Genomic DNA, 112,508 nt, shown 5'->3' with positions numbered 1-112,508 from the left:
GGTTTCGAATATTAAAATAGATTTATATGAGCTGATAAATATTTTAATATTAATTATATATATTAAAATATATATTTCTTAGTATAAACAAATTTTAGTTTGTTTTAGTATATAAATAAATATATTAATTATTAATAAATCTTATGTTATATTTATTGGTGATTAATAATATTTTTTAATTATTTACTAATATTTAATATTTATTAAAAATGTATTAATATTATATTATTTATAAATATTATTAATCAATATATTAATATATTTATTCTTCTTTCTCTCATTCAAAATCGTGTATGAGACCGCCCCTCCTCCACAAGGGCACCAAGATCTTCTATCTCTCGAGTGCTTTATGGAAACTCCTAATCGAGATCTAGTCTATCGATTTTTTATTTCCTTCCACTCTCAACTATGGATTTGATGAACCCTTGGTAGCCATGCGAGTGAAGATGGCGTGGTCTCCGATAATAGAGAGTCGATTCTTGATCGATGAATCCAAGTGATGAAAGATGGTGGTGAAGCTTAGTAGCAAGATTATACTATAAGCTCATATGAGATAGACTGACAAAATCCAGCATAAGGAATGCGTAAAAGAGAAATGAATAACTTCGCTCGTTAATCTAACATGAAAAAACAAATTCTACCTCTTTATTGGTGTTTGTTTTTTACCTTCTCTCTCAAAAACATAGGTATGGGGCTTGTCATTTATTTTACCAACACTCTCATCTACTTTTCGTACCAAATATGGTGACATGAAATTTGTTCTTTTATGCCAGGTTACCCTCAACCAAATGAGCCCATGAGTTAAAATACTTTATAATATAAATAAGTTATACATATTTTTTATGCAAGTACACAGTTTACTTTTAGCCATGCATTTTTTATGAGTATCAAATGCATATGCAATTTTAGTATCAATTATAAGGCTCTAAAGTAGTCTTTCTTTTATCTCGTTCTAGCTTTTTCTTTTTTTAAATTTTTTTTTAGGGGATGTAGTTGGTAATATATTTGGAATATATAGTTCACCCCTCTACTTTGTCCTAGTGCTACTCACACCCCTTGGGTTTAAAAATTTTTAATTGGATCCTTGAAGTCAGCAAATTGATCCAAGGTGATCCTATATTCGTCTCTATCAATATGATCTTAAAGAGTAGTGTCATGTGTCCATCACATAATAACTTAAAGTTTTTTTTTTTAAAGACTGAATTACTATTATAATCATTCATTTGGTATGGAAGCCACCGACTAATATTTAAAGGAAGAGTAGCTAGTTACAAAAAGAAAGAATAGCTAATATTTAAATATTATTAATATCTATGATCTAATGAACCTCTTCCAAAACAACCATTATAAGTTATAGCACACATAATTTTAGACAATAATTCAATATTCTTTCCGAAAAAAATCACCAGAGTGCTTACTTTTGTCTCATGTAAATATAAATGTTAAAAAAAAGAATTTGAGATTTTAACCATCCAATTGACTTGTCTTAGTATTAGGAAGTTGCACTGAAATGTTCTTTGCATTCATGCACGTCCTTGTGATACCAACCCTTGCTGCAATACATACCTTTCAAAGATATCACTGACCCTGTCTCCTCTCCTCTTCCTCTCGCCCCTCCTCCTCACCACCACCCCCCTACCCCACCAATCTAATCTTTGTCATACTAAACTAATTCCTATTCTTATCTTGATCCTCTTTCACTAGCCTTTCCTCCTTTTTAGTTGCCATCAAGATTATTAGCAACGACCTTACCAACCTCTTCTCCACCACCTACTTTTTTGCCTCCCTTGCTAGCCTCTGTCTCTCCGTATAAGATAAAGGTCTCATCCTCTACTTTTTTCTTGAGATCCTTGTCACCATCAACAACATGTTTGCCTCCTCTCCCCTACCCTCTCCTCCTCCTCCTCCTCCGCCACTTGGCACTCCTCCCTCTAAGGTGCCGATGTTGCCATCTTTTGTCGTACCTTCCATAGTGATCTCACTACCTTCCCTCTAAGGTGCCGATGTTGCCGTCAGCCTTTATGCCCTTAATTGCAGTCATCACATGGTTGTTGTCCCACCTCCTCATCACATACCTTGTTATATCAAACCACTTTTACCTCATCTACAAGTATGTCCCTAGCTCCCCCTTCACTGACTACCTCAGAAAACCCTAGAAAACCGGCTTCAGTGCTCTCTTGTTTTCGAAACTCCCACATGTAGGTTACAATTGATGTGGCCCAAAGGCTCGAGTACAACCATCACTATTCTGCTGGAATCATTGGAGAGCCTATGGTCCTTTGGCACTATCCATGGCTGGATCAAGAGCTCCATCATCATCGTCATCAAGCTCATCCTCTACATTAAGACTCGCCACTTTCAACATTGTGAAACTTGTTAAGAAGGTTCTGGTGAATGCTAAGGAGGTGGAGGCTGGGGAGACCACAAGCGCCCCTCCTTTATGGAAGTTGAAGACTTATGTGATGAGGACTATGGGAACGAGGAGGCACATATATTGAAAGTGATTGTTAGTAAGTAGATAACGTGAACTTCAAACATGTTCACTTTGACGTTGTCCTCCTTAAGGTGCTCTCCGGAGAGGAACTATTTTAGTATTGATATACCATAAGAAAAGTAAGGGCTTGAAGATCATTTTGATGCTCGCACTCCAGAGTGGTGGCAGTGGGCGGCTGCCGGTTGTTTGACACGTCAATTCCGAAGGCAGAGTTGCGAGTTGCCTGGGCAGGTCTTCGACATGTGCGACAAGTGTTGCAGGCCAGTTCGATAATCTTGAAGGGCGATTCGGCCAAGGTCATCGGATGGTTTTGGGGGGACCGAGTGGAGAGAGCACGGACCACCCTCTGTTCCGGGATATAGGGATGATGATGAGGGATGGGGTGGCCTTTGAGGCCAAGCATATATTTAGAGAAGTCGACGGGGCGGCTGACTGGGTGGCTGCCTACGCGGCCTACCATTTAGGATAACCTTGTGGTCATGAGAAGAGGAGCTGCCACAAGTACTCCGCGAGTTTGTGTTTTTTAATTTTATTGGATGTATTCGTACATGCATTGTATGAAGAACCAGTCAAAATAGATAAAAAAAGAAGAAGAAGAGCATTTTGATCATTGAGGCAGCAAGAAGAACGACGGAAGAGACGAAGGTGAGGTACAGGAGGCTGAATATTATTATTGCATTTAGTAACTTTGGAGAAAAAGGATAAAAGAATTTTGTAAAGAGCTTAGGGGGCTGTGTGGGAGAGAGAGAGAGAGAGAGAAAAGAGGATATTTTTATCATATGGCATGGTGTAAAGCGGGTGATGAACGGGCTATACACCAGGGTCAATCTATTATGACCGTATCAAAAATTTTTAAACCCCAAATAAGTGTGGTTCTTGGGCGAAATAGAAGGCGTTGAATGCGTAAGAGTTCCGTCTCAGGTGGGGGTGGGATGCCACGACCAACGTCTTCTCTACAACAGCTGTAACTTCCCGCACGCGAGCTGTCTCAGCGGGGGACGAAAACCCAAATTATAGAGGCAGCGCCCAGGAGAAGAACTCGCCATGGGATAGGACGCAGCGATGTCGCACGAGCGTCACGCATCGTCCGCCACCGCTCTCATGGCTGAAGAAGACAACATGTAAGCTTCCCCATCTCCTCCTCCTCCCGCCTTCCACCTCTAATCCCTTTCGTATTTCGCCTTCGAATTTGGAAACCCTAGCTTTCCGTCTCTGCATTTCGTTACACCATTCCGTATCCCATCGGTCCGCATTACTTCTTGCGAGTTTCTTGCCGTCTCTGGCCCCAAAGCAGTCGGCTTGTCTGGGCGAATTAAGGGTTTCCTGGATCATAGAAGAGAAGGAGAAAATTTGAGTTGTTACCCAATTTTGAACACTTGGAGGGCATTTGGAAGAGACCGAAGATGTTTAATTGAAATTCTTGATTGGTGCTTGCTTCTAATTAAGAAAGCTAAGTTTTCATGTTGTTTTTATGTAGTATTCTACCCATAAAGGATTCACCTTCCTTCGTTCGAATCCACCATTGGATCATGCAATTAATGAATCCTTCCTTCATTCGAATCCACTGTTGGATCGTGCAATTGCTGAATTCTTCCTTCATTCGAATCCACCGTTGGATCGTGCAATTACCACTTAAAGCTGCACACAAAGAAATCTAGAGTGCTTTGAGATCTGTGCAGTAATGGTCAACATTGTGAGAAGATTAATCATTCTTTCGGGCGAAAGATCATGTGGCATGTAATGAAAAGTTACCCCTTCTTTTGTGTTTGTGTGTGTGTGTGAGAGAGAGAGCGCACACACACATATATATACATTGTGCATCACAAGCTTTATAATTGCCTTAATGGGTCCTATACTGGAAACAGAGTGGGGACCTTGCTACTCTTAAGAGATCTAAGGTTCGGTGAATGCAGCATGTGGGTGTTATTCACTTGAAAATGTACTTACAAGTTTGACAAGCTCTTGGATTCTTGTGGTACAGCACCATTTCTTATGATGTACTCAATCCTTTTCCAAATCAATGGATCATGTGGCTCTTAAAAAATGGATTTGGAGCATATCCCCCCCAGCCTGCGGGCGCCAAATCAATGGATCTTAGTATTGCCGACAACTAAGAATGAGAAAGTCCGATAATATATTGTTTTCTAACCACTTCCGTGAAATGATGGTTTATTCTATCAAGGTGGTGATGCTTTATAAATGGAAGTATAAGAACTGCAGATAGTTTGCATTTTTTGACTCGCATTTTCTTTTTAGTGATTGAAACATATTTCAGTTTCTTTTTTCCTTGTGGTCTTGTTATTTGATTTTAACTGCTCACTTTTGCATATGGCTAATTTTTGTTAAAGTGGGTGTCATATTGGAGAAACAATTGGTCATTGTACAGCATTACCACTGAAAAAGCTTTAAGTTACTTTTGGTTACTGTTGGAAGATTTATCATTTATATGCTGTAGGTTCGTTGATATATTGCAAGAAGCTCCATTATCTGTTCATCGGCAGCGTAGAAGCATATTTGGCAGTGTTATGTATTGTTTCTTATTGGCAAGTATACTATCTTCTTCTTCTTCTGTATATTTCCATTCAAATAAAGCATATTAGGCAATGTTTTCTTTTCTGTCTACCTCTTTCCCTTGTATTCTTTTTGAATCACTACTCAAGTTGGTGTGATTATTCCTTTTTAAGTACTTGTTAGGTAGTCATAGGTTTATTCTTTTTTTCTAGGCCGGTTATGCTGTCTTGGCTGCAGCAGCTCCATGGATATTTGTTCTAATACCGAAACTGTTACCAACATTGCTCTGCAGTTCAAATGTCATCCTTCTGATAGTTACAGGTTGATTATCAGATTTGCTTATTCTCTATTTTCTTTTTTTTATTGCTTTAAGTTATCTTGTTAATACATATGCAAAAATTAGCATTCGTAATTTTGAGTCAAACATGTGTATAGAAAACCTTTGGCTGCTTTTTGTGCTAAGTAGTCAGGTCACCATTCTTCAATTTTTCAAAGGAGACTAAGATATAATGCTTTGTTAATCTTCTACATGTATTACGTGTACATAGCATTGAAACTTTGATAGCTCAACATGAACTTTCAATGAGTGTGGTAGTGCTTACAAATGTACACATTATATGGGCCGCCAAGTGCCTAAGTACTTGCCTTATTTGGAGCTTGATCACCTTTCCTAGTTCCTGGGTGATGATATTATGTGAGCGAGCACTGGCAGCTGGTGCCTAAAGCTAGCTTTATCAGCTTAAATAGGTTCTGCATGAGCATGACAACATTTATCATCATGATCTGCCCCTAATTAAATTATCTTTTTGTTGATCGGAAAAGAACATGTTATTATGTCATGCACCTGGCGAGTTTCAAGTCATCTTAATCACATATCGATTGTTTTATATTTGTTTGATGTTGATTTGAATTACCTAACTAGTTTTCTCAAATAATTAACCTGAACTAGTTGCTGATGATTAAAAAAAGTTATGATACAATTTTAGTTATTCGGCTGATGTCTTACCTATCAAAATATTAATTTTAAACCACCTATGTTTCTAAATATTATGAAAAAATGTTGATCAACTTTTCTTTTTCTGCCATCTTTCTTATTACTTTATAAATTTCAGAAAATGTTAACCCTGTTCCTTTTGTTTTATCTATTTTAACCATTATCCAATGCTAAATGGACTTCTACTTGGTTGGTGAGCGGTCTTTTCTCCACCCTCCATTGCTTTTTGCATTTTGGAACACTGCTCTATATGTGTGTGTGTGTGTGTGTGTGTGTCTGTGTGTAAGAGAGAGAGGTGTGTACTGGAAAGATGTCGCAGCACATAAATCACTGCTTCATGTCACTTCCAAATAAAAGTTCTCCAACCAACTAGCAATATTGCCCATATGATTGAAAGTAACAAAGCCCACTTGAGGAGAAATTCTCCTCTATTGAAAGATAAGTTAAAAACTGATTCTCAATATGCATTTCATCTTATTCAATCAATGTAGCAAATCATCTTCAATTATGAGCTTATTTGGAAAGTGGTAATAGATAATACCTTTCCAATGCAAGATCGTGCAGTTAATCGGACGTCCAGGTGAACTGAAGTTGTCTGTTAACAGGACCATCATAATGAGGTCAAAGGTTTCTATCAAATTTTAGCTTAAGCCAACCTGTTGGTTGTAAGTCGAGGGTAGTTTTGGTGCCAAAGATTTTATAGATAGACTAAAGTGCATTAAATCGGCTTCTGATCATCTCTCCAGTTGATCTTGGTAAATTAGGTCTCTTTGAAGCATGTTGCAGCTGTTACATGGCTACATCTGATCTACTCAATAAGCTGTGAGGGCATGATCTCTTATTCTCATATTGCCATCAATGTCAATCTCCTTTGTTCCAAATGGCTCAATCAGCGACTTCCATATTAAACTAAAAAATCCAAATATATGAACCATACTAATTATGAAATCAGACAAGAGTATTACAGAGTACTAAATGCAGTTCTATCAAAACATGTGATAATACCAATTTCCTCTTAGCTTTCCAACAACTAACGATAAATTTGCCGCTCCTTCATACCTTTGCATTTGACTCTGAAGGAAGGTGAGAAAGCCCAATACAAGTTCCAGTTCAGCAAAACTTGGAAAAACAAAAAAACAACCTTTAAAATATTAAACAAAATGAGTGCATAAAAATACAACATTAGCATATAGTAATAGCAATATTAGTAGTAATAACCTATGATCAGTACTTATTATTGAGTTGAGTACACAGTATCTAATAGCAATATTTATCACAGTATTAAAAAATTAATAATGTTAAGCATACTTGCACGAGGACCAACCAAAACCTGCATCCTACCTGACCATCTGCCTAAATATGCCCTGCCCTTGCAGTACCATGTAAAAGTGGCTGACATATGAAGCCCATTTCTAACCATCAATTGCATAAAGACTTTAATATTGTTCTATGTGATCTTTTCACTATCTTTATTATATAATAAAACTGGATTTTGAGCAACTTGTTATATTCATAGTTCAAATTAGTAAGCCCTGGACTCAACTTAATGATGATCAGTTAATTTAGCTAAATTCAAAACCCAACAATTGGTAAATAAAGATAGTAAGTTTACTTTAAGTTTGAAATCTCGATTGACCATCTTGCCCACATATTTTGATCTGTATTGACTCATATTGACTTGAGAGTGCTGTATGGTTCAGTGAATAATGAATAGATATGGGGGGCATACAGCATCTCATACTGTACTGCTGCATGAATGATAAGGGGTATACTGTGAGATTTCGAACTGGATATGGTATATCGAACTCTTAATCTTCCCATTTGCATTACTTGAGAATACCCATATATAAAAGATATGTTTTTTTTATCTTTTGTTGTGATCTTTAAACATCTGGCCATTTAATGCAATTTAAAGGTTTTTTTTATTACTTTACATGGATATATCAAGGCCCTATTCCATGTTTTATGCTCATTAAACTTTAAATAATGCAAACTATTTATTAGAATCTCACTCATTTTCTTGTTCTTTGCTTAATGATAAATGTTCCACAGCCATATTCCAGCAATATTTGGTTTACCAAGTTAGGAAAGTGCGCTTGCAGGTATTGATTATCACCTGCTTATATAGCATGCAATTTGAAAAGCCTTTCAATTCTTCTTTCACTATTAGTTTGTGTTATAACGCAAAGCATACTTGGCTAATTTATGTGTGTTAAAGTTGTCATGTGAAATGGTTTTCTCTCATCATGATCAAGTGTAATGGTACATGGATAACTGAACAATTTCATAGCGGTGGCCCTATCTTGATGGCTCGAGGCTGGGTTTTGTTGCTACTTGTTATTAGTATAGATAGACATGCATGCAAGTGCTTAAAAACAAGAATGCTCAAATATTTTACCATTGAAATTGTTTTTTTTTTTTTGTGGTGCATGTACACTTTGTAAGGGTAGTTCAATTTTTAATAAAAACCTTTATTACCTTTAGTTTCATTGATTTATTAGGGAAAAAATACAAATTATTTCCCTCAAATTCTTTTAAATCAAATACAACCTTTTATGTTCATATACCACCATCTTAAGTGGCAAGGTGAATCCTCCATGTAAGTAAATAAAAGAAAATGTGCATTATTAATTTTTATCCACGACTTTATCTTACCACTGAAGTCGTTTATAAAGCTTGATGTATAAAGCTTTAAATATGAATTACCTTCCAAAACTTGTCTATAAAGCTTACTTTTTTTGTGGATGATACTGAATTGAATTAAATATGAATGCTGGAACAAGGCTTAAGGTTATCTTCTTGTTATTTATTTGGTAACATACACAAAAAAATGCAGAATTGTAATGCCAAGGTGGTTGGTTTTGTAGATCCTATCCATTTGATCCTCGAAACATCCAAATGAATGTTATGCTCTGATAACTAGAATGAGTACCAATTTGCTACACCTTGTCAAATGTTGGCGCATGCTGTTGTCAAAATGTATAGTTCCTTTGGCCTTAGTAATGAATATCTGATGGTCCTGCTGGCCTAATATTCCATATGATAACCATATTACTTTATCCTCAAGTTGGTTTTAGTGTATCTTTGTCATTCTTGTACTTTATGTGGGTCTAAAAATATAAAACAAGTGATATGACAGGGCCAGTAGCATATTCATTGATTATATATGCCACGACTCTTAAGTAATAGACTTCTGAATTTCTTTCTTACCATTTTCCATCAGCCAGCATTTTTTTTAATATTTTTTTTTCTACCACCCAAACTCATGTCTAGGAACTTTTAATGGCAAACTAAAAACAATAACTGTTATCCAAAATGAAGGGTTCAGATGATGTTCAAACACTGACAGAGATACATTTTCTCCTTTTCTTTTAATTCCTTAAATTTCTTTCACTTCTTTCTTGATCTGCTTCAGGGAAGCTTCCTTCTTAGAATCAGTTTGTAAAGCAATTCTTACATGTGCTTATCTTTTCAGAAATCTATAATTTGGAATTTTAGGTATATTCAACAATTACCTTTTCTTGGTAGCTGATATTATAGGATTATGCATGTGATGTGCAGGGTTATTACACTTTCAGCCAGAAATTAAAGAACATAGCTCGCCTTCCATTTGCCGCTATTGCTTATGGTATGCTATTTCCACGAATTCGTTAACATTGATCCAAGATGAGAAAGCTGAAGGTTTGAACTTAGATTGACAGCCTGTCATAGAAAGATATTTCAAACAATGAAATGATTCAAGAGTAAAGATCAACATTGTTGAGTTTTGTCCCAAGCAGAGACTAGATGGACTTCTTTTGGATCATTTATCATAAAAGTTTTAAATCTTGAGGATCTGGGTCGTACTGATCCCTGGTTGAAATGGTAAATGCTGTACCATATACTTTGTTGACATGATGTACTGGCCTGCACAACCGTGGCCAGTCAGTACACCCTTGGTACAGCCATTTTTAGCATCCATATTTTTTGCCTTTTGTTTATTTTTCAGGTTCTAGTTATCATATGTAATAAAATTTTGAAAGTTCAAACACTTCGGTATTAAATATATCAAGTTTCTTGTGTAGTGATATATGGAGTTCTATGGAGATCCAAATTTTGTTGGCTCTTACCTATTTATTTGTTTCTTAATCACATTTTTTCCTTTTTCTTTATTTTTGGGGTTTGTCCATGTGGATCAAAATTGTTCAGTCCGGGCACTTGGAGAGGTTCCATTGTCTCTCGCTCACTTTCCCACCTTCATAAAAGCCAAAAGTAGCGCTTATAGCTGGTCCTGCTTAGTATCAGGCATTTCAGGCTTTTGGTGGTTTTGATCCGCTCTGATCTGGCATGGTATGGGTGGTTCCAGCCTGATTGGCAGATACTGGGGCATACCAAGACCCTGCTTACAAGTTCAAGGCTGGTACCATATGAACCAGTCAGTACTTTGAATCTTTTGTTTTGAATAACAAAATTTTATTGACATTTCTGGAGCTTCTGTTATATATGTTATCAACTTTTTACCTTTGATTCAGTCTCTCCATGTAAATAAATGAAACAAATGTGTAAAGATAATTCTTGTTTCTTGCAATGGACTTTGGTATGTCACTTAAATAGTGCACTTTAATAATTTCTCATTGATTTATCTTATCGTTTGTATTTTAGGAACTGCTTTGATGCTACTCGTCTTAGTCTGGCAGCCTTATATACATATATTATCTGTCTCAACATTGCTAAGGTAAACTATTCCTTTACACATATTCACCACACCACAGTTGTAGTTCTGGATATGTAATGTTTGGCTAGCTCCTTAACTGTATTTGCTTTCAGGCATTTGTAATGAAAATCTTTTATGACACTGCACCCATGCTCGACATGTGTGACCTGCCGTTGTACCAAAAAAAAAAAAAACTTTCATGACGCATATCATGATGATAATGGAAATAAAAAAAGGGTCTCTCACTAAAGCAGATAATCATCATACAGAATATGAGGATTATAATTTATATATAACATGTATGAATGAGAAGCAAATTAAAAATTGAGAAATGTTGAATAGTGCCTTATATATCTCTCTTTGGTGACAAAATAATACACATCATGGTCTAAATTATACATTGATTCTTAATCTATGTGAACAATAATTCCAACACCAATTGTTCCCACGTGTATGTTAATGGTGACCTAAGGTGGTTGTTGCTGGACATTCACAAGCATACTCGCTGCTTGAAACCTCAAAATTTATTTCTTAAAAGTGGTGTGTTTTTTAGCATTTTTTAATAATACAGAGACCATTAAAATGTACTGCAAAACTTTGCTGCCTGAGGCTGCAAATGAACTATCTTTGTGCTGTTCGGGCAAAGCTCATCGCAGGGTGCTCAAGCTCTGCTTTATCACAGCTATGAATGTTTAAACGTAGATCATTAACCACTTATACAAGCTGATTCTTGAGCTGTTGCTGAGCTTCTACTTATTCTTGCATGTCGTCTTATTTTAAGGTTGGCTCATTTATAGGTAGAGCCTTGAGAAATTTTGGGATAATTGAAAAGAAGTCTATGGTTGTGGATGGGGCAATTAAGATTAGTTAATTTGTTGCTGTAGTGAATGACCTTTTGGTTGTTGCCCACCAACATTGCTTATCGCACTAGCCTAAGGCACATCTTTGTATTTGCTCTATTCTACTTTGATTACTTTAGAGATTTCCTATTGCTTTTAAGAAGCATATTCAATGAGCCAAGTTGCTATATTGACAAACTTCAGGGGGCCATCCAAACCATATTTGAATGTTGGAGGAGCCATACATTGTTAGCTATCTTCTTCCATAGGTAATGATTTAATTTTATTATCCATTTTTAATTTCTCAAAAGTGAACTACCAGATATAATGATGAACGGACACCTAATTTGCAATGACTGTACAAGTTTATGACAGTCAAAATTGGCCTTTCCCTCAACATAGATCTTTGGAGAGGTGTTGGACTGCCTCCTCTAAGTCAGCCTAGTTTCATCAAAGCCTATGTGTTTTTGTGTTCTGAGTCAAGGCCAAAGAAATTATGCTTGCAAAGCTCAATAAGTCAGCCTAAGAACTATTTTAAGTCTAAGCCTCATAACCCACTATAACACTTCTTGATTGAAACTCACTCTTCGAGACTTCACATTGACTTCTCTCAAACTTGTCCCCATCTTATCAGATCACTTGTCATAACGTAGACATTGAATCAGCAATAAGATCCTATACTAATCAATTAGATTTCCTTGTGAAGCCTGTAGGGATTCATGCAGACCAGATTAGGATGGCTGGTGATCCTAGTTGGATATATGATGTGCACAAAGCTGGTGACTTTATCATTTAGAGCTTATGGAGATGAACTCTTTAATGTCTTCTGCTCCATCTCGATCTCTCTTGAGAATTCATTAAGGGAATAAAAGGGGATGAAAAGCTGCCTAAAATGTACAATAAGATTAGAATAGTGGGTGTTATCTACAAGGCTCCTCAACTCTGCAGTCAACATAATTTATAATCAGCTTGCTGGTATGTGACATGTCCCTTTTTTTACCAAAACTCAGTGCTGGCAGCTAGTTCACTAATAGGATGGACCATGCAACATGCTAGGAGGTCGATGTAAACTGCATGATGAAACCGTATCTTACACCTCATATATTGGTCAGCATGGGCTGTTGAAATCTAAATGTTTGCTTTCACAATAATCAGCATAACTGTAACCAACCAATATTAACTTACCTGAATTCATACATGTGGTCCATCCAACTCTGCAAGTTGTCACTGTAATGATTTTTGTGCCTGACTACTATGATTTATTGCACTTGATAATGCAAGGATGCTAACTGCATTTTTTTTGGCATTGCCATGTATGCAGGATTGTCATGTTTGTTGAAGTCATATGTGCGGGATGTTTCATGAGTTTGTATATAGGTGAGTAAACCAATCTAGGTAAACGTTACAATAAAATTTACTAAATGTACACGATCAGATTTACCTGGATGTTCTTTATTTAATGAGACTTTTTAATATTCAGGGAATTAAATTGTTCACTTTCCTGTTAATCAGTAATTTGTTATGATGGAAAAGTTAGTAATCCCTGGTGGTTGGCAGATGATTTCTGTTTACCCTTGCAAGATAACTGCCATCAACTCATGAAGGTGCTGACTTCAGTTTCATGGGATGATGCTTGTCAATTTTGTTTATGCTTATGCTTGTGGTTCTATGGTGGTTGGACAATATTTATAGAACCTTATAGTCGGTGCTTTTCTTTGGAACTTTGACTCCCTCCTGCTCCCATGTGCAAGCTACACTTTCTCTTCACCCTTTCACCTCCGTTCATTATGTTGACCATCTGATACTAGCTTCATTTTGTCAGATACTAATGCTTATTCTTAATCAAAGTTTGTTCCTCTTGCTTCTTTTGACTGTAGCAGCACTGCCAATATGGATCCCAAGTTTGGATAAAAAAGGTAGAGGACTGACATTAGGTTGAAAGCCAGTCACAAGAACATGTCAAACTATGAAATTGATCCAATTAATATTGTGAATATTGGGGCATTTTTTGATAACATCAGAGGTTGCCTATAATTCTCGGTGGATAAGGACCTTGCAGAGCTGGTTCCAAATACTAGGGCTAGGCTTGATGGTTGTGGTTATGGCTTCTTTTAATTGTAATCTTGCTTCTTGATTGTTATATTTAAGAGATACATGAGTCTTTCAATTAAACATTAGGACAAAAATTAATATGGACCTGAAGAAGAAAAATCGGAAAGAGTTTCTAATGTCAATAGTAATGCTAGGATAGGAGGGATTTTTATAAAGCTCCCCCCTGTTCTTGAATAGTTACAATGGTTGTCCTTAAAGTATGTTGAAATGCACATTACTCCTTTTTAATTTCATAAAGAAATTGTTTCACAAATTGATCTAGGGGGTAAATAACTGGTTTTGGTAAATAAATGAGAATTCTTGGATGTTTTGGGTGAAGAGCGCTGCTATATCGATGATTTCGAGATGAATTCGAAGCGAGATAAGATTCACTTGAGTGGCTGTGGTAAAGATATCTGGTGATCGTAAGTATCTGCCAAACACATCACGATTGCATACTGTTCGACTAGATCGATGGCGAGAGAGCTTCGACGACTTCTCAGGACCACATAGAGGACAAGGATGATGGTTATTGATAAAGGATCGTGGGAAACTGAGGGAGAGAATAGTGAGAAAAAAGGAAGAAGGGGTGAGGATTTTAGGCGTTACCGTCCGCCCTCACCAGCTAGCTCACATTCGGCGGCCGACCTTGGATCCTCTCGGAGGTCATGCCTTGCCGTTACGAGCAGGTGCATCGGCCTCCCCAGCCTGGCCGGGTGGAAATCATGCCACTCAACTAGGAATTCGAAATTTTCCGGCTGGTGAATTTTGCTGTTGGGTTGACCCAACCGACTTGATCAAGTCAAGACCAATGAGGATGAGTCGGGGACTGAGTTAGGGTTGGGGTGCTACAACAACCTTCTCATGTAGACTCCTGGTTGAGCACACTTTGACCCAAGGATGAAGAACTCGCAAATGACTCCCATGAACCCTAAAGGAGGTGTCTTGTGACCAATGATTGGGTGGCAATCACATGGTTCTAGTGAGAAGTAGAGCTTAAATTAGAATCTTGTACTATAGGCGGCAATACTCCATCAAGAGTGGAGAACAGTGCACCAAAAGCTCTCGCAATTGGCAATCACGATGCCGGTTCCCTTTTAGGGTGGGGTGTTCTTCAGGCTTTGCAGATTGGCGATCATGGTGGGGTAATATTTCAAAGCATTTCCTTCTCTTGGATCATCCTAACAGCAGGGCCTTGCCATCATGCCACCGGAATGCTGTTAGGCTGTTCCTTAATATCGCAAGTGGTTCCAAGGGTGCCAAACTCAAATTTTGGATATAACGGCAAGATCTTGCTGTCAGAATGTATTGTCGGCAAAAGCCCAGCCATCAAGACTGAAAAGGTGGGATATTTGAATAGTGGAATCTGGTGGTAAGATTCTTCTGGGACAAATCAAGATGATGGTGATAGTCATTTGGTGGATGTTGGCATCCTAAAAAACTTGGCACTGTGATATTGTCAGCCTTCTGGTTCACTCCTACTTCAGCCTTGTTGTTAATTAAATTATGCTGAAGTGGGCATCATGTTGACAGTTGGACAGAGCCCCCCATTCATTCCTAAAAGGTTATCGTTATTCAGGATTTGTTAAAGGATCAGGGGCTTTCATGTGAGGTGCGACATCAACTGTTTATTTGCTTGCCTTTTCATTCCCATCTGTTCATGTATTAGATCATTCACAATCCTGCTATAAACTGGGGCATGACATAATACATGGTTGGACGATGGATGCCAGATGCATCAGTCTGTATAGAAACTTCTAGACAGTGTTTACACCTGATATTTTTCCAGATTTTGTTTTGATTGGATGAAGTCCAGAATGATCTTCATTGGATCAGTGTCAATCTACATATGAATTCTAATGATAAGAAAGGTCAGGATCCAGTTGGTACACACAACCAATCATTTGCTCAAAAGTCAGCATGATATCTTTAACAGAATTTGGTCATTAGATTAGCAAGTGAATTTTATCTTGAGTCTTGACAGGTTTTTGGATCAGTCAATGTATGTAAAGACAAACAACATGGCATAATATACCTTTTGTCTTCAAATGAGACCTGAACCTCTTTTTTATCACCAGGATTATTTTGGTACTACTGCTCTAAGGTCGTACAAGATATGTCAGTCAACCTGTTCCATCACCATTCCTGTAAATTAGTGATGACTGCTTGGCCTTGATTTGGGAGAGCTCACCACTTGCCATGGGTTACTTTCATTCACACATGCCAACATTTCAAACCTTCAAATCACCAAAATTAATAGTCTTTGGCTGAGGTAGATTACTGGAATTGCATTATACTCAAAAATGTTCTCTACCTTTCATGCACTTGCTTTGATAATGACTCTTTAATCATTATATTATACAATATTTAATTGCAATCTTTTCTCCTTTATCCTGGATTTTGCAGGGTGCGTTCATCAATATAATTCTTTAAATGGTCAACCTGATGTCTTGAAGTCACTTTATTCTGCATTACAGCCATCTAGTTCATTGGAGGAGCTGAGGTAGGAATTCATTTTGGATTATTTAGTTATGATAAATTGATTATGATTTAAAAGGGTAAATAATTTTTGATGTATCAATTTCTAACTTTTATACCTTGTGATGAATTACCTAATCTTCTAGACATGCATGTACATACGCAAACCAATCTAATGACCCACCTGTTGCTCTAAGAACAGAACATTTGTGCATGCATGATATACACTGATAAAGACACCAGTATTCATAGGCGATCCCCATATTACAGACCTGATCAGGAACCTTGTTTACTGTTATAATGGACATACTGCTGTTATTTGCCCAGTTAATGATTTTGTGGACTTTCTTGAAATCAAAAAACGGAGATTATCTTAGAGAAGAAAAAGGCATTGGGTGGTTATCCTTATGATTTTTGTCACCTTCTGGAGTCCCACCTCAGGATTAAAGTGCTGATTTTGCTGGTCAAGATGGACTGTCCATGCCAAGCCTAGATTGTTACATAGCACTGATGCATGCTAATGTGTGCTAAAAAAATGGACTGGTATACATGTACCCATGCTAGTGTCAGGCTTGCATGACATCAATGCTTAAACTTTTAATTCCAATAAACCATTTATCAGTCTTTGGTACGCATGAATGACAAATTGACAACATTTACATCCAACGGCCTTCATGGAAACATCTCACAGATTAATTCTTCACTACTTAATTAACACATAAAGGTGCTTTTATATCCAAGTGCCCTTTTTAATTCTAAAGATCAGAGTATTGTGTATGGAAGATTTGACCAGGGTGTTGGATGAGCCATTTACTATTCTTTTTTCAAGAAATATCACCAAGCTACCTAGCATTCCTTCTCTTATGATGCTGATGCCAATGATGATTTGGCAGAGGGATGACAAGTTCAAAGCCCCTAGAGGATTTTTGATGCAAACATGCAGGAGATAGGTTTCTTTCATAATCTGCATCCTTGCATGTTATAAGAATGCTTTTAAGTTTTAAGATTTGGATATCATCTGTGTGTGTGTGTGTGTGTGTGTGTGTGTGTGGTGCAAAAAGGGGACATTTAAAACATCACTCCAAGTGCTGGCATGTATCTTGCTAGGCCGGTATGGACACCTGATACTAGGTCTGCAAGATTCCTGTTAAGTCTTTCTTTTTTTGTTTTTCTCGAATTTTTAGTTGAAAAGGAATATTAAATCCTTTTTTTCTTTTGTTTTGGAAAAGCATGATATGACAGTATGTATGCATGGCAAGACTTGCATGACACATGTGGTGCTAGCCACTGGCAACTACCCCATGCCAGTGGCTCTAAAATCCTTTCCCAGATGCAAGCTATATCATCTCAATTGGATTGGTGCCAGTGGCTCTAAAATCCTTTCCCAGATGCAACCTATGTCAGCTCAATTGGATCTGACCCCTTCTTGATTTTCAAAACATATGTCCAATATGGTTGCAAAATAAGGCCTTACATCATCTCAGGTCTTGTAAGGTTCTGATATGTCTGAATCTGACTTTATCGAGCCCAAATGGATTCGAATACTTGATTTTTTTGAAATCCTGGAGCATTTGCGCATGAGCATCCGATTGCATGAGTTTTTTAAAATCACCCTACTTACTCTTACATGTAGTAACCTTGCAAAAGCAAATAATATTTTTTTTTTTTGTTCTTTGTTTTCAAATGTTATCTGGTTGATGCCATTTACAACCTCATTATGAAGGCAAGATAATACGCTAGGAAGTGGAGAATCTTTTTTTTTTTTTTTTTTTTTGAATTTTTGAAGTCAAACTACTTATGGCATCATTGGTGAAAACTAAAAACTAAACACTTCAAATTGTCTCATGCAAGAATATTTGTTAGCTTATTAGGTTATTGATACATGGATGATGTGCTCAAAATTTAAAATATATTTCTTGTGTGTCATCTATTCTGCAAAATATTTTATACCTCGGTCTTATTGTCATTGTGAATTCCCGATTTAGTAGATATCATGATGGTGGCCGTCTTTCTGATCAACAAATGGCGTTGTTGCAATACCAAAGGGAAAATCTTCATTTTTTGAGCGAGGAGGTATGGACTAAATTGAAGGATATAAGTGTTTGATCTACATTTCTATTACCTACTAAATAAATTCACTGTGCTCTGACTTTGTCTTCTGTCCTTATGGGCACTGTATGAATATAGGCATACATAAGTAAATGGATGGTTATAAACATTTTCAAATATACAAAATTATAATATCTTAATTTATGAGCTCATTGAAAATAATCGGAGCAATAACACAAAGCAATTTATACAACATATTCAATGATTTGTTTTTAACACCATAAGATACCTATTATAACATTTCTGTTATATAATTATTGATAATATTATTTATGATAATAATTCATTAAAAAACTTGTTTAAAAATGCAAGGTTTGAAAATCAGTTATCTTCTTTAAATCAATTCATAATATACTGTTGTCATAGTACTTAAATAGACTAGTACCCTCAAAAGATGATCAAACAAAATGTATGTTTGAAAATAATCATTTTCAATTGTTGTATAAAACAATTTTTTTACAAATAATGCTCTTAACTATTAGGCATAGTTTCCCGCTAACTAGGAAACAATGATCTGGCTGTTGTAACAACATATTTTCGTCATTTTAAAGCAACAGTGCTCTTCATAAATTAAATTTCTTATCATCATTAGTGTAGCTTTTTAGTACCCTTGTTTTTATTGAAAGATTAAATATATTTTATATTTGCATGAGTTAGTGTACCTTAAAAGATCTAATTCCATGTAGAAATATATGAATCATTTTTAATAGATTGTTCATCTGTAATATATTGGAGCTCAACTCTCTCACTTTGCCCAATTAGTTGGCATAAAACATCTTGTATACATAAATAAAAAATATTTGAAATTTAAAATCACTATCGACTTCTTAACATCTTCCATAGTGTGTGCAGTTTGAAAAAGCACGAAGTGTTAATGAGAGAGAGGGATTTGGATTTGAGAAAGAGGCATTGGTATATTGTGATAAATGGGATAGAGGTTGTGGGATGTATTTAGTATCCCACTTGTACCTCTGCGTTGCATTATAGTAGGTTTATATTTTAATCGAAGTCAGCTAATTGGATTCCTGATATCCACATGGAGGAATTTTATGTATACAAATCCAGTCTTTGGTAAAATAAAGATAGATTGGTAGAATATCTATTGTTCAGTAAGTTGGACTTCAATGTTTAACAGATTTTTGAGTCTGGCTGATACAACATGTCTTTCACAAATCACATCTCTTTCTTGTAGGTTCTCCGTTTACAAGAATGCTTAAGCAAATATCAACGATCTGATGATGGAAGTACCCCACAGGTTTGCAAATATTCAAGTTTAGAGTCATTATTGATTAACTAGGGTAGTTTATTATGTCATAGCTTGCTATTTTTTCTCATCATAATCATCAATCATACATGAGGCTTTCAAACTGATAATACTCTTCTATTGGATGGTTGTTTTATCTGAGTAATTTCGAAGATATGAAGTTGAAGGATATGACTTAGTTACATTTGAAATGGATCTGATTGAGGGAAAGGAGTATTATGAGTCCTTTGCTATGGCTCTTTCTTTTTCTTGATGGTAATGATATGCCTCCAGAGTTCTTTGCTGGTATCTCATGCAAACATACTTCTTGACGGTATAATATTGATTGATATTATGGTGCATTCTTAGTAAGGGCCTCCCAACAAGAATTTAGACGATCCCATTATGCTCTTTATATCGACTTGTTATCTGTTCAAACTGAATATCTTTAGATTTTTTAAGGTTTTTATTTCTATTTTTGGATATTGATGGCAAGCTTTTTGAGAATAGGTAATGAATAGTTAAAAGAAGAAAAGCATACTTCTTTCGCAATAATGTGGTAATTGAAGCAAGAGAGAGGGAGTCTAAATGAAAGTAGAAATAAGGGATTTATGATGACCCTTAAGAAACAGAAAAGATGTCCTAGAAACATAAGGATGTTAACCAATGCTAGGCGTTCACCCCTAAAGTAAACAATGGGCCATATCCAATACTTCACAGCCTCCTTCTGGAACTTAGTTCAAAGCACTTCTCAAACAGTTGAAATATTCAATTAATGATGAAAAATACATGGCTGTTCATCATGCTGATACAAGTTTATGGGTCATGTGAGTGTGAGTTTGGTCTTTTTGACTCAATTTTCTTTCCTTAAACCTGTTGGTTTGGCAAACATAGATTTTTGGCCTATATTTCAGCTCATTCTAGAAGTGTCAGGCCTCACAATAGTTGCCTTTGGTTTAGTTAAATGATAAAAAATAAATCTTTGATGGATAATAGTGATGCTGTCAACCGATAAAAAGTTTGGGACTAGTTTATATCTTGCTGTGATTTTATTATCCTTGTGATCTGAAAGTACATTTCACTTTTATTTGATTGGACTCCATTAGATCTTTGTCTCTTAGCATTTTACTATATATAATATATTGTATATGTATGTATCGGAGTTATATTTTTTTAAAAATCAGTGTCATAGTCTTATGAGAATGTCTATCATACTTGTCTACAAGTCTGGCTTTTCCATATTTTCTGATTTTTTAAAAGTTATCATTTTATTGTATATAATTATATTATATATACATTATCCAATATGAATGTATGTATGTATTGGAGTTATATATTTTAAAAGTCAGTATCATAGTCTCATGAGAACACCTAGCATACTTGTCTACAAGTCTGGCTTTTCCCATATTCTCTGATTTTCAACACTTCTGGCAATACTACCAAAAAAAAACTCTTCTGGAAATGCATCACAGACATTACATTAACATATCATGAGTATTTTTTAATGGGAATTTTACTTTGATGTTTAATATTTCAAGGATACGTAGGACTTGCTACTCACATGCATGTTATTCTATTTATATTCATAGCTTACTTATCCAATTTAATTATTGAAAGTGTAAAAATGCTTTTTTATTCCTATATCTAGTTACACTCTCAAAGCATATCTATCTTATTGATTACTAATGACATGGGAATCGAAATACCAGTTGAGTCTGCTTTCTCCTGTTTTTTTTTTTTTTTGTTGATATAATCTTGGCTGTCTTGGTCTGAGTCTATTCTGATTGGTGGGACTGATGTCTGGACTTCAATTATTTTGTTGTCCTTCTAGAAGGGACTCTCAGTTGATGAGAAAGCCACGAACTAGGGGGAATGGGGAGGGGGAACTGAAAATGTTCTTTAATTTAAAAGAAAGGGTAGCCTAGGGGATTGGGTCTATATCACCATTGATCTTGTCCAGAGCAGAGCACTCTGAAATAGGAAGCCTTCACATCCATCCAAGGCTTATTTAGTAGATCTTCAATTTTTTTTTCTACTTTTCTATCATTGTACAAAAAATCGTGCTTGTATTTTGTTTCAATATTTAAAAATAAATAAAAATTTGTAGAACACATTGGTGTTTTGTCTTTTTATATTATATGCAGGTTGACCTTGGTATTTTCTCATCCACCCTAATTACCCAAATCAGCTGAGTTTTTTTGTACTATATGCAGGTTGACCTTGCTCATCTGTTAGCATCTCGTGATCAAGAACTCCGTGCTCTATCTGCTGAGGTAATAATTTGTGAAAAATGCTAAAGAAACATGGAAATCTGAAAAAAAGAGCTGCATAGATGATATGTTGCTTTCATATTCCCCTTCTGGCTGACCGCCTGCCTATAGTGGGTACTGGCTGTCAGCGAGAGACGCAATTGGTGAGTTATGCATCAGCTGTGCAGCCTTTTTCTTTTAAAGACGTTTTTGTTACTGTAGCACTGCTCATAATTTGCTTGTACTTTCTGGGTTGCTCCAATCATGAATACAAATTCTGACTATTTTAGTAATACTGGTAAGATATTCATGATTAATCTTTTCCAGTCTCTTAAAACAAAGAAAATCATCCCCACCCCCCGCACCACCTTTCAAATGGACAGCCAGCCGAAATGTCTCTATGTGATAGAACTATTAAGGGTATCTGATATATTCAGATTTAGTGTTGCAGATGAATCAGGTGCATTCAGAGTTACGCCTCGCCCGTTGCTTGATTGTTGAGAGGGACTCTGAAATCCAGCGTATTCGTGTAACCAACAATGAGGTTAGCTAATTAAGTTCTCCAATCCAAATGTCTTCATGTTTTAGTGATAATTACATACTGACGGTGTCTTATCACCATGTTTTTTTTTTTGGTGTACTATCACCATGTTTTTTTACTAATGGTTCCATTACAGTATGTCGAGGAAAATGAAAGACTGAGAGCTATTCTTGGAGAATGGAGTGCTCGAGCGGCAAAGGTAAACTCTGGCCACAACGGTTATGTTCTATTACAAATGCTGCCATTTTCTGTGTCATAGCCATGCACTCATCTGGCACGCAGCTTGAAAGAGCGTTGGAAGCAGAGCGCCTGTCAAATATGGAACTGCAAAAGAGCATAACAAAACTGCAAAACAAGTCAGCTGGTACATCGGCTGAAGACGATCAAGTTTGATTCTTGGAAGATTTGGGATCCCTACTCTTGGGTATCGATTCAAAGGTGATGTAGACTGTGATGTACATGATGGCCAAAGGCATCTACTGGAGACGCTTGTGATCTTTCAGGCTGAAGGATATCCCAAGTAGTACTGAGTGAGGCAAGTAGTTGATCCATGGTCCAGTGATGGTCCAATGATTTAATCTGACACTTGAGATTTTGTTGAAGTACAGCTTGTACATAGATGTAGAAGTTATTTGTTATTTGTTGAGTTATAATGTGGTGCAATCAAACTTTTTGATCAATTAAAACCAGGGGATGATTTTGTTGGTGTTGGGAGTAATAATGGATACGGGTTTGCCTTACGTAATGGTCCTGTTCATCTTCTCTCCATCTTTGCCATCACCAACACCATCCACTGCTTTCACCTAGTATCATATGGTGGCAGAACCACTGCCACTTTTCGTCCCCTCAAGTCTCCAAGTAATTGATATGCCGCTTCACAAATTTATTTTAATTCTGTGAAAGAAACGAAACCAACCCTATACTTGAATGTGGTTTTATAAATCCACGCTCGAATCAAAGGAGGAGATGCAACATAATTTCTTTTTTTTCTCGAAAACAATGGGTCATCCTGTGGCAGTGGGTTCCCTTATGTTTACTTAAAAATGTTATCTGAGGTGGTTTAGTGAGAAAGAAAGATATAAAAAATAGATAAAACTTTAAACAAGAAAAAGGTTATTCCTCAACTCCTCTACATATCATTTGGATCCAGGATCCTCTTCTTTTCGCACTGCAGTACTAAATGTTAAGGTGCACCGCCACCGTGCATGACACCGAGAGAGCAATGGTGTTCTGCCTTCAAGATAGATAATATGGTAGCTGTCCAAAATGGTACATCACTCTGCAGTGCAAAAGGTGCACTATAGAGGATCTGAACTATATCATTTACGCCAGCAAGAACAAAAATGCCAATTAATATTTAGTTATTAAATACTTTGAAGGTGCTCCAACAAATACCAAAAAAAAAAAAAAAGTGCTCCACAAAATATAATAGCTCCACAACATGTACCAAAGCAAATTGGATTGGACTCAAGCTTGATCAAGCTCAGCTCTATCATTTAGGGTTGTCAAATGCAATGAGTAGCTTAAGCTTAGGTCGAACTTAGCCCCAAAAAAAAGCTCGAATCAACCTCATTTAAAGCTAAACAAATTAAGCTGAAATCAACAAAATATACTTGAATTAACCAAGTTTGACTCAAGAAGGCTTAAATATATTATACTTATTTTATATATTTATAGATAATATTCTATTGGATCATAGCTTTAACCAATGTATTTTATTTATTATGGAGTTAGTTATAAATTAAAACATGCTCAAAGAAAGCTTGAAATAAGCTATGGTTTGAGTTTTAACTAAGCTTGATTCAAACCTGAAATGATTTTGGTTGAAGTTGGATTATCAAGTAGATTGATTAGACTCTTATTCAGTTTTATTTGAAATTAAGCATAAATTAAATCCAAAATAATAATACATAATTCAAGCTCGATCCTAAAGTTGAGATTAACATCAAACCATCAGATTCAAGCTCTATCAAGCTTGGCTCCACTAGACCCCAGGGGCATCATATCCTTCTCCCCCATTTCTCTCAGTATGCAGGTTAGAGTCACCGGCCTCAAGTCTTCCCTCTCGCTACCCCCCTCCTCCTCCGACCTAACTATAAACCATTCCCACGAAGTCGGAGTCACCACACTCCACGACCTTCCTCCTCCGCCGCCATTCTCCGTTATGCCGCCGCTTCCTTCGCCGACGCCATGAAGGGTGGCCGGATCCTAAGCCCCCTCTCCGATGCCTCCCCTTATCGTCCTCCGCGAGTTTCCCCACCACCTTAAATGCTTCTCCGCGGTCCATCCTACCCTAGCGTGCTCCACCACCACTTCCTCCTTTCTCGCCTCCACCTCGCCACAGCTACGGCCGCCGCCGCCGCCGCGGCCTCCGATGCGCCCGACCTCTGGATCGCCAAGGCCGTCGCCACCGCCTTCCTCCTCTATCCCTCCTCCGCCTGCTCCCGGCTCGCCCCGTTCCTCCCTGCCCTCTCGCCCTCCGTCGCCTTCGCTGCCGTCCGCCGCCTCCCCACCGCCGAGTCTGCGCTCGGCCTCTTCCAAGTCACCCGCTCGGCCTTCGGCGTCGCCCACTCGGCCACCGCCTATCGATTTCTTGTTGGGCTTCTATTTCGCTCGGGTCTCCACGAAGCTGCACTCGAGGTGTTCGACCAGATGGCGAGCGACGGGCATTCTCCTGATGGCCCGTATCTTGAGTTTTTCGCTAATTCTTTTGCTGAAGCCGGTCAGCTGGATGCTGCCTTGAAATTACTCGCACGAGCTTCTGAATTCAATTGCCGGGTTCGATGTTATACATTTAATAAGCTCATGAGCCTTTTGGTGGGAAGAAACCGAGCGCAAGACGCCATTTTTTTCTTCAGAGAGCAATTGGCTTCGCAATTCTTCACTCCAGATACTTGTAGCTTTAATATTGTTATCAAGGGTTTATGTAGGTCGGGTGACATTGATGGTGCGTTTGAGTTTCTCAAAGAAATGAGAGATTTTGGATTGACTCCAGATACAGTAACACACAACATTCTTGTCGATGGTTTGTGTCAGACCAAGCAGGTGGACAGGGGGCATGAGATTTTGAGGAGAATTCAATCAGATGGCTTGTGTGTGCCGAATGTTGTCACGTACACGTCTGTGATTTCAGGTTATTGCAAGATGGGCAAGATGGAAGAAGCCTTTGAGGTTTTCAGTGATATGATTGGGTTAGGAATAAGGCCTAGTAGAGTCACCTACAATGTGCTCATCGACGGGTTTGGTAAGGCCGGTGACATGCCATCCGCAGTTTCGGTGTATGAGAGGATGATGGTCTGTGGTTGTCCTCCTGATGTCGTGACCTTCACTTCGTTGATCGATGGGTACTGTCGGAGTGAGAAGTTGGATGATGCATTGAGGTTTTGGAATGAGATAGGTCAGAGGGGTATTCGGCCCAATGCCTACACCTTTTCCATTGTCATAAGTTCTCTGTGCAAGAAGAATAGAATATCTGAGGCTTCACATTTTCTGAAGGAACTGAGTGAGAGGAGGGATATTGTACCCCGTGCCTTCATTTATAATTTTGTAATTGATGGGCTTTGCAAGGTGGGAAATTTAGATGAGGCAAATCTACTTCTGTTAGAAATGGAGGAGAAGAGGTGTTCTCCTGATAAGTTTACATATACTAGTTTGATCATAGGACACTGCATGAAGGGGAGAATGGTGGAAGCCATTGGCCTTTTCCATAAAATGGTGGCCACTGGCTGTGCCCCTGACAGTGTAACTGTTAGTTCCTTGGTGTCTTGTCTTCTGAAGGCTGGCTTGCCTAATGAGGTGAATCGCATTATGCTTATTGCATGGGGAAGAGATTTAGGATTGGATATATCATCTTCAGAGGAAAGCCCTTCCTCATTGAGAAAAAGCCTGGATATTTCAGTGGTTGTGTAGTTGAAGGATGCTCTTGATGCAGAGAGTGAGTTGGCAGGGCGATGACTTCATCATCTGTATTTTGTGGAGTGGTGCTGACACAGGCTATTTTCAGATGCAGAGAGTGAGTTGGCAGGGCGATGACTTCATCATCTGTATTTTGTGGAGAGGTGCTGACACAGGCTATTTTCAGAATCAACCAATTGGACAAGACGAAGCGTGCCAGTTAAAGCAACATGCCTCCAGACACAAATGACAAAATTTTGGTTTCTGATTGACTTGGCAATTTGTAGCATTTGAATCAACACTCTGTAGGTACATCACATTCCCTCATATCATATGATTTATAAAATTCATTTTACTTCCATGGTTCTAATTTCATACCTGCACCATCAAAAAGGTTGTCAGCTGTATCCTTTTGTTTCTGTACTCTTGTGTCATTCTTACTCTTGCCTGGATTGATATTTGAGATCAACTCCTCCTGTACATTAATCTTCTGCTTCTTGAACTTGTCTTTGTGTTTTGTATAATCTTAATCTCATAAGTTTAGTCTTTATTATTGGCAAGTATACTACATATCCCTTTTCAGATACCATATAGTTCAGAGTTAATAACCAAATGGCATCCTTGAAACAGCAGGGATAAAACATTACACTTGGTGGGTTGATTTCATGAAAGTCCTAACTTTCAGAAGGATGCTAAGAAGCTAGTTGGTAATTGTAATGGGCGTCCGTGATTTTCTCGGGAGTACAGGAAATTATTTTGAACATAGCCTGTTGTTTTTCTGTGCTCCCAACTGCAAACCTTATTTGGATTGTTTAGAGCGAGAATTTCAAAGAAGAATTATGTCAAAATTTTGTGGCTTTAAGATCTCACACTAATGTTAGTATCTTTAAGAAAAGTATGTGCATCAGGCGCACATCTGAGAATAATAGATAGAGCCAACATTTGCAATATAATCGCGCTCCTGCATTCAATATGCAGAGGGTGTTGTATAATTTTCTAAGTGAATTATTTATTGGTGATTAGTTTCCAAACCATTCTATATTGATGATTGAACAGAAAGAAATTCACCTGGCTGGTTGGCTCTAGGAAGAAGGAAAATATGTAACAAGGCAAATTAGTAAGATTGGGATTTCGGGCAACAAGGAATTATTAGAGTTAATTGCCGATATTTGTATTAAATATGAAGTTGTTTATTTTTAGTGAAACTAAATTAACTACTTGCAATCAACTTGCAAGTCCTAAAATTCTTTTAAATACTTTATCTTGTAAACTACTAAGCTCTTGACTTCACGAACTCTCTTCTTTTCTTTAGAATTGGATTACATCATTGTACATTTCAGTATAAAGATAAATGATAGATTTGACAAAAGATGTAAAGCCTTACCACCTAAGCATATCTTGAAACTAATATACAATACTAGATGCAATTGCTATTCGAAGACATTTTTTTGTAGACATATCTAGGTATATATGACAAAGTGGATAAAATGATAAACAAAAACCAAGAAGCAAAATCTAGACTACATGGTTGCACGGTAATGCCAGCTAGGAGGAAGTAAGCTATTTGAAGAAACAACCTTCATTTGCCTTTGTAGGTCTATGGTGTATTATGGAAATGAACTTAGAGGAACAGTCTACACTATGAGAAAAGCAGAGTGGGAGTGTGTTGTGTCTGTGTTTACCTGTGAGGACATATGTTTCATCCTATAAATATGCGTTGGAGAGATTTTGGATGTCTATGCAAGGCCAAAAAACCCAAATATCACCTTTCAACTAGCCTTTTTGGAGGAGATTCTGAGTTGTTAAAAATAGTATCAGATCGAGTTTGGCCCATGACCCATGTATTATAAGGAAACATTTGTAGCATGGACCTTGTTAGGACTAACAACGGGCTGATTTTGGTGTTTGTGATGGAATTTGGATTCTTAACTTGGCAAGGATGTTCGAGCTCAAATATGGGGAGTGTGTGGGGTCTGCGTGAGTATGTGTTTAGTCTCAGATTGATTATGCACTGGATAGATTTTGGATATATATATAAAGATAAAAAAGCTAAATAATATCTTCTAGCTAGTCTTTTGGGTTGAGATCTTGATCATAATAACTGGTTTTAGACGGACTTAGGCATGCGTATGTGGATTAAGAAACACTGCAGCACGAGTTCTGTTAAGAACTGGCCATGGACTAAACATGGTATTTTCAACTGGATTTGGATATTTTGCCTAGCGAGCATGCTTGGGCTTGGGAGTATGTGAGGACCCTTATGGACCCGTATGGTGTGAGCTTGTATTTAGTCCTAAATTGATGATGCGATGGAAAAATCTTAGATACTTGTACAGGGTCAAGAAGCCTTTTTGGGCTTATCCTTAGCATCTACTCTATGAAATCTTGGTTATTATTACCCCTTTTTTTTCTTCCTAAAGGAATGGTTAGAACTTTCAATTTGTAAGGGTACTTACGTCATTTCAAATTTTTATTTTATTTTTAGTTAATATAAATATATATTTTTTAACATCATTAGAACAACCATTATATTAAGGGTATTTGTACAATAACAGAATTTTACAAGGGTATACATACAAATACCAATTTTGAAAGAGTATTCACGCAAAATTCGATATTTAGAAGGATATTCATGAAAAAAATTCTTTTTTAAAAACTTAAGATAATAATCATTCTTAAAGCACAAGTTTCCAACCTAGGATTTAAAAAGTGTGAGTGCATACGTGCATGCAAAACTTTTGTTAAATGTTCTTTATCATACAATGTTGATATATTGACGCACATTAAACTACAATTATAGTCATGTGCTTCCTGAATATTAGAATTATGCCATTGAAGTTTTGTTGTGGTCATGTAACTATTATTGTAGGTCCGTTGGTTGTAGGATAGATCAAAGAGGAAGCTATCCCTCTTACCAAGTATCCCTCCAAGATTCCTTTTTTCTCGAGCTTAGATTTTTAGTTGGTTGTAGTAACCACCGTTCCCTGTAATACTTGCATAGTCCAAGCATGGTAAAAAGGCGAGGTAAAGTGAAAAGAAAGGGCATGCAGAAGGGTAATTGTAACTCTTATTTTTAGTATCAAATCAGGGATACATCTATTTCATCCCTCCTCCAATAATAATTTTAACACCTATGACAAGTATAGTACTATTCCCCAAAACTTACCTTGCAACCAAACAAGGACAGAGATTTGTCCTATAAATATGCGTTGGAGAGATTTTGGATGTCTATGCAAGGCCAAAAAATCCAAATATCACCTTTCAACTAGCCTTTTTGGAGGAGATTCTGAGTTGTTAAAAATAGTATCAGATCGAGTTTGGCCCATGACCCATGACCCATGTATTATAAGGAAACATTTGTAGCATGGACCTTGTTAGGACTAACAACGGGCTGATTTTGGTGTTTGTGATGGAATTTGGATTCTTAACTTGGCAAGGATGTTCGAGCTCAAATATGGGGAGTGTGTGGGGTCTGCGTGAGTATGTGTTTAGTCTCAGATTGATTATGCACTGGATAGATTTTGGATATATATATAAAGATAAAAAAGCTAAATAATATCTTCTAGCTAGTCTTTTGGGTTGAAATCTTGATCATAATAACTGGTTTTAGACGGACTTAGGCATGCGTATGTGGATTAAGAAACACTGCAGCACGAGTTCTGTTAAGAACTGGCCATGGACTAAACATGGTATTTTCAACTGGATTTGGATATTTTGCCTAGCGAGCATGCTTGGGCTTGGGAGTATGTGAGGACCCTTATGGACCCGTATGGTGTGAGCTTGTATTTAGTCCTAAATTGATGATGCGATGGAAAAATCTTAGATACTTGTACAGGGTCAAGAAGCCTTTTTGGGCTTATCCTTAGCATCTACTCTATGAAATCTTGGTTATTATTACCCCTTTTTTTTCTTCCTAAAGGAATGGTTAGAACTTTCAATTTGTAAGTTCATATGAAGCACAAATCTCTGTCCTTGTTTGGTTGCAAGGTAAGTTTTGGGGAATAGTACTATACTTGTCATAGGTGTTAAAATTATTATTGGAGGAGGGATGAAATAGATGTATCCCTGATTTGATACTAAAAATAAGAGTTACAATTACCCTTCTGCATGCCCTTTCTTTTCACTTTACCTCGCCTTTTTACCATGCTTGGACTATGCAAGTATTACAGGGAACGGTGGTTACTACAACCAACTAAAAATCTAAGCTCGAGAAAAAAGGAATCTTGGAGGGATACTTGGTAAGAGGGATAGCTTCCTCTTTGATCTATCCTACAACCAACGGACCTACAATAATAGTTACATGACCACAACAAAACTTCAATGGCATAATTCTAATATTCAGGAAGCACATGACTATAATTGTAGTTTAATGTGCGTCAATATATCAACATTGTATGATAAAGAACATTTAACAAAAGTTTTGCATGCACGTATGCACTCACACTTTTTAAATCCTAGGTTGGAAACTTGTGCTTTAAGAATGATTATTATCTTAAGTTTTTAAAAAAGGATTTTTTCCATGAATATCCTTCTAAATATCGAATTTTGCGTGAATACTCTTTCAAAATTGGTATTTGTATGTATACCCTTGTAAAATTCTGTTATTGTACAAATACCCTTAATATAATGGTTGTTCTAATGGTGTTAAAAAAGATATATTTATATTAACTAAAAATAAAATAAAAAATTGAAATGACGTTAGTACCCTTACTCTTTTCTCCTCTCTCCTCCCCCCCCCCCCCCCCCCCCCCGCGTATCGGGATCCCAATCGCAGGCTTTCGCCCACGGGCGCCACACAGCTGTTCTAGCTTGTGCCAGAAGAAGAAGAAGAAGAAATGATGCTAAGTAGGTGGCTTGTCTAAGGACCAGAAATGATGCTAAGTAGGTGGCTTTAACAGCACTGAGTTGGTGGTAATGGAAACAGAAAAGAGAAACAAAATCAGGATAAAGGCTGCACAAAGCCACCTAAAATCCAGCAAAAGCTCAGAGAAATGAGTTTGCTTTGCGATAACAAGCAAGAGAGTCTCTTCTTTTCTTTGTGTGGGGGTGGTGGTACTATTGGTCGTTTTTAAGTGAATTTATGACGGGTTTTCAAGGCAGATAGGAAGGAGATATGGGTCTCTTAGGAGCTTGTTAGCTTGCTCCCATGGCCTTATTATTCTCTCAAGGGATGGGAAATGCCAGCCAATGAGGAGGAAAAGCCCAAAGGGGAGTAGGGTTCTAAGTGTGGAAGGATAGCAACAAGCATGGATTCACAGAATCCAAAGGAACCTCGGCCCGTCAGGATTTACTCTCGATCTTTGATACCTCTGGTGTCTCGGTAGCTGGCTTTTTTTTTTTTTTTTCCTTCTGTTTTTTGGTTTTTTTTTCCTTTTAACTTTTGAAGGGAGAAAGTGAGGGAACACTCAACTAAGTATGGGTCATGTGCCAGTTTTCAGCAATGGAATTGGATTTTGGAAGAAGGTCTGGGATCTTTTTTGTCCTCCTCAGAGGGGAGCAGGGAGACACCAAGTTCCGTCCAATCAGTCGTTTCGATTAAAAATAGTGTGATATGAAATTTGGCTTGTAGACGGCCTTAGTTAGTAGGTCATGGGTCATCCATTCTGAGTGGAGGTCAATTGCAAGTCTTTTCAAGTCATGGGTCGCCCGGCACCTCTATGGTGTGACCAAATTAGATTTGCCCAAATTGTTATCCAAAAACGTGTGAAGTTTCTATTTACTTTGATACCTTTATAAAATTTTTTATTTGCACGTCTATCCTTAAGAATATTTTAGTTATTTTAATTTAAAATTATTAAATTTTTAACGGCGTTAAATGGTATAGGTACATATGCAAATATAAGAATAAAAAAAAGATAGAATAGCAAAACAAATATTTTACAGGGGCATACATGCAAATATCAAATTTGGAAGGGTATTCACGCAAAATTTGATATTTAGAAGGATATCCATAAAAAAAATTCTAAAAAAAAATTGAATTAAAGCTTATGACCTCGCATTCTTTTGATTTTTTTAAAAAATTGTAAATTTAATATTTAATTATTAATTGTCATAGTTTTAGCTATAAAAAATAGTTAAATAATTGATTTGAACTATAGTCTCAAGACTCTCAACTAGAGCTTCGAATATTTTGGGTTGGAACTTGATCTTGCTTGGCCCCGACCCAACCCAAATAACTCATTATATCTAAAATATTTTTTTGTAAGCCCAACTTAATCCGGTTCGATTAGCTAATTGGTTGAGTTCAGCTCTAGACTCAAGACTAGATTGTGAAATTGGGTTAAGTTGGCTTCAAGCACTCCTCAATCTAAGCAGCCCTATAAATTAGTAATAGATGTAGAAGATATACGCTTGAATGCACACGTAGAATTGCTAAGTCGCAACTCCCAAGTGTTGTAATATAAGTATTTAGCATTGCTCAAAATAGCCTATTTTTATAAAAAAGAGCATAACTTATTTTAGTAATTATGAAATAAAGGGGATATTTCTCGCAAGAATCTCATTAATATATGAGTTTCAATTTATTTTTGTATTATTATTATAAATATATAAAAGAATTCATTCATATCGAATAGCTAGAAATATCTCCATAAACTAAATGAATCTCTTTTGTATTCAAAAAAATAGCTAGAAAACATTATGTACTGTATCCATATAGAGCACTGTTTTCTATTTGGATTTGTTATAGAAGTCATAGATGGGCTTTACAGTTATAGTACATATTGATAAATTGAATTGCTTTTTTTTTTCTTTGGAGGAAATTGAAAAAAAATTAACCGTCGCCTGAGAGATTCGAACTCTCGCGGGGAAACCCCATGTACCTAGCAGGCACACGCCTTAACCACTCGGCCAAAGCGACGTTGGATAGCTGCTTGTGAATTGTTTCATTAGAATTAGTCTGCAGCGAGAAAACATGCACCAAAATGAAAGCTGATAGCTCTATTGCTTGTCATAGCTAAGAATGCGAATGAATTAAGCTGCTTGTGAATTTTTTCATTGGAATTAGTCCGCAACGAGAAAACATGCACCAACAACAAAATGAAAGCTGATAGCTCTATTGCTTGTCATAGCCAAGAATGCGAATGAATTAAGCTGTTTGAGCTCATTGAATTCGCAAACTAAGCTAAAAATCATGTTAAAAGACTTCTCGCTCCTACACAAGCCAAGTAGCTCTGGACTCAGCAAAACAAGATGCTAATTGAACCAGGCATGTCGAACGTGGAGCAACCACCTGGCAAAAGTTCAAGTACCCTCTCAATACAAGTAGTAGAGCTAGAAGAACATCCTAATGTCAATGTTCAACAAAAACATCCTGACGTTAATGGCTTGTCCTGTTGAATCTGGAGCTTCCTGGCATCCCTTGGACGGCTAAATTTACCCACAAATGCATGCACATGCGCGCGCGCGCATAGAGACGTTCGGGTCGCTGCCTCAACAATGAGCGGTGTGGTTTGTTCGTTTGATACTTGGATTTACGAAGTGATGCAGACCCTTTGGGGAAATGTCCTATGCAGCATCCAAAGAAATTACGCTGACCCTTCGCAGTGATACAGACCCCATGTCAAAGATCCAGAGGAGCTCGCCATCCTCGGTCCTCGCCACCAGTAGATTCTGAGAAAGATATCAGGACGCAAACATCCGAAGATCCTGGACCATTCACAGCAGCAGCAGAAGGAAATTGCAGGATTAATCTAAAGAGGCAACTCGAGTTTGTCTTCTTTTGGCTAAGGCGAAGATTTCGGATGCACAGGCTCTCAAGGGTGTGTTAGCAGATTACTACGTAGCATCAGGGAGTGAACTTTATAAAGTCAACCATCTCCTTCAGTCCGAGCACGGAGTGTAGGGTTAGACAGAAGATCAGGAGATTATTGGAGATGTCAGAGCAGGAGGGGACCTAGAGCTACTTAGGCATACCCATCACAGGCAGAAGGCTGCGGGTGCTTGAGTGTGTTGGTCTGGTGCAGCGGATCCAGAGCAGGCTGGAGGGCTGGCGGGATAGTCTCTTTCTATGATGGGCAGATTGACACTGGTCAGATCAGTTCTGGGCTCCATGCCCGTCTACCTCATGGTCAACATTGTGGTGCTGAAAATAATATTGATAAGGATCGAGCGACTACTTCGGAGCTTTTTGTGGGGGTTGCATGGAGGTGGCTTGGGACAGTGTTTGTCTGCCTCTCAGTGGGGGCGGTCTGGAGGTGTTCTCTCCAGGAGAGGCGTGAGTCGCTCATCACTTGACATGCAACACGATTTATGCTGGAGCCACAGAGATTTTGGAGTTAGGTTATGGCAGCCAAGTATAGCCGAATCGGCCCTGAAGGGGTGGCCCGGAGGGGGCACAAGTGTTCCTTCATGTGGCGGGATGTTGGGATGTATCTGCCAATTGTTGTGGCCAATACCAAATGACTGATTGGTGGGCAGAGTATCGATGTGGCAAGTGACTTGTGGGGGGTTGCCTTCCCTTGAGGTGTTGGCCGACTACGGTCAACATCGAGGCAGCGGAGGATCTGAGGGCGAGCGACCTTCTCGACCCTGGAAGAGCGGAGTAAGACGAGGACAGGCCGCGTTAGTTGTTCAAGGAGCATCTTACTGAGCAGGTCCGGTCTCTTCCGGTTCTAGGGTGCGCGGGACCTGATATCCGGGTTTGGAGCTCTTCATGCGGGACCAACGCCAGGGTGGGGGATCTCTTCCGAGTCCTCTGGCAAAAGCACGAGCTGGGGCCAGAGTGTGCTTAGATCTGGCGATTCAGACTTCACCCGAGGCTTGCTTTATTTTTATGGAAGGTGGCCTGGAAGCGTTTTCCAACGAGTTTGGTACTCAGTAGATGTAGCTTGAGAATTTTCCCAAAGTGCAGGATGTGTAGTGTTGATGAGACAGTGGACCATGTGTGATTCCAATGTGCAAAGGCGAGGGAGACTTAGCGGATCACAGGGACTCCACCGGATGCTTGGAGTCAGAGGAATCGGTTCTTACAGGCCATTCGGTGGGCAGGTAGTCCACGAATGCGCCGAAAGGCTATTAGAGCGACTTATACATCATACTAGATCTAACTGGCAAGGAACGCTCTAGTTTTTGGAGAGCGCAGCATGTCACCGAGGTTCGTAGTGGAGCCTGCCTGGGCGCAGGCTGCAGAGATCAGTCATGACATTGGTTCAGACAAACCTTTGACAGCTAAGGATATCTGGAGTTCCCATTCTGCTTATGCAACTGCCCATATGGTGTTCTTCACCTGGGAGCTCCCACCCCCGAGCTTCCTCAAGGTCAACTTTAATAGATCCATCTAGGAGGGAGGCATGAGAGAAGGTGCAGATTTTGTCATCAGGAACTTGAACTCCAAAGCGGTGGCAGCAGGGGGCTGCTAGCTATTTGACATCTCGGTCCTCGACGCAGAGCCGAGGACTGCCTGAGTGGGCTTTCGACATGCGTGGCGAGTGCTAGAGGCCAGCTCAATCATCTTAGAGGATGACTCGACCACAATGATCAGTTGAATCCAGGAAGGCCCGATGGGTATTGGCATGGACGACCCCTTCGAAATATCTGGGTGATGGTTAGAGATGGAGGGGTCTTTCAAGCCATGTATGTATTTAGAGAGGCTAATGGGGTTGCAGATTGAATGGCTACCTACATGGCCAACCATTCCGAGAGTACCATGTAGGCCAAGGAGGAGGAGTTACTCCGAGCACTTCGTGATCTTTTGTTTTTTGACTTTATTGAATGTATTTGTACACGTACCATATGAAATACCTATTTTAGCGCAGGAAAAACAAAGAAGAAGCAATAACAGCCTGAAATATAGTGGAGTTGGTGACAGGTCAGCTTCATGTGAATCTGATGGCGCCTTCGCAGGGTTACTGCCATCATAGATCATTTTATTATTTCTTTCTGATGCAGGAGAAAACCCATTGGGAGAAAGGGAAAGGAGCTGATGAACAAATTTAGGAAGCTTCATTAACTGCTATATTGAGATCTAAACAACCTGCTTGGACCTCATTTCATTCCAAGCTTCCGTATTGCAATGGGAGTGGATGTCCCTACAATTAGTTCATATATACAATGAATCAATGGACTAATTCATGTTAAGCATGGGTGTCGGTCAGCTTCTCAAACCACGCCAGCTTGAGATAATCCTCGTTCATACATGCGCTGGATTTCCTCCCTATACTCTGTCAACGACTTGTCAGGTATCGATGGTGTCAGCTCAACAACATCCCCCATCTCCAGCTTCTGATTAGGGTTGCTCACTGGCTCATGATTCAGTCTCGGCCTCAAGTCTTCCTTGAGAGGGAAACTGGAAGGAGACCATCTTAAGCTCCGTCCCCCGACTCTCTCCAACAAATCCATTACAGTTGAGTTTGCTGGAAACTCCTGCACAGTCATCTGAAATCACACACAAACATCAGAATGTAGGTATCTGAATAATAGTAATTAGGTTTTCACAATCGGATACGAAAAATACAACTCACCTTCTCATATTCCAGGATGATGATGAAAATGGGTCCATCATAGTCACACTGGCTTGTATATGAATAAGGGCAGTCATCAGAATGGAAAGGAAATGGGCAGGGAGGCCTAATGAGGCTGGAGTCGCCTACGGATGAAGTCCGATCATTGTTCATTGTCTCGCATTGCCAAGTAACCACCCATCTTGCCCATTCCACCATTTGGAGCACAAATGGAGAGTGCTTACAATCACCTTCCTTGTATCTCCAATGAGCAGCAATTCCATATTCTGCTTGTAGATGCATCTCCTTTGTTCGGATCTGAACTTCCAAAGGGAGCATGTCTTTACCCAGAACAACCGTGTGCAAAGATCGGTACCTGCAGACGACAATCAGCACTAATTCGCATAAAGATTTAGTCACACTACCTAAGTTTGTCGATAACGTACCCATTAAATTTGGGATGAGTGATGTAGTCTTTGAACCTTCCAAGAACTTCAGGCCATAATCGATGAACAACAGTCAGAGCTGTGTAACAATCTTCTTCATTATCAACAATCAAACGCAACGCATGAATGTCATGGATCTCATCCATGGTCAGCTTCTTCCTGAAGTTTTGGTGCATCAACCTAATTAGCCTTATGATAAATTTGGCATTGTATATGTGAGCCAATGAATTTTAGTTCAGATTGGACATATGTATTCAGTTTAACATATGATTATACAAAAAGGGGGAAGGACGTACTTCAGCATCTTGGAGTATACACTGTACAAGCCCTTGTGCCTCCCAGATAAAGCATGATAAGAAACACCTTCATCCTCAAGAGCTTTTTCAAGTTTTGCAATGGCAGATGAGATCTTTGCTTCATCGAAGGACTTGACAAATTTGGAGAATAGCTCTTTGTGTTGCTCTGGATGGAGATGCTTAAAGCACAAATTCTCAAGCTGCTCCTTCCAACTTGAGATTCCCAATCTACTGGCCAAAGGAACAAAAATCTCCAAGGTCTCCTTCGCAAATCTCTGTTGTTTAACCATAGGTAATGCTTCCAATGTCATCATGTTATGCAGTCTGTCTGCTAGCTTTATAAGAACTGCTCTGGCATCTGCCATTGCAAGAAACATTGTGTGCAACCGGTCAGCCTCAACAGTTTTACTTGCAGTATTGTTATCACGAGCAAGCTGGCTTAAGTGGCTCAATTTCGAGACCTGCATAAAACGCCAAACAGCATTTCAAATTTTAGTCTTCAGAGCTTATGTCTGAGTTATGGATGCTACGGTTGCCTCTACATACAAAATTACCAGCCTATTGAATAAAACACCAAAAAGATAAAAGGAAACAGACTTTTAAAAAATGTTAAAACTCTTCAGGTAATTTTGTTTTTTCTGATGTCTTCCTCCAAAACACAACATATAACATGCAATGGCCATTATTATAATCAGAAAACAAAAACAACATGCCTCTCACAGTCTTATTATGCACTTATGCAAAACCTTAAAATGAAAATCCATGTAGTTTAACTGAAAGAAAGCTATAGAAAATCCAATTGAAGGAGCTAATACCTAATAAGGAAAAATCTTCTATATTCAACAATCAGATAATGATAGCACCTGTGAAGGAAACAAATAACAGGAACAGCTCTGTCTGCTGGTAAAGTCTTTCAGTGGTTACATACCAGAGACCTGGGTCCAAATCCTGCCTTTATCGGGTTCAGGTGGTTGAGGGTATTAGAGAAGGTAAACCACCAGATGCACAGCCCATTGAATACAAGCTTTTCTCTACCTTAAGAAAAAGGACGATATAAAATTCTGGACATGCCTCTTTAGTGGTGAATTATTGGACATGTCTGTGTGGCTTATAAATATTAGAAGCTGGGTCCATGAGATATTATGCTAAATTGGAGTTAAATTTATCTTGTATTATTAATCCCCCCCAAAAAAAGTCATGGTCAACAAACTACAGAGACCAGTGTAACCATGCAGGCATCTCATAGCATGATGCCAGTCGATGATGCTCAATACAATAAACACTTGTTAAGTGTAAATATTAACAACAGAAAAGCACAAAAATGAATAGAAACACATAAATGCCAGATTACTCCACCAAATAAGAGAACTGTAACAGAATCAAGCAAAACCAAGTTCCTCCTCTAATCTGAAAAACACAGCAAATGTTTTCCAATGTTCAGTCTAGTAAATGACAAACTATCACATGAAGTGATATTCAAAAATAACAAGATCAGAGTTTTGTTTAAACTTCTATTAGTTATATCAGAGTTTTGTTTAAACTTATATAAATATAACTGAATGTCCAGCGGTGAAAGAAAAATGACGAACAAAGACAATATAATAGTTGCCCATTTGAACATATGATCTACATTAAGTGCTATACTTTGATTGTTTTACTCTTTCAGAAAGATGATGCGACAAGAGAATGACCTAGTAACCAATGGTGCAGCAGGAGAGTGTGTGAAAGCTGCACCAACTAACTTTTGCAAGTATCATATTAAAAACTCATCACTCAGTTTTACACAATACTCTGGAAGAACTAAAGCATTGAAAAAAAAAAGAGAGAATTACCCCTTGGACCAGATCAGCTACACCAGCTCCGAATATTTGGAGAATAGATGCATAATCCACAAAAGAATCATCAAATGTATCATGTAAAAGCCCTGCAGCGACTACTGTAGCATTAGCACCAATCTTCGCTAACAAAACAGCCGTCTCCGCACAATGTTGCAGATAAGGATCTCCGCTCACCCTCATCTAAAAGACAAGCCAAAAGAAACCCAGCTCAATTCACGAACTTAAAATATAATCGACATCTTCAAATAACAACCGAGTCACCAATAATTCAGAATATATGCCAGAACTTCATTGCATGTATCAAAAACAAACTAGCCTAAAGAAACTAAGAAGATCGCATTTCAATTCAAATGGCAAAGTTTCCATATTTGTATTCACCTGCCCCCTGTGAGCCTCTTCGGCTTTGTAGAAAGCCTTCACCACAAATTCCTCATAGAAAATTTTATGTCTTGACTGAGCCCTGGCGAGCAAGTCTCTGGCATACGGCTCGCAAGCAGACGCCTCCTCGTGCAGACTCTCTTCCAAATTAAAATCCAACTCTTCCACATTGAACCCACCACCTCCCGGTAGAGATAAACTCGGGGAATTGAAATCAAGACAAGAGCCCAAAGCGTTTCTAACAAACCCGCTAAAAATTCTATCTTTCCCCACCCTCCAGTCGCCGCTGCTCCACTCGCGCGTGGTTCTCACCAACGACGGGCTTCTAGCGGAGCCGCTCCCGTTGCACGACACCGGACCCTGGAAAACCGACACCGGGCTCTGGTCCCGGCACTTGAGGGACGACGAGGGGTAGGAAGAGTAGCAAAAGGAGCTGCTGAGGTCCTCGGATCTGTCGTGCCAGAGCGAGCCGAGCTCATCGGCGCCGGTAAAGCTCGAGGAAGAAGAGGTGGCGGCGGCATGGCGGGAGGTCGGGGAGGAGAATAGGCAAGAAAGGCCGCCGGAGATCGGCTTCTGGGCTGAGGAGGATGAGGAGGAGGATGGCGGGCGGGGGTTGAGGTCGAAGTCGGAGGGGCCGTGGGAGGAGGCGATCTGGCAGGAGTGGTGGGAGGTCGAGCAGACGCCGCTCGGGGGGCTCGCGTAGAGCGCGATCGCCGGCACCGACATGGACGCCGACCCCTAATGTCTCGGCTTTCTCCCCTCGAATCCGAGATCAAAAACCCTATTCCGGCACCTGGGAAGCGAGATCGGGGTAATTTTAGGGGGACGATCGGATATTAGGGGGAAAGGAGGGAGCTTGATGGGATCGGGAGTTGGGAATCTAGAATCAAGGAGATCTATCGAAGAAACCCTAGGTTCGCGGAAATAGGGAGGGAAGAAAGGGGGCCGTGGGGACGGGGAAAGAAGTCAGAGAGCCAGTGAAAAGACGGTGGAGGACATTTTTTTCTCTCTCTTCTTTTTTTTTCTTTTCGCTGTTGGTTTGTTTTGTCGTCTCTGAGGAGAAAAATCTTGCGCGTCGCAGTTGGATTGGTTGGAAGGCCAGGAGGAGGAGCGGTAGAATGACTAAATTGCCCATGGAGATTTTTCCATTAGCTTTACGTTATTTTTTTGGCGAGGGCGGTGGTACAAATAGTTAATTCCAGGTCCATTAGGCTGGATAACTTAGGATTAGATGCAAGGAAAGAATCTAACTACAATTTCTTTTTTTTTTTTTTTTTTACTAAAATGAGGTGCTCCATACGATACTTCTAATAAAATTAAAAAATAATAAATTTTAGAGTGTCCTAAACCCTTTTTTCCAACCCACAAAATACTTCAAAATAGCATATCATATAAGAAGTTACCTAATCTGCATCTTCATTAACCTCAGTTACAGCATTTTATTCGCGATGGCTCTAGAGCTGATGTGTAGGAGCTGAATAGTATGGCTTTACGGCCTATTATGCGAGGAAGAATGCATTGTAATTTTGTGCTAAGTTTTAATTGGTGCAAAATAATATGGTATATATAAAAAATAGTTTTTAATAATAGCAGATTTAGGGGAGTTAGGTGAGGCTTGTAATGTGTGGTTCAATTAAATATATTTCAGAATGATAAAGATGGGGATGATTGGTGGAATAAAATAGTTATAGTGTTGTTTTAATATAGGTTGTTCAATAAACAAGTTTAAAGCAACTTATATTTTTAATCATCTATCATTGCCTCCACACACTCATCTTTGATCATGTGAGTGAAAGGTAATTGAATAATTTACTTTAATCATTAAAAAGGCTTGTCACATCAGAGGACAAGCAAGTTTCTAGCATTCAGTGATTGCAAATAATTTACATTTTTAATATATAAAAAAGGTCTTTGTTTGACAACCTTCATCTAAAATTACAGGATGAAAGGAGAGCTCAAGAATGGTGATTTATGGATCAAGCGAAGGCAGCTAGCTTGATTGACAAGAAATATTATTATATCATGGATTGTAGGTGGAGATTTTATGATATTGACTTGGTAGCGTCAATGGCTGAGTACTTTGAAAACATATATTTCTCCGTAAGCCAGCAACTAGTTGTTTAACTTTATTTGGTTATTTAACTTTATTCTAGAAGGAGGTGACGTGTTCAAATATTTTATCTAACTTTAGGATACTTCATATGTAAGATAAAAGGTCGTAGCAACTAACCATTGCTTTTTTTCTTTTCTTTTTTTTTTTTTTGACTTGGGTAAACCATCATTGCTATACTTTCTCAATGGGTAACAACCTGCATATTTATAATAAACTTTTTTTTTGTTGCAATGTATCAATAAAAAACAATTCAGTCCATATTTTAAAATATATTTTAAAAAAATATTTAAAAGTTTAACTTTATTCTAGGATGAAATGATGTGTCTAAATATTTTCTCTATCTTTAGGATATATGATTCATATATATGAGAAAGGATGTAGCAACAAATCATTGACATAGCTTTTTGTTTGGTAAACCATCATTAGTATGCTTTATTAATAGATAACAACCTACATGTTTAGAATAATTATATACATCTATAGATCACTATATTTTTCTATATAATGCAAAAAGCATAGAAGCTAAACATGTGTTTGAATTTCAAAAATTTCTGCATGAGATAATTTAGTAAAGAGTATTTAACAAAAGAGGCCTCCATGCATGCGGATGATAATTAATACATACATCTTTTTCTAATGGATCCTGACTCAGGGAAGGATGACAGTGATTATTCCCTTTTTCATAACAAGCTTGTGCGGAGACGTATGTAGCGTAATCAGTAGTAGATGTCCACAGATAGCACAAGATTTCCGTGCTAATAGTAAAGAGATTATTTCCACCACCTTACATAAAAGTAAAGAAAAGAAATAAAAACAAAGGGAAGGGCGAAGGAGTCATCAAAGAAACGTAACTAGTAATCCCAAGCACCCGGAAGCCGCTCTGCTTCTCGAATGTCGCGTCCGGACATGAGAATGGAAGCCTCCGCGCATCAACCCTCGTGTTGGTCTCATAAATCGGCACGTGGCTCCCACGCCCAAAGCTGGCGGCCGCCGCGCTGAGCGCACGTGGTCTCCCGTGCCGGCACGCTCCGTCACTTTCCACATCCCGCTGATTATATTTTGATTATGCGGACGAATGACAGCATAAGCATTTTATGCGACGCACTCTCCTCAGTTGTCTAGTGGCCGCATACGTTTTTATGTGGACGTAAGTCAACATAAGCATTTTATGCGGGCGGTTCTTTAAATGGAGTGAATGTCCTCGTATTTTTCCTATGTGGCCACTCATCCGCACAAACATTCTATGCACTAAGATCTAACATTCGCCACGTGTCCGCAAATTATACATAGGCGGTGCAATTCCGCATATAAATATTATGCGCTCGTCGTCTTCATTTATTCACCTCCGCATATTATCTTGTCTATGCGGTTCCTGGGCCGCATAAGGCTTTTATGCACAAAAGGTTCCGATTGGAGTGCTGTCCTTATATTATGTTTATGCGGAAACAACGTCCGCATAAGACGGTTATGCATAACAATTGCTTATATTGCTCTTGTCCGCATACAATAATTTATGCGAGTCATGCTAGCATATTGATTTTATGCGCAACTATTTTTAATTGCCCATTGTCCTCGTATTTGTATTTTGCGGTTATGCACCGTATTCCATATTGTGCCTTATGTCTGCATACAGTTCCTATGCGGCATAATTGTCCGCGTATAACGTTTATGCACACGTCGTCTGATGGTGTGTCCGCATATGATCTTTGCTATGCGGTTTCTCTTCCGCATAAGAAGGTTATGCGCGAATCAATACGAGTAGACTGGTGTCCTCATATTATGGCTATGCAGATGATATTGTACGCATAACCGTTTATGCGGTTGTATGTCAGCATATTAATTCTACGTGCGCATCTATTTTTTCTATGCGGATTGCTTCCCCATAGAAAATATATGCACCGCCATCCAATTAAGCGCCTTGTGTCTACATATATTTCGTATGCGGCATAATTGCCGCGTAAAACTTTTATGCAACCGTTGACTATAGTTTACAAGAGTCCTCATATTATTATTGCTATGCAGATCTTTATCGGCAGAAGAATTTTATGCGGGAAATGATACCGGGTGGCTCTTGCCTTTATATTTTTGCTATGCTGATGAATGTCCGCATAATACGTTTATGCACTCTCCGGTTTCTGGTGACTTATAGGCAGCATATTTGTTCTATGCGGATATGTTTCCTTGCATAAGAATTTTATGCGCCGATGGATTCCAGGTTCCCAAAGTCCGCATACGTTTTTATGTGGAAGTTAAGCAGCATAAAAATTTGGGAGAAAATTGCAGAAACACTTCAATATTTACACTTACACCACCAAAAACTTTAAAAATTTCGATTAATAATGGATTCTTAAAATTATTTGTAATAAGACCCAGCCGTCAATATATGTCACAAAATGTTATCACGTGTAAGGCTGCAAATGAGCAATCAATCATAAAGTTTTGAATAAATTGCAAAATACCAAGAAAAAAGTCAAAAGATTAGTACTATTCCTTATGAAACTTAAATTTGGTGAACATCATACGAGTGAGAAATCCCAATCTTCCAAAAATTTGGTGGTAATAAAAGTGTGAACTCTTATTTTCATGTCATGTCTCTCCGTGGCTGCTTACTTGGAACAATCAATTAAAAGTTATGACTAATAAATTCTGCACTTTATTAGATAAACGCAATAACAGTACAGTCAAAAGGTACAGTAACTTGGCATCAGCCTGATCTAATCAGGAATTGCCATTTATCCACACAAATCACTGATCCATGAATGAAGAAATAAGACTAAGTTAAGTTTGCAAATACACAGAATAAGTATTCCCAAAACTGACATACCCTGAGGATTTTGGCTCTAAGCCGGTGGGATATAGATAATCGTCAGGAAGCTTTGCATTTGCAGGGTCTAGGAATCCAGCTTTTCTCAAAAGCAAGTTGATGTTCAAAAGGAATTTTGTTGACCTAAAATTTTTTATCCAAAAAGAAAAAAGGTTGTGATTTTTGCAAAAGCATGGCAAAAATTTAACAATAAAAGAACTTTAAAGTAGAATGAGTTGCATGAACAGAACTCACACCAAGGAGACTCGTTTTGGAGTTGATAGCATCCCTGTGAATCCACTTCTATGCTCATTTGTGCCCAACCTTCGGTAGACTCTTCTATCTAACAGCCCATCAATTTTTTAGCAAAAAAAAAAAACAGCCCATCAATCTCATTTCCTGAGACAAAGAAGCCAATAAACAGTGCAACTTCTCTAATTGAGGGTGTGATATAGATCCCACTTGAAATTCATGCACAATTCCATTGACACTGATCCAACTGCAACCTGGTTGCTTTCTGACGCCTTTCATCTTCATCAATTCTCTCAACGCGACAATGTTGCCCCAACTATGATGGATTGCATATGCATTAGACAACATAACATAACCAGCAGAGTTTTCTGGGTCCACATCAACAAGCTTTCTTGCTACATCTTGAGCGATGTCAACTCTAGAATGAACCAAGCATGCTCCTAGCAATGCTCCCCACACAAGGCCATTAGGCTGAATTGGCATGCTCTTAACAACCTCAAGAGCCTCTTCAACATGGCTGGCCCGTGCAAGGAGATTGACAAAAGAGGCATAATGGTCTAAACTTGGTGTGACTAAATACTTCCGGTACATATCTTTGAAGAGCATGCGCCCTTCATCCACCAATCCTGAATGGGTGCATGCACACAGTAAACCCAAGAAAGTCCCATCATTGGGTTGGACACCAGACTTCTCCATTTCAGAGAAGAGCCTCAGAACCACTTCTCCTTGACCATTTGTGGCAAGACCCATGATCATGGCATTGAAAGAGATGACATCCTTCATGGCCATTCCATCGAAGACCTTCTTAGCCTCCTCCAAACTCCCACACTTGGAATACATGTCTATGAAAGCAGTTGCTAGAATCCTATTTGATTCGAGAACCCCTTTACGACCATTGAATTTCACATATTCATGAGCCCATCTCCCAAGTTCCAAATCACCCACTAAAGCACAAGCTGAGAGCACGCTAACAATCGTAACATGGTTAGGTTTGGGTCTCGAAATAGAAAGCATTTTATGAAAAAGATCCAAAGCCTCAATCGGCAGACTGTTTTGGACATACCCACCGATCATGGCATTCCATGCCACAATGCTTATATTTTCCCTTCCTCTCCCCATCATCCTATCAAATAATTCTCTACCTTTCTCAATCTTCCCCCACCTTCCATACAGATAAATAAGAACAGTGTTGACTGAATCACACGAAAACTTATGAAGACTAGTACCAAATTCCATGAAAATATCCACCCACTTCTCAAGATCCACAGTCTTGAGATTTGAACATGCAGACAGGGTGCTTACCATGGTGTCATCCTCCAACTTCATATTCCCCTTGACCATTCTCAGAAAAAGCTTCAGAGCTTCCTCCGACCTCCCAGATTGAGCATATCCAGCAATCAAACATGTCCAGGAACAAACCAACTTTCTCTCCGGCATTTCATCAAACAATCTATGCGCCGATACAACATCCCCAGCACCGTTTACATAGGCAGAGAGAAGCCCATTGGGGACATAAGAATTCGAACCGAACCCTGTTTTGACGACATGGGAATGGATTTGCTGGACGTGGTAAGCGTCTTTGGAGGATGTGCAGGCCTTGAGGAGGAACGAGAAGGTGAAATCATTGGGGGAAAGGGAGCGGAGCATGAGGGACTTGAAGAGGGAGAGGGCAGGGAGGGGGAGACCGGCATCGGAGAGGACACGGATGGCGGCGTTAAACGGGAAGATGCTGGGCTTATCGAGAAGGCAGAGAATGCGGAGGGCAAGGGGGGCGGGAAGGCGTCCGATGAGGCGTGTGGCGATGAGGTTGTCGTGGTGGGCGCCGAGACGGAAGATTCGGGCGTGGATTTGGGGGAGGTGGGTGGGGTTGACGGGGCCCTGGAGGAGGAGGGAGAGGGCTCGTTGGTCGGAGGAGAAGGAGCTGCATTGGAGCTTCGGGAGGGCGGGAGAAATGGAGGACATGTTACCAAATGGCCAGTGGCGGCAAAGCCAACCGTCGAATTCCTGCAGTCAAGTTTTAAAAAGTCGTTTTTTGTTACCTGAAAAAAATGTTGACGGTCACAGCGGCTGTTATTTTCCCAGGGATGGCAGGGTCGGATCGGCTTAAGGTGAAATAGATGGTACGGATTTGGGTTGGGTTTGATAGGATCGGAAAAGAAAATACAAATATTATAAAATAATTATAATTTTGGAAGGGTGGATTTAGATTAAGATAATATTGGATCGGGTTTGAGTAGGGACATACCATTATCCGTACCGAATCCGAACCCACTTCGATATTTTATCCGGAACTCATACCCACCCTAGGGTTTAAATGGGTCGGGTATAACTCATTCTATTTAGGTTGGGTCAAATATGATATACGATGGATTGGCTACAATTGCCACCCCTATGTAGCCACTATGTCATCCATTTTAGAGACAAACGGTTGTTTCTCGTCTCAAAAACTTGAACAATTACATTCGATGCCAAACATGATATATCCGTCTATGAAATGGATGATATGACACCTATACACAACTGTACAATCTTCTACGATACAACACATGCACCATGGAGGACCTCTCTTATGAAATCAAGCAAAATGAATCTTATAATATGACAGTGCTGTGAGAATCTATGTTAGCATGTGTTTAGTCCCACTCAATTATGCACTAAGTGGATTTTGGGTATCAATTAAGTTGTGACAAATGATATTAGAGTGAATTTGGTTCATGGCTTAAGCGAATACGAGGACACTACGAGATGAACTAATTTAGGCCCTGTTTGGGGAAGCTTTTGGAGGGACAGAAAGTACTTTCTGGCCCTCCAAAAGTACTTTTAGATGAAAAACTGTGTTTGGTAAATTTTTCGAAAAGCTGTTTCAGCTTTTGCGGGAAGCTGAAAACAGCTTTTGGGAGGAAGCTCCAATTTGGAGCTTTTGGGAGGAAGCTGTTTCAGCTTTTTCGGAAAGCTGTATTTTTGACAAAAATGCCCATATTAAAATAACATAATTACATAGTTTATCCCTTTATAAACCTAAAAATCTGCTGGAGCCAAGAATCTTAGCCGTCAGACTCCCTTCTGTAAGAAAATGTATTTTTCTTTTCAATTTTTGTATGCATCTCTTGAACCACATTTTAGAAGAAAAAATTTTTAATCCTTTTCCATACCTTCCAAAATCAATCTATTGTTTTTTTTTAATCATCAACCTCGCGGCCCACGCTATATTTTTTTAAATAATTTAATATTATGTTATATTATGGAAAATTAATTTATAATAATAATTATAATATTTTATACCTTTATATATTGTATTATACTATAAATATTGTATTATATTACATTACATTATAATACATTAATATGTTATTTTAAATAATTTAATATTATGTTATATTATGAGAAATTAATTTATACTAATAATTATAATATTTTATACTTTTATTATTGTATTATATTATAAATATAATATATATTCCATTATATCATAATACATTAATATGTTATGTTAAATAATTTAATATTATGTTATATTACCAAATATTAATTTATTCTAATAATTATATTACTATTATGCTATATTAACATAATATTATTTTATATTACAATAATATTATACTATATCGTATATTTATATATTAATTTATATTATGTTTTATTATGTTCTGTTGTATAATACTATGCAATGTCCTTTATGGTAATTTTGTCATACAGAAGTACTTTCTTACTTTGTTTACCAAACACAAAACAAAGTACCACAGCACTTTACGAATGTAGTTACCAAACAGCAAACAGCTTTTTATAACAGCTCTACTTCAGACAGCTCTACTTCCAACAGCTCTATTTCCAACAGCTCTACTGCCAACAGCTCCCCCAAACAGGGCCTTAGACCGACCACAAGTAGTGGTTGCGACTAAATTTACTTTCAACTAAACAAGGCCACTAAAGATTAAATGAGGGGAGCATACAAGCAACCATGCATATGTATGTTTTGTCTCACGTCGAATATATTAGATAAATCTTGGATGCTTATACAAGGCCAATAAACTTAAACAATATTTTTCGGCTTATATTTTTTTGGTAAGGACACGGGTTGTCACAGGAACAGTGCCAATAGATTATAATATTGATATTTTTTATGATCCAACCAGTCAAAATTGTCAACAACCCAGAGATTATTACGCATCATCCTGATGGTTCTAAACCATTCTTATAAAATTTTTACAAGTCAGGAGAAAAATTGATTATTGTATGTTTTTTGCGATAGCACTCTTTTAGATTGCTATATATTTTTGAGACAGGACTCATTATACATATTGCCTCCCTTTACATCAAAAAAAAAAAAAAAAAAAAGCTTCATCGACACCTACGTGGCCGAAGATCATATTTTCTGCTGACTGAGGTCGTAGTGATAGAATTTTCCGCGACTTCTTCTGGCAAGGCATAATTGGGATCCACATCGACATCTACATCTTCTGGCAATTCCTCATCTATCCATGAATATCGACTTAAATCCGTATCACTCTCCATGCTATAAGACAAGAATTTGTTCCCTATCCAATAAGAGAATTTATAAATCAGCTTATAAGTTGCGGCATATGGTCAAATGTGAAAAAAAAGAGACATTCCAAACCTGAGTTTTGTTCCATATTATGAACCTTCTCTACCAATGTTTGCAGCAACTGATGGTTTAATACTTCATAGTCTCTGAAAAGAATCACAGAGACATGTTTCTGATATTGGTCTCCTAAGCATTACCACCATTAATTGTATGGGACGAAATACAAAAGGAAGAATAATTACATACCTGTAAGTAAAGATGGAATGCAAGATTTGAACAGCGGCAGCAACTAAAAATGTTGATCTAGCTAAAAAGATTTTGGACATTATCCATGTTTGCCGATTGAAGTCATCCTCTCCAAATCTAATTATAGCTATCTCGATCATAAACGTGATACAGAGACCTAGAAAAATACAAATCAGAGCTAAAGAAGACGCTATCGATTTATTTCGACTGAAGACGGTACGTATACATGTAGAAGAAGCATACCTAGATAGAGGCGGGCTCTGATGCCAAAAGTTTGCTTTGCACTAGTAAGCATGTAGAGAAGAAAGATCACAGAGGAGTAGAAGAAGAATGACTTGATGAAACGGGATTCAACCAAGAGGGCATTATGCAGTGCAAAGAGCTTGTCCAGAGCAGCAAAAATATTTGCTTGCTTTAATTCAAACTCTTCCTGAGAATACAAGCGACGGATTTAATTAGATATTATGCATGTAAAGAAGATTAACTCGAATACTGTACCTGAGCTGCCAGTATCGACTGCGAATTTTGGAGTAGACGATCATGAGCCTGTTGGATTTCTTCTTGTCTACGAAGTAGCTCCTTTTGCTGCCTGTGTCCAAGTTCTGCCAGCTTTTCCACATTTTCCCTACCAAAGTTCATATAGAAGTAAAAAACGAATGAAGAACTTGACAGCATAGATTTCCATCAAATCCAATTAAGATTATCTTACCGGCTTTCTTTGATTGCTTCATATTGAGATCTTGTAAGGAAATCAAGGCCTTCAATGGCCCGAGACTGTCCATCCAAGAGTCGCTTCTGTTTCTCCAAGGACATGCCAGCCACTTCTCCAATGTCATTAGCCTTCCTCTGAAGATCTTGCATCCGAGAAGACATGGACTCCCTCAAGACTTCTATCTCGCTCTCTATTTTTGTAGCATCGTCCCTCAATCTCGCCAAGCCGTCACCCAAACTCTCGTGGGATTTGTGCAACTGAGCCATGCCTGACTCCAAAGTCTCGTTCATCCTCAAATACCCTGTTTGTATTTCCAGCTGAGATTCAGCTATTCCCCTGGATTGCTCAATAATTGCCACGGAGTGCTTCTCCACATCATGGAGCTGAGCTTCAACTTCCTTTGATGCTTGGGCAATATTTTGGGTTTGGAGGTCTATTGAAGTCAAAGAGTCATGAACTCTTTTGGAGTCATGCAGTAGCTTCTCTGATCTCTCTTCTATTATCACTAACTGATCCTCTGCAAATCGAGCTGATTCAGAAAGATCATTGATCAGCCTCTCTGTATCATGCTTGAATGCTTCGGTCCTGAGGAAATGAAACCAAATTATCTGTAAGGAAATTGATACCATAACTTGACATGCAAACTGGTAGGAAATAACTAAATGCAAACACTTAACTGTAATTGGTGGCATATGGAATTGGTCTCAAGGAAGAACTGGAGGTAGATGTTATATTCGGATCCATCTAATTTCTTGAGACAATTCAGCATTGCAGTCCCTGCATGACAGGCAGGGAAGTTGGACCTACCAGAGTCCTCCTGAAAGCAATCGCTGAGGTGCCACGCTAACCTCGATCGCTTATCTTTATCAGCAATGATGTCCTTACAGCCAGAGAATAGATTTCGGTAAGCATTTTGCCAACAGCTGTTGGAGGTCACCAGTTTCTTCTTTGCATCCTCAACTAATCTCATTCCCTTGGGGTCTTCAATGGCTTCAATTGAGAAGTCAGCTCTGGTGCCGAACAATTCCTTCTTCGGACCACCATGGCTGGGAGGAATTGCAGAAGAAGAAGAGAAGGGCCATGAAAAACTCTGGCTCTTAGAGCACAAACAAACCAAGAGAAGCAGGAATAGGTAGCATCTATTGCCCATGCGGTAAAGAATTTCAGAATTGAGAAAGTATGATTGTTGATGATTATTTCAACCTGTAGAGCACGAAATTATTAAGTAAATACTACACCCAAAAACCTGTAAAAACTAAGCATTTGCAAGCAAATAATTTGAAGGAATTCCTCGAACATTAGTCAAAAGTAAGGCAGAGTCACGAGGTTGGCATTTGGAAATCTCTCTAGGATTGTAAGGACTCAAACAGCAAAACCACCACAACCACCAAGAGAAACAAGTGATGATATCACTATGATAAAATGAAAGAAGGCTCACGGGCAATTCATAATCATAGTAATTCATGAACAAATCATAATCATATGGATGGTTGAACAAAGTGTTTGAGAATATTGTTTTTTTTTAAATCTTCATTAATGTGCAGAATATGGTGGTCATGAATCTTGGTCTATGGTGGACCTCAACTTACCTGCTTTCTTATGTCCATAAAAATTATTTCCATTTTTGAAAGAATTATTTCCATTCCTGGAAACCAGAGATCTAAGGCCAAACCAAATCAACCCTGTCTCCTAATATCATACAACTCAAGCACCATAAAGTTTTCGATTTTATCATATTAAGAGGGAATTAAAGCATTAAAAACATCGAAAATAAAAGGGAAGAGACAGAAAGTGCAAGCAATTCTTAGCCGGCCATAAAAGACAAGTCTTAGAAAGGCCATTAGAATAACCAGGCCTTCCCTTACGAGGTGGCCTCTTATGATATCCACTCCTTCCCCTTCCTCTCACACTGAAAACTTGAACCCTAAGTAACCAAAAAGACTTATAACTAATCCTTGGACTAAACTAGACTTTGTTTCCACATGGATCAGAGAAGAATTCTAATACTAAACACAACTTATGAGAGAGACTGAGAGAGAGAGAGAGAGAGAGAAAGCCAGTTCTTTGGTCATCAGTGGTGAGAAGCCTGATGGAGGTATGGACAAGGAGAAGAAATCTGGAAGAGAGAAAAAAAGAGAAGAGAAAGAGAGAGAGACCTTTGGGTTGGCCGCGAGTCTGGTGCGGTTGGGGTTCCAAAAGACGGGTTATGGAGAGTTATTTATGGCCATGAGGGGGGATCTCTTCAAAGAGGCGCGTTCATGAGCGGGTGTTCACGGGGTTGCGCCTCGAGAGGGTCTTCTTTGAGATTTAGAAGCGCTTTGAGATCCGTGCAAGAAGCGACCCACGGTGGATTCGTATGAAGAAAGGTGAATCTTTCTTCGCGCGCAAGATACCCTGGTTATGTGACATCAAATAAATTAATTTTTTTAATTCAATTCCTCTCGCCCACGAAAGGACAGGTAATGTAATAGCAAAAAAATTTTTTTTGCCACTACCTCTATTCATGATTAGCGATCACAAATCCATCAACAGGGTGAGAAAAAGAATTTCTTCCTCAAAAAAATTAGAATTAAGGAAGATAAAAAAATTATCTAGACTGCTTACATATTAATATAGACAATTAAAAATATAAAAATCAAATTAAAAAATAAATAGAAAATAGAAAATAAAAGTTATTTATATATTTATCAATAACTTTCAATTTTTATTACGAATCCTTTAGTCAGAGTAGACAGGGCAATGAAATTTCCTTCATCCGATATTAATTTCCATAGTTCACGGTGTAGCCTAATTTCGTTTGGTAAGCCACGACGCTATTGAATATGAGAGAAGGATCTAAATACAGATATGATTCACGGCCGATATGGGCCCAACCCTGATACTGACGAAGAGCACTGTTTAGTGTGGTTGCACACGTGTGGACTTAGGGGTGAAACCGGTTGGGTCAAATAAACACAACGATTCGACAGTGGTCGAGAGCTCTCCACCCATATTCACCTGCAGAACTTTCAGGCCATTCATTTGATCCTAATTTAAACAATTTGTTAAGACTTAATTCATAGTAAACCTAATATAAGCTGACAAGTCGAATTTGTATGAATCATATCAACTAATTTCAGAAATAATTTAAACAATCAATTTAAAAATAATTATTAAAAAATTTATTCGAAATCATGTCTCAAAAATCTGATATATATATTGTTTCAATTTCTAAATAGTATTCTAGCCTCATGATTTAAGTCCAGTCAAAGCTCTGCCCCTATTTTCACTGTATTTAAATTTAAGGTAAATAAACTTGACCCTACCGTATCCTGACTAACAAAAAATCCTCAACCCAAAGGCATTTAGGAAGCTATTCCATATCCTCTTTCTTCTTCTTCTTCTTTTTTTTTTTTTTTTTTTGTACAACGACAACTCACGCGCGACGGGTATAAATGCAGCTAACAAAATCAAAAAATAGAAGATCACACAGGCACAGGCATGAAATTGCCCAAACATATAAAGATAGAGCCTCCGTGCCTGCTCTCAGCAAGTGAGCCAGAGAAGAGGAGCGAGTATGCTCCACGCTAGTAAAGGAGGGAAAAACGTATAAAGGTAGAAGACTATGTTTGTATTTAAGCTTATCAGAGAAAACATGAAGAAATTGATAGAAAGACCACTCCAAGTCTAAATCTAGGTATATCCACATCTTCTATAAGCATGATCCAAAGAAAATTAAGGAATAAAATAGAATCCAGACGTCAATGCCACTACTAGTTAGTTCTAATATTAATGATCAAAAGATTACAATCAGCTTTACGTCATCAGTGCTGCTTCCAAACACATAGAAAAAAGGTAGAGAAGTACTGCTAGGATGATAGCTATCATTTTATGTATGCTGATAATTTCATCATTCTTACCCATAAAAATATAATTATTTTTTTATTTCTGATATCTTTTAAGTATTCTTCATTAAATTATAACAACTAACGATTTCTATAAAAATTATCTGTACAGGGGGAGAGAGAGAGAGAGAGAGAGGAGGTGGGGGGTCACCAAGCCTGGACTTCATGTTGGATTACCTGATGAGGCTTATGATGGCAAGAATGGAGGCCTCGGCCCATTGGCAAACATACTAAGGGAAGACATTTACTTTTGAAAAATGCACATAAAACATGCTAAAAACATAAATAGCTCGTAATAAATAAATATACAACCAAGTCTGTTGTCAAACTTAAAGAACCTTTATAATCTTGATAAATATTGCAAATGATCAATACATAAATCCCAAAGAATTTCCATATCTATTGGGAAAAATATACCTTAACTGAATCCCATTCAGCTACATGGTAAACCAACAATCAAAATTTTTTCCTTTTCTACCTATAGCACTAAAAAAATTATTGTGATTCAAAAAAATGAATATTTTCCAAATCAGATGATTCAGGGGCACAGAAACAAACTCTACTGCATACGTGATGTCACTGGAGGAAGTCTAACACACCACAAGATTGCAGATCCTTCACCCTTCACCTTTGTGAAGACTCAACTGACTCCGGCGGCGGCAGGAAGTGGTTGTACATCAATTACACTGAAGCAACGAGCGCAAAGAGTAGGGTGCTCGACAAATGAACCAACTTGTGGTGAATAATTCCAGCATCTCTCACACTTCATACCACCGGCCCGAGTCGCACCTATCCATATTTCACCTGTCCTCTTATCTGTATATCTACTAGAATATGGTATACTTGTGACCAATTCATTGTCTAGTGAACTCAAAATCTCAACCTGAAAGAACCCATCAGATATGTATAGTTTTTCAAGACCGATGAACAATGGTGAGAGAGCAAACAAATGGTGTTAAGGTCTTCCTACCTGAGATGTTATAAGTATCCTATGAAGAGCATCTGCATCATTTATGGCAGTACACATTTCCTGTAGTCTGGTTGCTGTGGCGCCATCTGATGCATGAAGATACACTTTTGCTTCCAAGCTGGAACCAATCAGCTTACCAGTTCGAGCATTCTCTAAAACTTTATTCACCTCTGATCTCAACTGATCAATGATAAGTTTAACATCAGAAAAAGCATTGACAATGGTATTGTAATGATCTTAAAAGTATGCTGAGCGCAACATCTCTTGTGTTCTGATAGTAAGTTCAAAATATTATATCCATTTTTTAAAATTTTTTTGCACATTTGTAGGGGAATATATGAAATATCCTCCTTTTCACGAGTCTTAAGAGTTTTCCCGCATCATACTAATCCTAATTCACTGCATCCTGGTGTTTATTATTCTCCCGCAATTATAATTGCTAAAACGCATACTTGACAGTTTTCTGCAAATCTTACACAACTGAGAGAACCAGAAACAAAAGGTAACTTAAGCACTTGAACAATAACTTGCACACGGGTTGCTATATATGACATCTTTAGACCTAGCTGACCTTTGATAAAATATATGGTGCCACACCGTCGAAGTTTTACCAGCTAGGTTATAACACTACAATGGTCATCCATTGGGAAGGCTTTATCCTTTATGGTCTAACAAAGTCACTTCTGGCTGTCATCGTATCAGCATCAATTTAATGTATCATGGTTCTTTTTTTTGGGTACTAGTCTTATTGGGATAGTGCCTCTCCTATGTGGCACCTGTAGCTAAATGGCAAGAAACAATCTTTAATTTGGTTCACAAGTTAAAATGGCCACTACATAAGATAATATTTAAAGAAAGTTCTAAACCTCAAAATCACTATTTCTAGTATCACAAGCTGACCGAAGTCAGTATTTAGCAATATAAAATATCCTATGAGCAGAATATTATAAGAGGAAAGTTCTCTTCTATAACAAGGTATTCATATTCTAGGAGCTCCATATAATGGAAATTATGCCCTAATCTTCGGTTTAAATAAAACAATTGGTAAACTCTGATCAGCTTCACAACACAAGAAAATTAATCCCAGGAAGGAATGATCAGCGATGCACTTTGCACCAGCAAAAAAATTTCATATTCTAACATATGATTAGAGACAAGTAGATTATGCACTGGTGAAGGCATAGAAAATGTGGATCAATTATTCCTATCATAGTCTATGATATAAATATCTAGGTAATGACCGTACAAACAAATTGTTGACTATGGTTTTTTAGTTAAACAGAAGCTCCCTGATAAAATAGAACAAAAAAATGAAAATAAAGAATTAGAGCCCTTAGGCATTCGAGTATGATGTTAAAGAAATATCCGCATACCTCAAGAATTATCCTCCAGAAATCAACATCGTCAGCTGGCATTGCAAGCCATTTTTCATTTACACCTGGCCATTTTAGCTCAAAAACGAATTTGGCAACAGAACCATCCTCTTTCACATAGCCAAAGGGAAGGTTTTGCCAAACATCCTCAGCCAAGTGTGGCAAAATTGGAGCAATCACCCTAACAATGGAAAGAAGATGTGCTGCAAGAATCGTTTGGCAACTCCTCCTTGTGTAACTGCTTGTACCTCTGAAAAGGTGCCCATTTCAAAAATAACAACACCAAATTATACGCCAGTAAGCATATCAACAAAATAAATACCATGGTTATGATGAAACGATGTTTCAGTAACCACCTTTAGCCAATATCAGAAACAGACTCAGGGATGATAATAGGTTTCCTTTCTGACAATTTAACAACAACAAATAGTAGCTAAGGTACAGATGGGCTGTCAAACAACAAGGATGATTTCTATAGCAATTAATTATGAGAAAATCTTTGATGGTCACCAGCAATACTCAGCGCTGTAAATTACCCTATTTAACTAATCTGCCCCATGACATTCTTAAACTAGGACATCTCACCGCCAGCTTGCTGAGAGAACTTACTTGATAGCAAATCATTTGTTGGTTCAACAACGCAACCAGACAGGAAGAATGGCCTTGCTGTTTGAGAGATATGCTCAGTAGATTAATAGCATGTTGCTAGTATAGTTGATTAGTTACTTCATTTCTTTGTCTTAACCAGTTTTAGTGTTCCAAGCAAGTAACGACAATTCTAAATCGCACCAAACAAAATGAAAGTAAAACAACTTGCATTGGAAAAATTACTTATTTAGTAACCTAGGAGGATTTGCAAGAGGCTAGGGGAAGGGACCCCATTTGACAATATTGACATGAAGGGGGCCTCCAAAAAGCAAGCAGGGCAATCATAAGTTATCTTCAGGTAATACACCTACAAGGCTTTATGCAAGCTTTTAGCTGCCAATAGAAATCGCTGCAGGAGCTATATAGGGGAACAGATGATTATTGTCAGCAAGCAAAGTGTTCTCCCAGTGGCTAGGCAAACAAGTATCTCAATTGGTGCATGCAGCCAATCAATTTTAGCTGTTAATCTTATAACAAGAAAGCAACTTTTCCATCTCCGTTATTGCAAGATATCAGAAAGTGATGGTCAAGGATGCGTTCACACAGCCTCTATGTAATAATTCCTTGATCGTTGTACTGATCCCTGGTCTAGGATGACTCCATCATCCTCTCTCTTTCTGTGCAGGCCAGATCCCTGGTCCAAGTTAGGAGACGCCTCCATGTTAAGAGTTGGAATCAGATCTTAAGAGTGATTTCATCAGCTAATGAGTTGACCTTCATCATGCAACTCATAGAGAGAGGTGTCAATGAATAGTTGCAGAAGTGTTAAGATGTCAATGCAAATCATGGGATAACAAAATAGTCACTAAAATAACTTAGAGGAAAGTACATCTCCAATGCCCCTCAACAGACAATGGTTTATGAAAAACTGAGTAGATCCCGCAGAAAAAGGTGCAGGAGATTAGAGACAAAATGAACCAGCTCATATCCCACCAAACGATCATAATAGTGATGTAGTAAACTATAATAATATCCTCACATACTTTCTCAACATACTTTTTGTTACAAGATAATTAGAAAAAAGAAACTCATGAAATTCAAACATGAAATATCTAGAGATACTGCAAAGAATATGCGGGTGGACTGTCTTGAATTCGTGTGGATTTTTTTTAAAAAATTCTTGTTCAGATAGACGCCTTGAAAATTCTTCTACAATAGTTACACACAATCCAATTTTTTTTAATATTGTTAATGACATTATAGACACAAACAACTTTGGACTTCACATTTACATGAAAATGGATCAATGTCTAATAACTAGTGAAATTTTAAAGAAGTCCTGTTGGCCAGCGCTCATGTTAGTTAGGCCCCATATGGTATCTGTATTGCATTGTACCATGTCTAAAAGCAGCACAAATACACATGGTAAGATGCCTTACATTGTTGGACAAGAATGGCAAAAGCATGCTAACAAAACCAAGGAAAACCTGATCCTTAACGCATCCTATGTGGTTTTAATTTCTTTCTAGAGGGAATGAACATTTACTTTTCCTTGTAGCATCTTAAGTCAAATGATATATAAATGTCTACAAATATAATCCTGTCACGTAGACTAGGCTACTTAAATAACTATTACTGGAAAACTAACACAAACTAGCATCATATAGAAGCATGGATTTGTAAGTAAAAAGCTTAGAGCCAAGGTAGGCCAAACCAGACCAAACCGACCGGTTCGGCTCGTACCGAGCCGATCCGGTGGAGTACCGGATCGATTCGTCTATTAAATTCAGTTCTAGCCCCAAACCGGCTGGAACGAGTTCCGAACCGACTAGAACAGGCCGAAAAAGGCTGAAACCATACGGAACCAGCCGGAACCGGCTGGTTCCATTCGAACTCGGTGGAACCGTCCAATTCGCACCGAGTCGACCTGATTTGGAACCGGGTCCCCTCCCCCTTTCTGGTGCTAACTGATAATTAATACAAGTTGGCACACAATATGCACCAATTCAAGGTCTGCAAAACCATTACCGAGAACCGTATTGGTACATTACCATTTTAGTACGGTACTGTCGGTATAGTATGGTATCTATCCATGCCAAGACAAGCTTCCAACACTTTTTCTCACTCCCATCTATGGTACCATCCAAAACCGAGTGGTATGGGTTGATACCAAGCAGTACGGGCCACGATACGCCCCAAAATCTAGGGGTATGGGGCGCTTCTATTCAGTATGGACTGGAATGAACCGGTTTGGCTCATATACCAAAGTGAACCTCAGTATGGTATAGGCACGGTGATCAATATGGGGCGGTATAGGCCAATATAACAGACCTTGCACCAATCTATCTTGATATAACTCAAAAGTGACCATGAAAGAACCAAAATGTAAGATTTTCAAGGCATGATAAATGTAATATATAACATGACACAAAAATCTTAAAAAAGAATTGGGATGGGAAAAAATCTGGTAAAAAGGATATACCAAAGTTAAGAAAGACATACCCCACATAAAGTCTATCTTTAGCAACATCAAAGTAAAAGTTTGACAAATCAACAATGGCAAAGCGCTGTATGATCTGAAATTAAAATATATATATCAGAATCCAAGGACATGCAAATAATCAGTAATATATGCATTAAATATAGGCAGAGGAACATTAAATCTAGTTCAATAAATCCTCTTTAGACATTCCAGTGGTGCTCTACAACAGGCAAATTTTAAAGCATAAAATACACCTTCTAAGTAACACAATGAAAACTGCAGGTATTGTTTTTATTGCCTCACTGTTTATTGATCCAGAAATTTACACATAGTGGGAACAACGTCAAATCCACTGCTAGCTTTCCAATAGAGGTTTTATCAAAATTCATTCATCTCGGAACTTTATTATGATTACATGCAAATTCCCATATTATATGAAATGAAATATAGTCTTTTTAATGAGAAAAGAAATCTGTAAAAGAATATCCTAAAAGATTTGATAAGGCAAATCTTATTCTAAGAAGTTCTACCAACACTTGGGTGCTGCATCATGTAACACTAAACAGAAAATCCTGGTTTGAAGCTTCAAGATGTGACAGAAAAATCATAGGTATCTAACTTGGAAAAACAATCCTAAACTTCTTAAAGTTTCAATGAGTCTAAGCATATATCCTTGTCTAAATAGAAAACTTCTCAATTTGCAAACCTTATTCTTGTCACAAGAAACATTAAAAGTTGCCCTACTTTTTCAGAATTTGTTAAACAACAATTATACTGGAGAAATTTTTATGGAAGACACACAGGGAGTCGTCAAGGTTCTCTTCATACAATTCATAAAACTAAGAGAAGGTAGTTTTGGAAAGGATGCAAAAAGATAAATGTTAGGGATAGATAAAATACCTACCGAGGTATTGAAAGTCACGAAGTTAATGGGAATGTCAGCACTCTCCCCTTACCCACCTCCCTTTCCACTAGTAGCTGGTCACTAGTAATGCAATTCGATTGTCAGATAGTTTAGTTAGAATGAACTGTGAGATGGTTTATGACGGGGCCATTGGTATAATATGGAACAATGAGCAAATTAAGAATTTGAGAGGAAGTTTCTTCAATTAAATTCTAACTTTTGGAATCTCCTCATCTTTCTCCCAATGAATGTAAATCAGGCCATCAATAAACCTCATATATATTGAATAATTTTAAGTATTAAAATTACAGCTAATCAAAGGAAATATCTCATTCTACCCCAAGCAAACTCAATTGATTGTCCATATGCAAAGTAGAAATTTGAAATACAAACAATACCAAGCAAAAAAAATGTCATAAGGATTTACAAACTGACTCAGCACTATACCATTCCAACACTAAACCAGCACTAATATGGGTGCTGGGACACCAAACCATCTGTACTGGCTGTAATAGTGCATGCTGGTACCATACCAACTATACCAACTGGTATCTATCTTTTCATTCTTTCTGGTGCTGTCAATTTGGGTGCATACCGTCAGTACTGGTACTGTACCAATATCATACAGTTGAAAAATGCTATGAGGCTTGGTACCAATATTTAACACGTTGGTATGTCATAAAAATAGAAATCCTTAAACCAGCACATGATACTGCTAATTAAAAGAAAATAGTAACAAATCAGCTAACTGTATAGATCTTAGTACATAAACTTTAACAAGAATGGACTACAGCCCCATAACTATAAGTAATTAAAAATAGACAACTTGATGTACCTGGAAGATCTTGTAGAACTGATAGTTTTCATAACTGTCTCTGATGGCATCCGCAATATTTTCAAGTTGAAATAATGCATATTTGTCAAGTTTGGGAAGCTCACTGTATGAAACAGCATTCTCTATCTATATAAAAAAGAAACGAACATCAATAAGAAACAAATGATCATGGACAACAAATAACATAGGTACAAACAATGTGAAGAAGACAAATTAGAGAATAGATCATGGACAATTAAGAGAGTCCAATACTCCAATGATTTTATAAACAGGAGACAAATACATTAGACCACCTGAACATACTTTCCAATCATGCAGATTTGACAAAAGAAATCGCAATGTTCCTCGTAATTTTCTATACATATCAGACATCTGACGAAGAATTTGAGGGCCAATCATTACATCTCCAGCATAATCAACACTGGAAACCCAAAGACGGAGAACATCAGCTCCATAAGCAGGTTCATTCTGCAGAACAGGGAACAAAAACATCACAAACTATAAAAGAGACAAGAAAATTTCTTAAAGCATCTTTTTTTCATTTAAGACAAACCTTTATGTTTTTTCCTCCACTAATAACAATTTCTGGATCCACAATGTTACCAAGGGATTTGCTCATTTTCAAACCCTTCTCATCGAGTACAAAACCATGTGTTATAACACATGAATAAGGAGCCTTTCCTGAAAAAGCATGGAGGCATTATATATATTATCCATTAATATTGGCAAATATACCACCGAAGATTGCAAAATAACAACAAGCCTCAGAAAATTGAACATTCATGATGAAAGAAACTGAAAAAAGAAAACTGAAGCTACATACTAACAAGATTCACTTACTTATAATTGAATAAGTATAGCTGCTGATTCTCACCTAAAATTCATGAACTAACTGTTAGATGACTAAACTTGTCAAAAACAGCATTACTTTAGAATCATTTGCAGCATAGGTGGTTCTTGTTGGTAGTCTGGTGATGAAATTAGAAGGGGTATGCATCAAACAACAGATGTAATTGAAGATGGACAACAAAATTCAAGCGAAGGTGGAGAACGTTTGCATCAAAATCAGATAATTTTGATTTCAGTGGTATTATGTGCCACAAACCAGTAAATTCGGATAATAGGACATAGATGGAGGAATAGATAAACTGAAATAATTGGGAAAAACAAATGAAAGGAATAAAAGGAGACTGCTAAAATCATAAGAACACTTGAGGGTTTAAATTATTTGAGGGTCTAAGGTATCAATATTTGTTTAATGAAGTGGTCCCATAGTGTTTGCTTGATAAATTTAGAATGAAAGACCCTGAATGGTTATACAATAAAAACCACAAAACATCCAATCAAGGAGGATTGCAACTCTATTTTAGATAAATTTACATTGAAATAGTCTTGATGAAAAGCATCAAGGTGATTAATCTCAGAGTACTTGACAATTATAGATGGACACTGACTTTGGTTAAGGTTTTTTTCAAAAAAAAAATTCTAAAGTTCTCTCTCTCTTTTTTTTTTTTTGTTAGCTTCACCATCCTCTTTTTCTCACAAACTAGATATATTGTATCGTATCAGAAGATTTCTTTAAAACTTTCAATATGCAGTGTTGTTTCCACTTTTGGTTTTATAGCTTCTTCAAATTCAGAAGAACATTTAAAATTTTTCTCGTATCAAATAAATCCCAATATGATCATATAATTACAAATGCATGAGCAATCTCATTATGGTTCAATCAGAAAAATTTGGCAACAAAGGTCACATCGGTAAGCTACAAGCAAGATCTGGTGCAGTCGAACAAAGAAAAGGGGCAGCACCAGCTTGATGTTATTTTATTAAAATATCTAACACTATACAAGACATCATGAAAACATCAAACATTTTGTTTCCTTATAGGAGAATTTTTTGATGGTTGCTAGTTTGAAGACCCATCAACAAATTAGTGTGCACAACTAAACAGTAATTATAATGAAATCTATGCAGAGTGATCACCAGAAAATAGATATGAAGTCCTCTGAATAGTTCAAATAAAAAGTCCAGATATAGTTACCTGTTGAAGCAATACTGGTCAACAAAGAGCTTTGGAACCACCCTCTATGCTGATCTGTACCTTCAAGATACAAATCTGCTGGAAAACTAAGACCATCCCTTTTCCCCAAGACAGCAGCCCAGGATGAGCCTATGAAAAAACAGACAAAGAAACGGCAATTAATGATCTAAAAATTATAAAGAACGTCTCAATGAAAAATATCACAGGAAAGTATCTGATACCACCTCAAAAGGATGCTTTAGGAACAACGAGAAAAAAAGGAACACTTACAAAAATGAAACTAAATGTATGAAGTACATAGTCAAAAGTCACACGAGCAGTAATATTCAAAATATATCTGATGCCAAATTAGAGACTTCAGAAGAACATTATCCATGAAAGAACTACAGAAATCAGTAAGATACCACCAATTCTACCAAAACAAAAATAAAGTAGATATATTTGTTATCAACTTATCATCAAGTATTTACCCATCTAAAGCAGTAACATCAGGTATCACTTAAGAGAGTCACATGACCAGCACATGAATTTTAAAAGTAGTTGTACCATCAACTATTTCAACAGTTACTTAGGGTCATTGACACTATCCAAAGTATTTTTTTTTCTAGCTGCCTTCTGTCCATCATTTCTTATTATGGTCATGTTTCCTTCAGTGACTCCTTAGATCATTCCGCAAAATCTGCACTCAGATCTTAGTAGCAGGAAACTTTGCCCAGAGTAATCTACCTACTTCAAAAACTCCCAAGAAACTCGAACCGGTGCCTGCTCCAGTTTCTGGCAACTAAAACTTAGACCACCTCTTGCAGTTCATGGTTAATATGCTACCATCTTAGGAGTATTAGCTGATCAAATGTTCAGCACAATGTCATGATGAATTGATGATTGTCTATGCTTGCTCGAATGGATACTAGAGGCAAAGTTGCATACCAACCATACCATATAAAAAGTACGCTTACAGAAATTTTTCAAAATGCACCATGGCACCTCATTATATGACCTACTTATCACAGTGTGCATCTTTAACTTCCATGGGCTGTATAGACAGATGCCCGGCTAGAGACAAAGATCTAGCCTGACTCTTATTCCTCAACTTTCATATTTCAATGTATCATAATCATTTGCAACACCACACTGACCTATTCACTTCCTCTTCAGCAAGCCCAACTCTATATATTTGTGCATTATTCAGTTTACCTGAATATCAAGCAATAAGAATGTTCCTTCTTGGTAACCACAAATTTAGATCCATTTTCTATTTTTCTCATCCTCAAGTACAAACATTATTTTTGTACAAGATGGACCAAAACCCAAATGATTATGGGTAAAACTAAAATTCTAAAACTACATATTCCAAGATGTAGGAAAACCAAGACAAACACCAAGCTCCCAACCAAGGTTTGTAACATCGGGTCATACCGTATAGATACCATGTTGCTACAGTGCCAATATGAGTCAATTCAGCATACCAATACTCGGTAAGTCCCCCATATCAATTATCGGCTAGGTACTAGTATGGTAAGGGATGTCTTGTATGGGGCGATAGACACCAGTACAATGAATTTTGCTCCCATCTATTTCTAAACTATATGATTGGCAAGTGAATGACGGTAACAACTAAAATGATAATTTTGACCAATAAATCTAGGCCTGACGATTTGGCATCTGAGAGTACAATATCGTGATGCTATAGGTACTGAAGAGTATCCAAGATAGAAGGATTTTACATAAATACTAAATATTTGCCCTCGATAGGAATGGTAAATTCATAAGGCTCAACCTGAATAGTTGGGACAAGGCTTAATGGTTGTGATTACATCAAGTTAACAATGAATGCTTGCTTGTAAGAAACAGATTTGACCAATAACCTTTTACCACATAGATGGAACCAAGGAGATGATTATGATTCCTTTCGACGTAAATAGATATATGCATAAATATTTTTCAGATTCACCTAGAATGAAGTATACTAGACAACAGAAATTCTATAAGCTAAATTATTGCTGAGTAGTAAGGCATGAAATAATAAATAGCATCATAATGTACCAGAATCAAACCAAACATCCATTGTATCCGTTCCCTTCTGATACTCCGAAGCTTTGTCACGATACTTATGAGGAAGAAGTTCCTCAGTTGACATGTACCACCATGCATCACTACCCTTATTTGAAACTATAGCTGCAAATGTAAAGACCAGCACATGTGATAAAATCATGCATAAGCATCACTACCAAACATTTTGTTCAAAAAGAAACAGAAAAAAGAAAAGCAGAAAAGGTATTGTATCCAACCTAACCAGAATTTGAGAAGCTAAAAATTAAGTCAATACTTGATTAAGAATAAGAAAAACAACGTAGGATTCACAACATATACAAGATTAAAGAAAATAAAAAAAATATGGATAATAGTTATGAACAGAATCTGCTAAGCTTTTTCTGAAAACTCTGACCATTCTTAAACTTTTCAAATTATCCAAACTTTTCACTTTTCATGCTAATTCAAAAAATTAAATGAGAAACTCAGTTTCTTTTTTATTATCAAGAAAACCACAGTTCATGACCATTGCACAGGTTTTGGTCTGCTAGTCACCACATATCCAGCATCTCCTACTATATATCAGATTTTGTAACCAATACCTCTCAACATTCCTCAATATGGAAGATGCAAAACATACTTAACATGAACGTATAATATGTGTCGATCAATTTCGAAAGTCTTTTGGTCATCGTAGAATGATAAAGACAGAAAATGAGTATTAAAAGACATTAAAGCAAGAAGTCAAGTTCATTTATAAAGTCTAGCGCATTATTTCTGGGTTTTCTCCTAGATAGGTTTTTCACTCAACAAAAAACAAATAGATTCATAACAGACACAAGGATGCAATTATGTTTTTAAGCAATGATGCTTGTTTTGGGATGGTAATAGGTAACTTTTGTGTTCTTTGTTTTATAACCATTAAACATTTGGTCCGTTGCTTCTCATACGATCGCTCTTGACATAATGGATCCACCAAACGTACATCAAATCCATGAATCTAGGGGGGAGAAGAAAAAAGGAAGCTAAAGGGCTTCCTTTAAGAATCATCGAGTTCCCCAGACATTCTGGGGAATTCAACAAATACAAAATAGAAGACCTTACTTGGGTTTATCTGCAACAAGAAACTGTCCCTTGTCTAGAGATGATCGATAACAGCCATAAACTTACAGAAAAATTCTAGAAATATTTACTTTGTTTCCATGCAGAAAGTTTATTAAAGAACTATAGCAGCAGGCTTTATCCTATGATCCAATCCATATGGTTTCCGACTGGATGAACCTTATGATCCAATCCATATGGTTTCCGACTGGATGAACCTTATGATCCAATCCATATGGTTTCCGACTGGATGAACCAAAGGTTCATCCATGAAGTCACAAGGATGTTCTTCGACCAGTTTTAACCACAATTCTGAAGAACTAAGAAATCAGAATCTTCAGAGCTTATTGCTTTCGTCCATGACTGTACATTTTGGTTTCATTAGTATATTCAAAGGAGAAATCAAATATTTATATGGTTCTAATAAATAACATGCAATGATAACACTTAAAAATCACCATGTATACTATGGATTAATTATTTATGTGCAGAGATCAATATAAACTATATTGATTGATATAATTCAACACATAATAGTTCAATTTATTAGCAATTTTATATGCTCATAAAAGCATGTATTCGTGTTGGTACTTGGTGGCCCTGTTATGATTTGCTTGATAGAGCATGTATTACGCAAATCAGGCACTGACCAGAACACCCCCCCCCCCCCCCCCCCCCCCTTTTCCTTCCTGCAGGGGTTGGACAAGGTAACAAACACAAAAGAAAGAATGAGAAACACACGAAAACTTGCATGATGTAAAACAATCAGTTGTTTCTAAGGCATTACTTTCCAATTATAAAATAATAACTGAGTGAGGTCATGTGCACTCTATCATTTTAATTTTTGATAGCCACCATCCTTTATAGTTCATGTCTCCAAAATTTATAAATAAATATCTTATAAGTTGTTTCACTATCATACTTCACTTTCCAATAGACAAGTGCTGGTTACCTTACAACCAAGGCGCAACCTTACAACCACCTAATCCCAAAGCGCGTCCTTACTTGCACCTGAAAAGCCAACTGTGGATAATTGCCCATCCCCGAAATAGAGTAATTCCTGCCCTGCCAGTAGGAATGATTTTCTCTGCTGTGGCCCATAAAATGTCAACAAGGGATCATCAATCAAATAGAGGGGAGTCCTCCCCAACGGATAGATAGCATCCAACCAAGGCTTTTTCCTGGTCTAATTCTATACTCCATATTTGATGAAAGCAAGAAACATAGAGAGATAAAAGATGAAAAAAAGAGTCTAACAAAGCCTACAATGAAAAAGATATGGTTTTAGTCATTCCAGCATATATTGCAAGCAGTTAACCAACAGTATCGTAGACTATATTCCTTCTTCTTTTTCATTACTATTGAAAAATCAATGCTCTGTGTGAAGAGGACAATTTTTCTCCTCTTCATCTTCTTTTTTCTTATACCCAATGTTTTGCACAGTGAGGCTGCTTCAACCAATCAAAATAGAAGAAGGTTTCACGATAAAGTAGGAGATCTTAGATCACTTTTGTATAATTATCCTCTCCTAAACTCAAACTCCAGTTTTTTCTTGCACAAAACTGGTTAAACTTGCGTGAAACAAGTTGCAGACCATCTGACTTACCAGTAAACTGAATTAGAAAACAGAATGGTTCCACAGCTAGCTCTGATATGACAAAGAAATGATTCAGTTTGGAAATGGATAGAATGCATGAATTCTGAATTAATTATGTAATGTTAAATGTTGTTCCTTGGATTATTAGATGATGACTGCATTGTAAACCAAGAAGAATTTGAAGAAAAAAACAACATGCTGTTTGGCATCACTTTCAGAAATAAAAAATAAAACTTTTAGTTATAGTACCGGTACCGGTCGGCGTACCGGTGGCGGCCCGGACTGGTACGAAACGGTCTCGTACCGGTCCCATACCGGTTCTATACCGGTCCCGTACCGGCTCTCCAACAATAAACCACCGGTACCGGATTCCACGCTGATCCGGTACCGGTCCCAGGCCGGATCGGTACGTACCGGCCGGTACGGCAAACCATGACTTATACTTTTCTAAATTTTAAGAATACAAACATGTTTGGTATAGTCAATTACTTTTAAAAACATGAACATGGCAATGATGGTAACAGGGGCAATAGTGACGGCAATGGCGGTGTTGGTGGTAGCAATGACAGTAATGGCAATGTGGCAGAGGCGGTAACAGCGATGGCAGTGGTGTTGCAGCAGAGGTGGTGGCCCTAGTGATTGTGATGGCTACTGTCCAGTATGGGTTTCAAAGAAACCCAATAATTCTCTTTTCCAATCTCTTTTGGTTGAGAAGTCATTCACCTCATTTTGAGTTTTAATCTCCTTCATCCAAGAGAACATCTACATATGTCTTTGCATCCAAAAAATTTTGAGGTGAAGTAGGATCAAGCTAGGAGTGAAAATAGTCAAAGTGTTTAAGAGATGAAGGGTGGAACCCGGAGAAAGTGAGACAGAGAGGGAAGGGAGAGGGTGAAAATGGAGAGAGAGTTTGGGGAGGGTAGAACTAGAGAAGAGAGGGCTAGAGGGAGTGAAGATGTGGGATAGGTTGAAGTCTTCTTTGATGTGTGGGAGACAAAGAGGGAGAGAGAGAAAGAGGAACATGGCATGACAGAGAGGAATAGGGATATTTTGGAAAATTAACATTAGCTTCCAGATGGTTCGGTTGATTAAGCGTGACAAGCCATGTGGGACATCCAGGCTTAGCTGCTTAGCTTCCCTCCTAAAAATATATGCTCCTTACATGGATGCACATTGTCACGCCCCCACCTGTGCGGGGCACGTGAGAAACCCAATGCCCACGTGGAGGCTACATGAGGGGGAACATGGAGCTCCCCTATTAGATATTGTCCGGTTTCGGGGCCCGCACGCACCGCTCAAACCCCTTCCCGGTTTTGTTTTCCACCCAAAACGCGTCTGCAGGATTTGGAGACACCCGCCTCATATGCCCAGGCTCTAAGTCTTTCCGATGTGGGACTATTGGGCCTCACACCCTTCCCACCATCGAACAAGAGCCGTCCTCGGCTCTTGTACCAAATTTCACGCCCCCGCCTGTGCGGGGCACATGAGGCACCCAGTGCCCACGTGGGGGCTACAGGGGAGAACACGAGGCTCCCTGCCAGATATTGTCCGGTTCCGGGGCCCGCACGCGCGCCGCATGCACCGCTCAGACCCCTCCCTAGTTTTGTTTTCCACCCAAAACGCATCTACAGGATTTGGAGACACCCGCCTCATATACCCAGGCTCTGGAACGAGTCTTTCCGATGTGGGACTATTGGACCTCACACACATATGCATGTAAGGGAGGAACTAGTTAAAAAAATTCAGTTTATAAGGGAGGAACTAGTTAAAAAAAATAAGTTTTAATATCTGCATATCATAGAAAGACAAAAAGCAACATCTCTTGGCTGATCTGAGTTGATATATAATAATAAAAGAAATCAGTTGTATACAGCATAAGTCTACATAGCCTATCCAAACAATGTAATAGTGCATTATATATAGAATTCTTATGATAATGGTTCATGACAGATACTGCACCGGAAACACGGAAACAGGGAAAATATAGAATTTGTGTTTACATATTAATGCTAGAAAAATTCTACAATCAAAGTAATGGTTTTGAAAACTGAAAAAAATATAAGAGAACAAAATTATCAATTTATTTTGTAAGTGGAAGTATTATATATCATATTTAGTGATAGTCTCTTACCCTTGATATGAGCAATAGTTTCCTCAGTTATCAGTGGTTCTTTCGAGTGCACATGATAGAAAACTGGAATGGGAACACCCCAAGTTCTTTGTCGTGAAATGCACCAATCAGAGCGACTAGAAGTCATAGCTATGATTCTATTAACTGCCTGCAGACATGATATGCATGTCATAAAATGGCACGATTTGACATTTTTCTCATAAAAAGTGAGACCAGGAAAAAAGAAGATGAACAAGGGGGAAAGAACTTTAAAGATCTGAGTAGACTGATCAAGAAACATTCATCAATAAATAATCTACAGATCATGATGAATATGATCTTTTTAAATTAATGAGACAGCATAACAGAAATTCTGAGTATCGGCGGCAAAGTATCAACAGGAATGTTACAAGCATCACTTGAGGAAAAACAGGGAAAATAGTCCACTTTGATGTAATTTTATAATTACGATCATAGTTAAGAAAACTGTACCTGAAAAAGACATTTAACCAGTAATTTGTAAGACAGTTTCCTGGCTGTAATTTAGTTTTAAGAATACAACATAGACAAGACATATGCCTCATGCAGTACAAGTTCCACTTGGTGAGGCATATGTCTCATTTAAACCTTTCTATAATTAGGTGAACTTAGGGTGTGATTTGTTGTCTGAGTTTTCATTTTTCGTATTCTTGTTATATTATTTTTATTGCAGTTAACTTATTGTTAACAGTTTTGGAAAACAATGACTGGCTTACACCTTGGACCTTGCCCCATTGTAGGTTAAAAGTTCTTGTGATATGCCTCATGGCTCATACTAGAAAGAACGTCTGGTAAACTGCCCACTTACTAATTATGCACCTTTGATAACCACTTAAAAGCACATTAAAATTATGATTTTCTTCAGTAGAACTGAGCACTCAGTCACTGTTCATGATCATCAAATAGATTGAAGCAACAAAATCTCATGTACTTTAATGATTATCCAATGTCTGAAACCATGGACCCAAAAAACAAAAACAAAAAATATTGAGCAGTACCTGTGCAGGAATCCAGTTCACTTCATTAATTGCATCCATAGCAGTCTGCCGGAAACCATCCACAGAAGCAAACCACTGTTCCGTGGCTCTGAATATTGTTGGCTTCTTTGTTCTCCAATCATAAGGGTACTTATGCTCTAGAAAAGAATGAAAATGTTCAAAATAGGGAATATAGTCCAATACACAACTTCAACCTCAAATTAGTGAGGACTAAGGAGAAGGAACGACATCTTGATCATGTGACGTCTCTACTTACTATATGGCTCTTCTAAAATCAGTGACAACTGTTCGTCCAGATATTTCACGACAGCAGCATTACCAGACCCGAGGACATCTAAACCACTGAACTGTCCAGCTTCTTCCGTAAACTTTCCTTCATCATCCACTGGAGAAAGTATAGGTAGTCCATATTTCAAGCCAGTTGCATAGTCTTCCTGACCATGGCCTGGGGCAGTATGAACAAGTCCTGTTCCTGACTGTGTTGTAATATAGTCTCCTCCTAGGACAACAGGACATTCCTTGCCACTCACAGGATGTAAATACCTGGCATCATAGTTTAAAACCAGAACTTAGCAGAGATTTGTCAACAAAATAAATTGCCATAGCAACTCTAGAAACAGCTCCTTGCAAATCTGCATGCTTAGAAGAGTAGAATTTGTCATGTGAATCTGCATTTCAACTTTAGTAGTAATTACTACCACAGTCATATCATAGTAATGAGAAACATAATATGACAACAGTGTGCATAGAATTTTAAAAGTACATATATATGTTTCCATGTCAAGATGTAACCTGAAATTCTCCAGGGCTGATCCATGGAAAGTTTTCTTCACCATCAGTTTCACCCCCCACTTGGATTCAAGTGTTGATACAAGCTCTGATGCCACTACTACAAAGGCCTTTGTTTGCCCAGCTTTCAAAGCTCTGCTGAGATTTGCTTGTTTCTCTTTAGATAATGCAGTGTCTTTTAGGATGGAATGCACTTCAGCCACCACGTATAGAAGCTTGGGATTCACTGCAACAGCTGGAAGATGGAAAAGATATATTATTTCACAAGGATGGCACTTATTTCTCTTTTTTTACCTTTAAAAAAGCCACAACAGATTGAATGAGGCAAATAGTGAGTTGATGCAATGTGGATTGGTACATGAAAGATAGGACCTTAGTAGGATATATGTTAGTCATATGATAAATTGGTGTGGAATTGGTGATGTGAGAAATGATCATGTGCATTTACATATGAAAGGTAAGGTGGGGTGGGTTATTTTGCATTCAACAGGCCCTCGTAAATTAATCTTGATATTATTTTGAGTTTGCTTCTCCAAATCTGGGATTGTCTAACTACTGAAGAGGTTTTTGAGTAGGCGTGGTAATCATGTCAGGTCGGGTCAGATACAGGTCGGATCGGATGTGGGTTGGCTCAAAAATCCGTCAACCCGAACCCAACCTATTTATTAGATATGTCAAAAATTCAAGTTTGAACCTGACCTATTTATTAAACAGGTAACCCAATCCGACACACATAACTCATTCGTAAATAGGTCAAGTCAGGTTAAATAGATTAAGTGGATTTTTAGCAGATTAAATGGATTTAAACAGGTCAAGCGGGTCGAGTTAAATAGAACAAAAATATGTCAAGCAAATTTTAAACAAGTTAAACAGATCTTAAACTGGTTAAATGGGTCGAATATGATCCAACCCAATTATTAAACGGCTCAACACAAGTTAAACGGATCAAAGATCTAAACCTGAACCCAACCTATTTAATAAACAGGTCTAGACGGGTTGACCCGTTTATGACCCAAACTCATTTATGTCAAATCCGAAGCTACTTAAAGCGGGTCATTCATGGGTTGGGTTAGCACGTTGGGTCATAAATTGCCACCCCTATTTCTGAGAGCAAATTTGGGTTTGGATAAGTTTGTTGTGGATTAACTCCGGATTTGTTTAACCTAGTCTGGTTGATTGAATTAGTCTCCAGCTAAATAAATCAGGTAGGCAAGGTTTACGCTAAGTAGGATAGAGGGATGCAAATCATTGGAGACCAGGTAAGACCGTGAGAGTTGTCTGCTTTACACAATAGTAGAAGCCTTTTATAATGTTCTTCATGCACCTAAGCTCATCATAGTTTGTTTTGAGGAGCTTTTGTTAGTCTTACTTTCACTTTTGATTTCAGCAGAGATCCACACTATTTGAACTTTATTAAGCATGTAAAATTTATTTCAGATGGTTAATTTTCATGATATTAATCCTAGTAATTGTAACCTATTTGACTATTCATAATCAAGATGTTTTCATCTCAAAAGACACAAGTGAAACTAGGCCAGGTAGCAAGATAAGATGAATATGAAAGTTAGCCAGGGAACATTGGGCACCCACTCAGTACTTTGAACTGCACACAAGTGAATGCTATGTGACCTGAAGGTCTACTAGAAGCCTTTAGGGCAATCCAAGCCCAGGCATCTCTCAAGTTGATCCGTTCCGACATAGTAAGAAGACTGCTTTGTGGATACTTGAACCAAAGGGCTTTGCTGTGCTTAATCATGACCTTACACTTGTTGATCATCAATTATTTGACCTCACAAGACCAGGGCATCAGATTGCTTAGAGTCCCATGAGTCGTGGTTACCTTACACTTGTTGATCATCAATTATTTGACCTCACAGGACCAGCGCATCAGATTGCTTAGAGTCCCATGAGTGGAGGTTAAGTATCAGCCTTGGATGAGGTTGAGGCTCTTTCACTGTTTTGTATTAACCATGTTAGATATTAGAGAATTTTAAGAAAGAAATCTACGCTCAGTAGATCACTCCTGCAATTCCATACATTAAAATGGTCCTGCAGAAAAAGGAAATTGCACTAATAGACATAGGTCCATGACTGTGCAAGCCAACCTTCTGGTCAGTTTACAAGCAGATGCACCTTTAATTGCTCTTTACATCCTTGACAGGTTGCCTTCCAATGTGCCAATAATACCTATGAGCTCTTCAGGAGTGGAAAGTAGAACTTGACTAATTAAAAGGCATAGTTGCCATGGTGGTTTTATAAAATAAAAAATAAAGCTCATTCTCATCATACACCCTAAGAACTCAAAAGGCTCAGTTTTCAACATGACAGGCCAATGGGGAATTATCCGAGGATAACACAGATGATATTTGAATTCAGTTAAGCATTACTTCCTGAGCAACAAAAAGGCCAGGAAAGAGTTGAATACTAAGAGATGCAGAGGATGATTCTCTACCTATGCTTGACAAAGGTGGGAGAAATGATCATTTTGATGTGCCAATAGATATCAGAAATAGCATGATTGTAGTACCCATGCCTTCCAAAAAAATCAGAAATGTTTAATCCAAGGCAGGTAGATTTAAAGAGATCTGTCAAACTTTGCCGTGCCAAAGAAAATTTTCATGAAGCCAACATGCATGCATCCTTTACCTTTTTATTGGTTATTGAACACATGGATAACAAAGATAATTTGTGTAACCAAAACAGAAACTTCTGCAAATAGTTTATATATCTAAATTTAAAATAGCAATTAGCCATGTTAAGTGTTCCAGTCACAGTTAATTCAGCAAACTAACAATTTGAACTATGCGACTCTTACCAGCATTTGCTGGAATAGTCCAAGGAGTAGTCGTCCATATAGCCAGACATAAATCTGAAAGAAATTCCTCAAATAAACCATATGAAGCTGGAGGAGCACTAATAATCTTGAAAATAGCATATATGCTTGTAGATACGTGCCCTTCAGGATACTGCACAGTATAACATGTAAGGTAAAAAGAAGGAATGTGTTAGCCATTACAAACCGCGAGACCCCATATTTTAATATGGCACAATAGAGAAACCCCATTTTCTGCCTATGATTATATAGATAAAATAATAAATCATGCTAAGAAATACTAAAGAAACAACATGATTGTACAAGAAATCATGTTGAACTCTTCTGAAGGCTGTGGAAGAATAAGAACAAACTGGCAGGAAAAACCTGCAGCCGACTCTCCATGCAGCCAGAGCTTTCTACTGCATCCTATAATATGTTTCATTGGTACAATTACTTACCTAGTTATAGGAATCGCTGGCAATATTTTAAGAAACCAGAAATCTTAGCACAAGGCACAAACACTGAAAGATCAAAGAGAATTATAAGAATCCGACGGTGTGAGTTGCACCCATTATGAAGGCGAGATGTCTCTGAGGCTGTTGAGGTTGGAAAAGAAATATTACTCAACTACTAGGTGGCCAAACATTAGTGTGTCACGAAACTACAGCATTAGTAAAATCCCATGTACCAGAACTTCTGAATGTTTTGAATGGTGTACTTTCCAAAAAATCTTCATTTATTTGATTTTCGTTTGGTTTCTTTTTTTATTTGATTCTTTTTTTTGTTGGAAGAAAGTAGCATCTCCGTGATTAGTGGCCTCGAAGTAGGGTATGCCCCAAAAGCCATTAGGCATGATGAACATAGTATTTTTAGATTATTCCATAGGTGTCTTTCCTATAACAATCATAAACATTTAGAGGGTTGAATCACACATAGGCCTTTGAGCCAGAAAAGAGTCCATAAGTGTCTCTTACGGGAAGAATGATCAAGTGAAAGGTTGTGTACTCCATGAGGAGAATTGAATCATTATAAACACTTGAAAATGGTTCACAACTGTGAGTGAGGTTCACCATCACGCTAATATAGTTGTCTGTATACAATATCCAGTAACGGATTGGAGTGGCTATCTTCTCATAGCCATCAAAGTAATTGACTTTGCACTGTCATATTGGATATGTTTGATACTGAATAATCAACTAGCTGAGATCATCTCTTGGAAACTACTATTGGAGTTAGAGATGACGATCTCCTATGTAGAGCATTCAAGTGGTCCCTAAACCTGACGGCACAACTATCCACTGCGATTTTGGTTAACAAATTTAAGGCCAAACTTGTCTACTGAGTACTGACTGTAGTACTTGGATTCATCCTTGATAAAGAGCACATGCTTATTTTGTCCTGTCATGAGTGAAGATAAGGACTGTCCAATAAGGAATCCACCTATGGCAGTTTATTCATATTAGAACAGAGAAACTTCTGGCACGAGCCCTAGTACCAGGCAATGTTTTAATCGGATCATTTTCATATTATAAATATATCTATTTTGAGTATAATCAAAATATTTCAAAATGTTTTGTGCATGCATTGGTTTTCAGTTGTCTAACACTTGATCCAAGATACTAATGCGTCATGAAATCAATTGGCTATATTTTTCCAACAATCAATCAAGGATAAAGGGAAGTAGAGGGACTGAATTTCATGAATAGTTATGCATGAGGGAAGATTTTTCTGTCCATTTTATCTACCAGGGATTAGCAGAATTATGCATCTTTATGTATTAGGAGGCTAGTCCACCTTACTTCATTGTGATTATGGCACATTCGTTAACATGGGATATGATAGATAATAAACCGAAGTCTATGTTGGAATCCCATACTTGTCCATCAACCTTCCTATCTCTAAATCTTTCTTGAGTCCTCAACAAACTCAGAGTCAATCAGATTGAGCAGAAGGACTAGATCTTGGTATAGGAATTAGGTCATGTGGGCTATTAACTTGGTCTTATGGATCAAGACCCAAACCCTGGTTAGGGTTTTCTATGTAGCCATCTTCTAGGACTAACCCAAGGTGGCCGACTACATTTGGTAGCCTTGGATGGCCTACTACATACCTAGGGTTTCCTGGTGGCTGTCAAATATACTAAGGTTTCCTGGTGTGACGCCCCTCCTATTATAAATAGGAGGCTTAGGGTGTGGGGTTTGTACAGTACCCTAGAGATCTCAAGAAAAAGATTCCTAGTGTCCCGCCCACAAGAGATAGATAGAAAGGAAGAAAGAAAACTGAAAGAGACGAGGAGTCTTCCAAATAATGCTTAGAGAGCATTACCATGTGCGAGTCCTCTATGTGGTGCCTAAAAAAGTCTTCATCCATCTTCTCGCTTCATTTGTTAGTCCCAAATTTGCTTTGCAGATACTAATCTATCTTGCTATGCATGTAATCTATATTTTCATGGTTATTTATTGAAAAAGAGCGATCCAATCTTAATCTTTCACTGCATCAATGTTGGACCGTTTGGTTCATTTGCTACCCTCAATTGTCATCCAATCCATTACATAATCTAGCTACCATAATCAGAATACATGGGACTTTCATATAACAAATGTGCTTTTGGTGAAGCAAGGGAACGATAGTTTTAAAAATTTTCCATGATGTGTTAGGTCGTTAGATACTGCTCAATTATCTAGCAACAACATTGTTTATAGGATGTAGAACCATAAAAGATTTGGTAAATATTTTCATTATTATCATTAATAGTATATCACATTGATTTACATAGAAAATTAAGAGTTTCCAAATTTGACTTAATCTTATCAACAAGGTACGTCGTCTCGGTACTAGGCTCCGGATCGGTGCCATGCTATCATTGTATCAGTATGGTATGATATTGGGCTGGTTCGGCGTACCGAGTATTGGTAAACCCTCCGTACCATGTACCAGTGCTGAATCGGTACAATACAGTATACTCCATACCACCCAATTCAGTATGGTATGGCACACCATGCTTATTAATATCATAGTCAACTTACACTTAGGTTGGCAATCATACCACTATATGGTCACCAAATGTTATCTTTTATCAACATCTTTATAGGATAGTTGATAGTACATATAAACAGGTTTACCTCATTTTTCACTTAAAGAGTGCTTATGAGATGTGAGCAGCAAATTTGGAGGAACAATAAAAATCTCAAATGCTTCATAATAGATTCAACATTGTTTAATCTCTTTAACATGGCTTTCTCCAAAAAACCTTCCTCCTCCCCTTCTTGTCTTGCTCTTGTTCTATTCCCCTTTATTATTTTTCTTAAGGACATGTTTGTTTTGGCACAAGCTTCAGCATTACTATAATGTACAGATATGGGCAGAATAACCCATGATTCTAGTAAACATTAAAACCTCAACCCAAGATTTGGAAATCTTACCCTGTAGTACATCACTTCTATAATACCTAATTACCTTGCATAACCCAATTCGCAACAATAATAGTAAACATGTGCTTTGTGCTCTTTTTTTCTAGAGAATAATTTGGAGCACAACCAATTAGAATTACCCGGGTTAAATGGTTGTGGAACAACATAACACCAATGTATATAAACACCAACTCCTTCCACATGTAGGAGGATGTGCCCACTGAGCTATAGCCTGGTTTAGTGTATACAACATATAATATTATGAAATAGATGTAATGGAATACTCTTCTCAAATTAAATCATCCCAATTTCTACTCCCTCTTTATAAAATTAATATTTCAGAGAAACTTTAGAATTTAAAACCTCTATTCACTCAACATAAGTTTTGCATAAAATAATAAATTCAGTATTGTCATTGAAAGAGCTCAATTTCTTACTAATTACTAAGGTTATGTTGAAAACTGAAAAAAAAATCTTTTTTTTCTTTTTGAAAACGGAAACCCAAAAATTGTTTTTGTATTCATTTGGGCCATATTTGGTGGCAGCTGGCAACAGTAGCGAACGGTGACCGGGACAGCCAGCAGTTGCAGCCAATGATGATCGGTGGCATAGGCGACTAGTGCTCAACTGTGGTGGTGGCAGCGGGTGGCAGGGCGGTGGTGACAGAGACAGTGGTAGTGGCCATGGGTGGTTTTGGTTTTCAAAAAAGTGAACCAGATTTTTAGTTTCCACAATTTCTAGAAACTAAAAAAGAGTTTTCAAAAAAGTGAAAATGAAAACTGGGTTACCAAACACCATTTCTGCATCTGTTTTTGCATTTTTGGGAACCGGTGGTGATGCCAAACAGGCTATAAGTCTTGTGGGTTATTTCCACCTACTCAAAAAAATTTAATATTGTTCCTAGATCTAACATAAATTAAAAGCTGCTGCACGATAAAGGTATTGTACCACAGCTTATGTTGCAAGTTTTGCCAGTACCTGAACATGTCCAGTTGTATCAATTCCAAAACCACTTATAAGGTGCAAGACTGTATCATTTATTTTGACAACTACTATCAGCAAAGTTAAGAATAAACTTCAGAAAAACTTGGAGAGTGATCCATTATAGTTTGCTGATTGCAAAGTCCTACATTTTATTCAATCCAGCACATAACTGAAAAATCTGAATGCAAAAGCATCCAAGCATCCAATTCAGAATTTAACCTTACCTCTAACTCAGCCTCTGCAAGAGCTGTACGTGAGGATGGGCTCCAATGAACAGGCTTTCGACCTCTATAGATGTAACCCTTCATGGTCATCTGACCAAACACTTCTATCTGGCACAGCAAAATGAAGAAAAGAATGTCTTAGTGCTTACATTTTCAGATGCAACTTAACATTAAACATTATTGAAGCTATAAAATACGTCAATGTAAACATCTTTTAACCAATATCATAATTTGATAAATGGGAAGAAAGCTCTTCTCAGCTAACAAATGAAATGACCGTAGCACATAAAAAGGTCATAAATCAACAATGACAACAACAATTTATAGAAAAAAAATATGGTATCGAGGAGCTCATTCTCAACTTCATCCCCAAATTGGTGGCATTTGACTTTCATGAATCAAAAAAAAGAGCAGAATGGTAGGAAGGAGATTATTAGAGTTTTTTTTTTCCGGAAAGGGTAGGACCAACCTGAGCAGCTTCATATTCTGGAGAAAGGGTTAGATAAGGATTATTCCAATCTGCCCATATTCCATAGCGCTGTGAGCACACAAAATGACAATTCATGTAGATGGTATGAGATCCTCAATGTACATGTTAACCTCAAGAGATAAAGAGGAATACTCTATAGCAATATAAAAGCAGAAAAAGGTCGTGTGGTTAAGCCATTTACTTAATAAATGCAAATAATATAGGAAAACAATTTAATATTTTATCAGAAACAACAGGAATACCATATAATCTGTATGGGAAAATAGAAAATAGTAATTCACTTATTACATTTAACTAATAAATCTATATGTTTAAACTTTAAATGAACATAAAGATGTGGACAGGGTATGACCTTGAAGGATTTCATCTGAATGTTCACAGTTTCTTTGGCAAATTTAGCAGCTTTTTCTCTCAACTTTAATGGTGTTAGCTCCTTTCTGGCATCTTGATCCATTGACTGCAAAACTAAAGCAACAAAGGGTACTTGTCAAAATTTGGGACCAACCGTGTGAGCATGTAAGGAAGAACGCAATAGATTAATAGGAACGAGAAAGGATTAAGGAGCAGGTTTTTGAAAATTCAACAGGATGCAATAAGAGCACTATGCACCTATATTAAGCTCTATTTTTATGAAATTGTGTGCATTATGCACAAGGTAACTCATGCAAGTATTAAAATGACCGAATTTTTTTATTCAAACTGATTCCATAGTGTTGATGGAGCAATCTGAGCCATTTGTTGGCACTGTGGAAACCAGCAAGCTCGATGAAGAGGCAGCTCTGATCTAGAGGCTTCGACAAAGAAGTCGATTTATATGTATTTTCTGTTTAGTGTTATCCAATAAGTTTGGCATGGCCCGATTCGTCCATTCATTCCATATAAAGAACACCGATATTGGACTAATAAAATCCGGCTTTCATTTAGCAGCAGGTTTGTCCAACATGGTATGGTGACTTGTTCCCTAAATATCAATACAAGCCATCTATCGTCTGCCAACTATGGAACTGAGTAGGGAATTCTGAATTATTCATGGGCAATGATGAATGTTACCTAGCACAATCCAGAGGCCCCTAAAGTATGCTGGTCTATATAAGAAGGAACACCCTTCTTTACAAGCATTCAAGTCTAGGTGCACAAATTAGTTAGGGTCTACCTTGTAATTCTTGGGGCTCTCTCACATGGTTGAGGTGCCTATGTCCAAGGAGCTTGGCTATGTTTCTAGTGCTTAGGATCATGCTCAAGGACTGATTTCAAGAAGTTATACATCTGACTTATGCAAGAAAGAGTTTGTGCAATTGCCAAATGAGCTTTTAATGCTGTAAAAAGGCTGAATCTGTCCTATATTCTACAAATATGATTATACTGAAACAAGCATAGAACAATATAGCCAATATTTTTTGAGAAGGAAAAAAACCTTACCTAATATGCTTTAAATTTAAAAATTATAGTTATTTGAATTGTCTGTATGCATGAATTTAAAGATTAGAAATACAGCTTCCTCATATTTCTGCATTCAACTAGATTCTTGAAAAATAGTGGAAACCTTGATTATGCCAGGACAATTAGAACAGAAGTTCCAGACCAAAAGCAATGTAAGAAGCCACCTGGTCAATCAACATAAACAGCATGCACCAATGGAACACATAATTTAAATTGGCACTTGCCTTTTAATTCTATTGGAAGGCCATGGCAATCCCAGCCAGGAACAAAACGGACTTTGTAGTTTTGAAGTAGCTGCAGCAAGCAAGAAAATTTTTGACCCAGATGATTAGGGTAATGATATTGAATTGAAAGGACATCTATAAATTGCCACATGCATAGCTGACATGAAGGCACATACATGTGCTTAAAGTACTGAAGAATAAACATATATCTGAAAAAGGGGCACTGAAGAATATGCATGTGTTATACCTATACCTATATCCACAAATATCAAGTAAGGGCACTTAGATTGAACTATTTGGACCATATAGATCATAAGATCTCACTGTGCACAATTATGTGGCTCAGGTCCAGACAAGATATGGTGTAATATATGCATTGCAAGGAGATCTTGCAACTACTTACAATAATAGGCAATGCACTGCTTGATTATCAGCAGGTGATGCATTGGCAGAAGGACAATTGCATGTAACATCTTCATGATGCAAGGTTGCTACAAATTGCAAGAATTAGTCACAGACATCTGAATATCTTCCCCGAATTTTGCTAAAAATGAAGCAAGCCAGATGAAGTTCTTATTTTCCATTTTAGCAGGCAAGCTCAACCACTGCTCTGAAATAACACAAGCCAGATGAAGTTCTTGAAAGGGATTTTGAAAGAATGCTCTCATTTTCAATTTTAGCAGGCAAGCTCAACCACTGCTCTGAAATAACACAAGCCAGTTATTCTTCCATAAAATCTCCCAGAAACAACCGCAACTGTAGATTCTGATGGTTTCCATTTTTCAAACGTCTGAGCTAGCCCAGGACAGAAATCAGCATATGCAAGTTTTCTGAAGCAAATATATGTGGAACTTAAAGATACTCAGGCATAACACTTTTTTTAATGCATTAAAGCCAGTGGAACTCTTTTCTCTTGCTCATATTTTCAGACCATGACGTACCAAAAGCATAACCAAATCAATTCTCTTACTTTGTTGGCTGAACCAAATGGTATAGACTCTAATACATGTCAAATGGGTCGATGGGTCCTCTGGGTTAATGCAGAAATTAAGATAAAATTGAAATCATGAGTGCATTAGAATTTCTGATCAGCCCTGGGACTGAAGTTTTTATGAACTACAAAGGGTGGAAGCTCACATTCAATGGAATAATCATGCAGCACAGACAGCTATGATTAGAAAAAGAACAATTATATCAAAAATTTGTGTAGGAATAAGCAGATAGTCAGCAACATGATTTTTGAACAATTATATCAAAATTTGAGTACACTACCACAGCTTTGGACACATGCTCTCAGGAACAAGTAAAGGCACTTGATTTCATTTCATCAATCAAGAACAGTCAAAGGTCAAAGTTTAACAATAAAATATTCTAAAAAATAAAAGAAAGAAAAAGGCAACATGAAGAATACCTTGTACCGATTAATAATATCCTTTAAAATTTTATTCAATGCATGGCCCATGTGTAGATTGCCATTAGCATATGGTGGACCATCATGAAGAACAAAATTACCCTGCCAACTCAAAAATTAAAAAAAAAATCATGCAATAAATATCAGCCATTTCTTTTAACACAATAATAATACAGCCCACATACCACTTAAGCCAATAAAACCCACCCCGGTGTTTCCATCCACCACCCTCTGAAACACCTGGTTGTCCTCCCACATCTTCTGAATCTCCGGCTCCCTCACCACTGCATTGGCCCTCAAGCCAAACGTTGTCTTGGGCAAATCCACTGTGTGCTTATACTTCCCCTCTTCTTGCTTCTCACCTTTCCAAACCATCAAAACAAATATAAATTGCAAATGAATAAAAACTAAATCCTATCAAAATCAAATTTTCATGAAAGAGCAATTTGAGTCCTGCTCAAGATTACCCCATTATCAAGAATTGAACATGATGTTCCATTTATCACACTTTTCAAAATAGGCGATCTCAAATCTGTATATGCTGAACCCAAACTTAAACACTAAATTTCATTCAGAATTACATTTTTCCAAATAGATAGTGCTGAATCTACTGAAGAGACCCAATACTGAGAATCAAACACTAAATTCACTCGAAATCAAAAATGACAAAGAACCAAGAGTAGAATATTAAGTACCATTCAATATGACATATTCCCAATAGGTTTTCTGGATTCTACTCAAGATTACCCAACAGCACGAGCAGAATACCCAATACGATCCAAAATCAAACTTTTCGACAATGGAAAACCTGGATTGAGTCATGAGGACACACAACCAATAATAGAACACTAAATACCGTTCAAAATCGCATTTTTCCAATCGGGAAACTTCGATTCCACTCAACATCAGCCAAAACAGAGAGCAGAGTACCTTCTACTGCTTTCTTCGCTGCCATCACAGGCCCTCTGGCTCTCCTTTTCGAACCAGAACCAAGACAGCCCTCGGTGGAATCAGTGGAAAAAGGGCGGGCGAGGAGAACCGGCCTAAAAGGGGCAGCCCTGCCGATAGAAAAGCGAGTCCCTTGTGAAAAAACCTAGCATCAAGAAACCGATTAGATGCTTCCATTGATGAGATGAGGGGAACAAGAAAGAGAAAAAAGAGAGAGAATACGAGGCAGGAGGAGGCTCGGGCGGCCATCTTGGCTTCAGTGCAGGTGAGCAGACTCGAGAAAACGGAAGAAGCGAGGAGCACGGCGGCGTCCATTCACCGGCGGTGAGGGTTCTTGGGGTTTGGGGAGCTCGCAGCCATAGTTCCGGCGGTCCTCTATTTGCCTTTGGGTTGGGGGATAAGGGGTGGAATGAGAGGTTTTGGTTCACCTGCTCCGCATGAACAAGTCAGGACTCACCGAAAATGGGTTGTATTTGGGTCCAAGAGAAGCCTGTTTTGGCTTACATAGGAGAAGCCTTTTTAAAGCCTCGTTAGTTTTGGATTGGGCTTCAGGATTAACGGTGGGTCAGACGGCCCCAAGACCCCAAACATAAGTCCCAACGCTTTTTTTTTTTTTTATTAGAAGAGATGATTCACACAATTTTAATACGGACACATCCAAAAGATCAAAAGACAGTACATTCTGAAGTGTTCTAAGCAACTTCCTCTCTCCGACCCACAAGATTGTTAGAGTACATCCTAGAGAAGCTGACCGTATCTTGAGAAATTCCACATTTGTCTCTACTGAAGGCTCGCATGGTTGAAATTTTCTTAAAGTTTGTTAGTTTTGTAACAAACGTTAGAATTTGAAGTATACGTTAGATAGTTAAATAGTTTCCATATGATATTTCACTAATTTGTAGAAAAAAAAGAAAAATAACAATAATACCAAACAAGTTCTTTGGAAAGGGTTCTGCTTGGTGTCCTAAAGCATAAAACGATGAAATGATGAGCAACACACTCTTTGGCTATATATACAAGTAAACACATTCAAAATTTAATGTCGGAGAGCAAAGTCTGCAAAATCCTTTATGAAAATGTGAATTGTTATAAAATAAAAGCCACAAGCAGCCAGGTGCAAAGTCACAATTTGGTGATGGTAGAGCGAACCATTATAAGGAAAATTTGCCCAATTAAGCTGTCTGTAGTTTTATAAAAAGTACAAATTTACAGGATGATCAAATCAAGCACTTCGTAGTAGCATGAGCAGCCATGTTCATTTTGCGATAAAACATTATAGTCATTGTGCTATATTACAGGCTAGCAGCTGTTTGTAAGGACTACATTAAACAAGACCTATATGATGGGATCATTGTGATCTAAACAGCATGCTCACCAGCATTTTCTCAGTATGCTTTAAACATTATTCTCTCCAGTATTTATTCTTCTCTATGTGAAGGAAGAAAAGCTTCGAGAGTATCCTTTAAACAGCACTCTCTCCTGTATTTGTTCTCCTCTATGTAAAGGTAATGCCATTTGTAATGCAATTTTTGAGCCAGTACAAGAATGTGTGCTTGCTCTTCCACCTCCAATTGATGGCCTAAATTTGTGCAGCTAGGATCTCATTCCATGTATCAGGTATTCCTGGTAGGCACCAGTGCAAGCAATCGTGCACACCTTCTGTAGCTTTAAAACCATACCTCGATATATGTCCCTCATCTCTCAAATGTGATAATGCAGTGATATCCAAAAGCTTAACCCTCGTGCCACTCACTGCAGCAGCAGCAACAAAATCAGCTGAAGCATCCTGTAAGACCTCATATCCATGAGCCAGAGGCCTGGTATTATCACAACTACCACCACTATTCCATTCTCCATTGAAGAAATGCCTAGGTGATATCGACCTGAGAAATGCTTTGAGCTGTGGATGTTGAGGGAGCTGGGAATCTAACCATTTGACAACAGTATGAATTGTAAGATTTTTGGCTCTACCCATCTCTCTAAGCCTCCTATTGGTGTTTGGCACTCCACCAACATAGAATTCCCACCTGTTTGCTATAAGCTTCCCTCTATTCCAATGATGCCCAGTGTTAAGAACTAGAACATCAAACCTGTGGAGATTCTGCTTCAAAAATGATGCAGGGCGATCAAGGTGCATAGCATAACCAGTAGCAGGATCTGATACATTAAGAGGCTCCAATTCGCAGAGGGTAGAAGACCAATAGTACAGAATGGTAGTCCTGGTTTTGGGGAATCGATAAGCCCAACCACTGGGTCGCTCATCATCTTTGCTGAAACCGAACTCTATTCCAACATCTTCCACTTCTGGGCTCTCTTCACCACCAGTGACCATACACATTAATGATTGGAACTGCTGTCTTCCTAGAGAATCGCCTACAAATGCGATAGTCTTGTCCTGCATCCTGGAACACATTTAAACCATTACAACCCTATAACATAAATTCCTGCATATGTATGTGCGCATGCTAGTATTTAACCTGTGAATAATGCATCCAGCTAGAGGTACTTGTTAATGAAATAAACATGCCTTTTTAAGAATTCAGTCCCTTCAAACTCTGGCGTCTCACAGCCTTCAGGCAGCCATCTATATTTCTCATAGGAGAAATCTGGACGTGTAGTCAACCTACAAGCCCACATCGTAGAGAGCCACTGTTTACATCCAAACCCTGAATATAATGGATGCCTATCATCCTCGATCCATTTTCCCTTTCCATAATTGCATTCTGCAACATGATCATATCAGAATCTCATGCATAATCCAAAATCCTGAAGAACCATGTTCGATGAAAATCTCCAGATTTTTACTTCACAAAAACATGCTCAGAATGACAACCTTAGGAGTCAGACTATGTCAATTAAAGCACATCAAATTCAAATACTCTCGAACGGGTTGTAACTATAGATATATCAAATGGTGAGGAAAAGCAATCTAGAAGACCAATACAGATTGATATCAATAATAGACAGAGGTATTCCGATGTAGTTTTTTGTTTTTTCGGTAAGAAAGGCAGAGGCCATCAACATTTTATTAAGGGTATGAACTATGAAGTATGGTGCAAATATAGGAAACATAAAGTTGTGTAAATCAATCTTTAACTTTTACAGATTTTTAAGGTATAAAGATGTAGATATCAAAGAATCAATATGGAAATTCATGAACTATGCTAGATTGACAATCATAAGAGACATACTTGTGCATATGTGCAAAACAAACAATCACATCCTGAATCAACTCATCATATATATAATTCTTATTGTAATTCCAAAGAATAAAAAGAGACCCTACAGAAATGTGAAATATGAGGTATCAGAAGGAAAAGTCACCTTTCTTCTCCAGAGGGGCTGTTTTTAAATTCTTATCTGCTATTGTCGTGTTGACCAGGCTCGTTGTTGCAGAATCTTTTGGTGGAACATTGAGAACCCGCTCAGCATTTTCAATCATTGAATACCTAGATGGGGCTGCAACCAGAGAATCTTCATCCAGTGGAGAAAAACCATAACCAACTTAAATATATGTATGTAGATATCAAATGATCACCTATGAGAATCTTGGATTAACTCATCATATGCTTTTTTTTCATATATACAATCGTGTACTAGAGTAAGTGCAATGCATTCGAGAGGAAGCATGAAAAGCTATGATCCTCATCTAATATGATGTATTTTCAATATTTATGTAACTTCAAAAACACACCACTTGTGTCTGGACTCTAGACCATTCTTTTATTTGAGGGTTAATATACATCCTCCCTAGTTCAATTGTAAAGTCTTTGCAGGTTGGTACCATAGACCTGAGTTTGAGTCCTGCCCTCACCCAAATTATGGCCAGGATTTCTCCTATCCTAGTTCTCAAAAACATGTACATCCCCTCTCCCGCCACTGCTCTCTCTCATTATTATGTGCATGTGTGTCATTACATCTCTAAGAAAGAAGAAAGAGCCCACATTCAAAGCCTTGTCCATGCCTAAACATTACAAGGGGTGTATGCGGGTCAATCAGTAATCAACCCAATTTAAACTGACACAGAATGATCAGGTACTGGTCTCAAATCAAGACTAAAGCCCCAATTAGGCTAGGTGTTGATCTTCCAAAATAGAATCTGACCTAATTTGATTTAAATTGACTAGATTGTGAGTAAACAAAACAAATAACTTAACCATTCTGATCTAACTAGTATAATTTAGATTCAACTGAAAATGAAAACCAATATGATCCAACCCAAGATGTTAATAAGCTATATTCTGTTTGATTCTTAGACACGAAGCCAATAAGAATTACTATCTAGTCAAGCTAGACCTAGGCCTGACTAGACTGACTTGCAAACTAGGCATCAGAGTTTGTTTATGTTTACTTGATACAAAAGAATTAACAAAAATAAATTGTCAAAGAGAGAATACATAGGAAAAAAATTCTATGCAAACCATATAAATGTTACCATAAATGTTCATCAATCGCCATAAAACCCAGCAAACCCCTCCTGCCATGTCACAGTGAACCGAACAGAGAATAGAGTTGTACCGCATAAGATTACTCATATACACATTATATACCAAATTAAGGTTTCCTTACATGGAGGAATCGTCGGCTGATATCGTTAAAACCTCTAATGGAAGTTTATTGGTGAAGAGAAGAGATCTGAATGGTATCCCTGCGACATACCAAAACGATGTCACAGGAATCCATCAAGATTCTCCTTCTTCCTCACCTGCCATATTTTCATAGACCATTAACATTAACATTTGCAATATATATTTAATTTATAGCTTATGGCCAACTTAAGATTTCAATATATCAGCGTATGGCCAGTGAGCTTGTTATGTGTACTTCTTTGCTTGTGATCTTGTTTTGTACAGGCAACTGCCACCAGAACAGAAGGGAAACCTCATCTGCCCCCCTCCCCTTCACCTGCCTTCATAACCAACCTGAGTTAATAACAAGAATTTAGACCCATTGAATGTGTGCTGGTCCCAAAATCAATTCCATAATTTCATAAAATTGAATTGAACGTGATTGGACTGGAACAGAAATAAACAAAAATAATTCAAGTCTGTAGGTATAGTTGCTATAATGTAGAACCAACGAAATTTAAGTCAGATCTAGATCAACCTAGATCCACACCCAACTTAGCTCTTCCAACCTACGTATCATAGTATTGTGAAATTCAATAGTTACTAAAAGAGTATTTTATACTTGATATGAAGAGGAAATAATTATATAAAAAAGATATTCAATTCCAGATTTAACCATCCTACTTAAATACAATAGAAAAACAAATAGTAAAGCAGTAGAAAGTCTACCTTTCTTCCCTAGAGATGCCACTATGATATCCTTTTTCACTGCTGTCACCTTTAATGAGCTTGTTGTTTTAGAACTTTTTGATGGAACGCCAAGCAATTGCTTTTCTTTTTCACTCATTGCATGCCAAAAGTTGTCTGCAACTGGAAAGTCTTCCTCTGTGGTCGCATGCTGGTCTATGTGTGTTTTGTGAGCCACTGGAGGACAAGGAAGTTGCAGGATAGAGTACATAGAGGGAAAAAAAGGAATTGTCATTTGAGACTGAAACTAATGGAGGGGCAGAACATATGGTGACAGCTTTTCTGGGAAAAAGAAAACCTGAATGAGGCAGATATATTGTGTCTGATGATGGGATGAATTTAGCTTGATGCGGTGTTTTCTCCCATCCCCAAATAAGAAACAATGTGCAGATGACTATGAGAATGAGTAAAAGTCGCTTCCCTCTCAATCCATGCAAACTCCCCACTTTCATCTCTCCGTAAATTCACCAGTACCCTAAGTCGTTCCTTTTCTAAGCTTGATAGCGCCTAGGCATCAGCACATTTGTTTAATATCTGCTGAAGCATGTAACCGATTCATATAATAACAAAAGATTCAATTTAAACTATGATAACGTATCTGACTAATAAAAACACTCATTGTAAATGAAATAAGTCTGACCATCAAAATCATGAAACAAATACAAAAACTATTTAAACTTCTTTTGAGAAGACAAAAGCTATATCAGCATAACTGAGCCGTGGAATATAAAACAACTCAAATCAGAGTATGCCAGCTTATTTGAGCAGTAGCAATAGATATGGTAAATAAAATAAATGCACATCAAAATAGTCAAATAAAAATTAAAGCAAAGAATTACCAATATACAAGCTTCCTCTATGAAGTGATTCTTGATAGAGCTATTTCCCTTATAGAGTATAATTTAGACCTCAAAAAATTTTACAAGCTTTCTTCCTCCTTGATCCAGACTCTTTTATGGTATTGAAAAACTTTGGAGAACTGTTTCCTTGCTAAGTCCACTTAAACCACGTACATTAGATCACCAATATGTCAATTGGCTTTGTAGATTTTGTTGCATGCCCCTCTACTTGCTAATATTAACCTAGCTAGCAATTTAGGGCTAAATGACATATAATTGATGCCAAGTTAGGAGATAATGTAAAAAATGTTCTCTAGATTAAATGGATCATTCTTTGATCCATGATGATGTCTTGATAGAAGGAATAAGGCATGGTGGTTGAAGGTATTAAATACATATAAATCCTGAACTATAACTAAATGCAGGTTAATTTTCAGTTTATATTTGCACCAGTTGGTTGATCCAGATGTAACCTACGTGAAATTAGACATTCGAAGGAGACTTCATAAGTAATCTAACCAATAACAACTCGTAAATAAATGGGTTTAACCATCACCTGGTCAATGTTCCATTATACAAAATTTACCCTAAAAAAGCCCTATCAATCGTTAAGGTGCATTCAGCCTTTGGCATTGTCACGTTGACTCCTTGAAGCATGTTAGCCTTGCTATTCAATGCCAGGAGGCAATCTTATAGATGAAATTTGACTCGTCAAATGGTAACATAAAGAGGAGGGTTGAAAGTTAATTATACTGAGAAGTTGTTCAGTGGAAGCTACCATAACCTGTTTTGGGCTAGTGAATCCTCATCTAATACTAAACAAGAGTTCAACACAGGACTGCAAAAGATACTTCACAAACTTCCAAGTTATTTCCCTCTCCAATTGAATCCCTAGTAGACATGTGGTTTCTCCACTTTCTTACTGCTGCATTGCGCATTTTGAACACAAATTATAAAAGAAGTAGTTTAAAAGACATTGAATCACTACGGGACGATTTATCTACTTGAGTGTAATAGCTTTTTTTTTTAAAGTTTATCCTCAAGCTCTATGATACGGAGCAGTCGCCCATAAACGTAATCAAAAAAAGCAATAAACTAAGACATTGGATGCATTCATTCGTCGGATCATAAACATAAACAGACAATCTAAGCCCATGTAAAGTAATGAATTTGCCAAGAAACTCATGCAGGAGAAGGTGTGTGGGATCTTTAAGATGGATCAGCCTGTAGTTGGTTGGAACTGAATGAATGGTTTGCTAGAATTTATGTTAAGATCTAAGTTTGAACTAATTTTCTACTTGTTCTCAGCCTAAACTCTTTGTTTACTCAGTGCAAAATGGACGAACATAGGTTTGCTAGAATTTCTGTTAAGATCTAAATTCAAACTAATTTTCTACTTGTTCTCAGCCTAAACTCTTTGTTTACTTGATGCAAAATGGAGAACCAACATGAGGAATTGACCAATGCCATTGCTAAGAAATGTGATGGAAATAAATAGAAATGTCAAAGATAAGACTTTTCAATGCCCATTCAAGTGTAATAGTCATAGAAAACACCAAATTTTTAAGGGATATAATTTCTGCTTTTTATAAAAACTCTAACATAATAAAATTAGTAAAAAAGCTGTATGCCCCAAGGTAATCAAACTCAACTATTCAAGGATGCAACAGCAACGAATCATGATTAAGCTCTTCTTAAAACTTAATTCTAAAGCACTAAAAAAAACTCCATACCTAATAAAAAAAGAATATCCTACAAATTAATCAACAAGTAAAGAATTAATCTGTGCAGTCCATCCCCTACCATTAGTTATATATTTTTCCCTGAATAATTTATTAGAAAAGAGAAACTTGCATATTAAATAAGATATTTCTACACATCCCATCCCATACTCCAGCCTCATCCTCGTTTCAAGAAACTAGAAGAAATAATTCATCAAAAAATAAGTGCATTCAACCACATAGCCCAAATAATCAAAAACTTCCTGTTTCATCACAAAAATAAATAGGTGAAACAAACAAATCCAAACGGACAAGTAGCACTGATTGGAAACTACACCAATATTATGGATTATTGGATAACTTCAAGATTCTTTACCTTATAGCTTTAATTCTAATCCCAATCGCCGAGAGGGAACTCGAAGGAAGCTCTGGGAAATAGCGGGAGAAAGTTGGGGGGCGAGAGACAGAGGGGTAAGAGCCTATATCCCGCCGACCGGCATTTTCTCAGGCCGCAAGGGTATTTGTGTTGGAGAATGTGAAGTGAACGCCTTTTGCCGTTGAATTCTTCACGCGCACTCTGCGGCCTAGAGCTTGGCCCATGCAATACAACTGCCCCGATGTAAGGATGGTTCAATGGACGATCCTGATCAGATCAGACGGGATGCAGATTTGATGAATTGCTGCCAGCTAATGAACGAATGCAGCTACCGGGGACACGGTTGTAAAGGGAAAGGTATCAAGTTTCCTGCTTTTTTTTCGGGATACCTATATCTGTCTTTATTTCTATTTTATTTTATTTTTTACATAAATATCTTTTTAAAAATTTAAATTTGCACAAATATCTACTTAAAATTTATATTTATTTCTTTATCCTTATAAAACTTTATTTTTGCACAAATACTCCTAATATAATGGTTCTTCTAACACCATTAATAAAAACTATATTTATTTGAAAATATAAAATAAAATTTTGAAATTATTTTTTTCTGTCTTCCATCGCAATCGCCTTATAAATGTTGTTTTTTACATATCTACCCATTACCGGTATTTTAATCATTTTAATTTGAAATCGCTAATTTTTTAACGGTGCTAGATGGTAGAGGTACATATACAAAAATAAGGATAAAAAAGGGTAGAATAGCAAAACAAGTGTTTTATGAGGGTATACATGAAAATATCAATTTTTTGAGAGTATTCATACAAAATTTGATATTAGAAGAATATTCATGCAAAAAAAATTCAAAAAAATAGGAGAGAGAAAATCTTCTATTCTAAAATTCAAAGAAAAGTCAGTGAAAATAAGAGAAAATACCGTTATTACTGTAACGTAAATCAAGGTCTTTTCTGGCCTTTCCTAAATAATGCCTGTGTTAAAATCCATTTTCTCTTCTACGTATATCTAAATCCATCCATATAATTTGAAAATTTGTTGAGGTTAGGACCAATTAAGCACAATCTCAAATTAGTTCAAACCCAGTCTGATCAACAAAATATGGCTATCAAACCATTGACCCAAGAATAAACTTAACCATCTTATTTCAAAATTGTAAGTCTAGGTTTTCATCAAATTAAAATAGGTTAGATATGGTTACACTAAATCAAGCAAGACTAAAATTAGATTAGGAAGAAAGTGAACATTATATGGAATTTATATTGTATTTGCAGGGGATTGGGTTAAAAGATTAAAAATTATTCAAACTTAAGATGGAATTTGGAATTAATTTCATTTTTAATTTTTAGAAATAGGAAATAAATTTTTATTTGTACCCTATTTTGAATTTTAAAAATATAATAAAATTGAGTATAGTCAATTATTACTAGAAATATAAATATGACGATGATGATGAGGCAATGTGGCGAAAATGGTCGTGGCGAAGATAAGAAAAATTGTGGTGGTGGTGATTGTGGCGGCAAAAGAGAGCGTTGCAAATATGATGACAATGGCAATAATAGTAGGTGCACTAATGATATGGTAGTGGTGACGATGATGATACCATGTGGTAGTGTGGTATAGACCATAATAGTGAAGCTATTGTAGCACAGATGGTGAGAATGGTAGGCTATTATAGTGGTGATGGTGATAATGACAACAGTAGTGGTAGTGAATAACGGTAGCGACGACAATAATAGTAATGGAGATGGTGCCAATGATAGTGGTAAAAGATCTACATTCCCTGCTTTTGAAAATAATGAAAATAAAAATATTTCACCTTCATTTTTCTAAAAATAATAAAAATAATTTCTAAAAGGTAAATAAAAAATAATAGTACCAAATATATTTCTTTCTTTAATTTTTGTGATTTTATTCTTTTTAGGTAAAGAAAAGAAATAAAAATGATGTTAGTTAAGCCCTAAGTTTTTGTTAGGGCAGACATCAAGTTATGTTGGTTGAAGCAAACCTAGAATCAGGTTAGCATATTTTACCCCCAAATAAAGTGCAGGCATATTTAAGCTAGAGTTCCCTTTAGTCTGTGCTGACTGACACAAGCTAGTAGCAAGCTCATAGGCCTATATAAATACTTGCATTATTCAACATACTATAAATAGTACAATTTCAAGGATTAATACAAGCGATGGCCACTCGGACTAGTGAAAAGCATACAGGCCTTTATCAACACTGGCATATTTGACAAGCTATAAATAGATTGAGAGTACAATTTACAAGGATTGATCTCAATTGAATTCATGCATTCTCATAGAAGTTCATGACTTATAATTTTATGCAGGTCCAATTCACTGTCTTCATTTTTCACATTCACTTTTCAAGATTAAGCGTGAAGTTCCTGAAACCTTTATCATACGAATCAGCCATAGAAGCCATCTCCATGAATAGCAGCTCTATGCAGCAACGATTGGATAGGATGCACAAGTAGCAATACCTGCATCAGCAACACCGAATCAGCTTATCACTACCCAATAGCCTACTCAAGAGAATGAGAGACACAAGCTTATAATTTTGCCTCGAACAGAAGATTTTGAGGTTTTAGGATAAGAAAAGTATGCATATAGAAACGAACAAGCCTATAGTAGTGCTTAATATTCATTAAAATTGCATCAATTTTGGCCCAAATCTAAATTGCTACATAGTTAGAATACTCACCGCACATATTCTTCCCCAGCTCCATCTTGAAGTAGCCATCAACACCCCAATCTTCTCCCCAGGAGTTCTTGATGAGCCAATATGGAACGCCATTCTCCACCCCATAACCAACAGCTAGAACAGCATGGTTTACGTCCTAAAAGTGGGATTCAAGATACTTTGGTGAATATTAATCAAGATGGATATATATATCTTAGACTTGGACACTATCCATATATAAATCATAACAGCATGGTATATTGTCCATCATCAAGACCGGCATGATAGTTTTGTATTCTGCTATAATATGTTGTGGGATGGCTACAAACAAGCATCGAGCACTCACCTTTTATACTAGCTATAATTCAACTCTCAATATAAGGAATGAGAAAAGAAGGGAAAAGAAGAAGAAGATGTTATCAAGCTTACCATCTGTGTCCTTCCACAGGTATCACTGGTATAAACTCCTCCCTTGTAGAACCTGAAACCAGTCACCACCTCAAATGCGACGCTCACAGGACGTACAAGTCCAACTGCATGCAACAGCTCGTCCTCCGCACCCTATACATATAGTGATCGAATAAAGGAATTCGATTTTAATAACGGTTCAGTTCAGCTTTAGCCTGATCGCATACATGTATTTTGGTGTAACCATTTTCATGAGAATTAGAAGTGAAGAAGAATATGGCATAGATTACTCACCAGGGTGATATTAACCGAGCTGAAAACCTTAACACCAACATTCTCTGGTTTGAAGTGGCAGATGCCATTAACTCCAGCATAAGGGTATGATTCTTCGGTATCGAGGCCTCCATTATATTTTATGTACTCAAAAGCTTGAGATGGTAATCCCCCATTGCATCCAAAGTTATTGTAAGCATAAGCACAGTCCACCAGCTGCTGCTCTGAAAGAGAGATGCCCTTCCCAGTCGCCTGTGTGTAAGCTGCCTCCAGTGCCCCTGTGGTGCTGCCATTGGCAAGTTTGTAACACTGTTAATTAGCTCTTTGTGACTGGTTTCTTGGATCTAAATGGCTTCCATAGAAAGAAAACAACATTACTGAATGTTATATAATCATTAATTTGGGCAAGCCTTGTAATGACTCATGATCATGAGAGAGATTAGTTGCTAGAGTAGGCAAGATCTTGGCATTTAGTTTTGCACTCGTTTCATCAAGAACATTATTTTTGGGACTTTCAAAACAACAGAATCCGAATGGAGATGGAACCTTCGAGGATCTGACAGAACAATTGTCTGAAAATTTACTTCTGTAGTGAAGTTTGATGTTGAACATTTCCTCAAAGAAACTTCTAAAGTGGGCATCACCATTTTCTTCTATATTAACCTTAACCTTGAACTCTATAATTATTTATCCTTCAAGTAAATCCCCATATATCATGCAATCAAGATGATCTAATCAGCGAGCCTTATTTTAAACCTCAACATCATAAACAATAGTTGGTAGCTCTTTATCTGGTTTCAAGATGGCTTCTACAGCTAGTGTTGACTGCATGCAAAAAAAAAATATTTCAAATAAACCAAACTTATAACAAACCAGGACCTCACCCAAAATGGTTAACCGGAAAGTATTATTTAAGTTCCTTGATCCTCTATGGGCTCGTTTGGTTCGCGGAAAGTATTTTCCTTTCTAGGAATATGATTCCTGGGAAACAAATTCCTAGAAAAAGGAAGCCTAAGAAAGTACTTTTGGCATGTTTGGTTGACTATGGAAAAGTGACAAATTTCCAAAATGCTTATGTTTGGTTAGCCATCCACTTTCCTAGAAAAGTTATGTATAATTCCTATTATGCTCTTAATAAAAATTAGATCTTTAATACCTCTTTAATGCTTCTTTAATGCTGAAGGGCCTTTTTAGAAAAAAGTAAAAATAGAGTGATTTTCGCCTCATGGGAAAGTTACTTTCCCATGTTTCTCATGGAAAAGACTTTTCCATGAAATGTGGGAATCATATTCTCATGAGAATACAACTTTCCCGTCTTTCTCCTTTGAAAACTTCAACCAAATAAGAGGCATCTCATTACTTTCCCGTTGACCACACTTTCCCTCCATCTTTTCCCGCGAACCAAACGAGCCTTATAAGTACCCAAGATCCTGTATTATTTGAGTACCCAAGATTTACCCAGTAAATAACCGATGTAAGACTAAACACACGCTCGCATGAATTCTCACATACTTTTCCCATTCAAGCCCGACGTTTTCGTCCGGCTAGAGTTCAAATTAATTCAAATCTAATTATGAACACCACAATCAGCCCATTATCAGTCCCAATGAATCCATGCTGCAATATCCTCTAGTCCACATAGGTTATGGGCCAGATCCAATCTGATACTATCTGTAACAACCGAGAACCTCATCCAAAATGGCTAATCAGAAAGTATTATTTAAGTTTCTTAGTCTTGTATAAGTACTCAAGATCTAATCAACGAATAACCGATGTTAGACTAAACATAGGGCCGCACGGGATGTCACAAAACTTAAGCAGCAAACAAAGAGAGATTGTTGGAGCCTTTGTAATTTTGTTTCTTAATTCTTCAAAAACATACGTTTCTATTGCCTTTTTGCTAATTTTTTAAACTCAATTTTCTAGATAAACACACAAAAAAACATCAACTAATTTAAGATATCAGAGGTATGTGAGTCATCCCACCTGAAGGTCCAACAAGAACCGCAGCTCCCTTGATCCTTCACCGGGCTCACTATCCCCTCCTCCCTCCAGTCTTTCTACAAGAATTAATAGTCAAAATTAAAAATTAAAAAATAAATAAAACAGGATGGATCAATACACAACTAAAAATTTAAAGAAGAAGCAGGTAATGGCTCGATCACCACCGTCCAGAAATCACGGAGAGCACTGCGGTACGACGATCAGACGGCCAAAATCGAACCAGAAATAAGATCATCAGATCAATCTAAAAGCGCATACCGTTTCCGGGAGTGCCTCATCGGTCATCTTGTGATTCCCCTTCAGCGTAGCCGAGCAGTTCTGCGCCGCACCAAGCCGGCTCGCCCGGAACTCCTCCCAGCTCAAATCCGCGTACGCTGGACACAAATCAGACGGTCAGAGCTAATCTATACAGTCAACGGTCCAGATCAATCGATAAGATAAACTTACGGTTGATCCCCAGCTTATACGGTAGGCCCCTGCGATTGGTGGAGCGAATCAGCTCCAGATTCTCCATAAAAATCGCAAATCTTAGCTTGATCTCCTCCACGCTATGGTACCTCTTCCCATACCTGAAACCAAAAATAGGGACCATCGATCAGTGAAAATTCGGGCCGTCTGATGGTCATCGAACGGAGGGGGTTGGGGGATCATCATCACCTGTGGGCGAAGCGGGCGAAGCGGAGGGCGTGGCGGGTCTGGCCGAGGACGCCGAGGAGGGAGGTCTCGAGCGAGTCGACCCGGTCGGTGACGGACCGGAGGAGGTCGGTCTCGTCGAAGGCCTGGTTCGCAAGCGTCAGGATCGCCGAGGAGAGGAAGACGAGGGCGAGGAGGACGGCGAGGGGGCGCGCCATGTGGCCGGCGATCAGTGGCTCCGGAGGTGGAGGAGAGTGGAAGGGGGAGGCTCGGCCACTTGCCCTTTTATCGAGCCAACCAGTACAATGATGTCGCTGCTGACGTGTACAGAATTATATAATATGTCTAAAAAGTCCATGATTTGGACGGTTGGATCTTGATCTTATGTTAAACTGGGGGGGTTTTGAGTAATTTCAGGACCGGATATTTTGAAGACGGCGTTAGTGAGGACATCAGGACTCAGGATGGAGACTTTGCGAGATCCGTCCACTGCACGCCACTGATGCCCGAGATAAATTTTTTTGGAACATTTGACATTAGCCCTGGGATTTGAGTATAAGCACATGAATGCCATCGAGGATAGATGGGGTTTCTTTGAATGGGAGGGGTAATTTCGTAAGATGATGGTCCTGAGTGGAATCCAATCGATGATGGATGGAACGAATAAAAAAGATCCAGGAACGCTAAATGGAGCCCACATGCTTGCGCGTGCCCTATGCTACATGGCACAAAATGATTGGTATAACTCCATGCCAAGTCAGCATTCGTGCAGCGACTGCGTGCATATAACGGGCGCCCCGAATGATCTTCCTGAATCTTTCGTGTGGGACCCACTTATTCTGGCTACTAGCTAAGATACCCTTGAGTCATTGGTCCAAATGCACATGCGGTCCTAATAAATAACTAGGTTCCAAAGGACCACAGCGGCAATAAGGAAGAAAAGACAGAAGTATTTCCTTTATTTTTTTTTTTTTTACTGAGACGGATGATCCATATAAATTCAATATGAATATATTTAAAAATATCAAAATATAATATATTTCGAAGTGCACTAGGCTGTCTCTTTCTAACTCAAAAAAATATCTTCGGAATGGTTGGCCATATATGAGGCTATCTAATCTGCAGCCCCGTTGGCCTCTATATAGACGTGTTTAGCCTGAAAGGCCATCCCGCCATAGACCATAGTTCGGATATCTCGGATCAACGAGTGACGCTCGCCCACACCGCCGACAATCTGTTGGACCTAGCTAATAATTATAGATGAATTTCTCTCAAGTAGTACTACACTAGGCTGCAATACACGCCAAGCATAATCTAGACCGGCCCATGCCGCCCTCAGTTCAGCCTCCGGAACCGAGGTGTCGACGATTTGGCAATCACCATCCACAATCACCTTGGAATTCGGGCCTTTAATAACAAAGCTTACATCTTCCCTTCTACCGTCATCCAATACGCATCCATCGAAGTTGACCTTAAGGAAACTCGGAGGCGGAAGCTCTTAGGTGAAGAACACCATTCAAGACGCTACATGAGTAGAGGTAGAGTTTCAAGTGTCTTGAGCTATCAAAGGTCCATCCAACAAATCCACTTGACTAATCTCCACCACCTGACCTCAGGCTCGCTCCACAACAAACTTCGGAAAAAGACAGCTCTCACCAAAAATCTAGACATTCCTAGCTAATTAGATCTAATAAGCAGATATATTTGATAAAGCTGATAGAGCGGTGAGTCACGACTGGCCAATCGATAACGGACCTCCATCGTATAGGGCCAATGTAAATAAGCTCCGATTGTAAACGAGCCACCAATTTGGACACCACCTCATCTCTTTCATCCATATCTATTTGATCCATCTAAAATCTATATAATTTATCTCAATCCATTTAAATCTATTTAATTCATTATTATTTTTTAAATTGGTTAATTTGTTCAATTTAATTTGATCTATTGAATAAATAAATTTTATAGAATAGGTCGGCTTATTTGTTTAACAAAAATTAATTTCGAGCCTGAATTTTTTATTTGTTTAATACATGAATCAGATTTTGGTTGAAACAAAAAAAAAAAAAAAATTTGGTGGACGAGCACGAGATGCGAAACCTAAAAATCTGCCGTTACGTTTACTATTCTAATAAGGAGTCACGTTTGTGCACTGGAATTTACGGTCTTCCTGAATGGGCGAGTGCATATCAAGTAAACCGTTCCTCTCGTCCAATCCCCGCATGAAGTGGCTCTTTTTCCCCCTGACGCCTCCTGCGAGGTGGACGGTTTGGCTTTATATGAATGCTACGAATGGCAATTGGCAACTTGTTCAGAATACGGAAGACAGGAGGATAGCATCTCCGTGGTAACTCTTGTTTATGGGATTTTTAGAGCCTCCTTTATCCTAAAAAATAATGTAATTAATATCCTAGCATCATCGGCTGTATCCATTTTAACAAGATGTGGCGAGGAGGCGCGCCATGTGGCCGGCGATTGTGGGCTCCCAAAGCCGTATAAGTAACCTTATTTTGTAATTGGTGACGCAGCTGATGACGTGTAAAACGTTCTAATATTAGAATGGCCCAAATGCCCCTTGGTGTCCTCAAAATTGTAGGAATCCAAAACAGACGATACAAAATGTATCATATCATACCAGTTCAATATTAATATATGATATATATAACATATCAATACTCAATAGTCAGCATAAAAAAAAAATTTCGTACATGACATAACTGTTGGCGGAGGCCCGTGTGGAACAAATCAGCAAGGCTCACTCGCGGCGGAGGCCGGTATGACCAAGTTGCAATCAAACGCCGGAGGGACGCTTGGGATGGTCGGTTTAAAGATCATGGTTAAATCTTTACTATCACCTACGGATTTTGGTGAGATGGCAGCACCTACCGTTCTAATAGTGGTGCCATTAGTAACTCCTATTCCTATTGGAAGGAGGGGTAGTTAAAACTTGGACTCGAAAGGGCTGGACCCATTTAAATAAAATTTTAATTCCAGCTTCAACCAGAATAGATAATACTTGCGCTAACACTACGCAATCGAACAGATCATGGGCCAAAACATCTGTATTGATATTATGCTAATATAGTATTAACAGAGACCGATGTCTAAGATGACAAACTTCAATATAGAAAATTTTAGGTCATTCCCACGCGGATATTAAAAAAATTAAATTTGTACGGATGCCATTTAGGTTGTCGGGATTGGAAGGTCTCGCTCACGACAGAAGAGTGATGGAGTCACCGCATCTGATGCCGAAGAAATGGTAGGATACCAGGCTCCCATTTGGGTCTATTCTCACCAGATTTATGGCCCCGGGATGAAATAAAAGCTCTCCAGATTTTTTATTTTATTTTTTATCAGACAGGGATGGAGACCCTTCATCTCCAGATTCTGATTAAAAATGACGGAATATTTGTGCACGCGGAATAAGGATTCCGATACTAGCATTTCGGCTGCCGGCACCGCTCAAATCCTTCTGATCCGTTTGATCCACGTTTCGTGGCTACGTGTCTCGAGCGATGGAGAAGCCGGAGATTAGATTCCGCAAGTCCGCGACGAATATTTCATAAATGAATCAAATGATGGATTCCCAGGGCCCACAAAGAGAAACTTTTGCGTTACACTGCGTGCACCGGAATAAATGTTCATGCAGCCAATCACGACCGTTGGATTATAGGGCGTGCATCCAGATGCGCGCTTGATAGAAACCAGCGGTCGTGGTGCGAATAGCGTGAGAAGCATTAAATGAGATATGGGAGAAATCCATCAACATTTGGTTGGCCTCTCTGGACAGTAGTTATGGAAAACTAGCAGGCAATTCGGACAGAAAATTATACTGCCATTTATCCTAGCATTAACCACTTTTGGCGCATGCAATAATATATATATATATATATATATATATATATATATATTAAATTTATATAAATATTTTTTTAAAATTTATATTTATTTCTACATCCTCATAAAATACTATTTTTGAATAAATACTCCTAATACAATAATTCTTCTAACACCATTAATAAAAACTGTATTATTTTAATTAAAAATAAAATAAAATAAAATTATTTTTTTGTTTCTCATCACAGACGTCTTGTGAATCTTTCTTTTTGCACGTATATCCATTAAAAATATTTTAGTCAGGTTAGTTTAAAATTATTCATTTTTTAACGGTATTAGATAGCATGGATACATATGCAAAAATAAGGATTTAAAAAAAATAAAATAGCAAAACAAATGTTTTACGAAGGTACATATGCAAATATCAATTTTAAGAAATATTCATGCAAAATTCAATATTTAAGAGAGTGTTCATGCAAAAAAAATTCTAAATAAATTATATGATATAAAAATTTTGATATTTGTAAAAGACAAAATTGGTAAGCATTTATGGTCTAAAATTCTCATAATTTATTTATCTTCATGAAGTCAGTAATCTAGACCACAAATGAGGAAGTGTTAAAGCTTGATATATATTATGGACCTTTTTCCTTAGCAATTTAAACTTTTAAGGTCCATTGGTTTAAAAAGCATTTGAATTCCCCTGGATTATACACTATCCAAATCTGCAGGTAATTAAAGAGAGCACTCATCTTGATCAAAATATTGATTGATATCAATATCAGAAACTCATAAATATGATATGAATGATATTTTAACCTTTTTTTACATTGAGTGGTATAAAGATGTATTTCTAGTGTATCAGAAAGATGATGGTAAACACTGCTAAAATTTTCTTAATCAATCTTTTTTACTACTTTATATAAGTTTCTTAATAATTAACAACTTAACAACGTAGGGACAAATCTCAAGCTCAGAACTCCACTCTCTCTCTCAGTTCTGTGTTGATATTGTACTTTGAGGAATGGCCCAATTACATCCACTCCCCAACTCCTTCTTGACACCCAAGTTGCCAGCTACTCCGGATGTATTTCACCAATCCCCAAACTGACTGCATTCATGCTCCACTTGACACCAACCAGACCTGGATATAAATCCCAAGCAGGGGAGAGTAGCCAGAGGGACAGTATTACTTTGGAGTTTGCTAAACTTTAAACCTTTAAACTACTATAATAGCCAAGATTCTTCAATCTAGAATTACATTGATGCTCCCTTTTTTTCTCCAAGTTTCCGTCTTGGCTGAGATTGGTGAAGATCTAAAACCATCTCAGTATAAACAACCCATCCAGAAAGCCAGGATTTGCAGAATCGAAAACCAAGGGATGAACAAGCGATGGAGCAATACTAATATACATGCTTGACCTGAGATCTTTGTCAAAATCTGGAAATTAATGTGCACGAGTAGGTATGATCGGACAGGAGCATGACAAGAACATAAAATCAATTTAACTATAAAAAAACACATGATTAAGCCCTGATGGAGTTCCCTCTAACTGGAGAGGCATAGCTAAGAGAATTCACAATCCCTTTTCAACATTTGATGATGACAATGTGTCCCTATAGGCATAATACTGCTCTACTCTACTATGACAATTAAAGTCTCATAAAATAAATTCATTTTGCAATATAAATCAGCTATTCAAGTTAGCAAAAAGAAGCATGGACTTGTTAAACATGCTTCCAATCGGACAGGGAATCTAATGCAGCATGAGATTTATATATAAAAAACACATGCTCAACCACCATCACCACCACAATAGTCTAGTGAACTTCACTAATGCTAAAAACAAATTCAGGCAGGAGCAATGAATTAAGAAAACCTATGGAGACAAGGGATTAGTGCACATATTCCCTGTAAATGTGGTTATTGGATATGTGCCAATCAAAAGTCACTATTTCCATATAAATGAGTCCTTTCATCTCTTTTTTCCAGCATTATTAAATTTTGGAATGTCATGATCGGTAAACATATATTTTAAATATAGAATAACTCTATTGCCATCTTCAGATAATATTCCTAAAAATTTTCAGCCTTAAGTTTGTACTGCACAAAGTTCCATTCTTGCATAGGTTCCTTTTAGGAGTATAGGCAATAGAATCATTTTGCTTACCGAAGTCTGCAGCTAAAAATGAAACAAGGAGGTTAAAATTGTAAAAATGGTAAAATAAAGGGAATGCATGTGAACAGTGATTTCAAGGGATAAGCATGCAACAAGCAATACTTGCATATGTATATGAATGAAAAGAACCAAGAAAATTCAATAATACCACAATATCATAGGCAACATATGAAATCAGAGTAACAAGCCAAATTCATGAGATTAAACTAGTTGCAAAAGATAGATTGCAATCTACAAAAACAAAGCAGCATAAATTCTGTAAAATATAATAACAAACAATGGCAAAAATGAAGAGTGAAGCCCAATACTTACTACCCTTACTAATCGAAAGCAACTGACAAGGTGACATTATCATAGCATCCCAAATCACATTCTTCCTGTTTAAACCCTCCAGACGGTGGGATTAATTATCGTGTAACCAATTATTTCCGAAGAATGTAGAAATTTTGCACCATAATAAGTTTCGCCATTATCAAAATCAAGTTTTAATAATCTCATAGCAGTAGTTAAACATACATCAGTAATTCAAAATAATCTCTTCAATTTAATAATTTCTCCAACTGATCGAACAGCTTCGACATAGAGCCCATGTGTCCAACTCCCTAACGTTAAAATTTTAGGGTTCATGATCTGGATCTTGTGATACAGATCAAAATGGCCCTAAAACTTGGAATCTCATCCCTGGATCAAGACCAATTGAGAATATAGGACCTAGAGCCAGCATTATGAATTATTTACCTCCTTGGATTATAAGATTGAACTAGTTGCAGAGTAAATTGCAATCTGAGAACAAAAGGCAGAATAAAATCCTACACAGTGCTATAAAAAGCAACATGGAGAAGACACAAAACGGCCACTGATATCAGTATGAGTACTAACTTTCATATCCAAAGCAATTGGTTGCAAATAGCCCAGCTGAAAGTAACCAAAAAGTGATTCTTATCGTTGTAACAGGCAAAGCACCTCGAACCAAATATAATGATGTATTCCCCTAGCATTCGCAACCGCATTATTCCAAGTTAAACAGATTTAAACCGCAAAACAATGGGATTAATCATAACATAACCTACTACTTTCCCAAAAAGGAAAAATGTTGGGCCATTAAAAAGTTTCAAGACTCATAGCAGCAATTAAACATATATCAGCGATCCATAAGAAATCTGAATCAAGTCTCCAACACATACTCAAATGAAACAGTCTCAAAATCTAAATTTTAAAGCGGAAACTAACCGAAGGATTAAGTAAAAGAATCCTAAATATCCGAATAAGAGTATATCAAATCGGATCAGGCGGTGAGGAGGACCGCGCCGCCGGCGGCCTTGATCTTTTTCTCGGCGATCTTGGATACGAGCTTGGCTTTGACGACGACGGGGCAGGAGGGGGGAAGCATGCCCTTCCCGAGGACCTTGAAGTAGCCGAACTGGGTGACATCGATCAAGGGGGCGGAGTTGCCGTCGGCAGACGCGGCGGACTCCTTGACGTCGTCGGGGACGAAGGACCAGAGGCGGTCGACGTTGACGGTGGGACAGTAGAACTTGTTGCGGAGGCGGTGGAAGTAACGCATGCCGACCTTGCCGAAGTAACCGGGATGGTACTTGTCGAAAAGAATGCGGTGGTGGTGCATGCCTCCGGCGTTACCGCGGCCACCGGGATGCTTCCGGTGCTTGCCGATACGGCCGTGCCCGGCGCTCACGTGGCCGCGCTTCTTCCGGTTCTTCTTGAAGCGGGTCGTCATCGCCGCCGCCGCTCCTCGGGCTCTCTCCCGCTCTCTTTCTCCTAAGGTTAGGGTTTTGGACGGGGGGCGGAACGAGGCGGAGAGGCTGGGAAACCCTAGTGGGAGGGCCTTTTATCGAGAAGAATACGAGCGGCCTTCTTTGAGAAGGATATGGGCCGTTGCTCGATTGGAACCTTATCAGAACTATGGGCTTTTTTAAGTACGATGGATAGTTGGACCGGTCCACAAACATGATGGCCATCCTTTTCTAAGGCAAGACCATGAGTGTATTCTAAAACTATAGTTTTTGTTTTCATTGGTGCGTGTGTAGAGCTTGGGTTGGATTTGGGTCAAATTCATTCTGCATCCACATCCAAACTCCATACAAAAATTAAGTTTGGATCTATCAAAATAATCAAATTTAAGTTCAAATTTGATTTTTTTTTTGAGGAACATTTTAGATATGATTTTAGCATATTATATTAAATTTGTGGTTGATTGCAATGGAGCATAAGTGCATGATCAGTTTGAAAATTTTAATCATTTTTAAAACTATTTACTAAAAAAATAATAGACATCAAATAACATATTCTATTTATATTAATAGTTTAATTTTGAGAACAAATAAAGCATATTTTTGGTGCAAATCATGAAAAGATAATTGAATAATAAGTAATGAATGAATGAGGCTCATGCTTGAATTATATTATATTTGTCTAAAAATTAAATTTCCAATAAATATATAGAAGAGACATGGCATAATATTTTAAATTGCCCATGCTGAGACCCCTCAGATCAATGATGGTTCGCATGTTGGTGTCGCTAAGATGTCAAGAGATGTGATCGGCCTATGTAACTGGGCTTCTTCACGCCGTCTCAATATCTATCTGGCCTTGACTCATACTAATTTTGCATAAGTACAGCTAATAAAGGCAGAATTTTTTTTTTGACGAAGATGAAAAGAAACAACCTCGTGATTCTTCCAAAAGATCCATCCAAATGTTGGGCAGCAAAGGAGGCGATCCAATCAGCAGCCTTGTTTGCTTCTCGGTAGACATGAATGGTCCGGAAGGATCCACATCTACTCAATAGCCTGTGAATGTCCTATAGCAGCAGTTGTCCGTCGTCATTCTTGTACTGGCTTTGAATCCATTTAATCGTTGTGGCAGAATCTCCTTCAAGATAGATACAATCTATACCCAGGACGAGCCTCGCATAAGTGAAACCTTCCTAGGCAGCTCTTAGCTCTGCTCCGATGATAGTAGTATCGAAGATGTGTCATCTCCTGGCCACAATTAGTTTGAAGTCATGACCTCTAATCACAAAGCCCACCCCTTCTCTGCCTCCACCATCGGACAACTCAACAAACCTTTTGAATACGGTCCTTAACAATGTAGAATTAAGATCTAAGTCTCAATTGGATGGCGGGGCGTCCTATTGTCTCGAGTGCTAAGACAAGGCACTATCCTATGTATCGTACAGAATTGAGACATGATGGGGACGGATGGAATAAGACATCCACTATCTTGAGTGTCAGAATGCAGCACGTCCCATTCCTTGAAAAAATTGGGATGACCCCATCCTTAGGGATTTTGGATCCTTATGTAGAGTTGTAGGCCAATAAGCATGATAATATAGCCTCCTAGAAAAAGTGAACTTGCTAACCCATTCTACCAGTGGCATAGTAGGTAGGGGTGGCAATCGGATCAGATCGGACATAAACGGGTCGGGACAGATGTTAAATGGGTCAAAAAAGTATAAATCTGAACCCGACCTATTTATTAAACAGGTCAGAAATTACAATCTGAACCTGACCTGTTTAATAAACATGTAACCCGATCCGACCCATTTAACCTGTTTAATAAACAGGTCGGGTTTGCTTTTCTGATCCGTTTAACCAAAGCCAATTTTTTAATTGTAAGAAATTGAATTATGTATATGTTTTATTAAAATGAATAAAAATTTATTCTGGCAATTTTCTATTCATCACAAGTGTTGCATCTTCAAATTGAACTCCTGTGTATTGTGATGAAGTCCTTAGGACTAATTTAGTGGATAAAAGAGGTTTTATCATTTAGTCCTTAAACCAGTTCGCGACCAAATGACGAGCTGTCAATTGGACGATAGCTATGTCAAGTATAGGTCGTTGTGTGCCATTTAGTTGGTTGTCCTCTTAAACCAAGGAATGTGGAGACACTGTATGGCATACAGGTGAGATGTAGGAGTACATCGTCACTGAATAGTGACTCACCTGCGTAGCACTCCACTGTCGGGAGTTAGCTCGTAAAACGTATGGGCATAAGTACCCCTTAGACCTGAGACTGTCACGGTGACTTGCAAGCAACTCACTGTACTTAAGCACTGGATGACCTGAATTTCTAATTCAGGGATCGGAAGGATGCTGGGTGCAGTCAAGTACTCGCGAAGTCTGTGTATGAGTCAAGATGGGATTGACCGCTCCAGATTTTAGGAGTTGATGTCTCACTGTATTTCAATTCAGTAAAACCTTGGCCAGGGTAAACCAAGTGATAGGTCACTTGATTTGATTATTTGAAATACACTATGGATGACCGGACCCAGAGGTCGACAGTCCACTCTGAGGTCATCTTGAGCATCGAAGGTCATAGGGATGAATTATGCAACAACCATACGTCTAGGTTCTTGAATGTTGCTTTGCATATTCGACCTATCCGGACGTCGGGTATCATTGCTAGATGGTCACCTCGATTAGTGTATGGAGTAGTCCATGTACTACCGGCTTAGTGTTCGAACCTATCGGAGTCACGCACATAAGTCAAGTTAAGTAGGAAGGACTTGATCCAATTTAATTGAGAATTAAATTGTGGATCATTTGAGATTTGATTTTGTCTATGTTCAGCTAGCACTGAACATGAGGTACATACTGAATTGCATGGATGTGTATTTAATTATGTCTGTATTCTGGCTTAATCAAGTTTCAATTAATGTAATTGAAATTGATTTGGACTCATTTGTTGAGTTTGTTTTTGAATTGGATTCAAATGAATGTAATTGGGCTTCATGATGATTTTATTAGAATTTATTCCATATTTATTCTAGTCCAAGTGTGACTTGGATTGATCCGAAAATTGAACTAATTGGAGTTCACATGAATCAGATTCATGTGGAATTTTTCCGGATCCAAAATCTTTCAAATTGGTCTTCAATTTGGTTTAGAACCAATAATGGACCCAAGCCCATTTGATTCAGCCCATTTGAATTAACCCATTTAAGTCAAGTCTGGAAATTTACGTTTTTGCCCCTCAAATTGAATGACACGGTTTGTTCTGGTTTCTTCCTCGGTCCATGGACCGATTTCTCTGCAAAACATCTCCCGTGGACCGCGTTTTTCCTTCTTCTTCCGAGCACATCGGAGGGCGCTTGATCTTCCCTCTTTCGGCTACCATTTGAAGATCCGAAGAGACGTGTCTCTTCGGTTTTGAAACCTCTTTAACATAGGACTGATTTAATTGAAATCAAACGGTTCAAAAAAAATTCAATAAAATCATGAAACGTTTGGCGTTCACTCTTTCCTTTTGCCGTTTTCTCTTCCCTGGTTCAGCCTTGTCTTTGCCTATAAATAGGCTAGCTTTCTCTTCATTCTGAATGAGAAATTTGATGTGGGGAGAGGGGAGATTCATGTTCTTTTGAGTAGCCTTAAAAAGGGAAAAAGGAAACGGGAAGAAAGAGGAAAAGAAAAGAAAAGAAAAAAAAAGGAAGAAAGAATTTTTGAAATTCTTTTCTTCCAGGGGCTTATTTGCAAAAGGATTTTTGCACTATACAGACATCATCCTACCTTCCTGCATTTCTTGGCGTGCGTGTGAAGTAGAGGGTCCGTACATCTGGGCCTTGCATAGCACCAGATCCATCAGTACCAGATCCGGCACCAGATCCAGTTCCAGATCCAGTTTCCGATCCAGTACCAGATCTAGCATCTGATCCAGTATCTGATCCAGCACTTGGCCCTGTACCAGATTCTGTTCCTGAGTACCTTGACCATCTTCCGCTGCGGGATCGAGGTATGGTAAACATAATATAGTTATGTTATTTATTTATACCTGTTATAAATAAATAGATAAAAATTTTAAAACTGATTTTCTGACCTGGCATCCGATTTTATCGGATTTTGCGGGATATTTTCCCTTCAACTGGTATCAGAGCCAGGTTGGCCGATGGAATTGGCCTATAATATCTAGAATTATGCATGATTTAATTTTTAAATTTAGATTAGATCTAGATTTATTGATAAAATATCAATCTTGTGCTGAATTATAAGGTTGTCCTGCTATAAGGTTAACCCCTTATAGTGAAAAGGTTGTCCTAGCACAAAATTGAGATTAATTTGTATCATAAAATAAATAGTTTATTTTTGTGAAATTATGCATAATTGATGTTTATGAATTTTCAGTTTTAAATTTATTATGACCACAAAGTTTAAATATAAATTGTTTATATTTGGAATAAATTGACACCTTGAATCCATGATCATAATACATTTAATAAAGAATTAAATGTTGAATTTAACATTTAAAATTTGAATTTCAAATAAAGATTTAAAATTCAAAATTTGAAATTTGAATTAAAATTTAAATTTGAACATGGGATTTGGGGATGGGTTAGCACAATCAGATTAGTTGACTAGGTTAGACCTAATCATGAAATCAAATTGAAATGGACTAACTTAAGAAACATGATTTAATCTAATCAATAGTTGAACTAGACTAAATCAAGGTTTATAAAATGATCAAACTCAATAGTTGTAGTTTATCATATCCAAACATTTCAATTGGATCTGATTGTGGCTTAGTGGTCGAGCCCGAGTTCCCAAGGATAACCTAAATCAACTTGATAAACCAATTGGTGTCTAAGGTAAGTCGGCATTTGATCATGGTTTTTAATTGGGGCTACCTCTTTCCTGGCCAACTCTGTTGGTGTCTAGGAAAGACGGTTAATGGCGGAACCCTCCCGTGATCTCTCTTACCTGGCCAATGTGGTCGTTCAAGCTTTGATTTAGATATCTTGAGACTTGGTACTCACCCATGTCAATAAGGAAATCAGTATGACTGATTTAGATGTCCATAGACCAATGAAATTCTATGTCCTCTATATGACTCAGTGCAGTCAGTGGGAGGATATAGAATTATCGGTCTCTCTAAAATCCTCTAAATTATTAGGTCCTTAAAATGATATAGTTATATAGATAACTAGGTCATAGCCTCCCATTAAAATGGATGATAATTGGTCCAGTATTTCAGTTGGACATGCAGGACGCTTCCGTCTGGTGTTCATCTGAATATTGGAATTATCCTTCATTATATGATAGCTCTTTGAGCTATCTGATTGTGATTAGGTTGGCCGAGCTTTCCTCGGGCCTGATCATACATTAGAAAGTGTCATCGAGTTAATTCATTAATGGTTGGATCTGACCAGGATTTTCAGTGGAGGCCTCCGCCTACTGATTACCACCTGGGGCAAAATAAAATACTAGAAATTATTTAGAGAAATAATTGGTAATGTACCTACCCTTAGATGCATATGGGTTGGCCGAGCTTTCCTCGGGCCTGTATACAGTCCATGTGGATTCTAGTACCCGCTAAGGAATTAAAGTAATTCCTCGAATTAAAGGTAGAGGCTATTAATTCGATTAAAATAGTGGGAGAAAACTTTAGACTAAAGTCCAAGTCTTTAGGATTAAATAAATCATATACTGATTAGTTGGGTTTTTCCTTTATTTTTCAGATATGGCTAACTCATTATCCCTCCGAACACTATTAGACAATGATAAGCTTAATGGACCTAACTTCGATAGCTGGTATCGAAAGATGAAAATAGTATTGGAGCATGAGCGGATCCTGTATGTGATATCGGATCCTGCACCTGAGGAACCTGCAGCCAATGCACCACGTGCAATCAGAGACGCTTATCAGAAGTGGCTTAACGATCGCACTACAGTGCGTTGCATCATGAGGGCCTCGATGAATGACGAGTTTAGTCGTAAATTCGAGGAAGCGCAGCCAGTGGAAATCCTTCAAATGTTGAAGGAGTCTTTCGGTACACCTGATGATGTTGAACGACATAAGACCTCCTGCGCTATATTCAATGCCCGCATGAGGGAAGGGGCATCGGTCACCGATCATGTATTGTACATGGTCGAACAAATTGATCGCCTAAGTAAACTTGGCTTTCCTTTGCATGAGCAATTGGGCAAGGATGCCATTTTGAATTCACTTCCTAAGTCCTACCTGACCTTCCTTAGTCATTATAGAATGACTAAACCTGAAGTATCCTATCATGGTTTGCTAGGATTACTGCAGACCTATGAGAAGGATCACCAACTCAAAAAGGAGTCGGTGAATGTGGTAGGTGGGACTTCTGCAGGACTTTCTTCCTTTAAGAAAGGAAAGAAGAAGAAGGTGCAGAAAGCTCGTGCTGGGGTCTCTAAGCCCAGCCAGACTAAGAAGCGTAAAGCCGATAAGAGCAATGCAGAGTGCTTCTTCTGTAAGAAGATGGGTCATTGGAAGCGGAACTGTCCGGCTTACATAGCGTCCCTTGATCCAAACAGGCCTAAGAAGAAAAAGCAGCAAACAGTTGCTA

At 37.9% G+C, this 112,508-nt stretch overlaps 8 protein-coding genes, 1 non-coding gene and 1 pseudogene across 25 annotated transcripts; 2 read left to right on the top strand and 8 right to left on the bottom strand.

Moving 5' to 3' along the window:
• The first annotated feature begins 3,103 nt into the window (after positions 1–3,103).
• On the top strand, positions 3,104–22,982 carry FIP1 (FRIGIDA interacting protein 1). 3 transcript variants are annotated; one of them, XM_008779343.5, is made up of 14 exons: positions 3,104–3,615; positions 4,950–5,037; positions 5,218–5,326; positions 8,052–8,101; positions 9,561–9,627; positions 10,641–10,713; positions 12,853–12,908; positions 16,029–16,125; positions 18,089–18,173; positions 19,402–19,464; positions 21,666–21,725; positions 22,153–22,245; positions 22,379–22,441; positions 22,525–22,982. In XM_008779343.5, the coding sequence occupies exons 1-14, from the start codon at positions 3,557–3,559 to the stop codon at positions 22,633–22,635; spliced, it is 1,074 nt and encodes a 357-aa protein (XP_008777565.2). In that variant the 5' UTR covers positions 3,104–3,556; the 3' UTR covers positions 22,636–22,982. The 3 variants fall into 3 exon arrangements, with proteins under 3 accessions (XP_008777565.2, XP_038985413.2, XP_088577498.1); XM_039129485.2 differs by having other exon boundaries at positions 3,228–3,615; positions 18,086–18,173; XM_088721372.1 differs by lacking the exons at positions 5,218–5,326; positions 9,561–9,627 and adding an exon at positions 11,736–11,800 and having other exon boundaries at positions 3,371–3,615; positions 18,086–18,173.
• Positions 22,983–24,259: 1,277 nt separating this feature from the next.
• LOC103697477 (uncharacterized) lies at positions 24,260–26,640 on the top strand. Its single transcript, XM_088721371.2, has 2 exons — positions 24,260–26,222; positions 26,301–26,640. Exon 1 carries the CDS (start codon positions 24,511–24,513, stop codon positions 26,149–26,151), a length of 1,641 nt encoding a protein of 546 aa, XP_088577497.1. The 5' UTR covers positions 24,260–24,510; the 3' UTR covers positions 26,152–26,222; positions 26,301–26,640.
• Positions 26,641–32,913: 6,273 nt separating this feature from the next.
• On the bottom strand, positions 32,914–32,995 carry TRNAS-GCU (transfer RNA serine (anticodon GCU)). Its single transcript has one exon. It is a non-coding gene; the product is annotated as a tRNA-Ser (tRNA).
• A 3,061-nt stretch (positions 32,996–36,056) lies between these two features.
• On the bottom strand, positions 36,057–40,588 carry LOC103704923 (putative GTP diphosphokinase RSH2, chloroplastic). The gene is made up of 6 exons (XM_008788438.5): positions 39,534–40,588; positions 39,150–39,335; positions 37,318–37,778; positions 37,022–37,180; positions 36,597–36,951; positions 36,057–36,510 (listed from the first exon to the last, which is right to left on the bottom strand). The coding sequence occupies exons 1-6, from the start codon at positions 40,257–40,259 to the stop codon at positions 36,235–36,237; spliced, it is 2,163 nt and encodes a 720-aa protein (XP_008786660.3). The 5' UTR covers positions 40,260–40,588; the 3' UTR covers positions 36,057–36,234.
• Positions 40,589–44,283: 3,695 nt separating this feature from the next.
• LOC103704972 (putative pentatricopeptide repeat-containing protein At3g08820) lies at positions 44,284–46,847 on the bottom strand. 2 transcript variants are annotated; one of them, XM_088721370.2, is made up of 3 exons: positions 44,912–46,847; positions 44,707–44,792; positions 44,284–44,593 (listed from the first exon to the last, which is right to left on the bottom strand). In XM_088721370.2, the coding sequence occupies exons 1-3, from the start codon at positions 46,661–46,663 to the stop codon at positions 44,425–44,427; spliced, it is 2,007 nt and encodes a 668-aa protein (XP_088577496.1). In that variant the 5' UTR covers positions 46,664–46,847; the 3' UTR covers positions 44,284–44,424. The 2 variants fall into 2 exon arrangements, 1 of the variants encoding a protein (XP_088577496.1); XR_015986865.2 differs by having other exon boundaries at positions 44,533–44,593; positions 44,705–46,842.
• Positions 46,848–48,843: 1,996 nt separating this feature from the next.
• GEX1 (gamete expressed protein 1) lies at positions 48,844–52,484 on the bottom strand. 2 transcript variants are annotated; one of them, XM_039129484.2, is made up of 8 exons: positions 52,359–52,484; positions 50,880–51,405; positions 50,200–50,787; positions 49,989–50,115; positions 49,734–49,920; positions 49,491–49,647; positions 49,317–49,390; positions 48,844–49,236 (listed from the first exon to the last, which is right to left on the bottom strand). In XM_039129484.2, exons 2-8 carry the CDS (start codon positions 51,350–51,352, stop codon positions 49,040–49,042), a joined length of 1,803 nt encoding a protein of 600 aa, XP_038985412.2. In that variant the 5' UTR covers positions 51,353–51,405; positions 52,359–52,484; the 3' UTR covers positions 48,844–49,039. The 2 variants fall into 2 exon arrangements, with proteins under 2 accessions (XP_038985412.2, XP_088577489.1); XM_088721363.2 differs by lacking the exon at positions 52,359–52,484 and having other exon boundaries at positions 50,880–51,493.
• Positions 52,485–54,404: 1,920 nt separating this feature from the next.
• OVA2 (tRNA synthetase class I (I, L, M and V) family protein) lies at positions 54,405–84,365 on the bottom strand. 7 transcript variants are annotated; one of them, XM_088721360.1, is made up of 23 exons: positions 84,113–84,282; positions 83,873–84,000; positions 83,638–83,750; positions 83,150–83,304; positions 82,943–83,044; positions 81,532–81,601; positions 80,220–80,332; positions 79,847–79,915; positions 79,378–79,485; positions 74,760–74,910; positions 71,948–72,179; positions 71,412–71,698; positions 71,156–71,292; positions 70,140–70,287; positions 65,323–65,454; positions 63,280–63,408; positions 61,792–61,919; positions 61,542–61,706; positions 61,239–61,364; positions 59,520–59,593; positions 56,430–56,679; positions 55,057–55,236; positions 54,405–54,969 (listed from the first exon to the last, which is right to left on the bottom strand). In XM_088721360.1, the coding sequence occupies exons 4-23, from the start codon at positions 83,198–83,200 to the stop codon at positions 54,727–54,729; spliced, it is 2,895 nt and encodes a 964-aa protein (XP_088577486.1). In that variant the 5' UTR covers positions 83,201–83,304; positions 83,638–83,750; positions 83,873–84,000; positions 84,113–84,282; the 3' UTR covers positions 54,405–54,726. The 7 variants fall into 7 exon arrangements, with proteins under 7 accessions (XP_088577486.1, XP_017697717.3, XP_088577488.1 ...); XM_017842228.4 differs by lacking the exon at positions 83,638–83,750 and having other exon boundaries at positions 83,873–84,035; positions 84,113–84,365; XM_088721362.1 differs by lacking the exon at positions 83,638–83,750 and having other exon boundaries at positions 80,220–80,324; positions 84,113–84,329.
• A 688-nt stretch (positions 84,366–85,053) lies between these two features.
• LOC103704942 (protein trichome birefringence-like 14) lies at positions 85,054–92,344 on the bottom strand. 6 transcript variants are annotated; one of them, XM_088721367.1, is made up of 6 exons: positions 92,142–92,344; positions 89,504–89,739; positions 89,188–89,382; positions 87,215–87,349; positions 86,418–86,613; positions 85,054–86,292 (listed from the first exon to the last, which is right to left on the bottom strand). In XM_088721367.1, the coding sequence occupies exons 2-6, from the start codon at positions 89,655–89,657 to the stop codon at positions 85,470–85,472; spliced, it is 1,503 nt and encodes a 500-aa protein (XP_088577493.1). In that variant the 5' UTR covers positions 89,658–89,739; positions 92,142–92,344; the 3' UTR covers positions 85,054–85,469. The 6 variants fall into 6 exon arrangements, with proteins under 6 accessions (XP_088577493.1, XP_088577495.1, XP_088577494.1 ...); XM_088721369.1 differs by having other exon boundaries at positions 89,504–89,712; positions 92,142–92,339; XM_088721368.1 differs by having other exon boundaries at positions 89,504–89,742; positions 92,142–92,333.
• Positions 92,345–94,257: 1,913 nt separating this feature from the next.
• Positions 94,258–98,426, bottom strand: LOC103704943 (oryzain gamma chain-like). Its single transcript, XM_008788476.5, has 8 exons — positions 98,187–98,426; positions 97,977–98,098; positions 97,788–97,903; positions 97,512–97,585; positions 95,547–95,811; positions 95,274–95,405; positions 94,866–95,001; positions 94,258–94,644 (listed from the first exon to the last, which is right to left on the bottom strand). The coding sequence occupies exons 1-8, from the start codon at positions 98,378–98,380 to the stop codon at positions 94,604–94,606; spliced, it is 1,080 nt and encodes a 359-aa protein (XP_008786698.3). The 5' UTR covers positions 98,381–98,426; the 3' UTR covers positions 94,258–94,603.
• A 6,806-nt stretch (positions 98,427–105,232) lies between these two features.
• Positions 105,233–106,020, bottom strand: LOC103704944 (large ribosomal subunit protein uL15x pseudogene; annotated as a pseudogene). Its single transcript, XR_015986864.1, has one exon. The product of XR_015986864.1 is annotated as a large ribosomal subunit protein uL15x pseudogene (transcript).
• Positions 106,021–112,508: the final 6,488 nt, after the last annotated feature.

Source organism: Phoenix dactylifera, chromosome 5 (genome assembly GCF_051530095.1).
Source record: "Phoenix dactylifera cultivar Ajwa chromosome 5, Ajwa_hap1_PhDact_Kaust_v1.1, whole genome shotgun sequence".
Classification (NCBI taxonomy): Eukaryota; Viridiplantae; Streptophyta; class Magnoliopsida; order Arecales; family Arecaceae; genus Phoenix; species Phoenix dactylifera.
Note: the sequence above shows the minus strand (reverse complement) of the source record. Positions and strands in the feature narration are given on the sequence as shown.

Bases quoted from the DNA above. Each gene is read 5' to 3' on its own strand.
- FIP1 (XM_039129485.2), top strand. From the start codon at position 3,557: ATGTCGCACGAGCGTCACGCATCGTCCGCCACCGCTCTCATGGCTGAA. The intron at 5,038-5,217 runs GCAAGTATACTA...CTTTTTTTCTAG, and splicing joins TTATGTATTGTTTCTTATTG to GCCGGTTATGCTGTCTTGGC. The intron at 19,465-21,665 runs GTTTGCAAATAT...TACTATATGCAG, and splicing joins ATGATGGAAGTACCCCACAG to GTTGACCTTGCTCATCTGTT.
- LOC103697477 (XM_088721371.2), top strand. From the start codon at position 24,511: ATGCTTCTCCGCGGTCCATCCTACCCTAGCGTGCTCCACCACCACTTC.
- LOC103704923 (XM_008788438.5), bottom strand. From the start codon at position 40,259: ATGTCGGTGCCGGCGATCGCGCTCTACGCGAGCCCCCCGAGCGGCGTC. The intron at 39,336-39,533 runs GTGAATACAAAT...CTTGTCTTTTAG, and splicing joins AAGAGGCTCACAGGGGGCAG to ATGAGGGTGAGCGGAGATCC. The intron at 36,952-37,021 runs GTACGTTATCGA...TGTCGTCTGCAG, and splicing joins ACTCATCCCAAATTTAATGG to GTACCGATCTTTGCACACGG.
- LOC103704972 (XM_088721370.2), bottom strand. From the start codon at position 46,663: ATGTCCTCCATTTCTCCCGCCCTCCCGAAGCTCCAATGCAGCTCCTTC. The intron at 44,793-44,911 runs GTGGGATCTATA...ATGGGCTGTTAG, and splicing joins GAATTGTGCATGAATTTCAA to ATAGAAGAGTCTACCGAAGG. The intron at 44,594-44,706 runs GTGTGAGTTCTG...AAAAAATTTTAG, and splicing joins CTCCAAAACGAGTCTCCTTG to GTCAACAAAATTCCTTTTGA.
- GEX1 (XM_039129484.2), bottom strand. From the start codon at position 51,352: ATGGGCAATAGATGCTACCTATTCCTGCTTCTCTTGGTTTGTTTGTGC. The intron at 50,788-50,879 runs GTTAAGTGTTTG...TCATTTCCTCAG, and splicing joins TCCATATGCCACCAATTACA to GACCGAAGCATTCAAGCATG. The intron at 49,237-49,316 runs GTTTGGAATGTC...CTTATTGGATAG, and splicing joins TAATATGGAACAAAACTCAG to GGAACAAATTCTTGTCTTAT.
- OVA2 (XM_017842228.4), bottom strand. From the start codon at position 84,205: ATGGACGCCGCCGTGCTCCTCGCTTCTTCCGTTTTCTCGAGTCTGCTC. The intron at 72,180-74,759 runs GTAAGAGTCGCA...TCCATCTTCCAG, and splicing joins GACTATTCCAGCAAATGCTG to CTGTTGCAGTGAATCCCAAG. The intron at 65,455-70,139 runs GTAAGAGACTAT...TTACATTTGCAG, and splicing joins AACTATTGCTCATATCAAGG to CTATAGTTTCAAATAAGGGT.
- LOC103704942 (XM_088721365.1), bottom strand. From the start codon at position 89,657: ATGAAAGTGGGGAGTTTGCATGGATTGAGAGGGAAGCGACTTTTACTC. The intron at 89,383-89,503 runs GTTTTCTTTTTC...CTTGTCCTCCAG, and splicing joins AATATATCTGCCTCATTCAG to TGGCTCACAAAACACACATA. The intron at 86,614-87,214 runs GTGACTTTTCCT...ATCATGTTGCAG, and splicing joins AGCCCCTCTGGAGAAGAAAG to AATGCAATTATGGAAAGGGA.
- LOC103704943 (XM_008788476.5), bottom strand. From the start codon at position 98,380: ATGGCGCGCCCCCTCGCCGTCCTCCTCGCCCTCGTCTTCCTCTCCTCG. The intron at 98,099-98,186 runs GTGATGATGATC...TTTTGGTTTCAG, and splicing joins TTCGCCCGCTTCGCCCACAG to GTATGGGAAGAGGTACCATA. The intron at 97,586-97,787 runs GTATGCGCTTTT...TAATTCTTGTAG, and splicing joins ATGAGGCACTCCCGGAAACG to AAAGACTGGAGGGAGGAGGG.